The 144,179-nt window shown below is 42.3% G+C and overlaps 1 protein-coding gene across 3 annotated transcripts; it reads right to left on the bottom strand.

Annotated features, from left to right (window-relative positions):
• Positions 1 to 36,710: 36,710 nt before the first annotated feature.
• SLC26A2 (solute carrier family 26 member 2) lies at positions 36,711 to 112,245 on the bottom strand. 3 transcript variants are annotated; one of them, XM_075856611.1, is made up of 4 exons: positions 112,161 to 112,245; positions 78,474 to 78,662; positions 60,393 to 61,030; positions 36,711 to 38,837 (listed from the first exon to the last, which is right to left on the bottom strand). In XM_075856611.1, the coding sequence occupies exons 3-4, from the start codon at positions 61,008 to 61,010 to the stop codon at positions 37,314 to 37,316; spliced, it is 2,142 nt and encodes a 713-aa protein (XP_075712726.1). In that variant the 5' UTR covers positions 61,011 to 61,030; positions 78,474 to 78,662; positions 112,161 to 112,245; the 3' UTR covers positions 36,711 to 37,313. The 3 variants fall into 3 exon arrangements, with proteins under 3 accessions (XP_075712726.1, XP_075712728.1, XP_075712727.1); XM_075856613.1 differs by lacking the exon at positions 78,474 to 78,662 and having other exon boundaries at positions 112,161 to 112,236; XM_075856612.1 differs by lacking the exons at positions 78,474 to 78,662; positions 112,161 to 112,245 and adding an exon at positions 73,036 to 73,156.
• Between the last annotated feature and the right edge of the window lie 31,934 nt (positions 112,246 to 144,179).

The raw sequence follows: 144,179 nt of genomic DNA, 5'->3' as shown, positions 1-144,179 counted from the left end.
TATCTTACCATACAAAGAGAAATCTACAGAGTACTCTTTCTATCACACTCCTGTTATGATGATCCTTTCTTAACGCGTTGTGACATACATAGGATGCCAAGATAGAAATTAAACCCATTTTAACTTAAAATTACTAACAGGGGATTTATTTCAGAGCAGTTGAGTGAATTCTTCTAACGCACTCTACGTGTACAACTTTCATAGTTGTGTGGATATGATGAAACCGAGAAATATTAATGAAGGTGCTAAACACAAAAGCACCGCATATGGTCTCACCCTTCAAAATAGGGAACATGAAACACAAAGTAGATATATCTAAGTTCCTTCTCCAGACCACCTGAGATATTGGAAGGAGGCTCAGTATCCCCTCACCTCTTTTGAGAAAGAACGTGCTGAATGCAAACGTTTATTCATAAAACACAGATAAGTTGAGGAGGGTGAGTGTACGGACCACTTCCTGGCAACCATTACTATGGCTTAGCAATGTAAATAGTACATTGCAGGTCTTCAGGATGAACGAACTTGCCTGGTTTCACAAAATATATTGGGGGTCCTTCACCATGACTATAAATGTCTGCACACTTCTAGATCGGATATATTTGCTGATGATTTATCCCAGTATTTGGTAACTATTTATTTGCCCATTCTGACCTCCAAACAGTCAGAATGAGGATCTTCAGTTTACGGCACAGCAAATGTCCAATGAGAAAGTCCCTTGGACTGATGGGCTCGCTGCTGAAATTTTTAATCTAATATAACTTATAGATGTAAGCAGAAGTGGTCACATGACCAGACTGTGCAGGTCCTCAAGTCTGAAAGAGGGCGTCTGTGACGATAAGAGGGCACGATAGTAGAGGAGGTGTTTCCTAACGGGAAGTGCTAAGGAGGTTCATAAAGTGCAGTATTCGGCATGCTTCTCTTGTGAGTGTGTGTGTACCAGAGTAGGAGTCTTAGCAGCATCTGAGAGAGACATTTGTGACAGAGAAGAAGCAAAGCGTGTCCCAGGAGAAGAACTGAGCTAGTGGATGAGAGGAGAAGGCCTCCTGAATTTCGCTCAGCATACTGAAAGGCACCAGCTGTTGTGAACAGCTTCCAGTAGCCCAGCAGTAACTGGCCAGAAGCACCATTCACCAGACAGAGAGTGGTGCAGAACACAGGAATGATTGCCAGCTCTGCACAGTTTGCCTATTACCGATACGTTAAACCGTTCTGCAGAAGCAACTGGCATACCGATTAGCTGCAAGAACCATAACCATATAGTTTCATTGGATATGGACTGTTTGCACTGTCGTTCTTGTTCTATTTTTGCTTTCAACATTATGCAATGTCAGGGCAGCTTGCGCTGTGTACCCTCCAGCGAGAACACACACAGACTGGTGATTCTGCAGAGAGCGCTCTCTGTGTGTGTGTGTTCTCGCGGGAGGGAACACAGCCAGGGCCAGCCTTAGGATAGATGGCGCCCCGTGTGAAATGATCTTTCGGCGCCCCACCCCATCATTAAAAAAAAATGGGCCATAAAAAAATTATAATGCCCCTTTAGTGCCTCCATACAGTATAATAATCATAATAATAATATTTAATAATATATTATACTACAACCCCTTCAAGAACACAGTCCCCTCATTGTGCCCCCAGTAATATGCCCCCTGTAGTACCCCTACACAGCATAATGTCCGCTTAGTGGCCCCCACACAGTATAGTGCCCCCCTGTAGATTTTGCCAAACAGCCCCCCTGTAGACAGTGCCATGATCCCCCACCTCCTCCTTGTAGACAGTGCCATACAGTCCCCCACCTTCCCCTTGTAGACAGTGCCATAATCCCCCACCTCCTCCTTGTAGACAGTGCCCCCAAACAAAAACAAAAAAATTGTACTCACCTAGACCCCGTTCTAACGACGAACTGAGCTGCTCCGAGACGAGATCCTTGTGTCGGCCGGTGTGATCCTGTAGCCTAGTACAGAGTTTCCCAACCTTTTCGGACTCGAGGCAGCACTGGAAAAATAAAATTTCCTCAGAGCCCCCTACCAAAAATAGTTTAGAGAAAGACAGAAAATGGCTAAAAACAAGCACTACGCTCGTAGGGTATGTTCACACACGTTTTTTGTAAGGCCAAAAAAATCTGCCTTAAAATTCCTTCAGGAGGTGACAGCATTGTTTGACCTTTTTTTTTTTTTTTGCCTTTTTTCTTAAGCCGTTGAAGCGAATGCAAAAGACGCAAGGAAAAAAGCTCCAAATGAGCGACGCAGATATTTTCTGACTCCTATTGATTTCAATTGGAGGTCAGAGGCGGAAACCACTTGAAGACCATCAGCCCGCCACTCACAGTAAAATAACCATCAGCCCCCCACTCACAGTAAAATAACCATCAGCCCCCCACTCACAGTAAAATGACCATCAGCCCACCACTCACAGATTCCCCCTGTAGGTAGTGCAACACAGCCCCTTGTAGGTAGCGCCACACAGCCCTTGTAGGTAGCGCCACACAGCCCCTTGTAGGTAGCGCCACACAGTCCCTTGTAGGTAGCGCCACACAGCCCCCTTGTAGGTAGCGCCACACAGCCCCCTTGTAGGGAGCGCCACATAGCCCCCTGTAGGGAGCGCCACACATCCCCCTGGTAGGGAGTGCCAGACAGCCCCCTTGTAGATAGCGCCACACAGCCCCCTGGTAGGGAGCATCACACAGCCCCCTTGTAGATAGCACCACACAGCCCCCTTGTTGGTAGTGCCACACAGCCCACAGCCCCCTTATAGGTAGTGCCACACAGCCCACAGCCCCCATGTAGGTAGTGCCCCACAGCCCAAAGCCCACTTGTAGGTAGGGCCACACAGCCCACAACCCCCTTGTTAGTAGTGCCACATACACCGTGTTCCAAATTATTATGCACATTGGATTTAAGTGTCATAAACATTTAATTATTAGTTTTTCAATTAAACTCATGGATGGTATTGTGTCTTAGGGCTCTTTGGATCATTGTAATCAATCTCAAACAGCTGTGAAAATTAGTTTGCCAGGTGTGCCCAATCAAAGGAAAACTACTTAAGAAGCACGTTCCACATTATTAAGCAGGCCACAGGTTTCAAGCAATATGGGAAAGGAAAAGGATCTCTCTGCTGCCGAAAAGCGTGAAATTGTGCAATACCTTGGACAAGGTATGAAAACATTGGATATTTCAAGAAAACTTAAGCATGATCATCGTACTGTGAAAAGATTTGTGGCTGATTCAGAGCACAGACGGGTTCGTTCAGATAAAGGCATAATGAGGAAGGTTTCTGCCAGACAAATTAATAGGATTAGGAGAGCAGCTGCTAAAATGTCATTGCAAAGCAGCAAACAGGTATTTGAAGCCGCTGGTGCCTCTGGAGTCCCGCGAACCTCAAGGTGTTTTGCAAGTGTGCATAAAGCTATTATTCGGCCACCCCTAAACAATGCTCACAAGCAGAAAGGGTTGCAGTGGGCTCAGAAATACATGAAGACTGATTTTCAAACCGTGTTGTTTAGTGATGAGTGCCGTGCAACCCTAGATGGTCCAGATGGATGGAGTAGTGGATGGTTGCTGAATGGCCACCATGTCCCAACAAGGCTGCAACGTCAGCAAGGAGGTGGCGGAGTCATGTTTTGGGCTGGAATCACGGGGACAGAGCTGGTAGGCCCCTTTAGGGTCCCTGACGGTGTGAAAATGACCTCTGCAAAGTACTTAGAGTTTATGACTGAACACTTTCTTCCGTGGTACAAAAAGAAGAACCGTGTCTTCCGTAGCAAAATTATTTTCATGCATGACAATGCACCAACTCATGCTGCAAAGAATACCTCTGTGTCATTGGCTGCTATGGGCATAAAAGGAGAGAAACTCATGGTGTAGCCCCCATGTTCCCCTGACCTCAACCCTATTGAGAACCTTCGGAGCATCCTCAAGCAAAATATCTATGAGGGTGGGAGACAGTTCACATCAAAACAGAAGCTCTGGGAGGCTATTCTGACATTCTGCAAAGATATTCAAGCAGAAACTGTCCAAATACTCACAAATTCAATGGATGCAAGAATTGTGAAGGTGATATCAAAGAAGGGGTCCTATGTTAACATGTAACTTGGCCTGATAAGTTTTTTTTGATTGAAAGAGCTTTTGATTTCTGTAAATATGACCTCCTGATGCTGCAAATTCAACAAATTACCATTTTAGTTCTCTTTACAACCTTTAAAATGTTTTTTATCTCTGTTGTGCATAATAATTTGAAACAGTGCATTTTGAGTTTTTTACTTCTAAAAAAAAATCTGTTATCATTAGGAGATTTGTTCAATAAAATTTGCATTATACTCCAACGGTTGATGGCTTGAAGATTATACTGACTGTCATTTGCATCGACTATTTAGGAAAATCAGCGAAAAATAACATTTGCATAATAATTTGGAACGCGGTGTAAAATGGGGAACAGTTAAGAAATATGAGGGACAGTGGGCTCCATGCTTGGCAACCACAGGCTACCTCAATCCGCATTTACAGTCAGTAAGAGTGATACTCTCAAAGAAATGTAATATTCTAAGCATAGGAGTTTTTATTATAAGTTAAAACTGTTATATACACCTATAAATGTGAATAAGCTTTGCCTGTACAGATGAAGGGGCTGGAGGGATGGGATTGGGTGTTTTGTGTACTATCTGTTTTGTATCATAAAAAACTTCAATAAAAACTATTCGCTAAAAAAAAATAGTTCTAGGCTCCATTGTTTGAACTTTGTTCCATAAGTATCTCTTTATCTTATATATATTTTCGAAAGTTTGTTTGAAGCCCGATTTTTCTTTGGTTTAAAATCAGGGAATAGCTAGTTTTGATTGGACACACCTTCCCCAGGTAACGGATTGCACTGACAGGCTCCGCCCCTATTGATGATGTGGCATCCCATAATTTGCTGCAACGTACATCATTCGATGACTTCTGGGACCTGCAGTAAAGTCTAATCCCTATCACTGGTCATTTATAATCAAGCACCGCAGTAATACCGCATGCAGACCAGACAGCAACGTCAGTGACATCTGTATATCGTGTTCTTATATAAAACACAGCTGCCGCAGAACCCCTTATTCAGATGTACAGAACTGTAGCTGTCCCATTCTTATGTCGCAAAATCACGGCAAAACGCCACGACCGCTACGTCTGAATAATACCGTCAGAGATTAAACCCTCATGATTTTTAGCTATGGAAAAAAACCGCATTGAATTTGTACCTGACACCTTTGTTCCCTGGCTCTGCCCTCCATCATTGTGTGCAGCCATCTCAGCTCCGTCCTGCAGCCGCTTCTCGTGCGCGCCAAATGTGTCACGTGACGTCCCCAGTTTCCCGCGCTGTCGCATCCTCCCAGGAAGCGGGTGAGTCGGGTCAGCGGTCGCCGCCTCAGTTTTGAGGTCACATTATGTGTGGAGTTGGAGGTACAGCGGGGGCTCCGCGTCTCCCTCCACTGCCGGTGAATGTCATATCACTGCAGGATGCAGTCTGGACGGTGAATCCTGGAGGAAAGGATTACTAGGGGGAGTAGTGGTTACCCCGAGTGCAGTAGTCCTCTATGTATCCTCTCACTGAGGGCATGCTGAGGGTTGTAGTACCTCCTCAGGTGCAGAGCTGCTCATCTATTAAATGGACACGTCGACTGTATCATGTGAACAACTCCCAACAACTCCCAGCATGCGGCCGCACCACCCGTAGAGACCAGAAATACAGTGTAATACAGTGAAACTCATTTTATTAAGAATGAAAAAAATATATATAAGGTGATGACGTATATAACATAAGTGAAATATAGAATAACTGGTATATAATATATACATAAAATACCTGCAACTGGTGTATAACGATACATAACTGGAATATAAAACATATAATATAACGAATATAAAACATATATAATATAACTAATGTAAAACACAATATAACTGGAATATAAAACATCGATACCAAAGGGGCATGAATCAAAGTCCCCGCCCCTCATCCACCACTTCTTTCCCCCAGCTCTGTCACCTGAACAGAGTTAGTGACATTAACCCCTCCACTTCCTTAGACCATCTGTGAAGTTTAGAATTGGTATGAAATATTTTTTAGTCTTACAGTCTGAAAAAATGTGGTATATCTTTAGCCATCATCACCCCAAGATATTTAAAGAGTTCTCCCCCATCAGCTGATTGGTATTATTTACCGGTAATGGCACATGGTCCAAGAGAAGACAATATTATTTGCTTCAATTAATAATAATCCCAGAATATTTCCCATGTGACTTTATAATTTTAACTACTTTCTGCAGTGCATGTTTAGCCTCTGCCAATAGGAGGAGTTTTTTATCTGCATATAAAATAATCTTGTCCTCTATTGGACCACACAGAAAACCATTTATTGCTACATATAAGGCATGCCAAGGAACCCTTGGCGATGGCAAAAAGTAGGGGGGCGCAGAGGGCACCTTTGCCTTGTCCCCCCCCCCCATTTAACTCAATCAAAGGAGATGCTTTTCCGTTCACACTCACCCTTGCCCTAGACCCTTTGTCTAGCAATTTGGCCCATTTGACAACAGTCCTAGTTCCGCTGCCTCACATGGCTATTTAATGTTCCAATATAACTGACATTTTGTAGGCCACTGACTTCCCAAAAATGAATTTTGTTTGATCTTCATGCACTATGGTTGTAGCCAACTTTGCCATCCTGCAGGCCAATACTGAGACCTCTGAGGTATGCCTTTAGAGTGTCCCAGACAACTTTTTCATCACTATGAGAAATGATAGTCCTCATGTAGTTTTCAATTTCATGTTTGATGTCAATGTCCTGTTTGAGCAATTTTATTCAAAAAGGATTAATGTAAAGGATCTGCCAGACACAACTTCTGTGTCGACGCCCATAGGTAATCAGTCTGCACCTGCTTCTATGTCTGTGAGACTGACTCCATCTTCCACCACTCAGGATGGCAGGCTTAGGAGTGGGAGAGCCTATCACAGCCTGGCCAGACGGAGCTAGGTCCCGCCCTCTGTCTATTTATACCTACCTTTCCTGTTCCTCCTTTGCTTGTGATTCTTCTCTGTTGGTTTCCTGGCCCTGCTGCAGCTTCTTGAACTACTGATCCTCTGCTTGTGATTGACCTTGGCTTTTCTGACCACTCTTCTGCTCTGCGTTTTTGTACCTCGCTCATCTCCTGGTTTGACTCGGCTCGTTCACCTCGCTTGTTGCTCACGGTGTTCCCGTGGGCAACTTCCCCATTTCCTTGGCTTCTTTGTACCATTGTCTGTTTGTCTGTCGTGCACCTATTGAGTTTAGGGACCGTCGCCCAGTTGTACCCCGCCACCTAGGGCGGGTCGTTGCAAGTAGGCAGGGACTGAGTGGCGGGTAGATTAGGGCTCACTTGTCTGTTTCCCTACCCCGATATTACATAATCACAAGCCCATATACCTAGTCTACCCTGGTCCCTGACACTACTATGGATCCCCTTGAAACCCTGGCTCAGCAAATGCAGGGCCTCTCCCTACAGGTCCAGGCCCTGGCTCAGAGGGACAACCAGCCTGATGCTACCCTGGTAGTGCCCCTCACCTCACCTCTTGAACCCCACCTCAAGTTGCCTGACCGGTTCTCAGGGGACCGGAGGACTTTTTTCTCCTTTCGTGAGAGTTGTAGGCTTTATTTTCGCTTAAAGCCCCACTCCTCTGGTTCTGAGAGCCAGCGGGTGGGTATAATTATGTCCCGGCTCCAGGACGGGCCCCAAGAATGGGCCTTCTCCTTGTCTACTGACGCCCCTGAACTTTCCTCCGTTGATCTTTTCTTTTCTGCTCTCGGGCTCATTTATGACGAGACTGACAAGACTGCCTTTGCCGAGAGTCAGCTGGTGACCTTACGTCAGGGTAAGAGACCTGTTGAGGAGTATTGTTCTGACTTTAGGAAGTGGTGCGTAGCTTCTCGGTGGAATGACCCTGCCTTAAGGTGCCAGTTTAGATTGGGTCTGTCGAACGCCCTGAAAGACCTGCTAGTTAGCTATCCCTCTTCTGACTCCCTAGATCAGGTTATGGCTTTAGCGGTACGACTTGACCGACGTCTCAGGGAACGACGACTTGAACGTGTTGGTGTTTTCTCCTCTGACTCCCCCATGATGCCTCCCGAGGTTCCGTTGCTTCGTTCTTCCACGGAAAACTCGGATGTACCTATGCAACTCGGGGCCTCTGTGTCCCCCCAACAACGTAGAGAGTTCCGCAGGAAGAATGGTCTCTGCTTCTACTGTGGGGATGACAAGCATCAAGTGAACAACTGTCCTAGGCATAAGAATAAGCAGCCGGAAGAACTTCTGCGCATAAGTGACCATCGGGGAGGTCACTTGGGCGCACAGGTATTTCCCGTAAATATGAAACGTAATAAAATCTTGCTTCCCTTTCAGGTCTCTTTTGGTGGTAGGTCTGCTACCGGCAGTGCCTTCGTGGATTCAGGGTCTTCTGCTAATATTATGTCTGTGGAATTTGCTATGTCTCTAGCTATGCCATTGGTTGATTTGCCTAAACCTGTCCCGGTAGTGGGTATCGACTCCACTCCTCTTGCTAATGGTTATTTTACACAGCATACCCCTGTTTTTGAACTCCTTGTTGGCTCCATGCATTTGGAGCAGTGCTCTGTACTGGTGATGCAGGGATTATCGTCTGATTTGGTTTTAGGCCTTCCCTGGTTGCAGCTGCATAATCCCACTTTTGACTGGAATACTGGGGATCTTACCAAATGGGGTAATGAATGCATGACATCATGTTTTCCTGTTAATTCTATTTCTCTCCCTGAGGAGGTGAACACTCTACCTGAGTTTGTTCAGGACTTCGCTGATGTTTTCTCTAAAGAGGCCTCTGAAGTGTTACCACCTCATAGAGAATACGATTGCGCAATTGATTTGGTACCAGGAGCTAAGCTCCCTAAGGGTAGGATATTTAATCTCTCTTGTCCCGAACGTGAAGCCATGAGAGAGTATTTCCAGGAATGCCTGGCCAAGGGTTACATTCGCCCCTCTACTTCTCCGGTAGGTGCTGGCTTCTTCTTCGTAGGGAAGAAGGATGGTGGTCTTAGGCCATGCATTGACTACCGAAACTTGAATAAGGTCACTGTAAGGAACCAGTATCCCCTTCCTTTGATTCCTGATCTCTTCAATCAGGTTCAGGGGGCCCAATGGTTCTCTAAGTTTGATCTACGGGGGACTTATAACCTTATCCGCATCAAAGAGGGGGATGAGTGGAAGACTGCGTTTAACACGCCCGAAGGTCATTTCGAATACCTCGTTATGCTCTTTGGGTTGTGTAATGCTCCCTCGGTCTTCCAGAATTTCATAAATGAGGTTTTAAGAGACTACCTGGGGGTATTTCTTGTAGTGTACCTTGATGACATACTTGTGTTTTCCAAGGACTGGTCCTCCCACATTGAGCATGTCAGGAAGGTGCTCCAGGCCCTTCAGAAAAACAAACTGTTTGCTAAGACCGAAAAATGTGTGTTTGGGGTGCAGGAGATACCGTTTTTGGGTCAAATCCTCACTCCTCATGAATTCCGCATGGACCCAGCCAAGGTCCAGGCTGTGGCGAAATGGGTCCAACCTGCCTCCCTGAAGGCGATACAGTGCTTCCTGGGGTTCGCTAATTATTACAGGAGATTTATTGCTAACTTCTCGGTCATCGCTAAGCCTCTTACGGATCTTACTCGCAAAGGTGCTGATCTCCTCCACTGGCCTCCTGAGGCGGTCCAGGCTTTTGAGGTCCTTAAGAAGTGCTTTATCTCGGCCCCAGTGCTGGTTCAGCCCAACCAAATGGAGCCATTTATCGTGGAGGTTGACGCGTCCGAGGTGGGAGTGGGGGCTGTCTTGTCCCAGGGTACCAGGTCCCTCACCCATCTCCGCCCCTGTGCCTACTTCTCCAGGAAGTTTTCGCCCACTGAAAGTAACTATGATATTGGCAACTGCGAACTCTTAGCCATTAAATGGGCATTTGAAGAGTGGCACCACTTCCTGGAGGGGGCTAGGCACCAGGTAACGGTCCTTACCGACCACAAGAATCTGGTTTTCCTAGAATCTGTCCGGAGGCTAAACCCGAGACTAGCTCGATGGGCGTTATTTTTTACCAGATTCAACTTTTTGGTCACCTATAGGGCTGGGTCTAAAAATATTAAGGCTGATGCAATGTCGCGTAGCTTCATGGCCAGCCCTCCTTCGGAGGAAGATCCTGCTTGTGTTTTGCCTCCAGGTATAATCATTTCCTCTATTGATTCTGATTTAGTCTCTGAAATTGCGGCTGATCAAGGTTCAGCTCCCGGGAACCTTCCTGAAAACAAGCTGTTTGTTCCCCTGCCATTCCGGCTAAGGGTACTTAGGGAAAATCATGACTCTGCACTATCTGGCCATCCAGGCATCCTGGGTACCAAGCACCTCATTGCCAGAAACTATTGGTGGCCTGGGTTGCTCAAAGACGTTAAGGCCTACGTCGCCGCTTGTGAAGTTTGTGCTAGGTCCAAGACTCCCAGGTCCTGACCAGCGGGCTTACTATGTTCTTTGCCCGTTCCCCAGAGACCTTGGACCCATATCTCCATGGATTTCATCACCGATTTGCCTCCATCTCAAGGCAAGTCGGTGGTGTGGGTTGTAGTAGACCGCTTCAGTAAGATGTGCCACTTTGTGCCCCTCAAGAAACTACCCAATGCTAAGACGTTAGCTACCTTGTTTGTCAAACACATCCTGCGTCTCCATGGGGTCCCTGTCAATATTGTTTCTGACAGAGGGGTACAATTTGTTTCATTGTTTTGGAGAGCCTTCTGTAAAAAGTTGGAGATTGATCTGTCCTTCTCCTCTGCCTTCCATCCTGAAACTAATGGCCAAAGTGAGAGGACTAATTAGTCTCTTGAACAATATTTAAGGTGTTTTATCTCTGACTGTCAATATGATTGGGTCTCATTCATTCCCCTCGCCGAATTTTCCCTTAATAACCGGGTCAGTAACTCGTCAGGGGTCTCCCCCTTTTTCTGTAATTTTTTGGGTTTAATCCACGGTTCTCCTCCGTTTCACCTGGTAGTTCCAACAATCCCGAGGTAGATGTCGTTCATCGAGAACTGTGCACAGTCTGGGCACAGGTTCAGAAGAACCTAGAGGCGTCCCAGAGCATACAAAAGACTCAGGCAGATAGAAGACTTTCTGCTAACCCCTTGTTTGTGGTCGGGGATCTGGTGTGGCTATCGTCAAAAAATTTGCGCCTTAAAGTCCCGTCCAAGAAGTTTGCTCCCCGGTTTATAGGGCCATACAAGGTCATTGAAGTTCTTTACCCTGTTTCCTTCCGACTGGAGTTGCCCCCGTCTTTTCGAGTACACGATGTGTTTCATGCCTCCCTCCTTAAACGCTGCTCCCCGTCCTTGGCTCCCTCAAGGAAACCTCCGGTCCCTGTTCTCACCCCTGAGGGGGTAGAATTCGAGGTGGCCAAGATAGTGGACAGCAGGATGGTCCAAGGCTCCCTCCAGTACCTAGTCCATTGGAGGGGATACGGGCCTGAGGAGAGGACTTGGGTACCCGCCCGGGATGTTCTCGCTGGGGTATTTCTCAGGAGGTTCCACCTTCGTTTCCCCAATAAACCAGGTCCACCTAGAAAGGGTCCGGTGGCCTCTCATAAAAGGGGGGGTACTTTAAAGGATCTGCCAGACACAACTTCTGTGTCGACGCCCATAGGTAATCAGTCTGCACCTGCTTCTATGTCTGTGAGACTGACTCCATCTTCCACCACTCAGGATGGCAGGCTTAGGAGTGGGAGAGCCTATCACAGCCTGGCCAGACGGAGCTAGCTCCCGCCCTCTGTCTATTTATACCTGCCTTTCCTGTTCCTCCTTTGCTTGTGATTCTTCTCTGTTGGTTTCCTGGCCCTGCTGCAGCTTCTTGAACTACTGATCCTCTGCTTGTGATTGACCTTGGCTTTTCTGACCACTCTTCTGCTCTGCGTTTTTGTACCTCGCTCATCTCCTGGTTTGACTCGGCTCGTTCACCTCGCTTGTTGCTCACGGTATTCCCGTGGGAAACTTCCCCATTTCCCTGGCTTCTTTGTACCCTTGTCTGTTTGTCTGTCGTGCACCTATTGAGTGTAGGGACCACCGCCCAGTTGTACCCCGCCGCCTAGGGCGGGTCGTTGCAAGTAGGCAGGGACTGAGTGGCGGGTAGATTAGGGCTCACTTGTCTGTTTCCCTATCCCGACATTACAATTAATTTAAAAAAAAAACTACAGCCCTATTTCTCTGCATGGTGATAAAAGTCTATAAGACCCCTTTTTATCTATAAATTTGACAAACATTGTTTTAGCTAAGGTATTATTTTAAACTCACCTTTTTGTTGACATATGGTCCCACATTTCATTCACTACTTTATTGAAATCCCCCACTAAAAATAGAGGACTTATAGGGAATTTACTAATGTATATCTGTACACTGTCCAAAATATTCAGAGGGGAATCGAGGAGCAAGTACAGTCCACTAGAATCATTCTACTTGACTTTAGCCAACCGTATAGCATTATTAAGCTCCCTTTTGGGTCCAGAATGTAGTAAATTTTTTGACAAGCAATACTTTTATTAATCATTATACTTGCACCCCAGGCATGAGCTGAATATGTGGCATATAATTTATTGTCAATGGCACTAGGTGTGTTTCCTGCAATCATACAGTAGGACTCCCGGACAGAACAGCAACAGTGAGGGAACGTTGAAGAATCCCTTTTGTTAAAAAAAAATTATTTATAAGAAAGCGAAGGTGCACCACACAGCATAATGGTCCACATCCATAGCATACAATTAACTACACTACTCTATAAAACACGTTGATCTATATATTTTTCACTTTATGTTACTAGATCGATCTTGATGGACTTTTTGAACCATACTACATAAGAATCTACTCACACTGTGTTTACACGTTTGGCATTTGTGCTGGGAAATGCTCCTTACATATATGACAAATGTATCCATAGGCTTGCAAGGACCCTCAATATCTTATTCTGATAACAATAAAGACGTTACAAATTGAACAGAGACACTGTTTAATAATTGGACAAATCAAAGAACTAAGATCCAGTAAATTAACAACTGGGCCAATGGCCTGCAAACATGTTTGAGGGAAATCAGCTTTGGGAGAGGCAGAGAAATAAAGAATCTCACTGGGACACCCTGAGTTTGGGTGAACTCTAGTTACATAGATGATGGGTTCTCCTGTTGGTAATGCATAAGTTGTCCAAGGGTCAGTGGCAAATTAAGTAGACAACAGGCCCTGGGCTGTTGCACAATGTTGGGGCCCTTTCTCTGCCACACCATGTCTATGGTCAAAACAGACTTTCTGTGCCAGCATTGACAGCTGAGTGTCAAGGCGGCCTTTGTACCTACACATTGACAGTCTCCAATCATCACTGACAGTTCAGACTACTGTGTAGGGACACATCTTGACACAGGGAATGGTAACATATATTTGTCAATTTGGCCTGGGCTACACAGATACTTTTCGTGGAATACAAGAATTTACTATAACAGACATGTCAGGACGGGTGACAGGTCCTCTATAAATCTAGTGACTCACTGGTGACGTCTTCTCTGATTGTAGACATTCTCTTTCCTTTTTTTTCTCCATCCGGCCAAGACCATCATGACTGCAGAGTTTCATGACATCTTTGCCCACTTGCTTTTGTAGCCATTTCAAGCTTCTGTAGCAACACAAATAAATTCCGACACGAGACCAGGCCGCCTAAATACAGACCCCAGACCGAACCCCTAAATAAACATAGACCCTCGAAATAAAGACCCCAGACTAGATTCCCCTAACTAATGGACCCTCTCAATATAGACCCCTGACCAGACTCCCAAAATGAATATAGACCCCAGACCAGGCCCTCCTCAAACCCAAAAAATAAATATATATATAAATATATATATAAATATATATATATATATATATATATATATATATATATATATATATATATATATATATATATATATATATACTATACATACATGGAGGCACATATTTAGAGATACAGGCAAATATACATACATTATATATATATATATATATATATATATACACACAAACACACACACATACACACACACACACACACACACACACACACACGAGGCATGTATACACACATAATGGGTCTTATACAAATACATATAGGTAAATATATGGACATACAGGCCCAAAATACCCACGCAGGGACATATATACACGGAACAGAAAGTTACCTGCAGTCCTATGTAACACCACAGATAACACAGTGATAACTCTCTGACTACAGATAATGTAGTAGTGTTACCTGCAGTCCTATGTAACACCACAGATAACACAGTGATAACTCTCTGAGTACAGATAATCTAGTATATGTTACCTGCAGTCCTATGTAACACCACAGATAACACAGTGATAACTCTCTGACTACAGATAATGTAGTAGTGTTACTTGCAGTCCTATGTAACAGCACAGATAACACACAGTTATAACTTTCTGAGTACAGATAATGTAGTAGATGTTACCTGCAGTCCTATGTAACACCACAGATAACACACAGTAATAACTCTCTGAGTACAGATAATATTGTAGATGTTATCTGCAGTCCTATGTAACACCACAGATAACACACAGTGATAACTCTCTGAATACAGATAATGTATTAGTGTTACCTGCAGTCCTATGTAACACCACAGATAAAACACAGTGGCACGTGCAATATTGTTGGAATGCACATCCGCTATACATACACGGATAGTGTTAAGAGGTTAAAGGGATTGTCCAGGTTTAAACTTTTCATGTGGCCGCAGGAGAGGAGGGCTTCAAATAAAAAAGCAGCCCATACTTACCAGGGCCGGCGTCAGCACCCGGCGAACCAAGGCGAGTGCCGGGGGCCCACTACCCTCAGGGGGCCCACTCGGCCGCCGGGTGCTGATGCTGCCATTGTCACGGCATCACTGTCCATCTATGCGCAGTGATGTCAGGAGCAGAGCAGGAGAACCGGGGCAGAGTGCTAGTAGTGCTCTGCCCGGGACTATGGCTCTGGGGCTGCCTCGGAAAACACTGTCCATATATGGACAGTGATGTAAGGGGCTGCTCCTGAAGCGGAATCTCCACCCATAGTGTCGATAATGCTCTGGCTGGGGATTCCACTCCTAGAGGGAACCCCAAAGGCGCAACCTACAGGGAGGGTGGTAGTGTGGCACTTTAAGGGAGGGTGGTTGTGTGGAAAACTACCAGGGAGGGGGGGTTGTGTGACATTACCAGGGGGGGGGGCTGTGTGGCACTACCTAGGAGGGGGACTGTGTGGCACTACCTGGAAGGGGGGCTGTGTGGCACTATCTACAGAGGGTGCTAAACATATAGGAGTACAAACTGTGGGCCTTACTTGTATATGGGGGCATAAACACGGCCTAATGTCTATATGGGGGCACAAAGTTACATTTTCGGCCATTTTACTGCCGCCGTGAGTTCCCCCACAAAGGGGTCTACTAAGTCTTGTGGGCCCACTTAAAACTGGAGCCGGCCCTGATACTAACCGCTCTCCTCCCATACGTTCCTGCGCTGGGGGCTTCTGTCATCTCTGTTTTGTGTGTAAACAGAGTGACTGCAGCGGTGAAATCACGTCGACAGTACGTCACCGCCGCAGCTATTTACTGGTCTCAGCTGAACGCCACTGAGGCTATTAATAGGCTGCAGCGGTGGTGTACGGTCAACATGATGTCAACGCTATATACAAACAGAGAACATATACGCTATATACAAACAGAGAACAGATCTGACGGGAGCCCCCAGCGCAGGAACGTCTGGGAGGAGAGAGGTAAGTATAAGTTATTATTTTTATTTTAACTCCACCTGCTGCTTCAACAAAATGTTTAATTTGTATTCCGGACAACCACTTTAAAGGCTATGCACACCTTTGAAATCGTTTATTTATTTATTTTTTAAATAATCAGTGTGTTTTGTGCAACTTTCTAAATAAATACTTTTTATTAAAAACAATTTTTACTTTTTGAGATACAGCTGCTTTGTATTCTGTATACAGAGCAGCCGTATCTAGCGCTGAGACCTGAATCCGTCAGGCCAGTGGGACTGACGGGTTCAGTGTCAGCAGGTCCTGTGTCTCTGACACGCAGGATCCACCTGTTATCGATCACATCTAAGTTATGAACCGTCGACACGCAGGACACGCTGACATTGAACCCGTCAGTCCCACTGACCTGACTGACTCAGGTCTCAGTGCTAGATACGGCTGCTCTGTATACAGAATACAAAACAGCTGTATCTCAAAAAGTTAAAATAGTTTAATAAGGCTCTGTTCACATCTGCGTCAGGGCTCCGTTCAGGCGTTCCATCTGAGCTTTCCGTCAGAACGGAACCCTGACTGAATCAATACTGTAGTCGACTGCGCTTTTGATTCCGCCAAAACGACGGAACCCTTGCACAACGGAGAAAAACGCAAACCATTTGCCCCGGATCCGTCACAATTGAAATCAATGATGACGCAGTCGGAAACCTATGGTTTCCGTTTGTTTCAGTCAGGGCTCCGTTCTGATGGAAAGCTCAGATGGAAGGCCTGAACGAAGCCCTGATGCAGATGTGAATGAAGCCTTAAATGTAATTACAAAGTTGCACCAAACACACTGATTTTTATTTAAAAAAAATCAACGGTGTGCATAGCTTTTCACGTAATCTGAACAGGGTTTAAAAGGGCAACAAATGGTAAATGTGCACTATGAAGGCACTGAATTCTGTGCCCATTTGACATTTATTAACACTTTTGTGCCTTTCAGTGCCACCATGGTGCCATTTGCCACTTATTGCCCTTTTAGCACCCTTTTGGCCCCTTGATGCCCATTTGCCATTACTGCCCCTGTAGCCTTTAGCATCATTTGTCACAAAAGAATAATAACGGGGCAACAAAATGGCAAATGGGCATCAAGGGGGCACTGAATAGAAGGACACTAAAGGAGCAATAAGGGGCAAATGGGCACCAAGGTGGCACTGAATTCTCTGTCCATTTGCCATTATTGCCCTTTTTAGAACCCCATCAGTTCCCACATTCAAACAAAGTCCAGTCAGTGACTAACCTGCTGGGCTTCTGGCAAAAACTGCCTGCTGGAGCTGGTGCCGCCGTGGAGAAAACGTTCCCTCTGTGTCTCCACCAGCCCTGGAAACGCACAGGAAGCACAGTGTCTCCTCCCTGTCTTGCGTCCTGAATGATGTTATCACGCCTGTCTCGTCATTCAGGACGCAGGACAGGGTGAACGGACGAGTGGTGGCCAGGGCGCGGGGTGGCCAGTATGAGGTTGGTGCAGAAAGTGAGTGGCACCTAACCCGCTGCCCCCCCCCCCCGAGTAGTGGCCATGGCGCGGGGCATGCACTCCCAGGGGCGCCCCCTTACAGTGCGGCGGGCGGCGCCCTGTGCGACCGCACTGGTCGCACGTACCTAAGGCCGGCCATGCATGTAGGAGTATAGGATCGAAATGAGGCCTGAGGGGCTATCCTACATCTGTGTTAAAACGTGGAAAGGGAGTGCGGGCAGAAGGTATTTTTTAAAAAGGGAGGACAGAAAGATCTTAATATGTAAATACCAGAAAAGCTCATTTGAGGGGAGAGTATATTTTTCTTGTAATGTAGGGAAATAAAAACGTTGTGAAACTTGCAGCTTGACATAGTTTAAATGGGCGAGGAGAAAGTTGACCAGAAAGAAACCTGGGGAATCTAAATATAGGTAGTAAGGGTAAGTGGAGGATATGAGATTAGAAGCATATTTCACTTTATTGCAGAGTTTTTCAAGAATATTTTAGAATTACGTTATTAATCTGGAGTCTCAAAGGGGAGGGTTGGCACATGCTTCCAGTGTAAGTCATAAAGATGTATCAAAGATGACATGTTATTTGACTAGTTGAGCAATTTGAGCCACCTAGTAGTACTTAGTGATATCTGGGACATCCAGACCACCATTAACCCGTTAGTGACCAGCCTATTTTAGGCCCTAATGACCAAGCAATTTTTTTTCTTTTTTCTATATTTGCATTGAAAGAGGTATAACTTTTTTGTTTTTCCTTCAACATAGCTGTATGAGGTCTTCTTTTTGCACGATTAGTTGTACTTTTTAATGGCACCATATTTGGGTACATATCATTTTTTTATTTACTTTTATTAACTTTTTTTGGGGGAATAGAAAAAAACCTGAAATTCCGCCCTTGTTCTATGTGTTTTAAATTTACACCGTTCACTGTGCGGCATAAATAACATGCTACGTTTATTCTATGGGTCAGTACAATTAGGATGATACCACATATGTTTTGTTTTTTTTATGTTGTATGACTTTTGCAGAATAAAAACTCTTTTGGACTAAAATTATTTATTTTTCAATTTATTGCATTCAATTCATTAATTTTTCATTCATTCAATTCATTCACCTTCATTCCGAGCTCATCTGGTTTCATGTTCTACCCAAGGCCGTCAACCCTATGCTGCTGGGCCTGCCCTGGCTCCAACTACATGCCCCAGTTCTGGACTGGAATTCCTGTGGAGTCCCAAGTGCCTCAACTGCTGCCTGGGGCAGATCCATCCGGTCCAGCCTCCTCGGCCTCAGTCATTGGCAGGATTGCCTTCTCATTATTCTCTGATCTCAGATGTCTTCAGCAAGTAGGAGGTGGGCCGCTGCCTCCACACCGGGCATATGACTGCCCTATTGAGCTGGTTCCTGATGCATCTCTTCCCTGTTGTAGGGTATACCCTCTCTCCTTGCCAGAGACTCAGTCTTTGTCGGCATATATTAAGGAGAATTTGGAGAGTTGTTTCATACGAAAATCCTCCTCCCTGGCCGGCGGCCGGGTTCTTTTTCATCAAAAACCAGATCAAAAATAAATATCCGTTGCCATTGATTTCAGAACTTTTTAACCACATACGAGGAGCCAAGATTTTTTCTAAACAAGACCTTCGTGGGGCTTGCAACCTAATCCGAATTCACCGGGGTGAAGAATGGAAGACGGCATTTAACACCCGAGACGGGCACTATGAATATCTGTGATGCCCTTCGGCCTGTGTAACGCTCTCGCGGTCTTCCAAGAATTCGTCAGTGCCATCTTCCGGGATCTCCTCTATGTTTGTGTTGTGGCCTATCTCGAAGACATAATTTTTTCCCCAGACCCGACGACTCATTAGAGACATGTCCATCAAGTTCTGCTGCAATTCAGGGAGAATCGCCTATATGCCAAGCTGGAGAAGTGCATGTTTGAGAGGAATTTTCTACCCTTCCTTGGCTACATAATCTCAGACCAAGGTCTCAAGATGGATCTGGAGAAAGTAAAAGTTGTCCTGGAATGGCCACGTCCTAAAGGCTTAAGGTCCATACAGCATTTCTGGGATTCGCCAATTTCTACCGGCAGTTCATCCCAAGCTTCTCCTCACTGACAGCTCCCATCTCTACCTTCACCAAGAAAGGCATGAACGCCAAGGTGTGGACTCCAGAATGCTGAATCCGCATTTAATAGCCTGAAGAGTGCCTTCAAGTCAGCCTCTACCCTCCATCATCCTGATGTATCTCGACGGTTTTGGTTGGAGGTGGACACCTACTCGGTTGGTGCTGGCACACTTCTGTTCCAGAGAGGTCCCAAAGGCAAGGCCGTGGTATGTGGCTATTACTCTAAACTTTTCTCTTTTGCAGAGCGCAACTACTCGATTGGGAATCGGGAGTTACTGGACATTAAATTGGCCCTGTAGGAGTGGAGACATCTACTAGAGGGCGCAACTCATCCCATCCTGATATTTACTGACCACAAGAAACTCACCTATCTCCAGACGGCCCAACAGCTGTACCCCTGTCAAGCCAGGTGGCCGCTGTACTGTGCCCGGTTCCAGTTTGAGTTTCACTATTGCCCGGCTGACAAGAATGTGAGGGCCGATGCCTTGTCCAGGTCGTCCGAGACAGAGGACACCATAGAGTCCCCACAAAATATTTTTGATCCGTCCTGCATTATCTCTGTCAACCCTCTGCAAGTTAGAGACATCCCTCCGGGGAGGACTTTTGTGCGCCTGGCAGACAGGGGGAGAATCCTCTGCTGGGGACACAGCTCCAAACTGGCCGGTCAGGCGGGTGCCTGTAAGACCCGAGACCTGATTTCCCGTCATTTCTGGTGGCCCACGCTGCCCAAAGACTTCATGGACTTTGTTTCGTCCTGCACGGTGTGCGCGGCTAACAAGATTGCTCACTTCAAACCTGCTGGCCTGCTCCAGCCTTTGCCTGTGCCCAATGCTCCCTGGCAGCATATAGCAATGGACTTTGTTACAGATCTACCCCCCTCTGCTGGATGCATTACGGTCTGGGTGGTGGTGGGCTGATTTTCGAAGATGGCTCATTTCGTTCCACATGGTAGGCTTATATACAGGGTCTTACAGAGAGTATCACACGTGGGTCTTGTATCTAAGCCTACCATGTGGTAGGCTTAGATACAGGGCCCAGCAGACAGGATCACACATGGGCCATGTATCTAAGCCTACTACATGTGTAACTAATGTTGTTTTTTTTTGTTTTTTTACAGGTTCAGTTGTTGGACTACTTCAGATTCGCGGACTACTTCGATGACAGCTTATTTTTTTTCAATAAATTGGTTAAAGAAGGTTGTGTGGGTGTTTTTTATTTCAATAAAATATTTTTTTATGTCTTTGTATTTTTTTAAACTTTATTACTACTGCCTTAGTAATGGCCGCTGGCTGATTGATACTGTCCATTACTAAGGCGGGGCTTAGTATTAGCCGGTGCAGAGGCTAACACTAACGCAATTATTATCCGGTACCCACCCCCACCATGGATACCGGGAAGAGCCGGGTGTGATCCAGTACCCGATCACCTGTAGGGATGATCGGGTACTGGGACGGCCACAGGCTGGTATTATTAGGTTGGTAAAGGCAAGAAACCGTGGCCCTTCATCACTACAGATAGTCGGGTACTGGATCGTACACGGCTCTTCCCGGTACCCCTGGTGGCAGTGGGTATCGGGGTAATAATGGGGGTTAGTACTATCCTTTTTACCGGCTAACATTAAGCCCCGCCTTAGTAATGGATGCTGTCAATCAGTCAGCGGCCATTATTAAGGCGGTACAATTAAAGTTTTAAAAAATACAAGGACACAGTAAAAATTTTTATTGAAATAAAAAAAAAACACTCTATCCTAACTAACCATTTTATTGAGAAAAAAAACCACTGTCATCGAAGTAGTCCTCGAATCCGAAGTAGTCCAACAACCGAACCTGTAAAATAACATAAACACACAAACAAAAATTAGTAACACATAAAAAAGCAAAGAAATTCTTACACTTGCCTTTCCTGGCTCGAGCGCTGGAACCGCAATGTCAGTGAGCTGGGCCCTATATCTAAGCCTATCATATGTGATATAGTCTGCTGAGCCACTGTATCTCATCGTATCCATGGCTATAGGGGTCATAGTGCTATAGATATGCTGTCTCCTATATATACACATACATGCACGCACACATTTTGTTTGGGGGGGGGTAGTATATGTATTGTAACTATTGCCCCTGAGATTTTAAGACCTTAGCGTGCTAGTGCTGCATCGTTGGGCCTTAGGAGACCCAGCGATGCAGCTGAAAGCAGCAGGCCTACGGCCATGAGAAGTTGGGGAGGGCCCAAGAAGGACTTTTTCACCAGGGACTATGAGCCTTTAGCTACGTCCCAGTGGGGAAGGCTCTTTTCTGTTCAAACTTGACTGTACCCCAGTGCACAAAGCAAGGTCCATAAAGGCATGGTTGGGTGAGGAAAAACTTGACTAGCTGCACAGAGCCCTGACCTCAAACCCATCGAATACCTTTGGGAGGAACTAGAGCAGAGATTGCAAGGCAGGTCCTCTCATCCAACATCAGTGTCTGACCTATTCTGGATGAATGGGCAGAAATTCCCACCGATACACTCCAAAATCTTGTAGAAAGCCTTTCCAGAAAAGTGGAAGATGTTCTAGCTGCAAAGTGGGACCAACTTCATATTAATGCGTATTAACTTTGAATCGGATGTCATAGAAGCTCTTGTAGGTGTAATGTGTAGGTGTCCCAATACTCTTGCCCAGATAGTGAATGTTACAGTGTCCTATTTTTCCACAATATTAATGTGTTGCCTATGATGTGAATTTTAGGGCAGAACTGAAGCTTTAGTTATTATAGTCCAGAATGCAAATTCTAAGAATTTTTTGTTTATATGTCAAATCAACTGTAGGAAATGTTAAATGGAATGCTGGTATGTATTGGTTTTAATATTTGCAAATATAACAGCTGAAAGAAACTCATTGAACTCCTGAAATGCCCATGAACTGAGTACAGTTCTTCCAATTTGCAATTTGCAAACATACAACAGCGTTTATTCGAGTTTTTGGCTGCATTTTTTTATTGCATGTTCTTTCCGCCAAAAAATTCAGTGGCCAGATGTTACTTTAAAGTCCATAGTAAAATATGAGAAAGCCTACATACATAGCGTTTTGGTTTGTGGCGTTTTTGTAGCATTTGTGGTGTCAGTTGCTTTTTTTTTCAAAACGCTGCATGCTATAGGTTATAGGCGTTTTTTCTAGCAATTTTCCATTTTTAAAACGCTTGGAGAAAATACCTCTACATAATGACACTGAATAAAAAAATGCTCAAAACTCATGGCGTTTTTTTTACATGCCGGAAAAAAGTGTGTGCGAAGTGGGCCTTATGGTCTATTGGCTTTCTTTGGGGTATATTTTTGTTGTTATTTTTGTTACAATGATTAAGATCGCAGCAAAATTTTGTAAAAAGTAAATATACCCTTAGGCCTTATTTACACGACAGGGTCTGGGTGTCGGCCGATAAAAACGGCCATTTGGGCCATTTTTCCCGACCGTTTTGCATACGTTCCGATTCCGTTCCGGGTCGTGTTGCCGTTTTTAACGGCCGATTTTGGCCCGTTATGCATCCGTTTGTTTCCCTGTCCGTTTTAGAATCGGACGAATTCCATTTGTACATTTTTTACCATACACTTCCCTCTGTAGATAATGCCACACACTGCCCTCTGTAGATACTGCAACAGGCCCCCTGTAGGTAGCGATACACAGCCCCCTGTAGGTAATGCCACACAGCCCCCTGTAATGCCACACAGCCCCCTGTAGATAGTGCCACACAGCCCCCTGTAGGTAGTGCCACACAGCCCCCTGTAATGCCACACAGCCCCCTGCAGGTAGTGCCACACAGCCCCCTGTAGCTAGTGCCACACAGCCCCCTGTAGCTAGTGCCACACAGCCCCCTGTAGGTAATGCCACACAGCCCCCTGTAGGTAATGCCACACAACCCACTGTAGGTAATGCCACACAGCCCCCCATAGGTAATGCCAAACAGCCCCCATAGGTAATGCCACACAGCCCCCTGTAGGTAGTTTTACACAGCACCCCCCATAGATGGCACCCGCCCTACCTTTCTGTAGATAGCGCCACCGTTCCAGGCGAAGTCCCTGACTTCAATGTCCATATATGGACACAGTGACGTCAGGGACTTCTCCTGGAGTGGAAACACCGGCCAAACGGTCGGGGATTCCGCTTCAGAAGTCCCTAACTTCACTGTGTCCATATATGGACACAGTGATGTCAAGCACTTCTGAAGCGGAGTCCCCAATCCCCGGCCACAGCGTTGCCGAAGCTGTGGCCGGAGATTGGGGATTCCGCTCCTACAGGGAGCAAAATAATACCCTCCTCCTCCTCACATGCACTTCGCACTGTGAGGAGGAGAAGGAGAGAGAGCGACAGAAGACACGGCCGTCACTCGGGACTCATTCCAGTGATGGCCGTGTATTACCCGGCCCCATAGACTTCTATGGGAGCCGGGCGGAAGGGAGAACGGCCGAAAATAAGGCATGTCCCATTTTTTGACGGCCGGGTTTCCAGGGGCGTCAAAAAATCGGTCGTATGAATAGCCCCATTAGGGGTCTATTGTTCCTACTGCGGCCATGTGATGGCCGCTTTATGAACGGCCGTCACACGGCCGGGAAACCCTGTCGTGTGAATAAGGTCTTAGTTGAACACTACACAGCAGAAAAGGTGGAAGGTCCTGAGACATGGTTAACAGTTACCTGCAACTACCACATACGACAACTCAAAACTAATTAATGATTGTATACATATAAAGACAGTCAACTATAAGGCTGGATTCACACATGGCGTATTTGTTGCAGATTTTGGTGCAGATTTTTGAGCCACAGCCAGAAGTGGATCCAGTAGGAAGGAGAACTATAAGTTCTACATTTATTTCCCCATTCTTTTTTAAACCACTTGTGCCTTTTGCTCGAAAATCTGCATAAAAATCTGCAAAAAACTTGCCACTTTACCGTCTAAGGGGAAATTAAGAAGTACACACGAAAGAATGAATAGAAAAAGCAATCTTTCATAGACTATTGCAAATATGAATTAGTTGCATTTCCCGGCTATGGATGCGTTTTCTGACTGAATTTTTTTTATCATTAGCTTGCTTGATGCAAAATTAAGTCAATAGTCTCTAAATAGTCTTCTTGGACTGGCACCAATTCATTAGTTGCCCACTAGTGGACAGTCGACCAAGAGAAGAGGGCCCCGACAGTGGTGTCGGATCCCCGGACGTGTGCTGCTGACTGTGGCAGAGCAGAGGGCCATTTCCCCGCTGTTTATTCTTGTGGGCCACAGTCTGTTTAAGGCCTGTGGCCTGCTAGAAGTCAAGAGGAAGCAAATAAGCTTCCTGGCGCAGATGTGAGATGATGTCACTGCGGCGAGCCATGGACAGCAGACTGCAGGAAGCATTCAGAAGACCCAGTCGCTCGTTGTGGGTATGGGGTTTTGTGAGGTTACTTTAAAACTACTATATGGGGGCAAAAAGGGGGACATAACCCACTATTACTGTGTGGGGCCTAAAGGGGGCACTATTACTGTAGGGCGTCACTATTACTTTGTGGAGCACAAAAAGATGGGCACCATGACTGTGTGAGGCACTAAAAAGACCACTATTACTATAGGGGGCACTATTACTGTTTGGGGGCACTATTCCTGTTTGGGGGACTAAGAGGAGCACTGTTACTGTGCAATGCCTAAAGGTGGCGCTATTACTGTGGGGGGCCATTATTACTGGGTGGAGCACAAAAAGGGTACTATTACTGTGTGGGGCATTATTAGTATATTATATTATATATATATTTGTTTTTGTATAGGATGAGGAATAGGTGGGGATGGTGCTGGAAAAGCAAGTACCCAAAGTGCTTATTCAGGGGGTTTGATCTGGCGTGTTTTTAGGGAGTTTGGTCTGGGGTCTGAATTTGTGTTGTTACAGAGACTGGAAATGGCTGCAGAAGCGAGTGGTCACGGCCGGAAACTCTAAAATCAGGGTGGGTTGGACGTGTGAGTCACTCGATTTCACTATATTGTATTCACTTATATAAGCTGCAGAGTGCCTGTGAGAACTGGTATCTGCCACTAAAGTATATAGTCGATATATGATAGTAATATTAGTCTTTGTTTTAATAACATACTATTTACTAAACAATTAAGAGTGGTTTTGCATTAGTTCTATATGGATGAAGGGTGGGCCACAACAATGATTTCCTCTTTTGGGCATAAGGTGCTTCCGTTGGGCATTGTGTGCAACTTCTATACATAGCTGGCTGTGCTGCTGCTTCTGACACAGATCCAACATCACGCTGCTCCTGTCAGGGCTGAAGTCACCTGCTCTCTTTGCTCACCCCTCCCTTCTCTTAGTGTTACACCTCTTGCACACGACCGAGTTCGGGCCGTGGAAAACGGTCCGCGTATCAGCCACCATTCCCGGCCAGACCACGGTACAGGTGAATGACACTCCTGCCATCATAGACATTTTATGATGCTAGGACTCTCTGGCTCCCCACGAAACTGCTGTCCCATACTGTATCATTTTGTTCAGTACAGAACAGCAGTTCTGTGGGGAGTCAGAGACTCCTAGCATCACAAAATACTTTTCACGGCCCGAACACGGTCGTGCGCAAGAGGTGTTAGAGATATGATCAGGGTGGCGAATGGAAGAGGTTGTACGCAACAGAGAGGGTGGAGAGGACCCAGATTCTGCAGAGGTAGAGGCTGTGTAGAACCAGGACAGAATTTGTAGGGGAAGAGAAGAGAGACCACACAGACAGCATCAGTGTTGAAAGAGAGGAGAGAAACCACATCAGAATCTGCAGGAGGGAGATTACATACAGGCAGCATTAATGTATGTGTCTGCACAGTTGAGAGAAGATTACACAGGAGTTGTCGAACGAGCAGGCATTAATGAAGCTGTGCTTATACATGAGAGCTAGTGAGGCAGCAGCATCCTAGAATCACAGAGCTCACATCTAGCATGTATTACTGGAAGGGGACATGCAGAGCTGGAATGTATTACTGGAAGGGGCATGCACACATGAGGAAAGTCTGAAACTAGGAGCAAGCTGTAAACTGAATATCAGGGGTCTGAAGATTAATGCAAGAAGGAAGATTACAGCCTTCCCTTACTTGTCAAAGGGTGTTCATAGCCTTTAAAGTCGAACTTTAAAAGTGATATACAGGATTAAACCTGGCTGATTTTTTTTCACCATAAACAATAAAACAACTGTTCACAGGTTTTGGGTGGTAATGCAGCTTAGCGCCATTCCCTTTAATGGAGAAGAGCTGCAATACCATACACAATCCATGGACAGGTGTGGTGCTGTTTCTGGAAGAAAGTAGAAATGTTTTCCTTATCCTGTACAATCCGTAGAACTGATTATTGAACATCTAGACCAATTGTCTAAGGGCCTATTGATTGACTTGCTACTATAGTTATTCAATATTGCTGGCCAACGTCTCCTATACACACCGTGAAATAGCCTTTAAATTGATAAATTTGTCTTTTATATAGAGAGAGAGAGAGAGAGAAAAGAAGAAAGAAAGAAAGAGAGCGAGTGAGAGAGAGAGTAATCGTTATGAATAGATATAGAATTTTGTGATATTTTCATTTGTGAACACTGGCCAGTAAATTGTGTATATTTCAGTCATTTGTGTAGTGGAACTACATATGAATTAAACATTTTTTTAGTAATATTTATTGGATTTATGAATTTTTAAATAAAGTAATATATATTGTATTTTTACATGAACGCTATATCCAGCTTGATTAGAGTCCCAACACAACCTTATTTGTTTTTTGTCTACTTGTATCTTTGTAAAAAGTTGGGTATTGAGCACTATATGGAGATTTTCTCTGAAATATAAATAGACTGGTTAATTGATTGAACTATTATTATTTTTTGTTTTTTCAAGAGTTTGCAGTAAACTGCTATCTTATTTTAGTGCAACAATGTTCTAACATACAGGCTAAATGTAGGTTGCCAAATAGAATTTGATTAAAACTGTAATGGCTGGCCAGTTTTTTTTACTCTGGAGCGCCGTCTTTTTATCAGAAATGGTAGAGTGGTTGGAGATCTGGCTTGTAAGTGTGCATTTCGGCATGTTATATGGTGAACTATACAGAACCATATTGTGCTCCATATTGCAACCCGCATTCTTATGTGTGAGGTTGTATATCACGGACCAATTTTTCCGCTAGAAGCACTGATTTCAGAACTCAATCCTAGCCGGCATTCATTGGAGCACGCTTGAGGGCTAAATGACAGCCATAAAAATCCGATCAAAAAACTCGTAGTATTTTTTAACTTTATAAAAAATATAAGATGTCGTAACAGTGCATCCTGTACACAGATCTGTGCTGACATGACTAATCCCCAAAATCCATTACTTTAGGGCGCATTCACACATGTATTAAATTTAAAAAAACTTCAGAAAACACAGCCCAGGACACATATGAGGTCTTTGGCTGTTTGGCTACCAAACTCCATGTCAAATAAGTGTCCCAGATTCCTGGCACAACACATCTGTGATAATTTTTGTTCCGACTTGTCATTTTCAGTGCAGATGGCTGTCTTCAAAGAGAGATATGGAAAGAGAGAGCTATATTTGTCTTGCAGCTGATTGGATGTTCGCATGAGGATTATTAGTGTGCTGGCACTACTACTTGGCCCAACATTAATGGGCACAACAGATGTGAGCTGTAACTACTGTGTAGGTACTATATGGCTGTAGTGTGGGGACTGCTATAAACAATGCCACTTGAAAGAATTTAAGGGCATAATTTGCATCACTAGCTCTTAGTGCTCAAACTGGGAACACTGTATTGAATTGAGGATATAACTAGCTGGGGCTTCCATAATAGAGAACTGAGGTCCTTGAGTGATGGCTAGTTATCTGCTATTGTGCTTTCTAAAATGTATTTAACACCAATGATAAATGAGAACATAAACGCAATATACGAGTACATTACCACAAGAAAACACATTACAAGTATGTTCCAAGAATATGACTTTTATTAGCTTCAAAGGCACAAGTGAAATGATAATAAATACCACCTACTATTGATATTTTGGTTTTGTAGTGCTATTATAAATCATTTCATGTAACATTTATTTTTAAAGCCTCCTTTCTTATTTACCATATAACACCAAGCAAAAAGAAAAATGCAGGATCCACCGGGCGCCACCAAAATGAGAAGGACTGGAGTTAAAGCTCAAAAGAATGAATTAATGAATGTACAACGCGTTTCAAGGTCAGTCTGACCTCTTTCTCGGGTACATACAATAGAGGTCAGACCAACCTAGAAATGCGTCATACATTCATTAAATCATTCTTTTGAGCTTTAACTCCAGTCCTTCTCATTTTGGTGGCGTCCCGTGGATCCTGCATTTTTCTTTCTGCTTGGTGTTATATCGTTAAAGATCTCGGGATTGAGGTCTGCAAGCGGAGCAGCAACCACGCTGATAGTAGGGCAGAGAATATACTTTACATGCATCCCAGAGTTGTGCCTCCTGTTTTGCACAACTCTGTCTGGTGATTGCAGCTCGGTCCGCCCAGTTTATTTTCTTACCCTTCTCTTTTTTACTGCACTATAGAGTGCTTTTTGTGTTAATTTGTTTCTTATTTACCAAACTACTTTTGATAATATATATATATTTTTTATCCAGTCTATTATGATATACTGACCTTCTAAATGACCTGACCTTCTAATCAGATTTTCTATATATAATCTAACTACAAGCGTACAATGGTGCATTTTATTTTTAAAAAAAAGCAGAAAGTAAGTTTACATGGACTATTACAAAGTTTACATCCGCAGTGAGAAGTTTGTATGGAGCAGAAGAAGAGCATGTGCTCCTGCAAACAGTAGTTTTTTTTATTTGTCCGACAGTGGAGAACGCACACTGCTGTTCTATGGGGGTTACGGAAAGAGCCGAGCACTCTCCAATAGCGTTGTATGGAGCAGCAGCGCACATGCTGGACCGCCTCTTCATGAAAACTCTTCTTCATTATGGACATGCTGGTGAGGAGATATGAGGGACTTGGGACCCCTTCATTAGTGACATGTGGGATTCCCAGCAATCTAACATTTATCCCTTATCCTGTGAATAGGCGATAAATGTTATTTGTAGGAATCCCCTTTTAAAAGAATGATGATGAAATTGATAATGCCTGTGTATAAATATTATTTACATTTCATATTTCATTAACAATTGTAAATCTAAAAAAAATAAAATACTGCATATTCATTAATATACTTTATATAAATGTGAAATCTATGTATACATTAGGCCCTTATTCCTTATATGTACGACATAGTGATACGTATTGGCACTGAAACTGTGCTGTGTTATGGAGAGCTGTAGTGTCCTGAATCTGATCCCAGCTGTTTAACCCTTTGGATGCCGTTGTCAATATCGACCGAGGCATCTAACGTGTTCGACAGAGGAAGGGGGCTCTCTCGGTCAGACCATCAGCACACAGCGGCTGCAGGGTGCTGATGGTTTACCATGACATCAAAGACCCCCGAGGTCTCCCATTAGCATTTGCTTATTAGGGATGCCATAAGAATGGCCTATTAATTGTAACACTGACAGGCAATAATGCTTTAAAAAAATACTCTGTATTCAAAAGCATTTTGTCAGGAATCAAGCAATCACTGCTGTAAGTCCCCTAGGGGAACAAAAAAATAGATATGTTTAAAAAAAAGTTACCAACAATAAAAGTATCCCCCTCAAACAAATAAACCCCTTTTTCTTATAACAAAAAATAAATCAATTATTTTTAGAAATAGTACACCGTAAAAAATACATATTTGGTACAGCTGCAATTGGAACGACCCACAGAATAAACTTATTTTATACACCACATGGCTCATGGTCTAAAAAACATTTTACATTCTTGCTCCCAAAAAATTTATTAAAATGAGTCAACAAATTATATGTTCCAATAAAAACTACAACATGTCCCACAAAAAAACAAGCTCTCATACAGCTACATTAATTTAAAAAAAAAAAAAAGAAAAAAAGGTATGGTTCTCAGAATGTGCGATGAAAAAAAACACACAAAAAAAATTGCTTGATTCTTAAGAGGTTAAAATAAGATAGAATACATATTATAAATATATGACAAGGCTTATTGTGTACATTTAGGAGAATATATCAATGGGAAAACCCTAAAGAGGATGTTATTCCATTAGTTTTCTTTTGCATAGATTTTATTTTCAATTTTTTTTTCTCATAAACATTAGTGTATTTATACAGTCAGCATTATAATATTATTGATAAGTCAAATATATTCAATAGAAGTTAGGAGAGCAAAACAAGTTTAGATTTCACGAACACAAAATATATAAAGAGCATGCAATGCTGCGTTAACCCTGTCTGTTACATGGGATGGACTTTGATCATTAATTGCAGGTAGGTTCAGTCTCGCTGATATTTGTTGCTTGACATTTTAAATTCCGTCAGTTACAATTCAACAACAGACTTACAACTGCCACATTGTCCGCATTTACTGTCTGCATGTGGCAATTCTCAGAACCTTTGCTTTAAATTTTCTTATACTGCCCTGATGTGATGAAAAAACAAGTAGAGATATTTATTTTAATAAAATGCCACAATTTTTATTTACAATCAATCAGGAAAACAAGCGCAGACAAGTAGCAAACAATCACAGCTTTTTTTTTTTTTGAGATGACAGTTATTCAATTCAAGTAATTAATCCAACTTTATGGAAGTGGTCATTTAGATGAACACAAAACAGTGGGATTAAAATAAAATGCATATGTGGCCCCTTCTGTAAATGTTGCTATAGGTGTAAAGGGTGTAAAAGTTTTCTTGGTCCACAGTCACAATGTCAGATTGCACCAGATTTGAGGGGCCATAGTAAAATTATGAAATATATCATTAAAACTAGCAACATATTAACAGCTAAAGTGTAACTGAACTTTCATAAAAATTTTGACAGGTTTCCAAGCAGAGCTGATCAGAAGCGATGGGGCACAGCACTCAGCTGAGCACTTCTGCCCTGTTGTTTTTTAGCGATTGGTGGGAGTGTCAGCACTATGACATGCCAAATGTTTTGTGAAAGTTTAGTTACATTTTAAACTTAAGCACTTCAGCAATTATTTTTTTTTGCACATATAATGCTAAATCAACAGCAATATTCTAGCAGTTATATTGTTTCTTCCCAGCTCCGTTGCATCTATACACTTTGAACCCCTTCACTATGGGCACGTGTCTTGTAATTTCATTCTGACCACCAAAATAGACCATGCTTTGGTGTGTCGACAAGAGGTCACTCTCCGCTGCCTGGTTGACTTCCTGTGAACTACAGGATTACATCATCCCTTCTGACAGCTCTGAGACCCCTCCCTTCCCCACCCAGCTCTGCCCTCCTTGTTCCTCTGTATGCTCCCATGCATACACTGCTGATGAAGGGGATAATTTCTGCCCTATCTACCAGGTGTTCAGTGATATAATAGGTGAGCCCATACAAAGATTAGCTGAAGAGTTATAAAACTCCCCTCATTTACATAACTGTCTATACTATCTGTGTTTGCTGTCCGCAAAGGGTCCAGTGTATTTGTATGAGATGAAGCTCCTCACTGCCTCCTGTGGAAAAAATGACAGAGTAATCTATCACAAGCAGGAGGAAGGTAAAGCAATGTGAAGCTGCATCACATACAGTAGGAGACTCTGGAGTGTTAGGGGACAGAATTTCTATGTCACTATCTATCACTTGCTGCACTTCGATAAAACTCAGAGAAGAGCAAGTGCAGTGAGATGAGACACTGGCCCTCTACCACTCCAAAATTAGAGGCATCATGAGAAATATAGGCTGCAATAAGGGAACTATATCAGAGGGGAAGAAGGAACCAAGATGGTAGAAATCCCATAAATTGCTATCAACTGAAACAAGTATACAAAAGGCATAAACAAGATCTTCTACATTATTCTTTAATAATAGCCTAAACTGAACTATATAGGCAAAAAAATAATAATTTGCTGGAGTGCTTTTTTAATTGAAAAAGTTTTATTCTGGAGTTCCTTTTCTAAAGTAGAGCATTCCTATAAACAGGCCATTCCTTTAAACCAGGAGCACAAAACCTGTAGTCCGTGATGCTGTTCTGTGCTGCCTCGGACCATTGGGACACAAATACTTGCCAATAATGGTTGCCACTGGCAGGGCTGGATGGTCTGTTTTCTCAGTAGAGAGGAACAGTCTACCACTGTTCCTATATCTGCTGATCCTGTCCAAATACCCAGGGAACAGGAGTAGAGAGAGCAAAATATAAACTCCACCAACAGCAACCAGTGAGAAGTGAAGCTTGCTCCTGCTGTGTGAGCCTGTGCAGCAAAGTAGGAGGTAAGTGCCCACTGGAGAATCTGTTTGTGTCTGCATGTGTGTGTGTGTGTGTGTGTGTGTGTATATGTGCCAGTATTTGTATGTATATAGACTTCCACAAACGTGTTGTGAACATCAGACTTTGATCCCTGTGGTTAAATAGAACAGGTCGCCGGCTCACACCTGACTGTCATCCCATTGGTTGAAAACACCTGACTCTAAATTCAACTTCAAATTATCTGCTAATCCTAATGTGATATTGGATCATCTTCCTCAATAAATAAATAAATAACCAAGTCTAATATTTTTGACTCATTTGTTTGATTTGGTTCTCTGTTTCTACTTTTACAACTTGTGAGAAAATCTACTGTAGCTTTAGGTTAATGTATGCAGAAATAGAGAAATTCTGAAGGGTTCACAAACTTTCAATCACCACTGTATATATTCTTGTGTAGCTGCTATATTTATAAAAATATGATGTATATGTGATCCTATTATGTTGATTGGATCTAACAACCATAATTAGGGATGCTTTAACACGGTATGTTTTTTGGGCTAATATGGGAAAAAATAGACCATAAAAACCACATTTAAAAACACGATATTTTTCATTCAAACTGCATGCAGTCATTGTAAAAGTAAAACACACAGTGTAAAAACAGCCCAAAAGTTCATCCATAACTTTTGGTTTAAATGTTGACAATTGTAAAGGATAAAATTATATTTAATCTAACAAAATGGGAACAGCCACCTTATAAGTACATTAGTTGCACCACAGCTGATATTAAGGGTGTATTCCCATGTGGCATCTTTTAAGTGTACTAATAGTTAATTTTTGTCATTATTTTCACCAAATTTAGTAAAAATTGCAGCCCAAACTGCAAGATAAATGAACGGCAAATGTTAATGCACCCAAAAAGTGTGGGGAGGGCAGCAATAAAGAGTATCTGAGGGGGCGACTTCCAATCTAAGGCTGATGCTGACCACTGGCTGGCAATAATGGTGGAAACTGTGTGGAGGGCACAGTGTGGATGACACTGTTAGTGGGGCATTCTGTGACTGGCACTAATATGGAGGTGAATGTGGAGCTGTATGATTTCTGTTTTAAACAAATTAAAGAAGCAATCAAGTCAAAAGAGTTACTGTGCTACACCTAGTGCACGGGGCAGTGTATGACTAATATTCTCCATGATGACGTACACCTAGCGCAAAACGACTGTTGCCCTAAGTCTTGAAACGGGTATCTGGAATTTTATGTTTTAGAAGTATGGAATAAAGCATTGAGTTTTACTTACTGGTGAGTGTCTCGATTTTCTTCTACTATGTACGATTTTGCTATTTGCTGTGCTTGCTTTGCACCACCTCTCCTCTATGGGACTGAAACTTGGTTGTGAAGTGTGCCGGTGACGATCTCTTCTGGCTCTGCAATAGTCATAACATGATGTGCCAGTTTTACCCAGAGAGCTTTTCTAAAGGGGTATTCCTACGTGAGACATTTATGGCATATCCACAAGCTATGCCATAAATGTCTAAAAGATGGGAGTTCCATCTCTTTGGCCACCATATTCGAGGAGAATAGGATTGTCATGTCGAAGAGGAGAGAGTTGTAAAATTCTCCATATGCATGTATGGGTAGTCTCCTCCCCCTTGAGAGCCCAACGGGCACTGTCGTTATGCCATAAATGTCTAAAATGAAAATACCCCTTTAACCCCTTCGCGCACCCGGATGTGCGGGTGTCAGCTGTTCCTGGCTGTTTAACCCCTCAAATGCTGCGGTCAATCGCGACAGCAATATCTGAGGCGTTGAAAAGAGGGGGCGGCCCCTCCGACAGCTCATTGCCCCCCCGCAGTAAGATCGGGGGGTGACGACGTTTGTTATGGCAGCCCAGGGGCCTAATGCAGGCCCCCAGGGCTGCCTTCACTCTGCCTCTGCTAAGCCAGGCCTGTGGCAGGGCTTAACAGAAGCCTGTAAAAGTGACGATATACTGCAATACGTTATTGCAATATATTGTACCAGCGTTCTAACGATCGCTGGTTCAAGCCCCCTAAGGGGCTAATAAAGTGTGTAAAAAAAGAAAGGAAGTTTTTAGTAGTGAAAAAAATAAAAAATATTAAAAGTTAAAAAAAAACAACCTTTTCCCATTTTCCCACTAAAGTAATGTAAAAAATAAAAAAGTAAACAAAATAGGTATCACAGCGTCTGTAAAAGTCTGAACTATTACAATATAGCGTTTTTTTTAATGCGCACGGTGAACGCCGTAAAAAATAGAAAATGTGAAACACCAAAATAGCTATTTTTTGGTCAACTTAGCGCTCCAATTTTTTTTTTTTAATAAAAAGTGTTTAAAAAGTTCTACGTACCAAAAAATGGTACCGATAAAAACTACAGCTGGTCCCGCAAAAAATAATTATCACACCGCTCAATCGGTAAAAATAATTAAAACGTTATGGCTCTCAGAATGTGGCGACACAAAACATTTTTTTTTTTAACAAAAAGTTTATTAACAATAAAAGCAGTGAAATATAAAAAAAAACTATATAAATTGGTATCACCATAATCGTATTGAGCCACAGAATAAAGATAAGTTGTTGTTTTTACCGCACGGTGAAAGCCGTAAAACGAAATTCAACAAACAATTGAGGAATCACAATATTTTTTAACTTCATCACGCAAATAATTTTTTTGCAGTTTCCCAGTACATTATATGGAACTATAAATGAAGCCAAAAGAAACTACAACTCCTCCCGCAAAAAATAAGCCCTCACACCACTATATTGACGGAAAAATAAAAAAATTATGGCTCTTGGAATGCGAGGAGTGAAAAACGAAAATCAAAAAATGGCTTCGTCCCAAAGTTAAGCTATAGGCCCTCAGAAGTGGTGCAATCTAACAATGTGGCCAGAAAAGGTACTGCACCCATGCTCTAGACCTTTGGTGAGCAAACCCTGCGTCAGAAGCCTGAAATCCTTTTTCTACGGAAATGTCTCAATTGCATATTTCTTGTTTGTTTATTAGACTAGCTGTTGAGGTATCAATAGTATAACATTGTAACAACCCACCCATATAAAATATACTCTACATGTGGCGCAAAAGAAACAAGAATTATGAATAACTGCATGGTGGGTGAGTAGTGTGACATGCCATACAACTCTTGAGTTCTCAAAACCACTTTAGTATTAATATTCCACGTGACTAGACTTGTTTCTTCTGTTCTTTTCACAGCTATAGAAAATTTATTTTAAAAATAGATTATTTTATATTTACAAATAATTATTAATTCCCCTGAAAATTCCAATAGAACGATTTAAAGAGCATTCTTTATAATATAATATATTACACTATGTACATGAGTATACATAATCTTTGTTGTCAAACACATTGATAAAGTCACAATCTTACCTGGGTTCTGGAGATAAAATTGTATTCATTTTCAAATATTATTGTATTAACAAATGGTGAGGCCAAGGCTCCACCATGTTTTAGCTGATGTGGCCCCAATAGAAAAAGATAAGGAAGCCCTGATCTATTTTAAAATGAATCAATAGTTTCATCCAGTGTGTAGTTCTCCATCTAGCCACTTGCATTGCCATTCTTTGGTGCCAGGCACCACAGGCATATGGCACATTGGCAGAACACAGCACCCTTCTATGTAATGATTTATGCCTTTCAAGCGTCATATCACAATACTCTTCCTCTAGCCAGAAATATTTTAGACATTTTTAGATTTTTGTCTGTAGAAAATTGCCCCTCCATACCAAAAGTAAGAGAAAGCTATGTAACACATTTAAGCATTATATTTCTTTACAAAAGAAAGATAATATGATAATTTATTTCCCTGAGCGATCAACTAAAGGTATTAACAGACTATTCCAAGGGAACCTGTCACTAGGTCATATAAGTTGAACTGTTTTTTTGTTTTTTTCATAGACCCCTCTGTTCCAGAGATTTGGCCCACTGTTGTGTTGGCTTCCCTATATGCTAATTTGCTGTAGTTAGCCAACGGGGTGGAGCTAGCTTCCCTGCTTCTGATGATGACCCAATCAGCACGAGGCAGCTTGAGAGTAGTTCACACCTTGTTTGTAAATACAGCAAATTAGCATATAGGGAGCCAACACAATAGTGGCCCATATCTCTGGAACAGAGGGGGCCAATGAAAAAAAAAAAACAACAGCGCTGGAATCAGGAAGACAGCGCTATTCAGGTCAGTTCAACTTATATGACCTAGTGACAGGTCCTAAAGTGGAACAATTGTGTTGGGATAATGAAAAGTACAAAATGTTAAAAAGTCCCCAAGTGACTCCTCAGCTAAGTGTAACTGTACCTCCTGTATGTGGCCATAGATAGTTCTGTGATCTGGCAGTATTTTCATCTATCATCCAATAAGCTTGATAGCTCTTTGGTTGAGAATATATTGTGTTGTCTTTTTGTATTGTGCTGTATTTAGAAAATTAATGACTGAATGAATGAATGAATGAATCTCATATGCAATTCCAGACTGCATACTTCGGTAGTGCACGTGTCTATGAATATCATACCTATAGAATGGTAAGATAGGCAAACTTTCACCTTTACGTCTTTTAAACTACTGACCCATTAATGCAAGCATCTAGTTGCTCCTGCTCATACAATGCACACTGGACAGCTTGATGAATGCTATGAAATACCATAGAACCTTCTTCGCTTTTAAAATAGTCCCCATTCCTAAGGGAATGCCTTATAGAACTGCTGCACTGAGCCAGCAAAACACGAATACCAATGTCACCATAATCTTTCAAGACTTCCTTCAAGGTGTTTAACCCTGTAGTATCAATGAACTGGATGGCACTAAAGTCAATGATTACAGAGTGAAGAGGTATTTGCTCCTGGTAGAGCCGCTGTACAGTTTCCACTGGAGTAAGACTAGTTTCTGTGATGCCCTCTTTCTTCTGCAACTTCTCTTGCTTCTTTGCTGCTTTCTTTTCTGCTGCTGCCACCAATACTGGATCCACACCAACATGTTTATACAAGGCTGATTTAAAGCATTGCTTATTCACATAGTAGATTGAGGCTTCAAATCGAAAGACCTTAATTCCTTTTGTGGTGTTTAGGTCCTTATAAACAGTCATGGATTCATATACCTCTGATGCCTCCACCCTACCTAACAGTGTTACCCCTGGTTTCTGAGATCTTACAATAACACACAGCATAGAAAAGGTAATGCCAATCAATAGTCCCAGTTCGGTACTAATTAATGCTGATGAAAACATGGTGACCAACCAAATAGATGTATCAACTTTATTGATTTTCCACATCTTAGGAAGATCTATGAATTTTCTGAGAGCACCTCTTAAGTTCACTATGGTAATAACTCCAAGAACACATTTTTGGAGAGAGTAAAAAAGAGGAGCAAATACCAGTAGGACCAACAGAATGACTAGTGAGGTCATGATTCCTGAGACTTGGGTTTTGCAACCAGTTGATTCTTTAACTAGTGTTTTTGCAAGAGCAGCACTTGTGGTAAAGCAATGAAAAAATGACGGAATGATATTGCAGAATCCAATAGCATACATCTCCTGATTGGCCTTTACCTCATACCCATGTTTCTTGGCAAACATCTCTGAGAGGGAGACAGTGATTGCAAATCCTATAATTGCAATAGACAATGCCCCCAATGCTATATTAGGAATAAGACCCCATTCTGGTGGCTTTGGCATTAGAAATCCAGTAGGAATTTCCCCTGCTATACTGGAACCATATTTTTCCTTGAGATGGCCAAAGTGAGATGCAAGAGTAGCACCAACGACCACAAAAAGTTCAACAGGGATGGGAGCTTTAAGTTTAGATTTGAAGCACTCATTGAGCTCCTTGGCTGGAACCAGAACTAAAAGGCAAATAATGCTGGTAATAAGGTCACAAATATTGGTCATGTGTATATTCTGGAAGATGTAAATCCAGGTGTAAATAGAAGAGCCAATCCCATTGGCACGTGGTATATTTAAGCCTAAAAGATATTTGACTTGAGATGTGAGGATTGTAAAAGATGCACCTGTTGCAAATCCACTGAGAAGTGCATCAGAGAGGTACACAGAAACAAAGCCAACTTGTAGGACTCCCATTACTACCTATGGGGTGAAAAACAAACATGAAGTTAGAATAGACAACTACATTTCAATCCAAATACCTACATGTTCTTTTTATATAATAAAGGAATTGTGTTTTTTTTAAATCATTTTATAGATTGCTTCACATTTAAAAAAAATTATAAATCATTTTAATCTCACGTGTAAGAAAAAAAACAGTAAGACTGGTGTCAGATGGCTGTTATATGGCCCAGTTTAACTTCAATAATACAGATACAAGATCAACACAACGCGGTTCTCCTGAACGGAATTAGAATCCCCTCTTTGCATGGTGGATTATAAAGGTCTCATTGAGCAATTCACCTAAATCCCTATAGCAGGGATACATAACAGGCGGACCGTGGACGTCAGTTGTTTGGACCAGTGTTGTCGCTGGGCGGATCCCCAGGCGTCTGCTACATTCAATTGTATCTATGTGCAGGACGCATATATAATTGAATACTATGGCGTAGTAGGGAAAAATACAAACATTAGATGTGGCCATATTATGACACACCATGAACCAGTTTTTCATTTTTGGCTGGATATTCCCAAATTAATTTAACCCCTTTTATTCACTTTATCTTAGAGATACAGATGTGTACTTCCATACCTATGCTTGAATTTGGTTATGAACTCCAATTTATCATTAAACAAATTCAATACAATATCGTGACATGCTAGCAAAACCCTGAACAGGCTGCAATCCACATCACAGCCACTGGGTGGCCACACATAGACACATTTAGCATAGACATTTTGAGTATCACGAAATCATGTTTATTTTCAAAGATGGTCATCTCTCACCACACATCTCAGGATACGTGGAGATACTAGGAAAGGTAAGTAAGGACACATCTGTATTAACGTATTTATAATGAATTTGCTCCCTATGCACTTAACACTGTATTTATCTCCTACTAAAGCATATATTGATTGATGTTAAAACATTTATAATAGCAGAGGTTGACTATGCTTTTCCTGAGTATAATTATTCTATTAAAAAAATATAACCTTGAGTAAATAAGTTTTTTCCTAAATTGCAGAGCAGTGATAAGAACGAGCAGTTAATGAATATAAGAAACCTAATTATCTGTAAATAGAAATGCATTCCTAAATGAATTATAGACAGAGCTTCACTCAATAGCCAATCACTGGCAGGATTTCCAGTATAATCTCCTTACTGTGGAGGCGTCTCGCTCCGACCAGGTAATAACAGAAGTCTATATAGAATTCCCTCTATTGCTGTTGTCGACTTAATATAAATTGCTATTTCAACACAAAAACAGTGTGATTTTTTTTAATTAAAATTTAATTGGAACAGCAATCTCCATGCAATAAAATGAGAGAGATCACATGAAATAATTGTCACTGTGCCTCGCGTCTTCAAGCGCTTGACATAAACACGGACTATTCCAAGGCCGGAAGGTGCAGTGTTGATTAAATGATTTGTACGCTATGTATAGATGACTAAAGCCACTTAGGGAGATTACTGTATTAGCATGCACAGTTCTCTTCTTTACTTGATCCTTCAATGAAACAATACAGCTTTGTCTAAGAGTTCTCCATGTATTAACAGCATATATCTAGATATAATCTACTTATATAAATATTATAGACGAGAAGAAACTAGCCCAATGTGGTAACAATGGTCCAACGGTTGGGCAACATTGTTCTCACTGTTCAAAGCTATTCTTCATGAACACAGCTGTTTTATGGCTCCATTGTGTACAGCATCATATGGTGGCACATAAAGTCCCTGCAGCTAAGGGCCACACGGCACTACGAACTGCCTCCTGCATACGGCTCTGCTATGTGCATGCGGCCTAAAACAGACACCACCTTAAAATAGGATGTAGCGAGTTTAGAAAAGCTGATGCTGGTGCTTTAAACCCATTTTTCCTGATATTACAGATATTTGCCTGTACCAGAAGCAAACTATTCAGATGCCCAGGAAAAACTTGGCAAAACCTTACTTATATAATTCAGGAGCATGGTAGAATATGAAACAAACGTCTTCTGTATGGGAGGCATCAGATTCGATTTTTTTTATTTTTTTTTATACACAATCCCCAGTCATTTGGGCCATTAGCCGAGTTCTCTGCATTCACAACAGCAGGCCACGCAACGTTTCAGGGGAGCCAAGACCCCTTCCACAAGCATATAAGCCCTATTTCACACCCTGACCCAGGAAAAACATGGCTACCTTTTCAGCAATGGTTTAGAACTATATAAAATGATCTGTAGTCTACATACTAGCCCTGAATTTTGCTATCCTTGGATCACACATTAGATGACCCTGGTAGTATTTGGTTTACAATATTTGCAACACTAATAACTGTGGTCACCAGCGGAGCTGACTTGTAACTCGTGTGAAGCAGAGAAGGGCACTTTGGGTCAATAGGGACCCCATGGACACAGCGCATGAGTGTGTTCAAGCATCTGGACAGATATGATATGTCTTGAAACCAACACTGAACACCAAAAAAAGGACATTCCTTTCAAATCGTGAGCAATATGTATTTTTTATCATAAATTTGCTCTATACAATTGTTATTTGCTAGAGAAGGCTCCCAATTAAAATTATATTTAGCGGAACTAATTTAGAAGACAGTAAAGTAAGACAATGGCACAGATGGCAGACATAAAATGAGCAAAACAACACTGCAAAAAACAACAACTTAGAATTGAAACTTTTTGATAGAAAAGTGTTAGCAGAATTCTCTGAAAACGTGGCTTAAATGTAAATGGATAGAAAGATCATCGATCATCATTGATCATTGATGCTCATGATCATTTGCTGAATTGTTAATTGAGAGGGGGGAGGAAGGCCAGGGAAGGATCTACTTATAGCAGTACCACTAGCATTAAAGAAACTCAACATAAAGTCTCTCCTATCTACATTTGGTGCAATCTTTTGTACCCTGTTATCAGCTATTTCAGGCTGGGGTGAGATTGACAGGTGTTTTTCAATGAGATAACTGACAGGGAGTCCAGTTTACCTTTCAGAAACATTTATAGATACTTTATATGTGTGAATTATATTAGAAGCTCTTTTAAAGGAAGCACCTATAAAAGCTGCAAAATTTAGTATCTGTATTATGTCCAGTTTCAGTAAATTAATGTTATTTTTTGTACAATTAAAAGTTATTACATTTTCAAATATAGTTTCTGTACTAATTCCTCAAGATTTTTAACCCGTTAGTGACCGACAATACGCCTTTTCACGTCGGCCACTAATGGGCTTTATTATGATGCCATAGCCTTTTTACGGCACTGCATTAGAATAAAGTAAACAGAGCAGGGAGCGTCAAATCTCCCTGCTCTCGGCTGCCAGATGCAGCTGAGGGCTGGGGGCGTCCCTACTCGAACGTGTGAAATCGATATAAGTATCGATCTCACCCGTTTAACCCCTCAGATGCGGTGCGCAATAGCGTGCACCGCATCTGAGTTGTTTTGGAGAGAGGGAGGGAGCTCCCTCTCTCCCCCACCGACACCCGGCGATAAGATCACCGAGTGTCTGTGTCTCCGATGGCTGCCTGTAGTGAATGCCTGCTAGGTCATGCCAGAGGCATGTCATAGCAGATGCCTGTCCGTTTTAAATGGACAGGCAGAAATACACTGCAATACAAAAGTATTGCAGTGTATTATAATAACGATCGGAGGATCGAATATTAAAGTCTCCTAGTGGGACTAGTAAAAAAGTAAAAAAAAAGTTTCATAAAGTTAACTAAAAAAATTTGAAAAAAAATGAAAACCCCAGTTTTTCCCCTTACAAACTGCTTTTCTGTTAAAAAACCAATATAAAGTAAAAAAGTTATGCATATTTGGTATCGCCGCGTCCGTAATGACCCCGACTATAAAGATATTACATTATTTAACCCATACGGTGAAGGCCGTAAAAAAATAAATAATAAACTATGGAAAAATTGCTGTTTTCTATGAATCCTGACTTTAAAAAAATTTGATAAAAAGTGATCAAAAAGTCGCACCTACTCCAAAATGGTACCAATAAAAACGACAAGTCTTCCCGCAAAAAAAAAACACTCATACAACTGCATCGGCGGAACAATAAAAAAGTTATGGCTCTTCAAATATGGAGACACAAAAACAAATAATTTGGAAAAAAAAGCGTTTTTACTGTGTAAAAGTAGTAAAACATACAAAATCTATACAAATTTGGTATTGTTGAAATCGTAACAACCCGCTGAATAAAGTTATTGTGTTATTTATACCACATGGTAAACGGCGTAGATTTAGGACGCGAAAAAGAGTGGCAAAATTTCTTTTTTTTCTTTCTATTCACCCCCAAAAAAAGTTAATAAAAGTTAATCAATAAAAAATATGTCCCCCCAAAATGGTGCTATTAAAAAATACAACTTGTCCCACAAAAACCAAGACCTTATACCGCTATGTCGACGCAAAAAATAAAAAAGTTATAGCTCTTGGAATGCAACAATGGAAAAACGTAAAAAATGGCTTGGTCATTAAGGTTTAAAATAGGCTGGTTAATATCTCTGCTTGTTGTCAATTCAGTAAGAACATTTATGTATTACTTCCAGTGGGTAAAATTCTGTCCATAGTCATGTGATGGACACACAGGTGCTGGGATCGCTAGTAGACAGAACTCTGATACAAATACTGTAACAGGCCCAGCACCTATGTGTCTATCACATGACCATGGAAAGAATTTTACCCACTGGAAGTAACAAAAAATGTTCCTACTGAACAAAAAGCAGAGATCTTGAAAACATTAGGAATAAATAGAGTAAATATATTGGAAAATTATATCACTTTTAATTGTACAAAAAATAAATGTAATTTGCTGAAACCGAACAAGCCCTTTAAGGCAAAGGCTACAAGGTGGTGTCTAAGGCCTGAAGCCTGTTTGTGTTATTTAAAGGGAACCTGTCATCCACAATATGCTGCCCTCACTGAGGGCATGATAAATTTGAGACATTTAGCTAGACATGTTAGACACTTTCCTTATACCACCTCTTGGTTGACTTTACGCCAGTTTTTTGCACCATAATTTTGTTGCAATTTTGGCGCATGGTGGCGCATTTTAAGCCATGCCCCATTTCCCCTAGACCACAACCCATTGTCAAGCGCAGTACAAAAAATTTCTAAATCAGTTAATAAATGTGGCGCACGCCATATACAACAGAATTTGGAGTAGTAAATCTGCAGAGGATGCAATGTTCAAGTCAAGTTTTACTGACAACTTAAAGAGAAAATCAAGTCAAAATGATTTTCTGATATATCACAGATAAATCTGAAAAGATCACAGTAGTAACGTTTTTTGCTTCAGACCACCACGGATTTCCCCACAAAAAAAGGGCTCTATAGAGCACACAAACCCCTTTCAAACTGCAAATGCGGATGACTGTCCGCAGATGACTGTGCCCGTAATCATGGACCGTGATTACGGGCACGGTCGTGTGCATGGGGCTTAAAGGTAATGAGCACTCTAAAGACCAGAAACCCCCCTCTTTTGTACCTTTTGAGCCACATTTAACTTTGAGTGATGGTCAGGAGCCACATTCAATAAAAATAATGAAGGGAAGACATAAAACGTAAAGTACTAAGAAATCATGACTGCAGATATTTTAGTGTGAAATTTGTCACATTGCTATTCATCCAAACTGACAATGCTCAGGAATTAGGACGTGTCTACAATATTGTCATTGTGGATGTCGTATTGTAACCAGTACATATGGCCATTATTGAGGGCTCCTATAGCAAGACACATAGATGGGAGTCGCAAGCCACGTGTGGCTCCCAAACCACTGGTTCGACACAACTGCTATAGAGCCTTTAATTCTGGAAATCAGACATATGAGAAGTTCATTTTGACTGGACTTCTCCTTTAAGTTTATTGCAGCCCCTTCGAGAAGTGCCATGTCACAATGTTTCTTCTGCTTTAGACCATGCGTACCTGATTTTGATTTCTAAATATAATAATGTTCTTCATTAAATATCAGATAAATAGGAATAACGTTTACTCAGACGTGTTATGGCTGTGGCATTTTCCTCCTTCTGAATGTTATGTAAATGCATTGCTATGGCAGCCGCTGATAACATTTAGAAGAGTCTGCAGTATGCAAAGCCTGTGACGCAGTAGTGATTCCCTTCTGCCTCTCTCCTATATTTGTCATCAGCGGATTACACCGATTAAAGTCGGACTAGAATAAAAAAAAGCAGGGGATTTATGTGTGTATGTAAGTAAAGGGATGCTGGGCCAGACCTGGGCAGCAATCATTGGAAGGTCACTCTGGGGCTAGATGGAGATTACAGGAATATGATCAGGTTCTTCTGTCATGTGCCAGTCACAGCTAGGGACACCCAGTCCTATTATCTGTCAATGGCATCTACAGAAAACATATTTCCCAAATACCATTATTTGGTAATTACTATTTAATACAGACATGTGCCTGCTATAAAAACATGTTATTACACTATGACCAGTCATGTTTATCAGATTGCTCCTAATTTTATTTTAATTCGTTTTTTACACAGCTTTTAGACACACTTCAAACATATTCAGAAAAATATATTCTGACAATAGTTATAAGAGCAACCAACTCAAACAAAGGGATCAAAATAAAAAGGACAAAAATAAATGATGAAACCAAATATGATTACATAATCCGTATATATCTCTATAAATAAAATATATTAAATGCATTATAACAGTGCGCTAGTGGGTATTATAACACCCACTGAGGCCCCTGGACTTAGGATCAGGGTGTTCTCCTTTTGGAAAACATGACCGGCTCCATGAGGGGTGATCACATGAACGCGATTTAACAAAGCAGGAGGGGTACACCATTCCGCACGTAACGGAATTGATGCAGAAAATTTCTGCAGCAATTCCGCAGAAACTAGCAGGATTTCCGCTGCGGAAAAAAACGAAGCATGTCCTGCGTCTTTTACTGCAGGAAATGGTGCGGATTTTGCTGTGTTTTTCTCAATGTTGGGTGATGGTGACGTCTCCTCTGAAAAACGCAGCAATTCAGTCCACTTTCCACAGCAGGAATTGACATGCTGCGGTACGAAAAATACGCACCGTAGGTCAATTTCTGCTGTGTGTAGCCGGCACTAAACTTAGCTAGAAGTGGTGTAGAATGTAGTGTAATGGTGCATGGCCTTACAGTTTATATTGGATTTGAATACAGCAAGTCACATCCCAATGATGCTGATGTCAAACTAAGGCACTGTTAACATTAGGCTTGAGCCTTCGATTGTAGGTATATGTAGGGAGGATACAACACGGTAAACGTTTTTTTACTGTATTATGTATAGAATAGTGTAGCTGTGATGGTGGGGGTAGGGAAACAGACAAGTGAGCCCTAATCTACCCGCCACTCAGTCCCTGCCTACTTGCAACGACCCGCCCTAGGCGACGGGGTACAACTGGGCGACGGTCCCTACGCTCAGTAAGTGCACGACAGACAAACAGACAAGGGTACACAAAGCTAAGGGAAATGGGGCAGTTGCCTACGGCAACACCGTGAGCAACAAGAGTGGTGAACGAGCCGAGTCAAACCAGGAGTGTACGAGGTACCAAACGCTGAGCAGAAGAGTAGTGAACAAGCCGAGTCAAACCAGGAGTGTACGAGGTACCAAACGCAGGGTCAAATAGTTCAGAAGCTGCAGCAGGGCCAGGAAACCACACGAGAAGAATCACAAGCAAGGAGGAATAGGAAAGGCAGGTATAAATAGACAGAGGGCGGGAGCTAACTCCGTCTGGCCAGGCTGTGATAGGCTCTCCCACTCCTAAGCCTGCCATCCTGAGTGGTGGAAGATGGAGTCAGTCTCACAGACATAGAAGCAGGTGCAGACTGATTACCTATGGGCCCACAGAAGCTGTGCCTGGCAGATCCTTTACAGTAGCCTACTACTACTATTTTATACAATAAAAAGACATGGTATGTCGAGGCCTACCAGCCTTGCATATGCCAAAAGGACACTCCTTTGTGCCCTATGGATGTTTAGTGTATGTGCCGTGAGATTTCCCGTCACATATGCCAAACGTAGTTCACAAACGTAATGTGAACAGAGTCTAACAAAGTAGAATATGGAATCCCTTTATGTAACATGCTGAAAAATATGTCTGCTTGTATCTACACAGATGTGTCCACACATAACTTTTCTTGAATTGCATTAGGTCATCCAATTTGTCATGATACCAATTCAATACAATCTCATGGCAATCAGTAAAAAAAGTTTAGTTGTTTTTTTTTTACATGGAAACCTATGGGTGATGGATGGCCTTCGTCGGAGGCTTCCATCGGAGCTATACATTTCTTACATATTTATTTAACATTTTGCACCACACATCTCGGGATATGTTGAGTTAAGGGATAAGTTAGTGGGGACACATCTGTAGTCTATATTACGAATAGTTACATTCAAATACATTCAAATAAGCAATAGAGGGAGGTTAATGGAGGTTGAGGAGATTAAAAGCTCCCTGAGCTCTTCTGATCTAACAATGAGCTTTTATTAACAGCTCCAGTTCTTAGAGCAGTCTCCTGCTTTATAGGAGGGATCAGAGGAACCTCCAATCACGGGCTAACCCTTTGATTGCCACGATCCATGACTGCGGCCTGATCAAGGGGTGCTCCCTCCCCCTTGATCAGATCCCCGTGTTTCCAGTGACCTGACCGGAGACTGGGGGTACTATCTGCAGTCAGCCCTGAGGACCTAGAAAGGACCCAACGGCTATCTGTCCAGGAAGCCTGTTCTAAGTGCACATTAAGGGGGAATGTATTAAATACTGTAGTTATATGCCAGTATTATAGCGTTCAAAAGTCGCACATCATATTTGATACAAATTGCGACTTATTGCCGTTTTACACCACCTTCGCAACTTCTTAACCGTTGCAGATTCTTCCGTTTTTGCTGGACAAAATAATGAGCAAGCCGCGCTATTTTGTCCAGGAAAACGGAGGAAATCACGACAGAAACTATGGGTTCCATCAGGAGTCAATGGTGTCCGTCATGCGACGGAATGGGTGCTTTTATTTTTTTGTTGTTTTGCTCATGTGATGGAAAAGAACAACAGAACATCATAAAGCAGGTCATTTCTTTTATATTCACACCACAAAAAAAAACAAAAGCTATAACTTACATGGCAAGTTATATGTGTTCCCAAACATTGGTGAAAAAAAAGCAACAATTTCTCCTGCATAAAACAAGGCCTCCTACAGCCACGTCAATGAAGAAATTTAAAAGTAAAGTCTGCTGAAATTCAGAGAGGCAAAAAATCAAATTGTCTGGTCATTAGATGGAGACTTTATTGATCCCATCGGGAAATTAAAAGTCGAAATTGGACTATATCTATCTATCTATCTATCTATCTATCTATCTATCTATCTATCTATCTATCTATCTATCTATCTATCTATCTATCTATCTATCTATCTATCTATCTATCTAATATCTATCTATCTAATATCTATCTATCTATCTATCTATCTATCTATCTATCTATCTATCTATCTATCTATCTATCTATCTATCTATCTATCTATCTATCTATCTATCTATCTATCTATCTATCTATCTATCTATCCACAAAAATAGAATCCAGAAGCACAGGCTTAATTGGGAGGGGGTGCAAGCCTTAGGGAACTGACCACTGTCCCGTTAGACAAAAAGCAGTAAATAGGCACCACTCATAAAGACTTATGGTGAAAAAAGAGGGTGCTTTATTGACCCCAAAAGTGCAGTGAGGTCAATAAAGCACCCTCTTTTTTCACCATTAGCCTTTGTGAGTGCTGCATCTAATGAAAGCCAAAATAGGACTGGTCATTAAAGGGTTACATGAAAAGTACTACAGTTTAAGAGAGATTCATTCACCACTTTAAGGGTATAATCAAACACTGTAGATTTGTTACAAAAATGTCTGTGACTGTCCCATACATCTGAATGGTATTTGCAGAAAAATGTTTTTTAGTCTCTGAAATTTCCACAACAAATATACCGTGTCTGAATATCCCTAATGTGCCCACAAATCAGCCAACCAATTTTCCCTTCAGAATCCTCAACCAAGCACACTACAAACAGTAGCTCCACTATCAAACCAACCGTCAGCCAAACCTGGAAGGATTGCATGCAGGAATAAAACTTTCCCATAATTGTGCCTAGTCTTAGTCAGATCTAAAACTATGACCATATAAGTAACTATATAATGAGGGCATCTTTTACAATGCACCAACTAAAAGCCCCGACATGCCTATGGAGGTCGGCTACACAACAAGCCTGTTATGCTAACCAGCAAGCCTTCCATTAGTTATTGTATGTCCACTCGGCCAGTCCTCCAAGCAATTGCCCAACTCATGATGTAATGAGGGATGTCTGGAACTATGTGTACAACACTTTGCCAATGGATTAAACCACTTATTATCACAGAATAACTTTTTCAAAGAGTTTAAAGGGAATGTAATGATGGGGTACGGAGACAGACAGGTGAGCCCTGCCTACTTGCACGACCCGTCCTAGGCGACGGCGTACAACTGGGCGACGGTCCCTATGCTCAATACGTGCACGAGAGACAAACAGACAAGGGTACACAGAAGCTAAGGGAAATGGGGCAGTTGCCCACGGCAACACCGTGAGCAACAAGAGTAGTGAACGAGCCGAGTCAAACCAGGAGTGTACGAGGTACCAAACACAGAGCAGGAGCGTAGTCAGTAAAGCCAGGGTCAAAATGAAGTTGAGGTCAATAGTAATAGCTGGAACAGCGGAGCCAGGAAACAAGAGAGAATCACAGGCAAAGACAAGAAGCAAATGAAGGTATACATAGACCGAGGGCGGGAGCTAGAACCGTCTAGCCAGGCTGTGATAGGTTCTCCCACTCCTCAGCCTACCAGCCTGAGTGGTAGCAGATCGAGTCACTCTATCAGACCTAGGAGCAGATGCAGACTGATTAACCACGGGCGTCGACACAGAAGCTGTGTCTGGCAGATCCTTTACAGTACCCCCCCCTTTTAAGAGGGGCCACTGGACCCTTCCTAGGTGGACCTGGCATATTGGGGAACCGAAGATGGAACCTCCTGAGCAATACCCCAGCGTTAACATCCCGGGCAGGTACCCAAGTCCTCTCCTCAGGCCCGTATCCTCACCAATGAACCAGGTACTGGAGGGAACCTTGGACCATCCTGCTGTCCACAATCTTGGCCACCTTGAATTCTACCCCTTCAGGGGTGAGAACAGGGACCGGAGGTTTCCTCGAGGTAACCAAGGACGGGGAGCAGCATTTCAGGATGGAGGCATGAAACACGTCGTATATTTGAAAATACAGGGGTAACTCCAGCCGGAAGGAGACAGGGTTAAGGACCTCAATGATCTTGTATGGCCCTATAAACCGGGGAGCAAATTTTTTGAACGGAACCTTAAGGCGCAAATTTTTTGAAGACAGCCACACCAGATCCCCGACCACAAACAAGGGGTTAGCAGAACGTTTTCTATCTGCCTGAGTCTTTTGTATGCTCTGGGACGCCCCTAAGTTCTTCTGAACCTGGGCCCAGACTGTGCACAGTTCCCGATGAACGACATCTACCTCGGGATTGTTGGAACCACCAGGTGGAACGGAGGAGAACCGTGGATTAAACCCAAAATTACAGAAAAAGGGGGAGACCCCTGACGAGTTACTGACCCAGTTGTTAAGGGAAAATTCGGTGAGGGGAATGAAGGAGACCCAATCATATTGACAGTCAGAGATAAAACACCTTAAATATTGTTCTAGAGACTGATTAGTCCTCTCAGTTTGGCCATTAGTTTCAGTATGGAAGGCCGAGGAGAAGGACAGATCAATCTCCAACTTTTTACAGAAAGCTCTCCAAAACAATGAAACAAATTGTACCCCTCTGTCAGAAACAATATTGACAGGAACCCCATGGAGAAGCAGGATGTGTTTGACAAACAAGGTAGCTAACGTCTTGGCATTGGGTAGTTTCTTGAGGGGCACAAAGTGGCATATCTTACTAAAGCGGTCTACTACAACCCACACCACCGACTTGCCTTGAGATGGAGGCAGATCGGTGATAAAATCCATGGAGATATGGGTCCAGGGTCTCTGGGGAATGGACAAAGAACATAGTAAGCCCGCTGGTCGGGACCTGGGAGTCTTGGACCTAGCACAAATTTCACAAACGGCGACGTAGGCCTTAACGTCTTTAGGCAACCCAGGCCACCAATAGTTTCTAGCAATGAGGTGCTTGGTACCCAGGATGCCAGGATGGCCAGATAGTGCAGAGTCATGATTTTCACTGAGTACCCTTAGCCGGAATTGCAGGGGAACAAACAGCTTGTTCTCAGGAAGGTTCCTGGGAGCTGTACCTTGATCAGCCGCAATTTCGGAGACTAAGTCAGAATCAACAGAGGATATTATTATACCTGGGGGCAAAACACAAGCAGGATCTTCCTCCGAAGGAGGGCTGGCTATGAAGCTACGCGACAGTGCATCAGCTTTAATATTTTTAGACCCAGCCCTATAGGTGACCACAAAGTTGAATTTAGTAAAAAAACAACGCCCATCGAGCTTGTCTCGGGTTTAGCCTCCGGGCAGATTCTAGGAATACCAGATTCTTGTGGTTGGTAAGGACCGTTGACCTGGTGCCTAGCCCCCTCCAAGAAGTGGCGCCACTCTTCAAATGCCCATTTAATGGCTAAGAGTTTGCGGTTGCCCACCTCATAGTTACTCTCAGTGGGCGAGAACTTCCTGGAGAAGTAGGCACAGGGACGGAGATGGGTGAGGGACCTGGTACCCTGGAACAAGACAGCACCCACTCACACCTCGGAGGCGTCAACCTCCACAATGAATGGCTCCATTTGGTTAGGCTGAATCAGCACTGGGGCAGAGATAAAGCACTTCTTAAGGATCTCAAAAGCCTGGACCGCCTCCGGAGGCCAGTGGAGTAGATCAGCACCTTTGCGAGTAAGATCCGTAAGAGGCTTAGCGATGACCGAGAAGTTAGCAATGAATCTCCTGTAATAATTAGCAAACCCCAGGAAGCACTGTAACGCCTTCAGGGAGGCAGGTTGGACCCATTTAGCCATAGCCTGAACCTTGGCAGGGTCCATGCGGAAGCCTTTCCGAGTTAACCCCGCCTCCTTACTTTTGATTGACAGCTCTTCGCCTCCCCACAAGACACATGATATCCCGCTCTCGTGAAAAGATGTCCTGTTCTGGTGTATGCGCATGCGCAGTAACTATATTTCAGATGAGATTTCGACATTCTGGGCGGGCCAGTTTTTTGCGGTGGGCGGGCATGAGTAGAGAAACGAACAAGACTGCCGGATTATCATAAAAGGCGCAAAATGTTTGCAGACCATTATTTATGGTCAGAGGAGGAGTTTAGCAGAGGTGATAACAGCAATGAACTTTTGATAGCAGCGGCCAGCAAGGGATGAGTTGAGTTCAATAGGTGAAATGCTAGTGACAGGTTCCCTTTAAAGTGTCCTTTATCTTACTAAACTTTTAAAAAACTTTTGACATGTCATAGTGATTTCCCAGAAGTATTTATTGGTGGGTTCGAGCACTGAGACCCCTGCCGATCGCTAAAATGAAGCGGCAGAGGCCCTCGGACAAGCGCTGTGCTGCTTAGTTTCTGATTGTCTTTCAGCCGAGCGAGTGGTTTAAAGAGGCTCTGTCACCAGATTTTGCAACCCCGATCTCCTATTGCAGCAGATCGGCGCTGCAATGTAGATAAGAGTAACGTTTTGTTTTTTTTTAAAACGAGCATTTTTGGCCAAGTTATGACCATTTTTATATTTATGTAAATGAGGCTTTCTAAAGTACAACTGGGCGTGTTTAAAGTAAAAGTACAACTGGGCGTGTATTATGTGGGTACATCTGGGCGTTTTTACTTCTTTTACTAGCTGGGCGTTGTGAATGGGAGTGTATGATGCTGACGAATAAGCATCATCCACTTCTCTTCGTTAACACCCAGCTTCTGGCAGTGCAGACACAGCGTGTTCTCGAGAGATCACGCTGTGATGTCACTCACTTCCTGCCCCAGGTCCTGCATCGTGTCGGACGAGCGAGGACACATCGGCACCAGAGGCTACATTTCATTCTGCAGCAGAATCGGCGTTTGCAGGTAAGTCGATGTAGCTACTTACCTGCAAACGCTGATGCTGCTGCAGAATCAACTGTAGCCTCTGGTGCCGATGTGTCCTCGCTCGTCCGACACGATGCAACGATGCAGGACCTGGGGCAGGAAGTGAGTGACGTCACAGCGTGATCTCTCGAGAACACGCTGTGTCTGTGCACTGCCAGAAGCTGGGTGTTAACGAAGAGAAGTGGATGATGCTGATTCGTCAGCATCATACACTCCCATTCACAACGCCCAGCTAGTAAAAGAAGTAAAAACGCCCAGATGTACGCACATAATACACGCCCAGTTGTACTTTTACTTTAAACACGCCCAGTTGTACTTTAGAAAGCCTCATTTGCATAAATATAAAAATGGTCATAACTTGGGCAAAAATGCTCGTTTAAAAAAAACAAAAAACGTTACTCTTATCTACATTGCAGCGCCGATCTGCTGCAATAGGAGATAGGGGTTGCAAAATCTGGTGACAGAGCCTCTTTAAAGGCTCAATAGAAAGTGTATGAATCTGAACACCACTCATTCGGCTTTCCAAGGAAAGCCGATCAAAATCGGAACGGCACAGACTCCACCCGAGCACCTCTGTCGCTTCGTTTTAGCGATCAGTGGGAGTCTCAATACTTGGAGCCCCACCAATCAAAACTTCTGATATGTCACTATGACTTGTCAAAAGTTTTTTAAACGTTTAGTTAAGGGGGTTTTACACTGGGCAATTAACGGGCAGACAAGCGTTCACAGAATGCTCATTGCCGATAATTGCCCTGTGTAAACATGTCAGTGATCAGCAGATGAACGAGCAAACACTCGATCATCTGCTGATCGTATCCTTTTAAAAAAGTTAAATATCGTTGTCGGCAGCACATCTCCCTGTGTAAACAAAGAAACGTGCTGCCAACATTATAATAAGGTATGGGGACGAGCGATCAGAGTAACAACCGCTCATCCCCATCCATAGCTCCGTGTGACAGGAGCAAACGAGCGCCAATCAATGATGTCTTGTTGATCGGCGCGTGCTGCTTTTTCCAATAAGATGTAGCTGTAGTTCAAAATTTTTCATTTTCTCAGCAAATAAAGGAGAAAAAGCACCCCAACATTTGTAAAGCAACTTCTTCAGAGTAGGGAAATACCTATGTGGTCATAAGCTGCTGTTTGGATATATGGCAGGGCTCAAAAGGGAAGAAGCACCATTTGGCATTTGGAGCGCAGATTTTGCTGGAATGATTCCTGGGATCCATGTTGCATTTACAGAGACCCTGAGGTACCAGTGCAGTAAAAAACCCTGAAATGTGACTCTATTTGGTAGACTATACCCCTTGAGGAATTAATCTAGGGCTGTAGTGAGCATTTAGACTGTACAGGTTTTAGATGTATTTATTAGAATAGGGACGTGAAAAAAAAAGACTATTTTTTCCAATAAGATGTAGTCCTTGCTCAAAATTTTGCATTTTCACAAGGATTTTAGGAGAAAAGCACCTCAACTTTTGTAAAGCTACAGCAATACCCCATACGCAAACTGCTGTTTGGACACACGGCAGGACTCAGAAGGGAAAGAGCACCTTTTGACTTTTTGAGCGCATATTGTGCTGAATTGGTTTCTGAGCGCTTGTGAAAAGCTTCCTGAGGTACCATTACAGTAGAAATTCCCAAGATGTGACCCCATTTTCGAGACTTTACTCAATTAATTAAATTAGGGTGTAGTGAATATTTTGACCCCACAGGTTTTTTATAGATTTTATTAGAATTGGGCCATGAAAATTTAAATCTAATTTTTTTTCCAATAATATGTCGTTTTAGCTCAACATTTTTCATTTTTACAAGGAATACAGGAGAAAAGACACCCCAAAATTTGTCACGCAATTTCTCCCGACTAAGGCAATATCCCATATGTGGTCGTAAACTGCTATTTGGACACACAGAAAGGCTCTAAAAGGAAGGAGCGCCATTTGGTTTTTGGAGTGGAGATTTTACAAGATTAGTTTTCTGACACCATGTTGCATTGAGCTAAGGTACCAGTACAGTGGAAACCCTCAAAAAAATGACCCCATTTTGGAAACTACATCCCTCAAGGAATTCATCTAGAGGTATTTTGATCCCACAAGTGTTTTGCAAAAATGTTTCCACAGATACAGTACAGTAATACCCCATATGTGGTCATAAACTGCTATTTGGACACACTGCCATGCTCAAAAGGACCACTATTTTGCTTTTGGAGTGCAGATTTTGCTTGGTAGTAGTTTTGTTTGGGGTTTTACTGGTATTTCAGCTTATAATGTGGGGGCATACAGTATGTAAGCTGGGCGGATACATCAGGGTATATTTAAGTTGGGCGGAGTACATCAGGGCATAATAGGATGATGTAATAATGGGGTGAAAGAATGACAAAATTAATAATCCATGGATTGGTGTGGTACGCTTTGAACCAATCCTTTACGCACAGGCCGGGCTTTTTGGGTATTATACAAAATATCTGCGCTCCAGCCTAATATTTGACTTTTTCTCTAGCCCTATAACCAGCACAAGGCCCTGAAGTGTCCTCATCTCTGCTGCATCTATGGGGTCCAGCTGTGGGGTCTAGCAAATGATGATGTGGGGTTTTTAGTGAAAAACTACTGTACCTAAAAAATTTGTCTGGGCCATCATTTAGCATCATTGCGTTCCAAGAGTCAGAACGTTTTATTTTTCCGTTGATGGAGCTGTGTGATAGCTTGTTTTTTTGTGGAACGACCTGTAATTTTTATTGGTTCCATTTTGGCGTACATGCGATTTTTTTTATCACTATTCCATTTTTAGGGAGACGAGGAAACTAAAAAACAGTAATTCTCGCACTGTTTTGTTTTTTATTTTTTACAGTGTTCACCATGCAGTATAAACAACATCTTAACTTTATTCTGTGGGTCGATACGATTACAGCGACACCAAATTGATATCATTTTTTTTTACATTTTACTACTTTCACACTATAAAAATACTCTTTTCTAAAAAAAAAATCATGTTTTAGTGCCGTCATGTTCTGAAAGCCATAACTTTTTTATTTTTCAGTTCATATTGATGTGGGAGGGCTTGTTTTAATAAACTGTATTTTTTGTGGGTACTATTTTGTGGTACTTGTGACTTCTTGATCACTTTTTATTATTTATTTTTTTAGACAAGGTGACCAAAAAATGCTGTGATTGTTTTTCATTTAATTTGTTTATGGTGTTCACCGTCCAGGAAAAAAAATATTAAATTTTTATAGTTCAGGCCGTTACGAATGCGGCGATACCTATTATGTATATATATTTTTTTCATTTTTTCAATTATAAATGACTTGATCAGGGAATTAGTGTTTGATCAGGCGATTATTGTTTTTACTCCTTAAAGTTTTTATTTATTTTTCTTAAACTTTTGTTAACTTTTTTTTTTTACACTTATTTGGGGCTTTGAAGACCTGATCTTCTGATCCTCTGTGCAATGTAGTGCAGTGTATTGTAACTGTTATTCTTAAACTGACAATTAGCTTATAAGCTTCCGCACCTGGGGGGGGGGGGCTGTGGGGTACAGACAAAGCCTCCTCCCTCTGTCAATCACTTAAATGTGGCAGTCACTATTAACTGCCGCATTTAAGGGATTAAATGGCAGCGATCAGCGGTAACTGCGATCGCTGCCGTTGCAGCGGGATGTCAGCTGTATATTACAGTCGACACCCACTGACGATAAAGCGAGTACAGCTCCTGTGCCCGCTTCATCTACAGGACGTGCCTAGTACGTTGGATTGCTTTATGTTACTTGCAATGCCGATGTACCAGATACGTCATTTTGCAGGAAGGGGTTAAGCCTTTTCAAAACTAATTTTGATACTAATCCCTTGAAAACTGTGCTCTCAAATGACCTGAATGATCTAATCTATGCGTACTGACTAGCTTGAGTCCACAGATAATTGGAAATTCACACATAAAAATATATTTCCCACTATAGTCTGATTCTCAACTGTTGGATTTTGACATCTAATCGGGCTAAAATTGGGCCATGTCAGACCAGCATTACTAGTGGGTGTATATAGTAAACCTAACCCCTTAACGACATACCTATGGGTACGTCGTTGTCGTTAAAGACTTAATGCAACAGAACGTATGGGTACGTTGTGTTACTGGTGCGGACTCAGAAGCTGAGCCCGCACCATCGCCAGCCGGAGTCAGGTGTATATTACAGCTGACACCCTGCTGCATGGCCAGGACCGGAGCTAGCCTCCGATCCAGCCAATTAAACCCTTAGATGCAGCGCTCAAAAGGGAGCGCCGCATCTATGGTATTTCCTAGCAGATCGGAACCCCGCAATGCAAATCACGGGGGTTCCGATGGCTGTTCTGGCAGACCGGAGGCCTAACAACAGCCTCCTATCTGCCAAATACGGAAGCCTGCTGGTCCCGCCCGTAGGCGGGGCCTAACAGGCTTCCGGACGCTAAAGAAAGATAGCGCAGGCTCAGAAGCTGAGCCTGCGACATCAGCCGCCGGTGTCAGCTGTATGTTACAGCTGACTCCATGCTGTAATGGCAGGGAATGGAACTAGCTCTGATCCCTGCCATTAACACCTTAAATGCCGCAATCAAATGCGATCCCTGCATCTTAGTAGTTTGCAGCGATCGGTATTGACACAATGTTATCGGGACGATGCTGATCGTTGATATGGCAACCGGTGGCCTAATAATAGCCTTATGTTCTGCCACATACGATAGCCTATTAGGACCCGCCCACAGATGGGACCTAATAGGCTTGCTGTCAGTGAATGACTGACAGCTCTAATACATTGCACTGCATGGGTAGTGCAATGCATTAGAGTAAAGATCAGAGGTGTAGGACCTTAAGTCCCCTAGTGGGACAAAAAAAAAAGTTTCATAAAAGTGTAAAACTAAAAGTTTAAAGTTAATAAAAACAAACACTGCCTTTTTTCCTATAATAAGTCTTTTATTATAGGAAAAAAATTAACACTTTAAAAAAGGTACACTCATTTGGTATTGCCGCGTCCGTAACGACCCCAACTATAAAACTGTAATGTTATTTTTCCCACACCGTGAACACTGCAAAAAAGATAAGTAAAAAAGCATGCCAGTATCTATTTTTTTTATCACCACCCCTCACAAAACATGGAATAAAGCGTGATCAAAAAGGCTCATGTAGCCAAAAATGGTACCAATAAAAACTGCAACTAGTCCCGCTAAAAACAAGCCCTCCCACAGCTTTTTTGACTGAAAAATAAAAAAGTTATGGTTCTCAGAATATGGCGACACAAGCAATAAATAAAATTAAAAAAAACAAGTGATTTTATTGTGCAAACGCTGCAAAACAGAAAAAAAAAACTATATACATATGGTATCATCGTTATCATATCGACCCGCAGAATAAAGTAAAATGGTCATTTATAGCCCACGGTGAACGCCGTGAAAAAAATAAATAAAAAACATAACAGAATTGCTGGTTTTTGGTCACCTTACTGGCCAAATAATTGAATAAAAAGGGATCAAACAATTGCATGTACTCCAAAATGGTACCAATGAAAACTACAGATTATCCCGCAACAAATAAGCCTTTATACAGCTCCGATGGAGAAAAAATAAAAAAGTTCTGGCTCTCAGAAAATGGCAATGCAAAATGTGCAGTGTTCCAAAAGCGGATAAGATCAGGCACCATTTATCAGTGTGACACTGGCCACACATCTATGAATTATTATTTATTTACCCAATTATTATACCCTCTTATTATACCCTGATGTACCCCTAACAGTTTACATATGCCCCAGCATCATAAACTGAAATATCTGCAATACCCCAAACAGAACAACTGTCAAGCAAAATCTGCACTCTGATAGCCAAATGGCGCTCCCTCCCTTCTGAACCCTAAAGCATGCCCAAACAACAGTTTACATCCACATATATGGCATGGCTATACCCAGGAGAACCCACTTAAAATTTTATGAGGTATTTGTCTTCGGTGGCACAGGCTGAGCACAACAAAATGGGGGGTAAAATGGCATATGAGCGGAAAATTGCAATTTTCGCTTTGCACCATCTGCTGCGCATTAATTTCTCATGAAAAAAACCCTGTGGGGTCAAAATGCTCACTACACCCCTTAAAATGCCTTAAGGGGTGTAGTTTCCAAAATAGGGGTCACTACTTGGGGGTTTGTTTTACTATTTGACCTCAGAGCCCTGCAATTGTGGGTCAATGGTGTGAAAATCACCGAAATAGACCTCAAATGCGCATAGTACTCTTCACTTCTGAGCGCTGTCATATGTCCAGGCAAATGATAAATGCCTTGATGGGTGTAGTTTCTAAAATGGGGTCACTTCTCGGGGGCTACCACTTTACTTTGGTACCTTAGGGTTTTGCAAATGCAACATGGCACCCAAAAACCAAACCAGCAAAATCTGCATGCCAAATAGCGCTCCTGCCTTTCTGAGCCCTGCAGTGTGTCCAAACAGCAGTTTATGACCCCATATGGGGTATTGCCGTAATCGAGAGAAATTGCTTTTTAAATGTTGCTGTGCTTTTGGGTGGTTTCCACTGATTTGGTCCCTCAGGGGCTTTGCAAATGCGAAATGGCACCGAAAACCATTCCAGCAAAACTTGAGATCCGAAGGCCAAATGGTGCTCCTTTCCTTCTAAGCCCTGCCGTGGGTCCAAACAGCAGTTTATTACCACTTATGGGGTATTGCCGTAATTGTGAGAAATTTCTTTTCAAATGTTGGGGTGCTTTTTGTCCTTTATGCCTTGTAAATATTGAAGATTTCTACATTTTATTGGAAAAAAATTTAGATTTTCAATTTTGACATCCTAATTCCACAAAATACAGCAAAAAACCTGCTGGATTAAAATGCTCACTATACCCCTTGATAAATTCCTTGAGGGCTGTAGATTGCCAAATGGCGTCTTTTTTTTTTGGGGGGGGGGGGGGGTTCCACTGTTTTGGCACCACAAGACCTCTTCAAAATCTGACATGGTGCCTAAAATGTATTCTAATAAAATGGAGGCCCCAAAATCCACTATGTACTCCTTTGCTTCTGAGACCGATGCTTCAGTCAAGTAGCGCACTAGGGCCACATGTGGGATGTTTCTAAAAACTGCATAATCTGGGCAATACACATGAATTTGTGTTTCTCTGGTAAAAGCTTCTGTGTTACAGAAAAAAATGAATTAAAACAGATTTTCTGAAAAAAAATAAATAAAATTTGTACATTTCGCCTCCACTTTGCTTTAATTCCTGTGAAACACCAAAAGGGTTAAGAAACTTTCTAAATGCTATTCCGAATACGGAGCTGGACAAGATAATAAAAAAAATACCTACTTCTGAGCTATGGTGGCATCATCTGGTGAGCAATTAGATACATATAGGTACTTTTTTGGATTTTTCCTAAGCTTGGAAAATCCCTTTAAAGTTATTATTTTACCTTCTCATAACATACCTGATAAATTCCAGCCATAAATGTAACGGTGGCTCCTACTGTAATTGCATAGCAGCTTCTATCACATGTCATTCTTAAAGTCTGATTAGCATCAAGTGTTCCATTGGTTAATAAACCAGCCACTGTCGAGAGCTGGCTTCCTTGGTCTTGCAATTTGTCATAACCTGCAGCTTGCAGTTCTCGGTCCACAACTTCACCAACCATCAAGCACAGCACCCCAAATATTCCGACATGAATATGTTTAGAGGTTCCCATAAAAGAATATATAATGCATGCAAAAAATGAGGTGTAAAGGCCATAGACAGGTTCCTGCCCAGCCAGAAGTGAATAGGCAATTGACTGTGGAACTAGCAGAACGCCTACTATAAGGCCAGACATAGCATCACCCAGCAAGTATTCTTTCAGCTTGTATTTTGGGAGCCATTGCAGCACAGGCAGGAAACTGAGAAGCGTTTCTTTGGCTTTATCTGAGGAACAGCTACAGGTTCTCCTTATCTTTTCAGTCAAACGTGTTTGTAAGGGGATTGTTTTCTTTTCTTTTTCTTCCAAACATATGGTCCCTGGTGGCCGGTGGCTGCGGTGAATGGCTTTGATGTTGCCATTATCCTCAGTTTCCATCTTGATCTCTTTTCATTTAACTATGAAAAAAAAAACATGAATTAGAATGCTATCAATAATACAGAAACTACTAAGGGTTGGTTCACACTGAGTCTTTTGCAGGCAGAAAATCTGCCTCAAAATTCAGTTTGGAATTTTGAGGCAGATTTTGCTCTGCCTGCACGACGATTTTCGCTGCGTTTTTCGCCCTCAGCCTTTGAGCGCCGCGGGCAAAAAAACGCCGCGAAATACGCTTCCTCTGCCTCCCATTGATGTCAATGGGAGGTCAGAGACGTAAACACCCGAAGATAAGGCATGTCGCTTCTTTATCCCGCGAGACGGTTTTTCCGCTCGCGGGAAAAAAACGCCTCCCATTGAAATCAATGGGAGGCATTTTCAACCGTTTTCTGGCGCGTTTTCTGACGGGGTTTCCGCGTCCAAAAACTCAGTGTGAACTAATAGTTAGGTTTGTTTAGTGCCATATCCCAGAAATATCACCATATCTGTAACATAGGAAGATCAGAATAGTTGCATTATATTACAGCTGAACAAAACTATTTATTAATTTAAAGGGGTGGTCCAGTGAGATAAAATGAATGTTCTATCCTCAGGTTAGGCCATCAATATCTGATAGGTGGTGGTCCTACCCTCTGTACCCCCGGAGATCAGCTGTTTGAAAAGGCCGTAGAGCTCGCTTCACCTTCCTTCTTTACACCGTTCCATACTGTACAACGCTGTCACACTTGTAGCTGCAGAGAATAGTATTACAGCCTTCCCCTATTCAAGTGAATGGGAGGAAGCCGTAATACAATTTTATTTCACCGGACAACCCCTTTAAAGGAATGTTTTCATATCATTGGTAGAATAAAATAATGCTAGGTCTTCCTCAGAAACTGTACCTAAACTATAAAGCTTGAGAATGCTTCCATTGAGGAAGTGAAACGTTGCATTTGCTGGGTGAATAAACTTCACATTTTTTGCTTTGAGTGCTGCTTCCGTGCTCTATTTTTCTATACATCATATGGGGAGAGGTCACTCCTCATTATTTTAAGCATAGCACCAGCCAGTTTTGGTTTCTTGCCACGGTGCTGCTCCTACCTTGCTTTGCATTTTAAACTATAAAGCTGATTTCCATCTCTCTTACTTCAGAATTACATAGTTACATAGTTACATATAGTTACATAGTTAGTACGGCTGAAAAAAGACACATGTCCATCAAGTTCAACCAAGGGACGGGAAAAGGGAAGGATAAAAATTTCTACACATAGGAGCTAATACTTTTTTGTTCTAGGAAATTATCTAAGCCTTTTTTAAAGCCATCAACTGTCCCTGCTGTGACCAGCTCCTGCGGTAGGCTATTCCATAGATTCACAGTTCTCACAGTAAAGAAGGCTTGTCGCCTCTGCAGGTTGAACCTTTTTTTCTCCAGACGGAGGGAGTGCCCCCTTGTTTTTTGAGGGGATTTTACATGGAACAGGATTTCACCATATTTTTTGTATGTGCCATTAATATATTCATATAAATTAATCATGTCCCCCCTTATTCGTCTTTTTTCAAGGCTAAATAGGTTTAATTCTTTTAATCTTTCCTCATAACTTAGAGTCTCCATGCCCCTTATTAGCTTCGTTGCTCTTCTTTGTATTTTTTCCAACTCCAGGGCATCCTTTCTATGAACTGGAGCCCAGAACTGAACTGCATATTCTATATGAGGCCTCACTAATCCTTTGTAAAGTGGCAATATTAGATCTCTGTCCCGCGAGTCCATGCCTCTTTTAATACACGACAATATCCTGCTGGCCTTTGAAGCAGCTGATTGACACTGCATGCTGTTATTTAGTTTATGATTTACAAGTACACACAGATCCTTCTCAACAAGTGACTCCCCCAGTGTAGCGCCCCCTAGGACATATGATGCATGCAGGTTGTTGGTACCCAGATGCATAACTTTACATTTATCTACATTAAACTTCATTTGCCAACTGGATGCCCAAACATGTTTAAATGTGCTTGCAGTTCACGAACATCTTCCATAGTCTGAACTATATTACATAGCTTGGTGTCATCTGCAAAAATAGAAATAGTGCTATTAATCCCATCCTCTATATCATTAATAAATAAGTTGAATAATCGTGGTCCCAGCACTGAACCCTGGGGTACACCACTTATTATGGACAGAAACATCAAGCAGCGCTCCAGGAGCGGAATGCCGGGCCACACGGGGATTCCGCGCCTTCAGGGAGCTACAGTGGCGCTAGTAGACAGCAGAGCAGGGAGATATCTCCCTGCTCTGCTATAGTGCCATCGCTACCGCTATAGCAGCCGCAGCAGCTGCTAGCTGCGCCACCGCCCTCATGCTCGGTGTCACCGCTAGCAGCCGCTATGGCTGCTACAGCGGTAGCGACGGCCACTAAGTTAAGAAGCGCCCGGGTGGAAAGGCGACTACAGTTAGTGTGTGTGTATCCCCGCTGGTAGTTGCAACGGCGCGGGGATACACACACCCGCTGGCGCCCCTCTTGCCGTGTGGCGGCAGGTGCCCTGTGCGACCGCACTGGTCGAACGTAGCTAAGGCCGGCCATGGATCCACCTCATGTCTATGAGGACAGTTCAACTGTCCCATGACTTTGGACAATGGATGTGAGATCAGTGGATTCAGTTAATAAAAAAAAATTAGGGTCCGGTGATAAAAAATCTCTCGACTATGGCCTGATTTATTCACTGATTCTCTAGTAAGAATAGAGAACCAACTCAATAACACAACATTATTCCTTTTTGGTTTAACATAAATGTGTAGTTTTACGTTTTTATTGCATAACTTACTTAAAGAGAAGGTTTCATGAAATTATAATTTTTTTATCATATTGCTTTTAATATGATATTAACATACATTTTATTTATTTGTATTCTCATGTTCTACTTTTTACTTTGTTCTTACTTTTACTCTTAGTCTAGCCAGAAGGGAAGGGGGATTGTGTGAGGACACTAGAGAGGGTGTGTCCACCCCAAATTTGCAGCATAAATCAATGAGATTGCTTTACCACATTGACCATGCTGCAATTTTGTGAACTGCTCCCTCTAGTGGCCAGAACATGGAAATGTTATAAATTAGAATCTAATTTATAAGATTTCCTGACTTGTGAAAAAATTAAAACAATGTGTAATCACTTAAATAATAATTGTTTAACTAAAAAAAATAATAATTATAGCGACACATTCCCTTTAAGACACATGTTTTATAAGTAGCATTAACCCCTTCCCGTAGCAGCTGATTTTAATTTTTGTTTTTTTCCACCCCACCTTCCAAAAGCCATAACTTTTTAATTTTTCTATCGATAAAGCCGTATGAGAGCTTGATTTTTGCGGGACGAGTTGTAGTTTTTCATGACACCGTTTATTGTACCATATAGGAAACTGGAAAAAATATATATTTTTGGGGTGGAATGGGAGAAAAACGGATTCTACGTTGTTTCTTGGGTTTTGTTTATAGGCCGTTTGCCGTGCAATAAAAACGACATGTTAACTTTATTCTATGAGTCAACACAATTACAGCGATGACAAGTTTTTTTAACTCCTTTCTGATCGCCCACTGTCTTTCGACGTCAGGCGGTGCAGGTGCTTAGTCTACAGGGATGTCTCGTGTGAGCGCACATCCTCTAAGCAGGAGCTGTAACTTACAGCTCCTGATCTTAGAGCAGCCTCCTGAACACAGCTGGGGTCGGCAAACATTCGGACCCCAGCTGTTTAACCCTTTGATTACCGCGGTCCGTGACCGCGGCATGATCAAAGGGAATTCCCCTCTTTGATCACATCACCGGAACGCTGGTGATGCGATCTAACACCGAGGAATCCCTCTGAAGTCAGCCCTGGGACCTACAAAGGACCCCAGGGCTGTCTGTTCCATGTGCCTGCTGTTCGGGCACACTATGTGCTGCCCGATCAGCAGCCGGTGTCATAGTGACACAGTGTAATGTATTAGCTTACAGGAGTATGCTAATACATTACAAGTAAAAAAAAAAAGTTACAAATAAAGTTATCCCTTGATGGGATTAAAAAAAAAAAGTAACAAAACAAATAAATAAATTAAAAAAAGTCCCAAAAAGAGTCTTTATTTTGCATAAATAAATTTTATTGCCCCTACACTAAATAAAAACAAAAAACCTACACATATTAGGTATCTACACGACCGTAATAACCTGAAGAATTAATCTAATGGGTTATTTAGCGTGAACCGTGAACGGGATAAAAAATAAATAAAAAAAACTATTCCGAGAATCGCTTTTTCCTATATTCACACCGTAAAAAAAATACTATTTCTCTCACATAAAACAAGGCCTCATACAGCCACGTCAATGAAAAAATAAAAAAGTTATGGCTGCTGAAGCGCAGAGAGGCAAAAACAGAAAAATTGAGCTGGTCATTAAAGTCTTTTCAGGCCCGGTCATTAAGGGTTTAAGTTTTACTACGTTTACAAGTAAAAACAAATTGTTTAAAAAAAAGTTTTGTTTTGCGTCGCAACATTCTGAGAGCCATAACTTTTTTATTTTACTGCCAATTGAGCAGTATGAGGGCTTATTTTTTGTGGGACGAGCTGTAGTTCTTAATGGTACCATTTTGGGATACATGCGAGTTTTTGATCACTTTTTATTCCATTATTTGTGGGAGATGAAGTGAACAAAAACAGCGAATCTGGCAATTCAATTTGATTCTTTACTGCATGCACCGTGCGGGTTAAATCATGTTAAATTGCAAGAGTTCTGACTTTTGTGGACACATTGATACCGATTATGTTTAGTCTTTTTTTTTTTTTTTTTTTACAATGTTTTAGGGGGGAAATGGGGAAATGGGAAAAGTTTATTTTTTTTAACTGTTAATATTTTTTTGTACATAAAGAAAAAAAATATTTTATACTTTTTATTAGTCCCACTAGGGGAGTTGAACCAGCGATCGTTGGATCGCTTACATGATACACTGCAATACTAATGTATTGCAGTACATCGTGATTCTGCTGGAGGCAGTGTTTAATAGGAGTACAAATAAAGAAGACCTGGGGGCCTTATTAGGCCTCCAGCATGCCATGACAACCATCGACAACCCACGATCGCATCGCGGGGGATGGGCTGTCAGAGTCTGCCCCCCCCTCTTTCTAACGCTTTTGACCGCAGCAACCAAGTGGTTAAACAATTTGGATCCCGCTCAATACACTAAAAAGTCGGCTGTATCATCACAGCTGACACCTGCGTAGTATGGAGCAGGCTCAGTCCGTGAGCCCGCTACATACTTCTCCTACCTGGCTATGACGTAAGTGTAGCGTCCATGGACGCGGGCCATGGATCTGTGAGCGCTGGCTTGCATCTCCTTCCTAGGAGATGCCAGTGCTCACTTCCGCTCCGGTCCGCTGTGTCCCGTAGGGTGCCCGGTCTTAAAGTGCCAGGGCGCGCACATTTGGAAATCATCATCAACTACACATGATTTCCTGGACTATAAGAAGGGCCCTGCCCTTCTGATCCTTGCCGGAGTGTTGTTAGTGTGTCCCATGTCAGTCTTGAAAATGGTCCCTTAGTGTTATCCCGTTCCAATTGTTACCCGTGCCCTATTACCTGTATCCTGTATCCCGTGCTGTGTTCTTGTTCCTGAACCTATTAGTGTTGGAGTCGTGTCCTACTGCACCTGCTGTCGTTTGCAACGTCCAGTGTCTTCTGCCACGTCCAGTGTCGTCTGCCACATTCAGTGTCGCCTGCCACGTCTAGTACTATCCACCACGTCTGGCGCAATCTGCTGCACCCACCTCCATCCGTGCTGAAGCCTCGGCCACTGTCTGGACTAGATCAGGTACCCGTGTGTTACGAACTGCTATAGACTCTTGTATAGACTGTGACTAGGCCAGTTTCCTCTCTGCTACGGCGGAGCGGCCTAGTGGGTCCACATACCCTGTGACCGTGACAGTAAGTATAAACGTGGAGAAGGGGTTAATAACATGAATCTATTGCTGGTAGAACTTGTAGAAGTAATGGTATACTTTATTTTATAGTAGTATTATAACCAATTAAATTATAAAAGCCAAGTCCTTCACATACAACACCTAAGTCATGTGATGTTTTAGGGGCCACGCCACTTTTCTCAAACGCATACCATTCCTCCCCACTACACCTCATCTGTCACATACAGTGCATACCTAAGATCCACTATACACAGTGAAACCTCTATCAGATGACCAACCAGAATGGCAGTGATAAATGGTCCTCTAGAGGGGGTCACCTTCTCAAAAAAAGGACAATACTCAGAGCATATAAAGGAATTGAAAACCTGTCACAGAAAAATCCGGTCTAAATCAGGGGTGGTCTTCTCAAGGTGGTGATCTTTTGGTGAGGCTTCATTGTATTGATACAACCGGTATAGATTGCAATAGCTCAATTTTCATTAACCCTATGCTCTACATACTGGATATAACTTTAATTTGCGTTTCAGGCTTGGAAAACCCAAGAGCGACTCCAATTTGTGAGTGTTCATTGGTTTGCCTTGAAATGCACCTCTTTTTATAGTTTTTAGTAATCTGTACTGCATTTTACGTTATTTTCATGACATATTGTTACATTAAATGAAGATCTCTTTCTCTGGAGTAGAAACAGTAAGGTCTGTTATTGACTGAATAACGCTTAGTCATAAAACTTTCTGCTCATCTAAGGATAGTGTTAAAAAGTAAAATAAAACTGAATGGCAAATGTAGTAATTTCCCAAATCTGTTGTGTAAAATAGCAATTTACATTTGTCCATGATTTACCATATTGTTTCTGTATCATACAACTCTGTACAGGAATTTGTAGATAGTATTTGTCTGTGATTGTACTAGAGAAGCTCATGGGAATTCCCGCCACATAGATTTCATATACCTTGAAGTTTCAAAAGCATTTGATAATGTTCAACACAAAAGGTTGGTATATAAAATGAGAATACTGTGCCTAAGGTAAAATATTTGTAATTGGGTACATAACTATCTCAGTGATAAAAAACAAAGGCTGGTTATTAATGGCACATACTCAGATGGCGTCACTGTTAGTAGTGGGATATCACATGGGTTCAGTATTGGGCCCAGTTCTTATTTATTATATTTATTAATGACGTTATAGAGGGATTGCATAGAGAAGTGGCAAATGAAGCAAATTAATGGCAAATGAGGGACTGCCCAGAGTTGTGGCAAATTAGGTTTGACCCCTATGGTACCCCACAAGTTACAGTAACTCAACTTGACTGTATATTTTCCCCTAAAATGAGGAAAACTGGCTTCTGCCTTATAGGGGGTTTTGCCTTTCTCTGGATCAACATTGCATGAAAATAGGTTGATGGATGTCTTTTTTCAACCTTACTATGTTACTATGATATATGACTGTACCCTATTTATATTGTTGACTAAAACTAATATTTTTGAGCTGTTAAAAATCTTTCAGACTGGATGAAGTTTAGTAACAAAAACAGTGAGTAATGTGATAACATAGTGATAATTGACACAGTTCATTCTAGTGAAACTTGCTAATAAAATATATGCATAGCCCCATGGAGGTTGAGACCTCCACACTGCCCATAATAAAGGCAGGGATTCCTTGTGGGAAGAAATGTGATGGGATATACTTAAAGGGGTTTTCCAGCTTCTGATAACTGATGCCCCGGGCCCCGCACAGATCAGCTGGTCCGGTGCCTCCGTGCACCGGACATCCAAGCCGGAAGCAGTTAGCTCCAGCCACGGAATAGTGTCCGAGCTGCAGTACTGCAGCTCTTTCCTATTCAAGTGAATAGGAGCATAATAGGAGCAGAATAGGAGCAGGTGAATAGGATCAGACCTGCAGTTCTGCAGCACGGCTGCTATGCTATGTACGGAAACACCACATAAAGTGACTCAATAGAATAATTTGGTCAAACACCAAAGTCATAGTTTAAACACATATGCAGAAAATCAGTGTTAAATGACCCAAACATTTTCAAAATAAAATAGTTTTTAAAATACATGATAAAAATACAAAATACAATAACAGCATCAAAAATTGATTAAAATATAAGTCCTCACAGTAAGGAAGGTACTGAGTGGGCTACTGGCCATAACATCTATACCATACAGAAGTACATTGTAAATAAACAGCCATGGTGAGTCACATAACAAAAATAAGCAATTGTGAAATAGACCATCAGAATCGATAGACAGAACTTGTAAGGTAGCCAAAAAAAGAATAAAAGAGAAGTTGACAGACTATGCAGATATACAATGGGGTAAAGAGTAGCGATGTGCCAGGAGCCCACTTACACCCAACGTGTTTCGCTATCAGGCTTCGTCAGGGGGAAAAGGATGAAGGCTCTTTGACAGGATAAGGTGTATATATATGTCTACAAATCTTAGTTTAATTGGATTTACCTGAGGCATGGTTGGTACGATTGTGAAGACCGGAAGTGAACTGGTTTGGGGCAGACACTCCCCATACCCAATAAGAAATTTTGTAAAAGACTCAGTGAGAACGGAGGTAGGTGTAAAAACCACACGGATTGGATGAGGTAAGTGTCAATCAATCTGGCGACCGGAAGTAGGTCAACACGAAACCGGAAGTGAGCTAATTTGGGGAGGTAATTTATGTAAAAGACTCAGTGAGAACAGAGGTAAGGATAAAAACCACAGGGATTTGATATGAGCTAATTTTGGGTGGCAACTCACCATATCCAATAGTATATCCAATAGGATATCCAATAGGAGACGTCATAAAAGACTCAGTGAGAGCAGGAATCAATGTAAAAACCATCGGGATTGGGTGGAATGAGTGTCAATCCAACGACTGGAAGAAGGTCAGTATAGCAAATGATGAATCCGAGATGGAGATTAAACGGAAATGCATCATATGGGGAAAAGCTAAACAATTGGTTAAGCAGTGTTTCCTTACTGTGAGGACTTATATTTTAATCCATTTTTGATGCTATTATTGTATTTTGTATTTTTATCATGTCTCAATAAAAACTGTTTTATTTTGAAAATGTTTGGGTCATTTAACACTGATTTTATGCTATGTACGGAGCTAACTGCTTACGGGCTCCGTAAATAACATTATGTGCCACAACATCCGGTGCCCGCAGGCCACCGGAGCGGCTTATCGGTGCGGGGTCCAGGTGTCGGAACTGCACCGATGACATACTGATGACCTATCCTGTGGATAGGGTCATCAGTTGTCAGAAGGTGGACAACCCGTTTAAGATTCCATAAGAATTATTAAAGAGCTACAGGCCTTACTAGACCTTGACAAACCAATTTTAACAGATCTCTGGTGCGGATTCCTTACTGAAAATATGCGACAATTTACAGTACAATACATGTACAAAAAAATTCTGCGGAATTTAGGGCATGCTGAGGACTTTGCCCTCTTAACGACGGATATATCCGTCCTGTGTAGATGCTAGTTCCCGCAAAAGGACGGATATATCCGTCCTCTGATTGCGTGGGTACTGCCAGTGTACCCACGCGATCAGCGGCAGGAGCACAGCTGTTATACACAGCCTGATTCCTGCCACAACTGCCGTAATCGAAGCACATCTAATGTGTTTGTCAGGGGTAGGGAGCTCCCTCTGTCCCCCCATCAGCGCCCCCACAAAGAAACCGCGGGGCACCGTTGGGTTTCCATGGCAGTCGGGGGCCTAACAAAGTTTTACACTGACAGGCAATAATGCTTTGGTATACTAAGTATACCAAAGCATTGTATAAGCGATCAGCAGATCGCATGGTGAGTCCCCTGGTGGGACTAAAAAACAAACTGTAAAGCAGTTAAATAAAGTTTATAAAAAAAAAACATATATTACCGTCAAAATATAATAAAACCACTTTTTTTCCAAAAAAAGTGGTTTTATTTAGTAAAACGGTCAAAACAAATAACACATACACATATATTGTATCCCCACTATTGTAATGACTCAAACAATAAAATGAACACATTAATTAATCCGCCGGATGAACGGTGTCCAAAAAAAACGCAAAAAACTACGGCAAAATTCTTTATTTTCTCCAGCTCCCCACATAAAAAAATAAAATAAAAGCTAATCTATAAGTCCTATGTACCCCAAAATAGTACTAAGGAAAACTACACCTTGGCCCGCAAAAATCAAGCCCATATACGGCCACATTGACGGAAAAACAAAAACGTTACGGCTCTTGGAATGCGGCGATGCAAAACCAAGTAATTTTTTTCTAAAAGGGTTTTTATTGTGCAAACGTAGGAAAACATATAAAACCTTTACATATTTGGTATCCCCGTAGTCGTGCCGACCCATAGAATAAATGTAACATGTTATTTACGCTGCATAGTAAACAACGTAAATTTATAACGTGAAAATCAATGCTGGAATAGCTGCTTATTTTCAATTCTCTCCTCAAATAAAGTTAATAAAAGTTAATCGATATATTATATGCATCCAAAAATAGTGCAATTGCAAAATACAACTCGTCCCGCAAAAAACAAGCCCTTATATGGCTATGTTGATGGAATAAAAAAAAAAGTTACAACTGTTGGAATGCGACCATGAGAAAACAAAAAATAATCCTTGGTCATTAACGTGCAAAATAGCTTGGTCATTAAGGGGTTAAAATCCGCAGCATGCTCATTCTGTTGCGAGACTTCCAAATTATAACTGCAGATTTCACTCTTTGCAATGTACGACAAAAAAAGCTAAATCTACGACAAAAAACAAATGTAGAGTTATAAATACTGTGTAAAAAGTACTTTCCAAGCAGAAAGAACTGTTAGAAAAATCATTAGCAACGGTTGGCTATAGCTATGTGGCACAAAAACGTTTATCTGAAGCGAACCCAAAAATGTAGTGTTTGTAAAAGTTGATATTTTGCATCTTTACCAGTTTTGAAAAAGACAAGTTTTTGGCAGACACAATTCTGTGTAAGGCTGGGTTCACACGTGGCGGAATTTCACTTAAATTCCGCTGCGGACACTCCGCACCGTTAATCCGCAGCGGAGCCGTTTCTCCATTGACTTCCACTTTAATTTAGCAGTGTTCGTTTAGACGATGCGTAAAATTCCGCTGCGGAGCATAGGCTGCGGAGCGGAATTTCGTGTCCGCAGCATGCTCTGTCTGTTGCGGAGCAGTGGCGGACTGGTTGCGGACTCATGGCAGAATTTCTCCATTGACTTCAATGGAGATTCTAATTTCCGCAATGAAGTCCGCAGCTGTCATGCACATGTTATGTGTGCTGCGGATGCGTTTTGCTTTTTTAACTTGACATTTCTTCATTCTGGCTGGACCTATGTATTTCTAGGTCTACAGCCAGACTGAGGAAGTCAATGGGGCTCCCGTAATGACGGGAGCGTTGCTAGGAGACGTCAGTAAATAGTCACTGTCCAGGGTGCTGAAAGAGTTAAGCGATCGGCAGTAACTGTTTCTGCACCCGGGACAGTGACTACCGATCCCAATATACAGCTACCTGTAAAAAAAATAGAAGTTCATACTTATCGAGAACTCCCTGCTTCTGTCTCCAGTCCGGCCTCCCAGGATGACGTTTCAGTCTAAGTGACGGCTGCAGCCAATCACAGGCCAATAACAGGCTGCAGCGGTCACATGGACTGCCGCGTCATCCAGGGAGGTCAGGCTGGATGCCGAAGGAGGGACGCGTCACCAAGACAACGGCCGGTAAGTATGAATTTCTTCGACTTTCACAAGGGAAAGTGCTGTCCCTTCTCTCTATCCTGCACTGATAGGGAGAAGGGAAGTACTTTTACCGCAGTCCGCAGCAGCTAGTCCGCATCAATTTACTGCACATTTTGGGCAGATCCGCAGCAGAATCTGCAACGCAGATTCTGTGCGGCATTGATGCGGACAGTTGCGGAGGAAATCCGCCACGTGGGGGCATGCCCTAATACATAGTCTACTTAAACGCGTTGTCCTACGATTACATTTTAACTTTCTCTGTTAGATCACACAAAAAAATTATAATTTTTCAATTGTAAACAATTAGAAAATGTCTCCTGTGTCTAGATTTTGCTGTTACATACTTTCCAGCACCCTGGTGTTCTTTTCATACCTTCTCAGAACGTTCACATGATGTGTTTATTGCCGGAGCGAAGTAACCTTTTCTAGTGTGCCGATTCTTATAGGCTGGCTGCCAAGGTCTGGAAGCAGATTCAGAGTCCAGTTGCTGAAACAATCTGTAAAGTGGCTGGTAATAGCAAGATCAGTCAAATAACAGTCCAGGTTCAGTGCAAAGGTAAGGGGCAACGGTTTGTACCGTAAGATAGAAACGTGGTCAAGAGGCAATCCAAGTTTGATACAAAGATAAGCAGAAACAGTTTGTAGCATAAGGCAGAGGTGTGTTCAGGAAACAATCCAAGTTTGGTATACAGATAAGCTGCAACAGTTTGCAGAGTAGGACAGATATGTGGTCAGGAAAAAAATCCAAGTTTGATACACAAGTAAGCAGCTGTAGTTTGTAGAGTAAGGGAGCAATGAACTAGACTAGAAACAAAAAGCTTAACAGTTTGGCAAGGAGGGAGGGCAAGGGCCAAGCTAATATAGGAAACCAAAAGGGTGAGAGTAATTAGGTAATCAAGGCAAACACTCTTAAGTGGCAAGAATCAAGAGAACCTAGACACTATATTCAGCAGCACCAGTAGACACAGGAGTTTATGGGTTCAAATCCTGACACTGGCCTGAACAATAGAAGCAATCACTCCACTGCCCATGTACAAGAGGATCTGGGCAGTCGGACTGAGCAACTGGGCATTTGTGTGCTCACTTGCTGTTTCCAATTGAAAGATTATTATGTTTTGCGTGCTCTAACAGAGAAATGTAATATTTAATCAGGGGAAACCCATTTAAGAATTAGTATAACATAATGTACAGAAAAGGTTTTATTTCCTGTAGCAGCATCCAAAAAGCACTAATGAATATTTTTTACACCCCCTTTATTCATTAAAAACAAATTACCATCATATGTATATCTCTGCAATATACTTTAATCCATTTCCTTCCTGTCTCCACTCATTAGTTAACATGATCAATGCAGTTATTCAGTGATTATCTCCCCATTAGAGAGGTTTAACCATCTATGCTATGTAAGCTGCTGTAAACCCTGCCCAGATTAAAGGTCTTTTACTGTATACCCTCTATTTACACTTGATTTTGCACCAAGAGAATATCTATATACTTACATACTATTAAAGGTGGTACTACAAGTATAACTGAATAATTTTCTCACATTTCTCAACATTATCCATATGTATGCCAACAAAAGAGAAGCAAATTACTTACATTCATATGCTTTAAATGACACTTTTATTCATTGTAAATTCCAACAACTACTTAATAATCCACAATAGGATTATATATTAGTAGTAGCCCTAAAGGGTTGGTCCAATATTGGCAATCCCTTTTTGTTAGAATGGTCCCCCAAAAAAAGTTGATCACAGTGTGACCCCCAGCAATCAGATTCAATTTATGAGTGAAGATGCAAGCAAGTATTTAATTCCCTGTGCCACGAGAGGGGAAATTAAGCATTACACGGTGTCCTCCAAAAGGAAAGGGCTGTCCATGTAGTGCATACTCGTGCTGATAGACTCTCTTTGAAACCACTCTCTACTCTGTTTAAATGACGAAGGTCCCAATTAATTAAAAATGTCCTAATAGGGTATTTGAAGATGGGTTTTCTAAACTCATTTTTTTGGGTCATTTATGGCAGGATTCAGACATGTCAGTTTAAGACAATGACTTAACCTGATCTTAGACACTGGAAAGATACATACTTGTTGGTTGGATGGCCAGAAAGTGCCCGATAAGTATCCATTCAAAATCAAGATGATAGGATATAGTTAAATTATGACTAAAAACAATTTATATTAGCTTGTCATCTATAAACTACACAACAAGGTTTCCAAAGAAGCCTTCCGAATTGCAGAATAGCTGGCTCTAGTCAGGCAAAATCTTGCATAATAAATCCTGCCATTTAGGGCCAACTTTTCACTCACATAATTATAGGGGTTCCTATGAATTACACTTAGTCCAGAATTTGTATTATTAAAAATAACATTATTGTAAATACTTATGTTAATAATAATGTGAAAAGTAAAAATAGATTGCTGCCAATCCTACACAAGAGCATTATTTCTGGCTATATGATACAGTTGGGGAGGTTTTAGCTTGTATTAGTTAGTGATCGAATGTACTTACATAAGTACAGTAGCACAGCCCTCACAGTGCTTTATATAGTAGGCTTTATTGCAAGCAGCATTAAGATCTATTAAACTTTCCTATAAATAGCTAACATACCATCTAGGTTACCAATTTTAGAAAGTATTGTTATGCTCAGCCAACCTGCTGATTTGGTGCTGGCTCAACTGGGATGCGAAGTCTAAGCTATCCCTGGTTTCCCCCCCTTAATCTCTGTACGCTGCTGCAGAGAATCCCGAAGTTGCCGTTCCCAGAGTAGTTTCCCGGTGTACCAGTGTTGTAGTTATTTTCAGTTTAGGAAAAGGTGCAAAAAAAAAAAAATCACTTGGATATTACTTTTTTTTGTTTTTTTAAAAGGTTTTATTTATTCATTTTCAAAGTACAAAAGTACAAGTAAATACAACATAAGTACCAACCCGTAAACTGGTTGGAATAACAAGGCACCATGGTTACAAGTACAGATAAGGCAGTGAACAGATGAAGGAGTATCACAATACAGGATATACTTAGCTGCCAACAAGTAGCAGAAGATGTGACCACAGTAGATGCCTAAGAACAACTAAAAGAACACACATGCACACACCATTCACCCAAGCGCTCCAGTCATCCCGCATTGCTCCCATTCCATCCAGAAGGGCAAACAAGCATTAAACGGCAGTGTCCGAAGCCTCCAACCATCTATACCAAATCTTCCCAAACTTGTCAGGGCAGCGCCTGTTAATGGACATTACTTGTTTAAAGTAAATTGACCTTGAGACAAAACGGTTCCTACCCCAACCTCAGAAGCCTCAATCTCTACAATAAAAGGTCGCTGTGGATCGGGTTGAACTAAAACTGGAGTCTTCATGAAGCACCTTTTTAGCTTCTCAAAATCTTCCAAAGACTCAGCCTTCTATTCTGAAACATTAGCTTTTTTTTTTTTTTGTCAAATGAGTTAGAGGTTTTGCCAACTCTAAGAACCCATTTTTAAACTTTCTGTAGTAGTTCGCACCTCTGTAAGGGTATGTTCACACACTAGCTGGCTTTTACGGCTGAAATGACAGCCTGTTTTCAGAAGAAAACAGCTGTGTCGTTTCAGCCATAAATGCTCCTCCTCGTAAGACACGAGGCGTCTGTGACGCTCGTATATCTTGAGCTGCTCTTCATTGAGTTCAATGAAGAACGGCTCAAATTACGTTGCAAAGACGTGCCCTGCACTTCTTTGCCGAGGCAGTCAATTTACGCGTCGTTGTTTGACAGCTGTCAAACGACGACGCGTAAATTACAGGTCGTCTGCACAGTACGTCGGCAAACCCATTCAAATGAATGGGCAGATGTTTGCCGACGTATTGTAGCCCTATTTTCAGACGTAAAACGAGGCATAATACGCCTCGTTTACGTCTGAAAATAGGTCGTGTGAACACAGCCTAAACCTTTCAAGGTCTTCGCTTGCATCGAATCTTCGATAGTATATACATGTGAAACCTGCAGCAGAGACAATGTAGCGCAAAAGTACCAAACGAAAGTCAGGAGAGAAAGTTCAATTATCATAAAGGTATACCACCACGAAACCTTCCAATACAATCTCAGAAAATGTAATTCACAAAGTTTGAAAAACTGCTGGAGCATTAAAAAAGCAAAAATTCTCATAATGACCATCAGGAATATTAAAGGCAGTCTACCACTTGTCGGATTGAGATGAGATGATAGGCCCCTCAAAGATCAAGTTTACTAAAGTATATAGTCCCTTGTAACTGATTAAACAGGTCTAGAATCAAGTGCAGAGGGTCTTGATTCCTAACTGTAATTTTATTGAGGTATCGGAAATAAATAAAGGGCTACAAACCTTTTTTTGCAAAAACAAAAAAATACTGCCCCCTACAGGTGAAGAGGATGGCCTAATGAACCCTTTCCATAAACTGTCAGCAATGTAATTCTTAAGTGACTGGCATTCAGGGGGTGAGAGGTTATAGAATCGTCCTAAAAGAAGATGGGATCCAGAAGGGATCCAATTTTGGACAATCATATCCTCTATCAGGTAGCAACTTGTCACAAGCTTACTCAGACAACACATCAGAGAAATCCTTCACAGAACTCAGAGAAACAGACAGGTAATAAGCATTATCTTCTGGGTTCCACTAGGTTATGGCACCCACACACCAGTCAGGCACATGATTGTGTTTGCATAACCAAGGCAACCCCAGCACAACTGCAGTAGAAAGTGATTTGAGAACATAAAATTACATGATTTGAAAATGTAGGGACCCAACCAGAACAGAAATTTCAGGGGTTACAAATTCAATTACATTTTGTGACAGAGGGATATTATCTACAGTAATAACTTGAAGGGACACAGCAATCTAGTCAAAGGTAATTTACTTGTATCGCTATATTCATATCAGTAAAGTTAGCAGCCAATTCACAGTCGAGAAAGCCTAACCCAAAACATATTAGATTCACCAGACAACTGAACAGGCAATAATATTCTGGAAGAATTGAAAGGGAATACTTTCTGGGACAAACCTAGGCGCTTGAGATTTCCGGTGGCAGCCTCTTAGGACAGGAGTTCATAAGATGACCGGATCCCCCACAATAGAAGTAGAGCCTGAGATTCCTGAGTCTAGATTGCTAATCTGAAAATGGTTGAGTTGCCCCAATCTGAATTGATTCCTCAGAAGATGATAATGCCACCTCAGCCTTTGGACGTTTAAGCAGAGTCAAGGCTTATTATTGACTATGTTCTTGCAATCTCCTATCTAATTTAATAGAAAGGGACATAACTGATTCCAAAGAGATTGCAGGTGGATGATTGATCAACATATCTTTGATGGCATCAGACAAAACAAAATGGAACTGACAATGCAGAGCAGAATCATTCCACTGAGATTCGGTAGCCCAGTGTCTCCCCTGGCGCAGAGAGAGAGGATTTTATTTTTGGCAACAGCAACTCTATCTGGATCATCATATAAAAACTCATCCACAGACCACAGTTCTTGGGATTCAGGTAACAAAGAGAAGGCCCACATTTGATGTGGATCCCCCTGCAACAAGGAGACCAACATTTCAACACGCTGTTGTTCAGAACCCGAGGAATGAGGATGGAGCCTAAAATATAATTTACTCACTTGGAAGGATATAAATTCTTTATGGTTTCCAGAAAAACGATCAAGTAGATTCAACTTAAGCTCACAAACAGAAATGATGCATCAACTGCCAGGACTTGTGATGCCTCCTGATGTGCCAGACGACACTTGATCCACAACTAATTGGAGCTTATCCATATTTTAAGGGTCACTTATTCTGTTATATTCAGCTTACCTGGTGATAGCTGGAACCGCAGTCAGATCGACGCTGGCTCAGCTGAGGTGCAGAGTCTAAGGAATCCCTAGTTTTTGTGCTTTAACCTCTGTACGGAGATGTGGACTTTGAAGCATGAAATCCCCAGGTCGCAGCTCCCAGGGTTGTTGCCGACTGGCAGTTAAAGAGCAGGTAGAGCAAAGGCGCTGCCTGGAGAGAGAAAGTAGTCATTACCAGGTATCAGCCAAGAGAGCGACAAAACTAGAGGATAAGACAAAAGCAGGGTCAGGGACAGGCCAAGTGTCAAATACCACTAGACCTACTAGTGCAAAAATGTAAAGGTAGGTGAACGGTCAGACAGTCCAGAGTGGTGTAACAAATAGCAACAACAAGTAGAAAGAGAATCCAAAGCTTGCAGAAAAGCCTGGTCAGAAAGTAAGCTTCTCAATAGGTAATAGACAGCAGAGGAACCAGCTTAGGAAAACTAATAACTGTCACAGAAGTCAGGACGGCCGTGTCCTTCATATTGATCAGCAGCCATACACACACGCCGCTCGAAGACCTTACGAGCTCCACCATAACTCTCAGAACTAGGCAGGTTGGCAGAGGAGGTCGGCACTGGATCATGGTAAGGTGAGTACATTACAGGTAGGCACCTTCGACATGGGAAAAATGATTTTGAAATTAAACTGAACCATCCGTTTACCTGTAGAGGTTTAAATTGTATTATATTGTTGGATATTTCTGTATTGCTTCATTTATTTTCAAGACCAGCTTTCTGTCACATGGCTGCTTGTGGTGCTGCAAGTTCAGAGCTCAGTGGATGTTCCCTGTGAAGCATGCTCTCTGTCTTCGTCTCCCTTCTCACAATGCTCTAGCCTGTGTACCTGTGTCTTTGGCCCGTCTATCACTCACATTGACCAGCCTGTTCAAGCTGTGGGAATTATAACATGTTGTGTATGAATAATACTGATGTACTCTGACTTCAGATGCCTCTTCACATGGTTTGTTTGTTTGTTTGTTTGTTTGTTTGTTTGTTTGTTTGTTTGTTTGTTTGTTTGTTTGTAGTATGTATCCATGCTGCAGCAACTGCAGCAACCTGATGTACAAAGGAATTGTGTAGTCAAAATGCCAGGATATATTTAATCATGACTAGTTAAACAAGTTGCCTCAGTTTTTTATTTTATAAGCATTGGAGCAAAAAAAGAAAAGATGGTTCCTAAGATGCATATACACTTAACGTGTACCACTGTGCAAAACTCTGCTAATAAGAATGTAGGCTAATGTTTTTCAACAAGAAAGACGCCTTCCTGCATTAGTGAGTTAAAAGAGCACTCCCACAAAATGTTTTATTCTCTGGCCCATTAGAGAGGCACATTATGTAAATTGTGGTGAAGGTAATCTTCTTACCGGTGGCTGTATTCGTGACTTATCCACTCCCTTTTGGTCCTCAGCTGTATCATGTGACCAACACTAGGACTCTGCAATGGGCACAGCGTCTCATGTGTGGACAGGAAGTCAGTTTCTTCATTCATTACTATCACAGCCTCGATGTGAGTCTTAAAGGAGGAAGGAATGTGGAAACTGACTTCCTGTCCACACTTGAGACGCTGTGGCAGTTGGAGAGTCCTAGTGCTGGTCACATGACACAACTGAGGACCAGAAGGGAGTGGATAACTCACAAATACAGCCACCGGTAACAAAATTACCTTCACCACAATGTACATAATGTGCCTTTCCAATGGGCCAGAGAATGAAAAAATTGTGGGAATGCTTCTTTGATAAAATTTTATATGCTACTCTATATCATAGCCACAATAAAATCATACTTCAACAGTGATTGCGGTACAATAAAAAAGCGTCACAAGACACTCATTCCATGTCCTTATATTCTGCTATTTTATCCTACAGTGAACTTTCACAAAATTAAAAAACAGACAGAAAATAAACATTCTGTCAATATCTTTTAAGCTAATAAGCACAGCTATAAAGTTAGATGCACATTATGTGCCAGCCGGGACTGCCAATGGTTTAAAGATTGTCATCAATAGAATTACAGCAAAAGTAGCTCATTTTTTGTTATAGTTAATGTTACTGATATAGAGCCATAATAACACATCTTAATGCATCAATTTAAGTCAATTTGTCTTGTCATGTTGAAAAATCAAGAATCAATGGTACAATTATTAATACAAATATCAACCTGAAAAAAACACACCCTGTCAGTTTTCTGATAACTGTCTTACGGAAAATGTTTTCAATGTCTAATATGTATATACCCCACTCCCTGTCATTCAGCAAACCAAGATGTCCGACAGCAGCGGCATATAGGGGTATATTAGTTGGAGAGGCGCATGTTGAAGCCTATGAGAGTTATGAAAACAGAGCACATTTAGTAACTACTAGAGACTTAAATGTCTGAGGGCAACGCTCTTCTTCATCTCCTCCTATATGTGGCTGCCTCTGGCCAATTGTAGTGTATTTTTACAAATAAACATATATATTTTTAAATGCTTTAGGGTTTTTCCTTATTATTTCCATTTTGGGTAAATAATGTCCAAAAGTTAAGCTTTAAGGGGTATTCCTAAATCAAACATTTATGGCATAGCCACAGGATATACTATAAATGAGTGATATGTGTGGCTAGAGAAAACGGGGGTCCCCCAATCGCCGTCCAGGAAACCAAGGCAGCCGCCACGCTCTGAATCCATTCAGAAAATGAATGGAGAGATGGCCGACCGCATCAACCATTTTGTTATAAATAAAGAAATAGGAACACACCCACTAAAAACACACATGAGTTTCTAGTTTTGAGTGTAGTCAGTGGCCACGAGTCTGAACAGTGGTTAGCCTCAAACAGGCGGAAAAGGAGGCATCATGGTAAAAGTCCTCAGAATTAGGCAGGATATTTCCAGTCCTATGGCAGTTGTGGCAGAGCCAGGAAAAGTTGTCAAAATTAAAAAATAATACTACATTTTCAACAAAGGTGTTGTCGGACTTTAAAGATAAGTAGGGCACTGGCAGAGGGGGAGGACACATATACAATTTATTGTGGCAATTGCTAGTACTGAGAGATCCAAGGCCCTGATGCCCACTGCTAGCAACGCCACCGGTGAACAACAGAAATGTGAAAAAAACAAATTCAATATCTCATTTGTGAGGTGAGTTATCAGCACCTTAAGTTATAACAAGAGCCTAATGCTTCATTCAGAGGAGTGTATTGTATTGTATTGTATTGTATTGTGTTTAACTTTCTTTATTCCAGAAGTAATACCTCTAGTTAAACTAAACTGAGCTTACAGCACATCCAGTATACGAAAAGTTGAACATGAGTACAAAAAAAGCCTGTCTGAATGAGGCCTACACTACTGAGCTATTCTAATGACATTTCTTACTATGATTTTTAATTTATTTGAATTTTTCAAACTTTTTAATATATGAAAAACAAGAAAGGCCACTCAAACTTTTCATAAAATATATTAAAGAGAAATAAGTTGCCATGCACGCTTAATAGTGTATATATACCTTTAATATAAGGCTAAGTTGTGGGTACAGCCTCAGGGTACAATAACAATTTGTCATATAGATGATGTTCTAGCTACTTGGCTCAGATTTTTCTAACAGCTTTAATTACTTATATTGTATGCGTATAATGATTATACTTCAAACATTACTCATGTAATGTTTGTGTTATTCAGTTTGTAATTGTATGCAACCATGGCACATAAACATTAATATTATATCATAATATACAAGATACTGGTGGCTACTGGCTGTATCTAGTAATCAATGTATTGATACTATTTTTTACTAAACAAGCAACACTACATACCATTAACCCCTTCCCTCTTTGGCCACTTTTGACCTTCCTGGCAGAGCCTCATTTTTCAAATCTGACATGTTTCACTTTATGTGGTAATAACTCCGGAATGCTTTTACCTATCCAAGCGATTCTGAGATTGTTTTTTCGTGACACATTGGGCTTTATGTTACTGGCAAAATTTGCTCGGTACATTCAGTATTTAAATGTGAAAAACACCTCAAATTAGCGAAAAATTTCAAACATTAGCATTTTTCTAAATTTCAATGTATCTGCTTGTAAGACAGGAAGTTATACCACACAAAATTGTTGCTAATTAACATCCCCCATATGTCTACTTTAGATTGACATCGTTTTTTGAATATCCTTTTATTTTTCTAGGACGTTACAAGGCTTAGGACTTTAGCAGCAATTTCTCACATTTTCAAGAAAATTTCAAAAGGCTATTTTTAAAGGGGCCAGTTCAGTTGTGAAGTGACTTTGGGGCCTTATATATTAGAAACTCCCAATGTCACATTATTTTAATAACTTCACCCCTCAAAGTATTCAAAACAGCATTTAGAAAGTTTCTTAGCCCTTTAGATTAAGGAATTAAAGCAAAGTAGAGGTGAAATTTAAAAGTTACATTTTTTTTTTGTAGAAATTCACGTTTAATCCATTTTTTTTTTTGTAACACAGAAAGTTTTACCAGAGAAATGCAACTCAATTTCTATTGCCCAGGTTCTGCAGATTTAGGAAATATCCCACATGTGGCCCTAGTGTGGTAACAGACTGAAGCACAGGCCTCAGAATCAAAGGAGCACCTAGAGGATTTTGGGGCCTTCTTTTTATTAGAATATATTTTAGGCACCATGTCAGGTTTGAAGGGCTCTTGCGGTGCCAAAACAGTGGAAATCCCCTAAAAGTGACCCCATTTGGGAAACTACTCACCTCAAGGAAATAATTTAGGGGTACGGTGAGCATTTTGACCCAACAGGTTCATTGCAGAAATTAAAATCTAAATTTTTCAAAGAAAATGTAGGTTTAGCTAATTTTTTTAATTTCCACAAGGACTAAAGGAAAAAAAGCCAAATTTGTAAAGCTACCGTATTTTTCGGACTATAAGACGCACCTGACCATAAGACGCACCCAGGTTTTAGACAACAGAAAATAGGAAAAAAATTATTTATTTTTTTTGTATTGATTGAGCGGTGTGAGGGCTTATTTTGTTGCGGGACGAAATTATTTTATTTTTTACATTGTGCTTGGGGAAAAATGGGAAAAGGTTTTTATTTTTACACTCTTAAAAATGTATCTAACTTTTTTTTTTTTTAGCAAGATTTATTCTTGCTAAAAACTGCGTCTTATAGTCTGAAAAATACGGTATTTCTCCTGAGTAAAACAATGCCCCACATATGTCATAAATGGCTGATGGACACACAACAGGGCTCAGAAGGAGCGCTACTTGGCTTTTGGTGCTCAAATTTAGCAGGAATGGTTTATGAAGGCATTTGCAAAGCCCCTGAGGGGACAAAACAGTGGAAACCCCCTCATAAGTGACCTAATTTGAAAACTATACCCCTTGGGGAAATTATCTAGGGGTATAGTGAGCATTTTGAACGCACAGGTTTTTTGCAGAAATTATTGGAATTAGGTCATAAAAATTAAAATCTAAATTTTTTCAAAGAAAATGTAAGTTTAACTATTTTTTTTTTTCATTTCCACAAAGACTAAAGGAGAAAAAACACCACAAAATTTGTAAAGCAATTTCACCTGAGTAAAACAATACCCAACATGTGGTCATAAACGGCTGTTTGGACACACGGCAGGGCTTAGAAGGGAAAGAGCACTATTTGGCTTTTGGAGATCACATTTAGCAGGAATGGTTTGCGGAGGCCATGTCGCATTTGCAAAGCCCCTGAGGGGACAAAACAATGAAAACACCAAAAAAGTTACTCCATTTAGGAAACTACACCCCTTGGGGAATTCATCTAGGGGTGTAGTGAGCATTTTGACCCCACAGATGTTTCAAAGAATTTATTAGAATTGGGCAGTGAAAAAAAAAACAATCCCTTTTAATCAATAAGACAAAGTTTTAGCTCAAAATTGTTCATTTTCTCAACAAATAAAGGAAAAAAAGAACCCCAACACTTGTAAAGCAATTTCTCCCGTATGTGGTAATAAACTGCTTTTTGGGTACACAGTAGGGCTCAGAAGGGAAGGAGTGGCTTTTGGAGTGCAGATTTTACTGGATTGGTTTCTGGGCACTATGTCGCATTTGCAAAGCCCCTGTGGGACCAAAGCAGTGGAAACCCCCCAGAGGTGACCCGTTTTGGAAACTACACCACTTAAGGTATTAACCTAAGGGTGTGGTGGGCATGTTAACTCGGGGGACTTGAACGTCCAACTGTCAGATTTTTTCTTCTAATACATTGCACTACCTATGTATTAGATCTGTCAGTAATTCACTGACAGATAGACGATTAGGCTTCACCTCCTGGCGGGGCCTAATCAGCTTCCGTAATGGCAAAGCAGGAGGCCATTGTTAGGTCTCCTGTTGCCATAGCAGCAGTCGCCAGCCCTGATTGCATGGCAGGACTGGCAATCTGCTAGCAACCTCGAAGATGCAGCGATCGCTTACGATCACTGCATCGAAGGGGATAATGGCAGGGATCGGAGCTAGCTCCGGTTCCTGCCATTACAGGTGGATGTAACATACAGCTAACATCCAGAGCCATCTTACCATCAGCTACGGAAGCCTTTCAGGCTCCGCCGCCGGGCGGGCCCTGGGAGGTTTCCGTGCTAGGCAGACTAGGAAGCCAGTATTAGGCCTCCCGTTGCCATTGCTGGGCTTCCGATGAACTGCAAACAGCTTAAATGCAGCAACCGCGTTTGAGCGCTGCATTTAAGGGGTTAATGGCGGGGATCGAAGCTAATTTCGGTCCCCGCCATTACAGCCGGATATGAGCTGACATCCGGCGATGGTGGCACCGACTTAGCTTCTGAGCCGTTGTCCACCCTTTGTCATATGGATACGGCAAAATGCGGGAAGCACTAGCTTTCCATGACGTATCCATACGACAAATGTCGAGAAGGGGTTAAAACTAACAAAAACCAAGTAAATATATTTTAATGGGGTTTTCAGGAGAGCGGAAATTGATTGCCTATCCTCAGGAAAGGCCATCAATATCTGATCGGTAGAGGCTCAACTCTCGCCAATCTTTGTTTTGAAGGGGTGATCGCTGCTCAATTCTGTCAAACGGTGATACATTTGTAGCGGCAGTTCAGAGTATTGCAGCCTACTACCTTTCACTAGAATGGAAGAAGGCTGTAATACTCTGAATAGCTGCTACAGGTGTGTCTGCATTTGACAATACAGTATAGGGAATAAAGGGGAAGAAATGCTCACACGCTGAGGATAGGCCATCAATTTTCTCTCTCTCTTCGAAAAAAATCCTTTAGCACTTTCCTGACCAGCCCACGTAGATTAACAGGCTGCAGCGCTGGTCCTTGTGCCTGCAGCCCGTTAATCTACGTATGCGTCTAACAGTGCGCACAGGCATTCCCCTATGCCCGTGATCTCTCAGTACTGGCTGCTATTAGCAGCCTTAGCATTAAAGGAAGACATTGGGTGGGATCACAGCCGTGATCCCCGCCGATTAACCCCTTAAATGCAGCGGTCACTAGCGTCCGCCACATTTAAGGAGTTACAACAACATCGACACCCCGCTACACGATTGTGGGGTGCTGATGGTTGCTAAGGCCTCCGGGTCTGCCATCTACAGAAGGCGATTAGTATTGCAGGGTATTATAACAATGATCCAACAGTTGGATCTTCAAGTCCCTAATGGGACTAAAAAAAAAAGTTTAAAAAAAAGTTACAAAAAATTTATAAAAATAAAAAGTAGAAGTTCCAAGTAACAAAATTTAAAAAATCGCCCCTTTCCCCCTATAAAGTCCTTTATTTTTAGAAAAAAATAAAATAAACTAAGCATAATTAGTATTGCTGCGTGCGTAACAGCCTAAATGCTAAAAATATTATCTTGTTTATCCCGCATGGTGAACGCCTTAAAAAAAACAATAAAAAAAACAATACCAGAATCGCTATTTTTAGTCACTTCAGCCCCCCAAAATTGAATAAATAAGGATCGAAAAATCGCAGGTACCGAAAAATGGTACCAATAAATGCTACAGTTCGTTCCGCAAAAAACAAGCCCCCACACGGCTTTGATGGAAAAACCAAAAAGTTCCGGCTTTTAAAATATGGCAACACATAAACGAAATAATTTTTTTAAAACTGTGATTTTATCGTGAAAAAACACCGTAAAACATAATAAAACTATATACATATGGTATCGCCGCAGAATAAATTAAATATGTAATTTATAGGCACGGTGAACACCATAAAAAAAGGAATAAAAATAATCAAAGTTTTCACCGCATAATTCCACTAAATTCAGTCCTGAAGGGGTTAAGCACATAGTAACTTAAGTAGTTTAGGCTGGAATCATGAGTGCAAGCAATATAATTTGTAGACCCTGTTTAAATGGGCAAATGGGTGCAATGTACTATAAGGGCTTATTCAGACGAACGTATAATACGTCCGTGCTACGCACGTGATTTTCATCACATGGACCTATGTTAGTCAATGGAGCCATTCAGACAGTCCGTGAGTTTCACACTGCGTATGTTCGCTGCGTAAACCCCACGACATGTCCTATATTTGCCCGTTTTTCGCGCATCACGCACCCATTGATGGTGCGTGAAAACGACGCATGGCACACGGACGCACTTCCATGTGCCGCGCGTGATGCGCGCTACAATAGTCAAAACTATGAATGAAAACAGAAAAGCACCACGTGCTTTTCTGTTTACAAACATAAAAACAGAGTGTCATAATGATGGCGGCTGCGTGAAAATCACGCAGTCACGCATCATTTGCTGCTGACACACAGAGCTTTTATGGACCTTTTGCGCACGCAAAATGCAGCGTTTTTTGCACGCGCAAAACGCACACGCTCGTGTGAATCTGGCCTAAGAAGACACCTCCTGTGTCTCTAAATAACGTAGCATAAAAATTAAAGCACGGAAAAATGTTTCTCAATAGTTTTTTCTTTTTATCAAAATATATTTCATTCACAGAAAAAAATTGTATCAAAAGAACACACTTTTGATCAAAAATATATAGTAAAAAGTGATATCACCCATAGTCCGTTTAGAGGATCCGGTTAGATTTCTTCAGTTTACAAAACTAGCAGCAGAGACTTCACGTGGAGGATGTGGTCGGCGTCTCACAACACCTGATGCGACGTTTCGGGGATACTCCTCCTTTCTCAAGCATCCTGGAAACCAAAGAAATCTATCGGATCCTCTAAACGGGTGATATCACTTTTTGCTATACATTTTTGATGAAGAGTATGTTCTTTTGATACTATATTTTGATAAAAAGAAAAAAACTACTGAAAAATATTTTTCCGTGCTTTCGTCTTTATACTAAGTTGGTTGAGTGCGTCATGAAGTTACCATATGGTGGCACATGGAGTGCCTATTGGTCTATAATATAGACTATCAGAAACTCTGTAGGGACTCAGTTTGCAGCCACAGAGTGTCTGTGCACATGGCTTTGCACGGATTTAAGCCCTAAGGTGAATATAGACTTCAAACTGACGGCCTTCCTGACAGCTTGATGACATTTCTTCATTTATGTACTTAGAAAATGGCTATACTAGAAATGTATCTAAAAAAATGATATAAAAAAATGGTGTCCACATTTCCTAACTAGAGATTACAGAAGAGCAGAAACTCAATAATATTGGTTCATTATTTGTATACTGTCAAAGCATCATGATAAGAAAATCATCTGTGCACACAAAATTGCATCTTTTTAGCAATTGTACATCATCAGTAGGAGTATGCAACTTATCTGCAGAACCATACTTGAGAGAAGTGGTCATTTTGCAGAAGATAAGGTTGTGATGTTTTCTAAAAGAAACTGCTTAGTAATCATAGCTGTAAAGTCCATGATACAATGTATGGTGGTTATAACTTATACAATACAGGAGACAGTCGCTGTTCTTGACAGTTTCTTCTTCTTAATAACTTGCTGAACGGCACTTAGGGTGTTCCCTTGCTTAGTCTGTGTGACAAAGTGAGTTCTGTATTGAAATGTTCAGTATAATCTTACTATCATAATATGTGCCCAAGTGACCCATTGTCCTAGAACTCTTGGAATGCAGTCTGGCATCATTAATTCAAGTGCACGACAGATAAATGAAATCATTACTTGTATTTTCTTTTCACAACTGTACAGTTACGTACTTATAGGCGCTGACCTTTTTCTTCAGTTTTGTTTTACATTAGAAGTGGATGTGACCCTGTTTTTTAGAACATTTTTGTATAATGTTGGGACTGTCAAAGCTTCTCCTATTACTGGGATGTACAACCTTTGGCTCCAGGGCCACATTCTTAGATTATACTACTTAAGGAGACCTCAATATAAAAATGGATACAAAATTATACTACAGAACATACTTAATACTCAGTTAAAGAGAACCTGTCAGCATGTTCATGCTGCCCTAACCGTCGGCAGCCTGATTTACTGACAAGTGCCTTTATTCAACGATGTTTTACTTTATATCGCTGCAGCGTTTTAGAGAAATCTTAGTTTTAATAAGTATATATACTCAAATAGAGACCTGTCAATCAAGCTGAGCCGGACAGGGAGAAACTGGGGTAGAAGGGGATGCCCAGTGGCACATCTCCCCAAACCTAGGAGGCGCAGGCAGAGACAATTGGCCGCATAAGATGGCGGGATGCGAGTGGCCACTGGCCCATACATATGTTTGTCCTGTTGGCAGGAACTACTGAGTTACTAGCTAATGCAAGAAGAAGGGAGGACTGACCACTGGCTAATTTCTCCCCGAACCCCAGCATGTGCATACTCATAAAGATGAACACAGCAGGGTATGACTCTTCTTCTAATACATGACACAATACAAGTACAACGCAGTGCTGTAGTGTTTTCAAAATGGTGGGCCTATTTGGTGGTCAAATTTCATTTCATTAATTTTGAAGGCTGGACAAGAACAACATTACCTGAGCTCTTGATCATTTTAAAGACGCAGCCAGTTTTGGCCTTAAAGAGTAACTGCACTTTCATCAAACTTTTGATATGTCAACCAAGTTTGAATTGGTGAGGGTGCGGGTGCTGAGACCCCCACCGTTGCTGAAACATAGGTGCAGAAGCACTCAGCTGAGCGCCCTACACCTCTAGCTGTGATCGGCGCTCCCTGTCAAGTAGAGGACGGCTTACATAGACGGCTGTGTGAGCCGTCTTCAGCCTGATGAGGAGCGCTGATCACAGCTGAAGGAGCAAAGCGTTTAGCTGGGTGCTTTTGCACCTTTGTTTCAGCAAAAGTTTGACGAAAGTGTAGTTTATATTTAAGGTAGTGGCGATTTTGTTTTCCATTATCGCAATCTAAGAGCCATACATTTTTTTATTTTTTCGTCGACTAACCACAAGGGCTTGGTTTTTTTTTGCGGTACGAGTTGTATAATGGCACCATTTTGTTGTAAATATAATTTGTAGTATAACTTTCATACAGTTTTGCATAGTTTTTTTTATGTCTACTGCTTTTGTGCATTAAGAAAAACAATTATTTTTTTAATGTTTTTGTTATTTCCTGTAGGAGTCACCTGAGCCTCTTTGACTCACGTTTTAGGAACTTATCTGGTAAGCTCATTCCAATTTTTCTTTACGTGTACCTATTGCTTTGCACCAATGACTGGACCGATGTCATATCCTACTGGCCAATATGACTGGTAGTTTGAGTTGATCAATCCTTATCTCTTCCGTGAGTAATCTTGGTGATCATATATATCTTTGTTTATTTGTTGTTTGTCATACGTGCCCAATTTTTTAAGAGACACTAGTAAAGTTATTTTTTAATGAGTCACCTATGCTGATTTGGATGTCCTGAATGGGTTATTTAGAAAAATAAAATATTTAACATGATGCATTCTCTTTAAGGCATAAAGATATCTTGCGTGATATCTTGCACACTAAGGGCTTATTTAGACGAACGTGTAATACGTCCGTGCAACGCGCGTGATTTTCACACGCCTCGCATAGACTTATGTTAGTCTATGGGGCCGTGCAGACTGTCCATGAGTTTCACGCAGCGTATGTCCGCTGCGTAGAACTCACGACATGTCCTATATTTGTGCGTTGTTCGCGCATCACGCACCCATTGAAGTTAATAGGTGCGTGAAAATCACACGCAGCACACGGAAGCACTTCCGTGTGACGCGTGTGATTCGCGCAACAGCAGTAAAAAGTATGAATGAAAAGAGAAAAGCACCACGTGTTTACAAACATACAGAGTGTCATAATGATGGTGGCTGCGCGAAAATCACACAGCCACGCATCATATGGTGATGACACACGGAGCTGTTAAGTATCTTTTGCACTCGCAAAACTCCGCGTTTTTTGCGCCTGCAAAACGCACACGCTCATGTAAATCCGGCCTTAGACCAGCTTTACATGCCTGCTTGTCTCAATAGAGATGTGGATGAGTGACTGCCAGTCACATATGGTACCTGTCAAGGGGAACAAATCATTGGGCATGTGAACAGGATCTTTTCCTTTTTCTCTTATCATAGGGGATCATAAGGCAGGCACCATATACATGATCCTCTTGAAAAAATCTCATACTAGCATTAAAAATCCCAGCGGAGCCTTTTTAGATTAGTATTAAGGCTGGGTTCACACGACCTATTTTCAGACGTAAACGAGGCGTATTATGCCTCGTTTTACATCTGAAAAAAGGGCTACAATACGTCGGCAAACATCTGCCCATTCAAATGCCGACGTACTGTGCAGACAACCTGTCATTTACGCGTCGTCGTTTGACAGCTGTCAAACGACGACGCGTAAAAATACAGCCTCGTCAAAAGAAGTGCAGGACACTTCTTTGGACGTTTTTGGAGCCGTTTTCTCATAGACTCCAATGAAAACAGCTCCAAAAACAGACTTAAAAAATGCCGCGAAAAATGCAGCGAAAAACGTGAGTTGCTCAAAAAACGTCTGAAAATCAGGGGCTGTTTTCCCTTGAAAACAGCTCCGTATTTTCAGACGTTTTTGGTCACTACGTGTGCACATACCCTCAGACTGTAAATGGATCACAAGAATTGCTCTTTAGCAACAGACTACAAACCGACACTTTACTGAAACTTACTAACATAGTGTCAGTTTGTTGTCTTATCATAGGAAGAATGTCATGTGATAAAAGCGTATGTAAGGTCACGTGACAGGTCAGTCAGCTGTCAGCATGTAGAAGAAGCTGCTAAATTGTGTATTCTGAGAGAGCTGGGCAGAGGTGAGCTTTTTCAATGAGAATGATATACAGAATAGTAATCCTATTTTATCTTAATCCTATCTTGGTAAAGCCCTTGACGTCACTGTCTATATATGGACAGTGACGTTAGGAACTTGAGATTCCAGAATCCCTGGCCAGAGCATCGGTAACGCTCTGGCCGGGGATTCCGCTCCTGGAGAAGCTCCTGACATCATTGTTGCATCCTGTTACACCATGGACATTTGTTATTTTTACATGGATGATAACACATGATGTGACTCTAGCCTAACACAAACACAGTATGGACACTATCTTTGTATACTGGTTGTCAGCAATGAACTCCTTACGCCTAGGCCGCAACAGTATAAAAGCTCAGCATTATCTGTATATAGATACCTTGTACATTAAACAGAGCAACATGTTCAGAATATACATTGTACAGATGTTCAGCATCTATTGACATTATACATCTTCAAAAACAACAACAGTTATTATATTACTGCAACTATGTATAACATGTTTAAAAACCACAACTTAACATTGACACTTTGCCAGATCTAATAAACGGGTTGAACATATTTCAAACCTGTTCTAGTAGTAATACCTTTCTGTGCAGGTCTTACTACTTTTTGTAAATACTCTCCATCTTAAACGATATATTTCACAAAGTAAAAATGCCTGCTTGGTAATCTATTGAAATCGCACAACTGCCTTTTAAATAGCCTTAGGCCTCATGCACACGACCGTAGCCATGTGCACGGCCGCGGAGTGTCAGCCGCGAGCCACACGCAAATCACGGGCCGTGCGTCCATTATTTTCCATGAGCCTGGTCCCCGCAGAACATGGCCGTAATAAGACATGTCTGTTCTTTCTGAGGTCCAGGCTCCTGGGCCATGCACGGATCGTGGAAACCACGGTCGTGTGCATTGGCCCTTAGAAATGAATGGGGCCGCAATTCTCCCGTGGATTTTCGGGGGAATTGCGGCCGCAAAAGCACGTTCGTGTGCATGGGGCCTTAGGCCTCAGGCACACTGGCGTACTATAGATTTGTGTTGTATGGATCATCACCAATGCATGCATCATGGAGACATGCCATAAAAATATGATAAAGAGGCACCAAATGGTGGCACACGGAGTGCCCATCTTTGCCACATATATGAGACCTTAATGACAGCTGCAATAAAAGTAAGTACACATACGTATTTACTACCAACATAAGCATAATACAGTCCCCTATTCAAGTTTACAGCATTTTATCCCGTGACGAACAAAACTATTGTTTCCAAAACTTTAAAGACTACTTTGCATAAAATATTGGGTGATTTTATAAATAGCACTTCCCTATTATAATGTTACAATGTTACAATGAATTGCTCCTACAATCAGCCTAGGAAATGTAAAATTCCCTCAGTTGCCCTGAGATTCTCACATAAAGTATTCACAGGTAGCTAATGGGACGGCGGTAAAAACGTAACCACTATGGGACCAGTACTGTAATAGTATGGCGCAGGTCGGAGTTCTCAGAAGATTTGCGTCATACTATTTTAGCGCACCTATTGCATGGGCAATGCCACTGTGCCCACACGATAACGAGCAGGGAAACAAGTGTAATACACTGCTGTATTACAGATCTGGTTTGCCCTTACAAATGCCTGTGTTTTTTTTTATCAGTACACAGGTTTGCATATATATGTGTATATATACAAGAAAAGAGAATGCTGCATTCCAGCAAGGTCCAGTAAGAAAATCTGTGGTTTTATTTGCCCACGTTTAGAGCCAAGCAAAGTTTAAATTCCACCGTGGAACATTTTACTAGTTACTTTGCACCCAACACTTAATTACACGAGTGCTTCTTCATTTAAATATTTTTGTATATATATATATATATATATATAAGAATGGTTTCAAAAGTAGAAGTGTTAAGATTTTTTTTTTATCAATTAACACAATGCAAACTGAATGAACAAAAGAGAAATCGTTTGCCACATTAAATTATATCTGCGTCCTTAGATACAATTGAATTCTATGGTGGAGCAGGGACCTAGCTCCCTGCTCTACAATTCATTAGGCTACAGGTCACGTTAGGCCTGCAGCCTATAAGGCACTGGGGCAGGATCCCTGCGCAGGCCGGCACAATGACGTCACTGTATCACGCCGGCCTACGCAAAGGGTCCGATCTCGGTGTCTCATACGCTGCTGAAGAGGCTTATTTGTTTAGGGGGGCACTATCTACAAGGGGGGCTGTGTGGTACTATCTACAAGAGGTGGTTGTGTGGCACTATCTACACGGTGGGGCTGTGTGGCACTATCTACACGAGGGGACTGTGTGGCACTATCTACACGGGGGGACTGTGTGGCATTATCTACAATTTGGGTGTATCTACAGGGGGGCTGTATAGCACTATTTACAAAGGGGCGTGTGACACTATCTACAAGGGAGGGCTTTGTGGCACTATCTACAAGGGGGTGTGTGTGGCACTATCTACAGGTAGCAGTGTGTGGCACATTCTAAAAGGGGTTGTGTGTGGCACTATATAAAAGGGAGTGTAATGGGCTCTATCTACAGGGGGAAATGGGATCATTATTAATAAAGTGGGGGGAGTAGCTGATCTACAACTAAGCAGCCTAGCTGTATTTTTACATTGCCACAGAACTAATAAATGTTCATTGTCGGGAGGGCGTTGGTTGCGGGGGCCCAGTCAAAAGTTTGCTATGTACATTTAATAACGTTTATTAAACACCAAGTAATATACATATATTTGGTATCATCATGACCGTAACAAGCTGTTCTATAAATGAACAACATTATTTAAGATGATTGATGCATGGCGTAAAAAAAAAGAAAGATTAAAACGTAAGTAACATTTATTTTAACATATCAACTAATATAAATGAATTACTAATATATTTGTACTGCAAACGGCAACAAAATAAAGTACAACTTGTCCTGCAATACACAAGGCTTCATACAGCTTCGGCGTCCATACATCAGGGCCGACATACTGTAGAAAATGATGTTGGTGTTTTAGCACTCTACAGTGCAATTGTTATAGCACCTTCCCCATTGTTTGACTTTTGTAATACACCTCTGATGACGCACTGGGGCTTTTTTCTCGGTGCAGAAACGTGTCAGGTGGCATTCAGTCATTAACCCATTGTACCCCTGAGGACGCCATCTCAGCGAAACATGCCATGGGGGGGGGGCCTTTGTTGAATGTTTTTAACATACCATCAGCTTAGTATCAATTTTGGGATAGCGGTCTGCAGACGCTTCCGACTAGTATAGATAATATACAAATTCTACTGCTGTTAGCAGAAACTGACCATTACATCTATATGAGTGATGTTTTTGGGCTCGTGTTGTTTTCAGAATATAGGCTATGTGCCTTTAATAAAGGTTATTTTCGTTGTTAGGAGCTATGTGAATAGAACAATTCACTACCTTCTGTTGGTAGTCTGGAGAATAGGGTTAGTTGCCTTATAGGCAAATTGTGTTTTGTCATAAAATTGACCTGTCGCCTACTAGGGCAAATTAGGGTTGCACGATGCATCGAAATACCAATATTATTTAGTTGCCGTGCACCCTTAAACGGTTCGATACCGTTATTTCATGTATTTCGATACTAAGCTGTGCGGCCGCACTGCTCAGTATTGTAATACATGAATGTAGTTAGAGCGGGGCTAAGGCTGTGTAATACAGCCATTGCCCCGCTCCTGAATACTGACAAGTGTGCGCGCACGGTCAGCATGATGTGATGCGGCCAGCGCTGCACTAATGATCGCCGGCCCTGAAGACAGAGAACATGGTGGGCGCATTACAAAACACCCCCATGTCCCGAAAAACTGCTGAAAAATCGGAAGCAGAAAGTCTACAAACATCTGCCCATTGATTTCAATGGGAAATACGGCGTTCTGTTCCGAAAAGGCGTATGTTTACACCTAATTTTCAAAAAACAGAACTTAAAATGACGCCCCGTAAAAAGAAGTTCATGTCACTTCTTGAGCCGTTTTTGGAGCCGTTTTTCATTGACTCAATAGAAAAACAGCTCCAAAAATGGCCGTAAAAAACACAGCGAAATACGCTAGTTTGATTAAAAAACGTCTGAAAATCAGGAGCTGTTTTCTCTTGAAAACAGCTCTGTATTTTCAGACGTTTTTTGTTAAGCGTGTGAACATACACTAAATTTTCATCCATTTCCAGTCCGTCTTTCCGTTTTCAATGGCCGTTTTCATCCGTTTGCCATCCGTTTTTCATAGCTGTTAAAAAAAGGATTGATTTCATTTTTCAGGGTTTTTTTTGTCCCAACCCCCTGAAATCACCACAGCCCATGTAGATAGTGCTGCAATGTCCCTGTAGATAGTGCCACAGTGCCTACTGTAGATAGTGCCACAGTGCCTACTGTAGATAGTGCCACAGTGCCCACAAATAATGCCAGTGCCCACATAGTACCACAGTACCCACTATAGATAGTGCTACAGTGCCCACATAGTACCACAGTGCCCACATATAAAGTGACACAGTGCCCACATATAAAGTACCAGTGCCCACATAGTTTCACAGTGCCCATTGTAGATAGTGCCACAGAGCCCACGTAGTGCCACAGTTCCCATGTAGATAGCGCCACAGTGTCCCCTGTAGATAGTGCAACACCCCCATATAGCACCCCCCTGTAGACAGCACGCCCCCCTGTAGATAGCACCCCCCCCCCTTGTAGATACCACCCCCTCCCCTGTAGATAGCGCCACTGTAGCTTATTGTAGGGGTGGAGCCCCTCTGGCTCGAGATTTCTCATAGACGGAGCCCCTGACGTCTCTGTCCATATATGGACAGTGAAGCTATGAGAGCGGAATCCCCTGCCAGAGCAGGCCGGGGATTCCACTCATAGATGCAGCCCCTGATGTCTCTGTCCATATATGGATAATGATTTCAGGAGAGCAGAATCCCCTGCCAGAGCGGGCCGGTGTTTCGACTCATAGGCGGAGTCCCTGATGTCTCTGTCCATATATGGACAGTGACGTCAGGAGAGCGGAATCCCCTGCCAGAGTGGACCAGGGATACCGCCCTAGGAGTAACACCTTGACGTTACTGTCCATATATGGATAGTGACGCCAGGGGCTTCTCCAGGAGCGGAATCCCCTGCCAGAGTGGGGTCTGGCCACTGGGGATTCCACTCCTACAGGGAGCTACAGTGGCGCGATATCTACAGGGTATGGGTGGGGGGCTTGCTATCTACATGGAGGGGTGCTAGAAAACTGAAGTCCCCGGCCAGAGCTCTTGTGATGCCCTGGCAAGGGATTCAATTGTTGAAAGCCCGACATCACTGTCCTTCTATGTAGCGCTGTGTGCGGGGAGTCCTCGGCTAGGATCAGTTTTTACCAGCCGTTACAAGGATTGTTTCCTAAAAAAAGGCCGGTAAAAACGAATCCATTGACTTCTAAGGGAGCCGTCTGGCTGTGAAAACGTCCAAAAATAGTACATGCCCTATTTTTTGACGGCCAATATTCACGGGCAGTTAAAAACCGGCCATGTGAATACACACACAGAACTTAATTGTTCTGAAAATGGCCGTGTGTCGGCCGTTTTTCACTGTCGTGTGAATGTAGCCTAAGTATGTCCTAACAACTGCCTGTGTACTATCTGCATACAGGCTAATGTACTGGCATATAGATATATGCCAGTACATTAAAGTTTAAAAATAAAAAAGTAGAAAAAAAATACACACATTTTTTACAATAAACATTAAAATAAAAGTCTCTATACATAAAATATACACATTCGGTATCTTCGCGACCATAATAACAAATTTATAGCGTCACATGATGTTTACGCTGTTAAAAAAATAAAATAGAAACTGCTTTCACTTATTAATGTGAGGCACGAGGTATTATGAACGTTGAACCTCCATGTCCCTCAGATTAATACTAATTAACCCCATCATGGACCTGACACATTAACCCAATGTTGTCGATTATGACTGAGGAGCATGATGAGGTTAATTACTATTAATGTGAGGCACATGGAGATTCAAAATTCATACCACGTGCCTCACATCAGAGAATGGAAGAACTTATTTTTTTTATTATTGTTGGCAAAGTATCGTTTAGGTATCGAGTATCACAACACTACACGAATTATCCGTATCGAAGTCCAAATTCTGGTATCGTGACAACCCTAGGGCAACTATTTGTGTTTTTCTTTCGTTTTTGTTTATTGTATAAGGGTATGTTCACACGCTAGCTGGCTTTTACGGCTGAAATGACAGCCTGTTTTCAGAAGAAAACAGCTGCGTCGTTTCAGCCGTAAATGCTCCTCCTCGTAATATACGAGGCGTCTGTGACGCTCGTATATCTTGAGCTGCTCTTCATTGAGTTCAATGAAGAACGGCTCAAATTACGTTGCAAAGAAGTGCCCTGCACTTCTTTGCCGAGGCAGTCAATTTACGCGTCGTCGTTTGACAGCTGTCAAACAACGACGCGTAAATTACAGGTCGTCTGAACAATACGTCGGCAAACCCATTCAAATGAATGGGCAGATGTTTGCCGACGTATTGTAGCCCTATTTTCAGGCATAAAACGAGGCATAATACGCCTCGTTTACGTCTGAAATAGGTCGTGTGAACCCATCCTTAGAATTGACATTTTTGTCACACCAAACACCAAAAGTTGGTGGGATAGCTATTCTTTTCTAGGCAGAGAGTCTATCTAATATTTAACCTAACCAGGGAGGTTTAGCAATTATCAGTGGTAGGGCTCATATCAGCTCTGTTTCTCACTACATAGTTACATACTGTAAATACATAGTTACATAGTACGGTTGAAAAAAGACATAAGTCCATCAAGTTCAACCAAGGACATAGTTCAACTACGTTTTTAACATGCTTTTCCTGCTTTGGTAGATAAATGTCTCTCAATGGGAGTTCATCAACCAAAACAAAAACATGAATGCTAATAATGCACCAAAAACGCACAGTTTGAACCCAACCTTTGTGGCTAGTTTTTTTTAAAAAAAAGTGAAACTAATAAATTTAATATTTTAAGCGTTCATTCAGGCAGATATTTATTCATTCCCACAGTAAAAATAAAAACATTATTACCGCTGGAACGTCGAGAGGCAAAAAAAAAGCAACTTTTGTCTATCACCAGAAGTCCGTTTTGAACAACCAACATGCTAACCTGATTCTGACATGTATTATGTCTTTCCCCAGAGTGCCTCTTTTGAAGAGAAAAAGCTTTTATTACATTTATGCAAATGAGCATTTTGGAGCAAAGAGGGCAACACCATTGCACAAAAATGCTCTCTCATCATTCCCCAGTTAAATCCCCCTCCCTCCCTGCTTCCTTTGATTGACAGGGGCCAGGCAGCGTACTAGGCAAGTTCACACCTGGCCCTGTAGTGTAGTGAACGCTACACTGGATTGGTCTTCAAAGGGTTAAACAATAGTAAATATATATATATATATATATATATATATATATATATATATATATATATAACAAGTAAGGCTAGCAGTAAAGCTGGCCATATACTATTGATTGTAGATGGTATAGTTGGTCTGTAAATGTTTTCGGCTGGACATCGCATCGAAAAATCACTGGCAATGTACAGATCAATCTCTATCTTGCTATGTAGCCTGGGTGAATGTTGATGAGGTTGCCACAGTTGGCGTATGGCAACTGGAGTCAGACTGTCTTTTGTTATTAATTAAATTTTAAATGTGCACCTGACAACAAGCAAAAATGATGTACACATCAGATCCACTTTCTAGCATACATCTGTGTTCTATCTGCATTTGCCATGCTCTTTTTGCCACCAAAGAACACAAATATTTGGCAGCAAATGGTTGAAATTATAATTTCCAGCTGTCTACGACTAGCGTATGGGCAGTTTAACTCAGGAGCTCCTGTCACTGTCAATTCCTAAAATTTAGACCACTGAATCTTTTTTTTACAAAATTATGAACAAGACTGACCCAGGGCTGGACAAATGCGAGAAGCCAGGTAGCCAATGTGCGAAGAAATTTGCTGCTGGGTCCTGACTTTTGCGGTTTTCTATTGAGGTCTATGGAAGTTCTTACCCCCGGTCTCCTGTAACTGGCTCCTAGAGTGGTCTAACTGCACTTTAAAGTCCAAACTAAGTTGTCCACTACTGGACTGACCCCTTAAGTTGTCCATGTTAGGAGTTGGTCATTTGCTCTACTGCCCAAAAAGTGCAGGTGCGTCCGCAATGCAGACGAGCACCGAGCCGGCATGCGGTTTTACTGCAAATTTGCACGTTTTTTAAAATGATTGTTAATGTCCACATGCTTTTTGCAGGTATACAACAGATTAACAACACATTGACAGCACAGTTGCCGCTACGTGTGCCTGTACCCTAAACACGAGCCTGTCCACAGGGAGCAATATCTTACAAGTGTAGTCATTTGCATAATGTGACGGGAAAGGCCTGGAGGTCTGAATCTATGTGGCAGGGGCAGGGACCATTTACCAGATTAAGTTGCTCAGCCATGATAGATTAAATTATTTTGAGACTGAAGTTCTAACTAACAGCCAGAGGTATCTTAATACAATTTGCTTGGAGCTGCTGGATTTAAAAATTCCCTCTTTTCCCATCCCCCACTGGTGGGAAAAAAACATGACAAACTATTGAGCAAGTGTAATTTTCACAAGGCATAAACCCCACCAAACGTTTATTGTTTCATCAGATGTATAACTACTGTGTATATCGAGCCACCATGTCTTTCAGAACAAAGTGCTACTTGTAGGTTAGGGTGACATGCCAGAGTTTTTTTGGGGCTTATACAAGTATGAAATATACTATATTGGAAACCTTTCCCTTTGGGGTCCTGATAAAAGAATGAGGTCTTCAGTTTAGGAAGTTGAGCATTAGTGATATCGGTGTAATATATTTTACTTAATAATACCTCCTACATTCTCTTGAGAATATCTTAATTCGTCAAATCGCAATTTCCTAATATAATGGTAATAATGTAACTGAAAGCAGACTCAAGTTCCCAGTACATTGTATATTCTATCCCTGGCTTAACAGCAATTGTTTTACTGTTAACTTTTAACAGGCATGAGTAAAAAATGGCATCATTTCCAGGTATCTAAGCATCAAAGGTATCGTCAAATGTTCCTTCTTCCATTATGAATGCCACCATTACCAGCTGCGGGACCTTGTTCTGGACACTATTCCCTATTTGTACATGACACATAAAGCTAAGATGAAACATATGTTCAGACAAAGCCTTGTTTCCACGCCTTGAGCGATGTTACCATATAAGATGGTTATTAGATGATGGTTTCATTGATTGTTGGCTGGCATGGTCAAGACGGCAACATGTCACCGTGCAGACATAAAAATAGGCAGTGGAGGGGACCCTGGTTACAGGCATCATAAGAATTGTATCACATTTTAAAGGTAAGAAAATTAGAACGTTTTATTTTTTTAGGATTTTGAGTAACTTTTTTTTTTAGCATTTCCCTCTGAAAAGGATCTACTTTTTTGTACAGCTAATGTTTGACGACAATTGCATAACCCTCTCCATCCTGTTCATACAGCCACGTAGTGCTACAAAGCAAACAATGAACTAGAATTCAGTGAACTTTTACACACACAAAATAGATTATGCTGCATCACCATTACAATGTCAAAAAGCGCAAAGTACCTAAGCTTCACATAGAAGGCCCCCAAGTTACAAAAATACAACCACACAAATACACTGTCATAGATTCTGCTAGAAAACAACTGCAGTAGCTATTTCCCTGTAGAACAATATGCGTGGACGGACATAAGAGGAAGTCTCGTCTAAAACCTCAGACTGATCTTCTGATAAGTACCAGTAAAAACATCAATCACTGATCCACGTCACATAAATGAACATAAAACAAGATAATACATAGGGCTGTGGTGCAGAAAAAATAATTACAGGATAAAAGTATTGACGCAGTGCACACAGTAAACAAGCTATTATTTACACAATGCGTAACATTGCAATAAATTTTATGAAGTCAGGATTGATTAATAAGTTTGCCTTACAAGAACTTCAGTCCGTACGCCCTATTAAAACTTTCCCATCGCTACTATGCCTATTTACGTCGGGAAAGAGTTTTTAAAAATGGCGCATGCTCAGAAGCCAAGCGCGTGCCATAGCCACCGGGTCTCTGCTGTGTTGCACAGCAGGGACCCAGCGGAAATGCTTGCGATCAGAAAAATTTCTGAACCAAAGCATTTAACCTCTCAGATGCTGGACTCAGATATTGTGATATTGCAGTCTATGGTATAAGCGATCTAATGGACTTCAAGCCCCAAAATTTTTTTAATAAAACGTAATCAAAATGCCAGACATTCCCCAAAACGGTATTAATGAAAATTACATCTTTCCACATACAAAAAGACGCTTTACACAGCTCTGTACACAGAAATATAAAAAAGTTACAAGGGTCACAATATGGCGATGCAAATAAATTTTAATTAGTTTTTTTTTTTCACATTTTTACATTCTTTAAAGGTACTAAAACATAACAAGAACTGACCCGCAGTATAAAGGTAATGTGTCATTTTCAATGCACACTGAACACCGTAACAACGAAACCCATTAGAAAATGTTGGAATTGCTGTTTTTTTCAAATCCCCCCCCCCCCATTCTGAATTTTTTTTCCAGCTTCCCAGTACATCACACATAATATTAAATAGTACCATCAGAAAGTACAACTTGCCCAGTAAAAATTAAGCCCTCATATGACTGTGTCAACGGAAAAAGAAAAAAGTTAAGACCTTTTGAAGGCACGGAAGAAAAAACAAAAGCATAAAAATAAAAAATTAGTCTCTTCCCCGATCAGGGACTCCCATCTATGTGCCAGAACAGAACTCTGGCGGTCGCGTCCATCCATTGCATTTGAACTGCTGGAATGTAATGCTAAATTTGTGAATGATGTGGCTGGCCATGACTTCCTCCAATGATAACAGCTGATTGCCAGGGATGGCCGGGGAATAGAGAAGTCAGAGCCAGCGTATTTTTAAAAAGAGACAACCCCTTTAAAGGCTATGTACACCTCTGAAGGAATAATTTTTTTCAAATAAATCTATGTTTTTTTCATTTTGAACATCTTTTAAATTGTTTTTTTATTAAAAAAAAAAAGAAATAAAACATTTTGTGAGATACAGCTTCTATATATCCTGTGATTGATAATAGCTCGATCCTGCGTGTCAGAAACACACAGGGCCAGCTTTCCGCAGAGCCGTCAGTCCAGCTGACCTGATGGTTTCGACTTTGACCGCAAGATACATCTTCTATGTATACAGGATACATAGAAACGATATCTCAAAAAGTAAAAAAAATATATAAAAACCCATTCAAAGGATATTCAAAATGATTCATTCATTTAAAAAAAAAATGTCTTTAAAAGTGTACATAGCCTTTAAATATAAATGATTTCACAATCCACTAACTAATGAAATCAAAACATGAGGACACAACCAACATAAACAAATATCCCCCATAAAAAAAACGATATACATTACAGTACTGTGCAATAGTGTTAGGCAGTTGTGGAAAAACACTGCATACTAAATGCTTTAAAAAATAGAAGTGTTAACAGTTTTTTTTTATCAATGAACAAATTGCAAAGTGAATTAATAGAAGAGAAATCTAAATCAAATCAATATTTGGTGTGACCACCCTTTGCCTTCATAACAGAATCAATTCTTCTAAGTACACTTGCACAAAGTCATGGATTTTGTAGGATTATAGTCAGGTGCATGATTAACCAATTATACCAAACAGGTGATAATGATCATCATTTTCAGATGTAGGTTGAATCAAAGTCGTTACAGGTGCCATTTACCAGTAAAAGAAACACCTGTGAAGGAGGCTTAAAACTGGCCTGAGGAACAGCGAAACTCTGCTACAAAGGTAAGGTTGTGGAAGACAGTTTCATGTCAGAGGTCCACCATGGCAAAACTGACCACAGCAACAAGACACAAGGTAGTTATACTTGTAAAGGCCGCGGACCACAGACCCCTCTCATCCTGCCCACATCTCCCTCCCCAGAGATGACAGCACATGCGGCCGTCCTGCCCTGCAGTAACCAGTAGGGTGCTCGTGCGAGCTCATTTCTGGCCTTAAAGGGTCAGCACGCACACATGTAAAGAATTTACTAATTACTCCCAGATCACCCTGGACTATGAAAAGGGCCCTGCCCTTTCACTCCTTGCATGAGCGTTGTTTGTATTCCTATGTTAGTCTTGCAAATGGTCCCTTAGTTGTATCCTGTTCCCAGTGTTCCCGTGCCTTGCTACCTGTATCCTGTGCCGATTTTGTGCCTTTTTTTAGTTCTTTTACATCATTCCCAACATTCACATACATAGAAGCTGTAAACGTTTTGCTGGTTGCCAACGACAGGACTTTATCTGTACTCCACTGTCAGGCATGTTAGCTCACAGCTTGACTCTAAGGCCCCATGCACAACACTGTGTCACATGGATTCCAAATACAGTACCCACACAAAAATATGGGCATACAGTGATTGTGTGAGAAAAAAGATCATGGCATGCATGTGGCAAAACTTCTAGGGGAGAAAACTGTGCCTCATGGAAGAACCATACAGTGGCACACAGAGTGACTACAGATCTATCATATAGACCCACCAGACAGGTCTGTAAACATCGCATTGCCATGCACATGACAGCTAACTGTGAAGGGTCGTTGTATAAGGGCAGGTTTCCTATAGACGATCGACGATATAGCATGTCGATTGGCACTCATTTAGCTCCATTTACATGGAGCAATGTTTGCAATGTATGAGGACGAACAATCATCCTCATACAGCACAAATGTATCTCCTTACTCATACCATTGAGTCATCTCACAGTTAAATGCATTGGTAACACAAACAAGTATGATCTTATAGCCAAGATGTCGGGACATCCAGAGAAATGGCTGCAGTCATAATCTGTAGATTTAGGGTCAGATACACAACTCACATCTAGAGGCGCTTTAGGCAAGTTGTACACAATTCTTTACAGCCATATTCAGTTGGTAAAAATGTTTACACGATCCCTCAGTATCCATGGAGGAAAGGGTACGTTAAACACCGCCGTCGGCACCCGCTTACAAATGGACTGTGTACTTAGATACAGGGGCGTAACTAGGGAAAGACTGGGCCCCATAGCAAACTTTTGACTGGGGTCCCCCCCTCTCCTGGGTGTCACACAACTCCCCCTTGTAGATAGTGCCCTTTTTGGCCACCCCCCCCTGTAGATAACGCCATACAGCCCCCCTGTAGATAACGCCATACAGCCCCCCTGTAGATAACGCCATACAGCCCCCCTGTAGAGAATGCCATACAGCCCCCCCTGTAGAGAACACCATACAGCCCCCCCTGTAGAGAACGCCATACAGCTCCCCTGTAGAGAACGCCATACAGCCCCCCCTGTAGAGAACGCCATACAGCCCCCCCTGTAGAGAACGCCATACAGCCCCCCCTGTAGGGAACGCCATACAGCCCCCCCCCCTGTAGGGAAAGCCATACAGCCCCCACTGTAGGGAATGCCATACAGCCCCCCCCTGTAGAGAACGCCATACAGCCCCCCTGTAGAGAACGCCATACAGACCCCCTGTAGATAACAGCCATACAGCCCCCCTGTAGATAACGCCATACAGCCCCCTTTGTAGATATCTACAGAGGGGGCTGTATGGCGTTATCTACAAAGGGGGCTGTATGGCGTTATCTACAGAGGGGGTGTATGGCGTTATCTACAGGGGGGCTGTATGGCGTTATCTACAGGGGGATGTATGGCGTTCTCTACAGGAGGCTGTATGGCGCTATCTACAGAGGGGGCTGTATGGCGTTACCTACAGAGGGGGTGTATGGCGTTATCTACAGGGGGGCTGTATGCCGTTATCTACAGGGGGATGTATGGCGTTCTCTACAGGGGGGCTATATGGCGCTATCTACAGAGGGGGCTGTATGGCGTTACCTACAGGAGGGGCTGTATGACGTTATCTACAGGGGGGCTGTATGGCGTTACTTACAGGGGGGGCTGTATGCCGTTCTCTACAGGGGGGGCTGTATGGCGTTATCTACAGGGGGGGCTGTATGGCATTATCTACAGAGGGGGCGCCATACAGCCCTCCCTGTAGAGAACGCCATACAGCCCCCCTGTAGAGAACGCCATACAGCCCCCTGTAGAGAACGCCATACAGCCCCCTGTAGAGAACGCCGTACAATCCCCCTGTAGGAAACGCCATACAGCCCCCCCTGTAAGGAACGCCATACAGCCCCCCCTGTAGGGAACGCCATACAGCCCCCCCGTAGAGAACGCCATACAGCCGCCCTCCTGTAGGGAACGCCATACAGCTGACCTCCCGATTCCCGGTGCAACTCAGTAACTATACGTCCTTGTGCGGGAAGTAACTTCCCGCGACGACGTATAGTTACTTACTCGTGCGGGTAGGGGTTAAAGAGGCTCTGTCACCAGATTATAAGTGGCTTAACTCCTACATAATATGATCGGCGCAGTAATGTAGATTACAGCAGTGTTTTTTTTTATTTAGAAAAACTATCATTTTTGACGTAGTTATGACCTATTTTAGCTTTATGCTAATGAGTTTCTTAATGGACAACTGGGCGTGTTTTACTTTTTGACCAAGTGGGCATTGTGGATAAAAGTGTATGACGCTGACCAATCAGTGACCAATCAGCGTCATACACTTCTCTCCATTCATTTACACAGCGCACAGTGATCTAGCTAGATCACTATGTGCAGTCACTTACTCACACATTAACGTCACTGAAGTGTCCTGACAGTGAATAGACATCACTTCCAGCCAATACGTGATGTCTATTCAGAATCCTGACACTTCGGTAACGTTTGTGTGAGATTTACAGCACAGCAAGCGTAATCTCGCGAGATTACGCTGTAAACTGTCATTTAAAACGAGATTACGCTGGCTGTGCTGTAAATCTCACACAAACATTACCAAAGTGTCCGGATTCTGAACAGACATCCCGTCCTGGCTGGTAGTGATGTCTATTCACTGTCAGGACACTTGAGTAACGTTAATGCGTGTGTATGTGGCAGGATCTAGCTAGATCACTATGTGCTGTGTAAATGAATGGAGAGAAGTGTATGACGCTGATTGGTCAGCGTCATACACAGGGGCGTAACTAGGAAAGACTGGGCCACATAGCAAACTTTTGACTGGGGCCCCCCCTCCCCTGGGTATCACAGAACCCCCCCTTGTAGATAGTGCCTCCCTGTAGATTCCACCACACAGCGCCTTCTATAGATAGCACCATACAGACCACCTGTAGATAGCACCATACACAGCCCCCTGTAGATAACGCCTTACAGCCCCCCTGTAGATAACGCCATACAGTCCCCTGTAGATAACACCATACAGCCCTCCCCCTGTAGATAACGCCATACAGCCCCCTGTAGCTAACGCCATACAGCTCCCCCCTGTAGATAACGCCATACAGACTCCCCCTGTAGATAACGCCATACAGCCCCCCTGTAGATAACGCCATACAGCCCCCCCTGTAGATAACGCCATACAGGCCCCCCTGTAGATAACGCCATACAGCCCCCTGTAGATAACGCCATACAGCCCCCCTGTAGATAACACCATACAGCCCCCCCTGTAGATAACGGCATACAGCCCCCCTGTAGATAACGGCATGCAGCCCCAAACCCCCCTGTAGATAACGCCATACAGCCCCCCTGTAGATACCGCCATACAGCCCCCCTGTAGATATTGCCATACAGCCCCCCTGTAGATAACGCCATACAGCCCCGCCTGTAGATAAGACCATACAGCCCCAAACCCCCCTGTAGATAACGCCATACAGCACCCAAACCCCCTGTAGATAAGGCCATACAGCCCCCTCCCCTGTAGATAACGCCATACAGCCCCCTCGTATGTAGATAACGACATACAGCCCCCTCCCCTGTAGATAACGCCATACAGCCACCACCTATAGTTTGTCTTAGGGCATGGCCCCACGTGGCGTAGTTCTTCCGCAACTGTCCGCATCAATGCCGCACAGAATCTGCATTGCAGATTCTGTTGCGGATCTGCCCAAAATGTGCAGTAAATTGATGCGGACTAGCCGTTGCGTATTGAGGTGAAAGTACTTCCCTTCTCTCTATCAGTGCAGGATAGAGAGAAGGGACAGCACTTTCCCTAGTGAAAGTAAAAGAATTCCATACTTACCAGCCGTTGTCTTGGTGACGCGTCCCTCTTTCGGCATCCAGCCCGACCTCCCTGGATGACGCGGCAGTCCATGTGACCGCTGCAACCTGTGATTGGCTGCAGCCGTCACTTAGACTGAAACGTCATCCTGGCAAGCCGGACTGGAGAAAGAAGCAGGGAGTTCTCGTTAAGTATAAACTTCTATTTTTTTTACAGGTTGATGTATATTGTGATCGGTAGTCACTGTCCAGGGTGCTGAAACAGTTACTGCCGATAGCTTAACTCTTTCAGCACCCTGGACAGTGACTATTTACTGACGTCGCCTAGCAACGCTCCCATAATTACAGGTGCACACACGTAGTCACCCGTAATTATGGGTGCACACACGTAGTCACCCGTAATTACGGGAGCCCCATTGACTTCCTCAGTCTGGCTGTAGACCTAGAAATACATAGGTCCAGCCAGAATGAATAAATGTCATGTTAAAAAACCAATACGCTCCGCAGCACACATAACATGTACATGACATCTGCGGACTTCATTGCGGAATTTAGAATCTCCATTGAAGTCAATGGAGAACTTCCGCAATGAGTCCGCAACCAGTCCGCCACACGTCCGCAACATCCATTGTATGCTGCGGACACCAAATTCCGCACCGCAGCCTATGCTCCGCAGCGGAATTTTCCGCATCGTCTAAACGAACCCTACTAAAAAGCAGTAGAAGGCAATGGAGAAACGGGCCCGCTGCGGATTAACGCTGCGGAGTGTCCGCAGCGGAATTCAAGAGCAATTCCGCCACGTGGGGCTTTGCCCTTACAACAGAGATTTATCCCCTATCCACAGGATAGGGGATACATGTGTGATCGCTGGCAGCGATAAGGAGAACGGGGGACCGAAAGTCCCCCAAAGTTCTCCATGACGAACCTCGGACTTCCGGGGTCTGCGCAGTTCAATAAAAATGAAAGGAGCGCAGGTCACTCATGCGCACAGGCGCAACTGGTGCACAATTCATTTCTATGGGGCTGCCGACACAGACTCTGGAAGTCCGAGGTTTGTCATGGAGAACTTCGGGGGACTTTCGGTCCCCTGTTCCCCTTATCGCTGCCAGCGATCACACATGTATCCCCTATCCTGCGGATAGGGGATGCATGTCTTTTGTAGGAACAACCCCTTCAGTAGCGTCGCGCTGTAACAGCCACAGCGGCTGTTAGCGGAGCCTCCGGCCATGCTACAGCGGTAGTTACGCCACTGGTCATACACTTCTCTCCACAACGCCCACTTGGTCAAAAAGTAAAACACGCCAAGTTGTCCATTAAGAAAGTCATTAGCATAAAGCTAAAATAGGTCATAACTCCGTCAAAAATGATTGTTTTTCTAAATAAAAAACACTGCTGTAATCTACATTACAGCGCCGATGACATCATGTACAATATAGGCCACTTATAATGTGGTGACAAGTGTAAACAGGTTTTCTTATTGGTGTTATTTGTCCATGACAATATCTTTTTTTGATAAGTCTCAAATATGAATGTGGTGAGCCTCGTAGACACACTCTGAAATTTTCAAGTTATCTCTTACAAGTGGCAGGGTCTCAGCAACCTATGGGAATCCATGTCTATTGTGAAAATTCAAGGTCTGTTTGGGTGAGATGATTTTTTTTTTTTCAACTCAGCTCCCTTGTTTGACGTCAGTGTTTCCCTGGTGATTGAAGAGAGCTAATGTGGGTAACTAGTGGTAAAAAAGGCACAATGATCAGCTATACTATATAATCATATACAATATTAAAAACCCCTTTAAGGGCACGTTGAGACGTAGCGTAGATCTACCGCTGTGGATTTTGCCGCAAATTCTCAGCAATTACACGACGAATTTACAGCAAGATTTGCATACTTGACAGTTTGTTCAGACGTGGCGGATTTTGCAGCGGATTTGCTGCAGATTTCAGCCTTTGCACTGCAAAGGCTGATATCTACAAGGAGAAAATCTGCTGCTTCTCCGCAACAGACTGCGCATGCTGGGGAATGCAAATTCCACACCGCAAGCTATTTTTTGCACTGTAATTTTCCGCAACGTCTGCACTTAGTTACCTAAAAAGCAATAGAAAGAACTCTGCATGTCCGCATCGGAATTCCGCAGCAAATGCCATGCCTGAACGTGCACTAAGGGAGATGCCGCAATAAGACAATCCCTGTCCGTCTGCCATGTTCGGGAATATTGATGTCATAACCATATTAGCCATCTGCCAGAGCGAAGAACTGCTGAAAATAGCTGCTCTTGCCTTAATGGACTTGGCGCAATCAGGCGGGCACCGGCAGCTACCTCAGAGATAATAGCTGATCGCAGGGGTTGATCAGCTGATTGGAATATCAGCCGATTGTCAGAGGTGGCATGCTTCAGTATTATCCAGTTGCCCTGCTGTAATAAAACCCCCTCTATATGCGCTCTATGCGTGAGATCTCATGGATGTGATGTCACATGCACAACCTTTACCTAGAGCCATATGGTTAACTTATGATCATTAGTTTTTACAGTAGGGTCTAGGGGCATAATTAGTAATAACTCTATATTGGTAATATGCTTCCTTTACAAAGTATCAGCTCATTTCTGGCAACAATAATTTACTCCTGGAGAACCCATTTAACACTGAGTGCCCCAGAGGTAGCAACCGGGAAGAGGGTACAGCCAGGATTCTGCCTCTCCACACTGATCACGAAGTGGGCAGTCAGCAATATGCCCTGCATATGCTCTCCTATGTTTAGTTTTTTATGTAAAGGAGACATAAAGGACTTGCTCTTATATAACCCCTTTCACATAATCAGTATCGAGAGGGAGAAATGGGTTGTATATAAGTAAGTAGCGCCCCATCCGATTAACAGCCTCTGGGGCACCATTATATTAAAAGATAATTCTGGGCAAAAATGAAATTAAACTTTCCCCTCACCCTCTAGAACTTATTTACGTGGCATCCTCTGGTGATGGGGTTTCTGTTCAATCTACGTTGCTCCAGCGGCTTCTCTTGAACTGTTGGGGTATGTGCACACGGCTTATTTTCAGCCGCCTCCAAACATCTGCCCATTGATTTCAATGGGAAATACGGCGTTCTATTCTGACGGGGTGTTTTTTTACGCGGCTGGTAAAAAAAACGCCCGCAAAAAAGAAGTGCATGTCACTACTTGAGCCGTTTTTGGAGCCGTTTTTCATTGACTCTATAGAAAAACAGCTTGAAAAACGGATGTAAAAAACGCAGCGAAAAACGCGAGTTGCTTAAAAAAACGTTTTTTCAGACTTTTTTGCTAAGCGTGTGAACATAGCCTTCCAGGTCTGTCATGCTTCCCCCGTTTCCTGAGAAATAAAATACTGACTTACTGAATCTAGCAATGTCTAGTATGAAGTATGACACATTTCTTCCCCCAGTCCTGAAGCAGATCAGTATCCGGGTGATCGAAGACGCAACAAGATCCCCTCAAACTTAGGCCTCCTTTTTTTTTAACTTCCGTTTTTGACATGCGTTTTCAGTGGCATTTTTTATTTAGTGTCATTTGTTACATACTGAATTTTCAATAAAGAACAACAACAGCAGTACTACATGGAAAAACCACACATAATACACTATGAGATCACAATGAGTTGTGCTAATTGAAAAGTCAGAAGAAAACCAATTACATTGAAAAATATCAAAATGTTTCATTTTATGCAGGAGCAAACAATTTCCATCAAGGATAAGGCATTGTTCACATCTGTGTCATGGCTTCTGTTATAAACTGTGCCAGATCCATTGTATGACGGAACCAAATGGTGCCCAAGGGGCCTGATTAATGTATGTGTGTATATATATATATATATATATATATATATATATATATATATATATATATATATATACAGTATAATAATGATAACAAAAACTGGTTTGTCTAGTCACAATGAGTATACAGTATTAGATATAGTGTAATATAAAGCAGCATGCTTCCTAATCCTGGTACCTGTGTGTGCTGCAGGGTAAGCTGTGCCCACGTTTGGCATAGAGTGCCCTTATTTAGAGCGGCTGTCATTCACTAGCGCTCAGCCCCGCCCCCTGTCTCGCTGCTCAGCCCCGTGTAAGGATAAGATAGCACAGGTTATATACATATAATAGTCATATAATAAGTACAAGCTCCAGAACGTATGTCCTGCGCTGAGGTAATGTCACTACTTACAGAACTCTTCTGTCTACAGCTCAGCAACTTCTACAACTTATTGCACAATCCACAGAAGCACTCTCCAGCTCATACACAGCACAGAGCTGCCTGCTATATCCCTGTCATGGGGCTGTCACACTGCCCTTCAGTTATTATGGTCATGTTCTGGTACTCACCGGGCTCCCTGCTCTGTGCGCTGTGACATGAGCGGGTGGTTGCTATGGCCCTGGTAAGGAGGCAGCAGCTGTCATGGGGCTGTCCTGCACACGGGGGGGCGGGAAACTGCCTCAACAAGTGAGGTGTAACTACACCCATATGGGGAGGAGATGGCACATAGTGCGGGCTGAGGCACGACGTGTACTCAGCTAGAGTCCTGCCAAGCGCAGGACAGGGGCACTCTGTACTCCTCAGAGACAATGGAGCCAATTCAGCTCTGACTGGTCCTGTGGTGGCACAACGACCAGCTATAAGGAATGGCAGCCGCCTCAATGTTATAATGAATGACAAATTAATATAGTAAAAGGGCTCTGAAGATTGCAAGAAATCTCCCTGCAATTTATCTTTAAAATATCTTCACCATACTTGTGACTTCCTTGATGTGTTTCATATTTTACATGTAAAAATATCCCTGTGTTTTGCCGTAAACTCACACAGGGCAATTTATTAAGACTGGCGTTTCATACGCCTGTCTTAGGGCACATTCAGACGTGGTGGAATTGCTGTTGAATTGCGCTGAGGACAGTCCACAGTGGAATTCTGCAGCAGCCGTTTTTTACATTTGTTTCTATACACTTTTAGGAAACTTAGTTCAGACGTTGCGGAAAATAACTGTGCGGAAATCAGGCTGCGGTGCAGAATTTTCCCTCCACAGCATGCTCATTACATTGCGGAGAAGTAGCGGAATTTCACTGCGGATTTCAGCCTTTGCAATGCAAAAACTGAAAGCTGAGGCAAGTCCGCTGTGATTTCTGCAACGTCTGAATTACCTGTCAAATATGCAAATGTTTCTGCAGATTCGTTGAGTAATTGCTCCGAATCTGCACCAACATTTGCAGCGGAAAAATTCCGCCACGTCTGAACATGGCCTAAATCTTAAGAAAGTTGGAGCAAGAGGCGCCTAATTTATTAAGAGGTGCACAAACTCAAATCTAGTCCAGCTATGAGCGGAAGTAGATTTGCACTATAATTTACGCCACTTTTCTGGCGTAAACTATAGTAAATTTATCTTGCTGCAGTGGGTCCACCCCTCCCAATAAGCCCCACCCACTTTTTAAAAGTAGTGAAGGCGGCCTAAAAATAGAACAGTCGCAACTTTATTACTCCGGAAAATTGGCATAGAGCTTCATAAATTCTCCCCACTAAGTATTTGCATATGGACTCCCCTATATTTATAGTTCACTTTATAGATCTAAAAGGAAGCGAAACGCGCGTCGAGGTGGTCCTTGGATCGGAGTGTGTTTCCTATCATGTCCACTTTGGGTAAATGACTATCTACTTAGATACCTAGATTGTTTGTAGAACTTGATACATTGCATTATTTTGAGTCATATTTTGCCATTATTTTAGACATTGGATCCTGTGGCTACTTACTCATATGTCTCATGCTATTATCCTGCTACATTATATGGTCATTTCCACAGGACGTGATACACATTCCTTTCTGGGGTGTTTTTAGTTTTTTGTATTTTAGATGTATGTTTTTTGTGGGTAACTTCTCCCGTATGGGGTAATAAAGATTTACATATTTTATTTTCATATTTTACGTGGTGTTATTTGTTACATCAGGTATAATTTTGGTTTTCTGATATACTATGTCATACCTGATGGTTTGACTTATGCTTCAAGTAAAATTTCTGTTGACACTTTATAGATCTAATGCACATAACTGTATTCGGGATCCCAAATATGGCGCCGGCTAGAATCCCATACTTTACCTCTCTGATAAAACATGGGGACAAGCAGAGTTTTTCTCAGGACATGGGCATTATGGCGATACCATGCGGTGGCACACAAAGTGCAGTATGGGTCCATACTGCAGTCCATACACACATGCATTGGTATATGTTTCCATATACATGGAATTACCATGTGCATGAGACCCAAGGGTAAGTTCACACGCAGAGTCAATAACGTCTCAAAATACGTAGCTGTTTTCAAGAGAAAACAGCTCCTGATTTTCAGACGTTTTTTGTGCCACTCACTATTTTCGCTGCGTTTTTCGCTGCGTCTTTTACGGCCATTTTTGGAGCTTTTTTCAATAGAGTCTATGGAAAATGGCTCCAAAAACGTCCCAAGAAGTGTCCTGCACTTCTTTTTCGCTGCTGTTTTTTTACTCGGAAAAAAACGCAGCGAAAAACGCTCTGTCGGAACAGAACGCAGTTTTCCCATTGAAATGAATGGGCAGATGTTTGGAGGCGTTCTGCTTCCGATTTTTCAGCCGTTTTTCGGGCGTTTACGGTCCGAAAAACGGCTGAAAATAGGCCGTGTGAACATACCCTAAGGCCTTATTCACACAGATGTGTCTTTTTTGCGGGCGCAAAAAAACGCTGCGTTTTGCGCACGCAAAAGGTCCATGTGGCATCAGCGTGGTTTTCGCGCAGCTGGCATCATTATGACACTGTTTTTATGTTTACAAACAACTGATAGACGACTTTTATTTTATTTACATGTACTTTTTATTTTAAAAGTAACCATACTTTTAGCAAACTTTTGATATGTTATAGAGACATATCAGAAGATTGGATCAGTGGGAATCGCTAAAACTAAGGTGCAGAAGCGCTCAGCTGTGCGCTATGCTCCTTCAGCTGTGATCAGCACTACTTGTTAGGGTATGTTCACACAGAGAGTTTTCAGGCGTACTTCGGGGCGTAAACGGCTCGAAATACGCCTTGAAAAACACTAGCCAAACGCCTACAAACATCTGCCCATTGAATTGAATGGGAAAAATGGCGTTTAGTTCAGACGTGCGTTTTTTTACGCTGCTGTTTTAAAAATACGGCCTGTAAAAAGAAGGAGCATGTCACTTCTTGAGTCATTTTGTGGAGCTGTTTTTCATAATATCAATGCAAAAACAGCTCAATAAAACGCCTCAAAAAACTTTATTGGCTACAAAAACAGCTGAAAATGAGAGGCTGTTTCCCCTTGTAAACAGCTCTGTCATTTTCAGCCGTTTTTGATTTTGCATGTGAACATACCCTCAGGCAGGAGACGCTCAGATAGAATGTCTATATAGGTGTCTTCATCCTAGCGAGAAGTGCCGATCACAGCCGAAGGTGCATAGTGCACAGCTGAGCGCTTCTGCACCTTTGTTTCAGCGATGGTGGTGGTCTCAGCACCCGGACCCCACCGTTTCAAACGTATTTTTATGTCTCATATCAAAAGTTTGCTAAAAGTGCAGTCACTCCTCAAAATTTGCCTACTATGGTTTGAAATGCTAATCCTGCACCTAACACACCAAAAAAAAAGAGCTTTATTTATCAAAGTTTTCTTTCACTATTCTAGAAAAAAAAATACAGTTCGACCTGGAGCTTTTTGCCTAAAGCAAATTCATAGACGAGGATTTTACCCTGTTGATGGCGCACAAAGCACTGAGGGTAAGATTGGCACACTGCTTTTATGATACACCACTAATATTAATAATAATAATATTATTAGTAATAATAATAATAATAATAAATATCCTGCATGTGTAAATGGAAATTTATGTTTTTACATTAGCTCACAGTCAAAATCTTTATTCTAAGGCCCAGTTCACACAGCGTTTTGTGGGGCTGATTTTGACGCGGAAACCGCGTCTCACTCAGCGCCAAAAGATTGGATATCTTGGGGTTTTTTCTGGGTGGAAAAAAACAACGTGATGCCTTATCTTGGATCAGATTCCGCTTCTGAACTGTTATTGCAATATGAAAAGAAAAACCTTGAAAAACCACATCCATTTCACAGTCAGATTAGGGAATGTGATAGGCCTGTCTAAAAAGATGTGTTTCCAGGGCATGCTTTAAACTGTGGATGTTGGAAATTAATCTGATTGTCGGGTGTATCACATTCCAGAGAACTGGTGAAGAACGAGAAAAAATTGGAGATGGAAGTGGGAGGAACAGATTATGAAGGTTGTTAGTCTTAGATTGTTGGCAGAATGTAGAGCATGGGTAGGGTGGTAGTCAGAGATGAGGGAGGAGATGTAAGAAGGTGCAGCACTGTGGAGAGCTTTCTGGGAGAGAGCAATCAATTTAAATTGAATTCTAAAGTGAATGAGCAACGAGTGAAGTGACTGACACAGGGTAGAGGCATCGGTGTGGTGGTTGGTCAGAAAGATGAGCCTGGCTGCTGCATTCAGGATAGATTGGAAAGGGGAGAATTTAGTGAGGGGAAGACAGATTAGTAATGAGTTATAGTAGTCAAGACGAGAATGAATCAGACCGACAATGATAGTTTTTACGGTTTCCGCAGTAAGAAAATGGCCGATTATGGAGATGTTTTTGAGGTGAAGGTGACAGGAACATAGAAGTGATTGAATATATACTACTGCTGGCTACTACTGGTTCACCTCATTTGTCTTGGGCCACGCTTCTTCTAAGTTCAGTGACTTGACCACCCAGCCCAGCTATCAGTACAGTGGCACCTCACAGCATCCCTGCTCGCTCTTCAGGATCTGTTGACACACCAGGTCCAATGTGATACTGACTAGGTCAACCCCAAAACAATTATTTAACACTATTAATTTCCTACTCTGTCCCCCTCCCACATCTTTCATCTCAATTGAGGATTTTGCTACACATTTCAAACACAAGATTGTCAAAATTAGAGAAAGCTTCAATCTACAGTCCCCGCAACCCCTCTCTACAACTGCGCAGTTCTTTTTCCCTATAACCTTCTTCTCCACTATTATTAATGGAAAGCTCTCCACCCTACTCTCCAAATCGCACTTCACCACAGTGGTGTAGCCATATGGGTCGCAGCGGTCACAATTGCGATCGGGCCCCCGAAGCCAGAGGGCCCGCGGCCCCCCGCACCACGTCTAGTAATAGTTACTATAGTAACTGGGACCTATGTAATAAACTACACGGGCCTCTGTCACTATAGTAACAGTATACTTACCCTCCTCATTCCAAAGCACAGCGGCGGTCCTGACATCACGACGCTATGTGCGCCGCGCACAACGTTGTGGCGCTGAATGGCATCAGGACCTCCGCTGTGCCCAGAGCCGAAGAAGAGGGTAAGTATAAGATTACTGTCTGCTGGGACTCTTTTTTAAAGCCTACCAAATGGTAGGCTTAGATACAGGGCCCAGCAGACAGGATCACACATGGGCTATGTATCTATGCCTACCATGTGGTAGGTTTAGATATTGGGTCCAAGAGACTGTATCCAGGCCCATATTTGCCACTAGGCACTAGTGCTCTGCCCGTGGACTCCAGCACTGCTCCCGACGTCACTGTCCATATATGGACAGTGATGTCGGGAGCTCCCAAGGTATACGTTTAGCTTATACCAGGCCTAATTAACATTTGTGTTTGAGGTTCCGTTAGGGGCCTCCGTCGCAGATTCAACCGAAAATTTAGGCAACAATAGTGCAGCATGGTGTGCTATTGCTTCTAGTAAAACCATGGGCACCCCAACTGAACCCATTAAAGTCAATGGGTTCCGTCGGGCACCTGTTGTCGCCTGAACTTCCGGCATTTTCGTTGTTCTGCTCCTCTGATGGAGCAGAACAAAGAAATGCCGAACCCAGATGTGAACAGGGCCTTACCGAGTTAATAGTGATCATTCACCCACTTTTGAAAGTAGGGGAATGATCACTAATAACTCCTAGCATAGGGACTCCTTTGTATCTGAAGAAGTCCCCACACTAGGTTTTTTAAGTGGCACACGCGCCCAAGATAAGCCAAAATAGTTTTGTTTTTTTTTTTTGTTTTTTAAAGGTTCGGTTGTTGCACTACGTCGGATTCGAGGACTACTTCAATGACGGCTTTTTTTATTTTTTATTATAAAATGGTTAACAAGGGTTGTGTGGGTTTTTTTATTTCAATAAAATATTTTTTCTATGCCTTTGTAGTTTTTTTAACTTTATTACTACTGCCTTAGTAATGGCCGCTGGCTGATTGACAGCGTCCATTACTAAGGCGGGGCATAGTGTTACCTAGTGCAGGGACTAACACTAAACCCCATTAATACCCCCGGTACACACCGCCACCAGGGGTACCGGCAAGAGCCGGGTGCGATCCAGTACCCGACCATCTGTAATGATGGTCGGGTACTAGGGCGGCCAGAGGCTGGTATTATTAAGCTGGGAAAGGCCAGAAACTGTGGCTCTTCCCACCCTGGTAATACTAGCCTGCTGTTGCTATGTTGTATCTGACTGGTTATAAAAAATGGGGTGGACTCCATGTAATTTTTTTTTTTTTTAAATAAATCATTGGAAAAAAAGTTTGGGAGGTGCCAAGAAGGACCTTTGCACCATGACCCATGAGCCTTTAGCTACGTCTCTGCCTCACCACATATTCACTTGATCCAATTCTATCCCACTTCATCCCTAACTTTACTACTGTGTTTATCACAGCCCTAACCCATCCCTTCAACCTATCACTAACCACTGGTATCTTCCCTTCTTCATTCAAACATGCAGCCATCACACCCATTGCTTAAGAAGCCATCCCTTGAACCATACTCTTTGTCCAACTATCGCCTCATACTCCCATTTGATTTAAGACTGTTTTAACTGTCTTCACACCTCTCATCCAACTCTTTTTTCGACCATCTACAATCTCTCTCTTCAACCATCAACATCACCATTCTACTGAAATGGTCCTAACCAAAGTGACTTATGATCTTTTAACTGCCAAAGCCTCACGACATTACTCTGTTCTCCACCTCCTAGTCCTGTCCTCGGTCTTCGACACGGTTGACCTCACCCTCTTGCTACAAATTCTCTCGTGCCTTGGTATCACAGACTTGGCACTTTCCTAGATCTCCTCATATCTCACTAACCAAACATTTAGTTTCTCCCACTAGCACACCATTTCCTCATTTCATCATCTCTCAACGGGGAGAAAACTGAATTCACTATCTTTCCCCCATCTCACTCGACCCCATTTACCAGCACTATCAATTACATTTAATGGCTTCACAGTTTCCCTAGTCTCAAATGTCTGCTGCCTCGGCGTCACCTTTGATTTCGCCCTGTCCTTCTAACCGCACATCCAAGCCCTTTCCACCTCTAGCTGCCTCCAACTTTTTTAGCATCTTCTCTATCCTCAACCTCCTCAAAAATGCTAGTACATGCCCTCTTTACATTACACCTAGACATCTGCAACAACCTTCTCTTTAGCCTCCCATCTAACACTCTTGCAACTTAACAATCCACCCTGAACTCTGATGCCAGGTTAATCCACCTCCCCTTATTTCACCTCTGCCTTTCCCCTCTGCCAATCCTTTCACTGGCTATCCATTGTTCAGAAAATTCAGTTCAAAATATTAACAATGACGTACAAGGCTGTTCACAACTTGTCCCCTCCATACATCTCTGCCCTATATCCGATACCTCCCCACACGTTATCTGGTCCTCTCAAGACCTCCTCTTATCTGCGCCTCACATGAACATCTCTAAGATTTCTCTCATGCATACCCAATACTCTGGAACCCCCCCCCCCCCCCACAAAACATCGGACTCTCTCCCACCTTCCAAACCTTCTAAAGCAACCTGAAAACCCACCTCTTCAGGAAAACTTACAACCCTGCTGTCACTACTCAACCAGATGTAGAGATTCTAACCTCACCTTCTTTCTTACTTCCCTGTACCATTCCTGTGTCATTCGTTAAGCTCATGTTTATTGTACTTGTTGTTTGTATTGTCTCATCTCACGTACATAAACGCCTCATGTAGAATTCCCTGGAATTAGTGGCGCATTAAAATAGACAATCATAATAATAGGATGGTCCTCACCAGTCAAACCCTGGCACCGCAGTTTCAGCCTTACTATAGGTGGTGATACAATTCCTCCTTTCACCTCCACAGAAGTTTTTATCTCTTTCCCCTCTCACAACAACATCTCTCCTCTCTATAGTACGCAGTAGTTCAGGTCACTCTAAACTTCGTCCCCGGCATGAACCCCAAAAATGGTGGGCTCATCCCTATTTTAAACACTAAGCCGCCCCTGGTGTGATAACGTATGCACGCGCATGCATCTGCCATCACACTGTTACAATGCATCCACAAAATTGTGTCTGGGCTGTTCTTCCGGGCGCCTAAATTTAAAAGATAAACAAGCCAAGCTCCTGCCTTATCTGGTCAACACAAAATACAAGCAATACAATTTGTTTGCGACATCTTCGTTGATAGATAGACACACGTCTTCTCCACTGCAGAACATCACAGCTGTCAGACAATGGCCGTTTCAACCAATATGTAAGGTTCACCTGTAGTGCAGGGAATAAGAATACACTGCAACAAACAAAACAGCATATAACAGTGTACAACAGCACTTAAAGGCACAGTAAGCCAGATATGTAGCAAATACATATAAAGGGCCAAGGTTATCACTAAAGACACTGTTAGGCCAATCTACTTCCCTTTGTTATTTTATTGGGATGCATCTCCCATACATTACAGTAGTACCATACACTGAAATGGAAGCCTCAGGTAGGTAGGTAGGTTAGTAGATGGTTAAAACACAAGCAGTTCAGTTTTTGAAAGATTTAGTTTCAGAGAGCGAGAACATGATGTTAGAGACAGCGGACAGACAATCACTGGTATTTTGTATTAGAGCAGGGGTGATGTCATGGAAAGTAGTATATAATTGGGTGTCATCAGCGTAGAGATGGTACTGGAAGCCAAATCTGCGGTTTTTCCAATAGTGACTGTGTATTGAGAAAAGAGGAGAGGACCTAGGACTGATCCCTAAAGAAGAGGAAGAGAAAAAGACGAGCCAGCAGATGAAACACTGAATGAGCAGTCAGAGAGTTAGGAAGAAAACCAACACTGGAGTGTCAGCTGTCGGGGACCACCTGATCTCCCAGTTCCCGATGCACACCTTGTCCGACAGTGTGCATCGGGAACGACACAGTGACTTCCTGTCACTCTGACAGGAAGCCTATCAGGACCAGCCGAAGGTTGGTCCTGATGGGCTTCTGTCCATGGCAGACACAGAAGCCATTGTTTGGCTTCCGTTTGCTATGCTAACTATTTAACGATTTCGGACCGGGGTCTGCCGATATGCTAGAAACCCCTAAAATTCGTCGATTGCAACCGATCGCCGAATTTAAGGAGTTAATTCGCCTAAATCAGCGGCAAAGGACCGCTGGCCGGCAAGAGTGGAGTGTCAGCTGTTGGCGACAGCTGACCACCCGATTCCCGGTGCAACTCAGTAACTTTACGTCCTTGTGCGGGAAGTAACTTCCCGCGACGACGTATAGTTACTTACTCGTGCGGGTAGGGGTTAAAGAGGCTCTGTCACCAGATTATAAGTGGCTTATCTCCTACATAATATGATCGGCGCTGTAATGTAGATTACAGCAGTGTTTTTTATTTAGAAAAACTATGATTTTTGACGTAGTTATGACCTATTTTAGATTTATGCTAATTACTTTCTTAATAGACAACTGGGCGTGTTTTACTTTTTGATCAAGTGGGCGTTGTAAAGAGAAGTGTATGACGCTGACCAATCAGTGACCAATCAGCGTCATACACTTCTCTCCATTCGTGTACTCAGACATCATGATCTGTCACTTACGCACACATTAACGTTACCGAAGTGTCGGGATTGTGAATAGATATCGCGTGCTGGCTGGAGGTGATGTCTATTCACTCTCAAGGCACTTCAGTAACGTTAATGTGTGAGTAAGTGACAGATCATGATGTCTGAGTACATGAATGGAGAGAAGTGTATGATGCTAATTGGTCAGCGTCATACACTTCTCTTTACTACGCCCACTTGATCAAAAAGTAAAAACACGCCCAGTTGTCTATTAAGAAAGTAATTAGCATAAATCTAAAATAGGTCATAACTCCGTCAAAATTGATAGTTTTTCGAAATAAAAACCACTGCTGTAATCTACATTACAGCGCCAATCACATTATGTAGAGATAGGGCACTTATAATGTGGTGACAGAACCTCTTTAAGGATGTTGCTGATTTTGGCCTTAAGGACAAGTAAAATTGCTGAACCCTCTGCATTAGTTTAGGCATAATGTTTTTTTTTTTTTCTATCAATGTAGCCATATGAGGTCTTGCGTTTTGCAGAATAATTTGTAGATATTTTAGGAACCATTCTTGGGGAAAATATATGTCGCATTAAACTTATTTTATGAGGAAAATGCATAAAGCTAAAAAAAAACAATGTTTCCATAAAAGTTTTTTTTTTTCCATTCAATTGAATACGAACGCTTAAGTAACTTTATTTATTTGCCCCTTGAGCCGAAAACTTGGGGCAACACTGAATGCACTACCGTTTGCCTATACAGTGAAAACCGTCACCAAATTATCCTTGAAAAAACTCCGGTATTTACACCATGACGATTTTTAGTTAAACTCATATACAGTAGTTATGCTCAGTATGGAGGCATCTACTGGGAGCAGATATGTTTACTAAACTAACCAAGACAACCTTTCTGTGCACCCAAGGATTTCCCAAGACTTTCAAGTGTACTTAATAAATTCTAGCAAATTATATATTGCTATTTATGAGTTTCTTTTTACTTAAAGTATGTTTCCAAATAACTGACCCTACAAGTATAGAAAATCCCTCCAAATGAAAGAAAGTTTTTGCTTCTCGTATTCAGGATGCCACGTATGATGTGCTACACAGAGGTACAGTGGCACATTGTTATTGCATTCTCTGTAGCTAGCACTTATAGAGGCTTTTGTGGCTGGCATCTCATTTTGGGGCTTTTGTGGCTGGCACATTGTAATGTACATCATTGACTGGTACATTGTTATGGGGGAATCAGTGGCTGGCATTCACTCTGGTTTCTATGTTGGGCACTGTTATCAATGCTTCTGTGGCTGCCAGAGTAGCCATTGGGTATGCTTTGCTACAATGTGTTGTGAGAGGTGATGTTGAAATAAGTCACTGGAACTTTTTAGAAATGCAATTCAGTTTTTTCATATATCTTACAGTGAACTCCTGCAATACTGTACCCAAATTGGAGTTAAATGAACTGAAATGAACTCCAATTTGGGTACAGCATTCTGTGTAAAGATCAAGAGCAAAGAGATCAAAGTGAACAAAGCAACTTTACTATCTTTACTATCTTGTACTTGACCCTCTTGTGACTATAAGTCAGTCACAGTATATAATGTGTAACAAAGGCAAATATTAAGAGCACATATAGGTCAAACATAAGCAAAGGTAGCACGAGTCACTTATACCTGTATATAAGTGTACCTGAATGAGCAATACTACAAACTTAACAATTTTATATGTGAGGACATTATATATCATCTGCAAGCAAGAACATTTCCACCAGATCCCAATATACATGATCTAGATTCAAAAGTTATATGGCAATGTCACGTGCCAGGAGTAGCATACAAAGTTTGATTTAATGTGTCCCAGGAGAATCCATTGGGGTATGTTCACACGCTAGCTGGCTTTTACGGCTGAAATGACAGCCTGTTTTCAGAAGAAAACAGCTGCGTCGTTTCAGCCGTAAATGCTGCTCCTCGTATTATGCGAGGCGTCTGTGACGCTCATATATCTTGAGCTGCTCTTCATTGAGTTCAATGAAGAACGGCTCAAATTACGTGGCAAAGAAGTGCCCTGCACTTCTTTGCCGAGGCAGTCAATTTACGCGTCGTCGTTTGACAGCTATCAAACGACGACGCGTAAATTACAGGTCGTCGGCATAGTACGTCGGCAAACCCATTCAAATGAATGGGCAGATGTTTGCCGACGTATTGTAGCCCTATTTTCAGGCGTAAAACGAGGCATAATACGCCTCGTTTACGTCTGAAAATAGGTCGTGTGAACCCAGCCTTGGAATGAAATTGCAGATCCATTCTTAACAAAGTCAGTGCCAGGGAGAGAGGTACACTGTTCTGCACCTTGCAGCCATAACCTATTAATTTTACAGCCAGTAAATCAGAAATGCTGCCATATTTCTGGTTTACTGGCTGTAAAATTAATAGTATTTATACCCAACACTTTTACCACACAAACGATAGTCCTCATTTGTGCTGGTAATTGTACTTATTCTATTTTAGACCTTAATGACCAAGCCATTTTTTACGTTTTTCCATCGTGGCATTCCAAGAGCTATAACCTTTTTATTTTTGCGTCAACATAGCTGTATTTTTTAATAGCACCATTTTGGGGGACATATTATTTATTGATTAACTTTTATTAACTTTTTTTTGGGGGGGAATAGAAAAAAAACTGAAATTTCGCCACTCTTTTTCGCGTCTTAAATCAACAGCGTTTACCGTGTGATATAAATAACACAATAACTTTATTCAGCGGGTTGTTACGATTGCAACGATAGCAAATTTGTATAGTTTTTGTATGTTTTACTACTTTTACACAGTAAAAACGCTGTTTTTTCAAAATTATTAGTTTTTGTGTCTCCATATTTGAAGAGCCGTAACGTTTTTATTTTTTTGCCGATGCGGTTGTATGAGGGCTTTTTTTTTGCGGGAAGACTTGTAGTTTTTATTGGTACCATTTTTGAGTAGATGCGACTTTTTGAACACTTTTTATCACATTTTTTTTAAGTCATCATTCACAGAAAACAGCAATTTTTCCATCGTTTTTTATTACATTTTTTACGGCGTTCACCGTGCGGGTTAAATAATGAAATACATTTATAGTCGGGGTCGTTACGGACGCGGCGATACCAAATATGTGTAACTTTTTTTACTTTATTTTGTTTTTTTAATAGTAAAGCATTGTGTAAGGGGAAAAGCTGGGTTTTTCATTTTTTTTCACATTTTTTTTTAAATTAACTTTATTAAACTTTTTTTTTTACTTTTTTACTATTCCCATTAGGGGACTTTAATATGCGATTCTCCGATCGCTATTGTAGTATACTGCAATACTTTTGTATTGCAGTGTATTACTGCCTGTCCGTTTAAAACGGACAGGCATCTGCTAGATCATGCCTCCGGCATCTAGCAGGCATTCGCTCCAGGCAGACCTGGGGGCCTTTATTAGGCCCCCGGCTGCCATTGGAGACACAGACACTCGGCGATCGTATCGCCGGGTGTCGGTGGGAGAGAGAGGGAGCTCCCTCCCTCTCTCCAAAACCACTCAGATGCGGTGCACGCTATTGCGCACCGCATCTGAAGGGTTAAACGGGTGAGATCGATACTAATATCGATCTCACCCGGCAGAGCAGGGACGCCCCCAGCCCTCAGCTGCCTCTAGCAGCTGAGAGCAGGGAGATTTGACACTCCCAGCTCTGTTTACTTTATCCTGATGCAGCGCCGTGAAAAGGCGTATGCATCAGAATAAAGCCCGTTAGTGGCCGCCGTTAAAAGGCGTATTGGCGGTCACTAACGAGTTAAGTGATTGTAGTAGTGTTCACTTAACTGATTGTCATACTGGGCTAAATAATATACAATAGTGGCAGGACGTGATAGGGCATGTCGCTTCTTTTTCCCGTGAGCGTTTTTTACCGTACGCCGGGAAAAAAACGCATCTGCCTCCCATTGAAATCAGGAGATAGTCACTGTCCAGGGTGATGAAAGAGTTAAACGATCGGCAGTAACTGTTTCAGCACCCGGGACAGTGACTTCCGATCACAATATAGATCAACCTGTAAAAAAAATAGAAGTTCCTACTTACCGAGAACTCCATGCTTCTTCCTCCAGTCCGGCCTCCCTGGATGACGTTTCAGTCCATGTGACGGCTGCAGCCACTCACAGGCCAATCACAGGCTGCAGCGGTCATATGGACTGCCGCGTCATCCAGGGTGGTCGGGCTGGATGACGAAAGAGGGACGCGTCACCAAGACAACGGCCGGGTAAGTATGAATTTTATTTTACTAGGGAAAGGGCTGCCCCTTCTCTCTATCCTGCACTGATAGAGAGAAGGGAAGTACTCTTCACCTGAAGACGCAATGGCTAATCCGCATCAATTTCCTGCCCGTTCTAGGCAGAGCCGCAACAGAATCTGCAACGCAGATTATGTGCGGCATTGATGCGGACAGTGTCAGCGGAAACACACCACGTCTGGTCATGCCCTTACTCTGTATATGTTGAAGGCTGCTGGTTTGCTCTGACAATAGCGGCCTCCAGACTCACAGAGCTTCTGTACTATTCTGGTAGATAGTCCCTATATTCATTTCACTGCTCCAACATGTTTCACCAGCCTTTTTTTACTGGCTCTTCAGGGAGAAAACTGGCAGCATAACAGGACAGTTTTGATAATGGCAGTGGTGGTAGTAGAGGGTGTAACTTTCCAAATGTGACTCATTTATGAAAGTTTTCTGCAACCTATAACTGTTCTAACCTGCAGGTGATCCTTTTGGCATAATGATAGGATATGCAATAAATGTTTGAATAGTAGGGCCATTAGGACCCTTACCAATCCCAAGGATATGTTTACCTTGTTTGCAGACAAGTGGCCTCAAATGAACGGGCACTCTCCACTATAAAAGATTAAGAAGCAAAGAAACATCTGAGAGAGTGCGCTCAGTTGTTTCTGCATCTCCCATGGAGCATAAATGGAGATTGCCCCTCTATGTAAGGTCACCTCTCCTCTGACAACTGGGGACACAAGAACCCTGTCCCTGGGATAAGTGGGGGTTTTGATCTCAAGGACAGGGTTGTAAAACTCCTTTAGGCTTCCTTCACATACACTTTGTGTGTGACTTTTTTTATAAAAAAAACTGCAAAGAAAAAATTGATAAATGCATTTATTTTATGGCATGTTTGGTGGCGTTTATGGTAAATGTGTGTTTTACTACCTGTGGTTTTTTTTTAGATGGAGATTTTCACATTACCAATCATGTGACGCAAAGATTCGTCCTTTGCAAAACATGATAAATTCTGAAAAAACGCAGCAAAAAACGCCATAAATAAACGCAACACACATTGACTCTCGCGTTTTTTTAAAGAGGCAAAACATACCTATGGAGGACTATAGGACAAAAAGGGCACTTAAGTCTTAAAAAAATGGCAAAGCCAGGCTTACTGCAATTTTGAGAAAACACCATTGAACCAAAAAATGCAAGGCAAAATAAAAAGAAAAGCCACTAAAAAACATGCACTGTTTGTAGTGCGTTTAATAATTCCATATTGACTTCAAGCTAACATTTGGGTTTAGATGGATGAAAAAAAATAGCTTTGATGAGAACAATTTATTCCCAAGTCCAGCAGGTCAAAATAACTCCCATTCATGCCGTGAAAGTACACTATCAATGGAGAACCCATTAAGATGGGAATGTGATGTTAAGTGCATTCATGCAGAATAAATACAGCTCAGACGTAGACTTTGAAATCTTTACATAATTCATCATATTAATTGCCAGTCCTGGTATTATAATTTAACGGACATAATCTACCAAACTACAATTTCATAATTCAACTTTGATAGCTCGATCTACATGACTTTGCTGTAGAATACAGGTAAGTCTGATAACTATCTGATAACTATCTGATATGGTAATTGCAGTGTAGTCCAGTTTTTCTGTTTGTAATGCAGGGAGTGGTAGTTGAGTTGGTATAATTATTTGGGTGTGAAAATAGTAGGTTAATAATTTCAAAGTACTGTACAAACAATGCATAAGGGAGCCTAATTTTGTTCCAATAGTAACCAATTGAAACGTTTTCCTAAGGCCCCATTCAGAAGAGCGTGAATCATGTCCGTGAGCAGTGCGTTGCAACAACACACAGCACACGGACCCATTACTTTCAATGGGGCCATTCACACATGCGTGATTTTTAACGCAGCGTGAGTGCACTGTGTGAATCTCATTGCATGTCCTATATTGGTGCGTGTTTACGCATCTCACTCGCCCTTTGATTTCTATGGGTGCGTGAAAACAATGCACTGAACACTTGTATGATCTGAGATCAATGCGTTATTCACGCAGAGTTGCAAAGCACATTGGGACTTTATAACAAAAAACAGGAAGTGTTTGATTGCAGCGTGAGCAGAGGAGGAACAGAGAAGGTGGAACAGCTCAGTCCTGTGCGCAGCAAACTTTAGGATGCCTCACTCTGTAGACGTGGAGAGACTGATTATTTTGGTACAGGAGAGGCCTGAGTTGTGGGACAGCAGGTCTGATTTATACCATGACCGTCACAAGAAAGACAAGGCATGGAAGGTTGTTTCTAAAAGTATGTTTAGCCAGTGGAGTAGTGCGAGTCGTGCAGAATGGAACAACATTGGTAAATGGAAGCCTAGTCTATGTATGTAGGTGCCCTAGTTTTTACAAAAATGACTATTTTTTATTATTCAAGCCATGTTGTCCCTATAGACACAGTATCATTTTTCCACGTGTGTCATGTGTCGCTGTTGATAAAGGGTGTGGTCAATAATGTACTTGTGTAGCATGTGGCCCTGATAGAGACGGAGTACAACATTTGAAAGAAAGAAAATAAATGTGGGACGTATAGTAGATGTTCACATTATTTTTTCAGGACTTTACAGTACCTATTTTTGTTATTACAGTTGATGATGTCAAAGTCAGGTGGAGAAGCACGAGGGACCAATACCGGCGTGAAATTACCACGAAAGGGAAGAGTGGTTCGGCTCCCACCAAAAAAAAGGCCATATCAGTTCTCACGCCAGTTAGCATTTCTGAAACCAGTTTTTGAACTTTGGGCGTAAGTATCAGTTAAAATATTTAAAATTTGTCATTTCAAGGTTTCCCCTGCTCGGGGGAAGAATTCAATATCGCACCAAATATGTAATGAGTGTCAGAAATATTTGTTTCACTCCACCTGCACCAATGTCTAAGTGGTCCCCTGGACACAACATTTTCCGATTTTAATCCAAATGCCAAAACAATATTGTCAATGTAATATGAAAATATATAAATTCTCTTTAATTATCAGCTCTGAGGACAACCTAGTGGGCGATCCAGAGGAAGACAACAGCACAGAGATGGTGGAGAGGAGAGTTGGGGAAGATACCACAAGTCCAGAACTGGTACAACAACAGGATTGTAAGATTCCTGTGACTTCACCTGGGCCAAGTGTTCAAAGCCCAAACACTCCAGAGGATACTTCTAGCTCCAGAAATGCACCCTGAAGAAAAAAAAAAGTGGAGCCATCAACAGCGAGGCAGGTGGACACAAGGGTTTTAGATTACTTGTCTCGACATCAGTCTGAGGATGAGGTGGACATATTTGTTAGGTCCATGGCTCCTTTTTCGCGTTGTATCCCTATGGAGCGTCGCTTGAGAACTCAATCCGCGTTGATGATCATATTGGAAGCAGCATCCCCCCCCCCCCCCAATGATCCTATTGAGTGATTTTCTTCATTGGAGCACTGACGGCTATTTGGCCACACTACTCCTCAGTCACAATTTCCACAGAGCTATTCATCGCCACCTCCTCCTATTCCTCTGCATCGTCCATATTTTCAACGGCAGATAGCTCCAGAACCTCAAAATTTTAATCGTGGTGGGTACTACCATCCACAAGAGCCTTACGCCAATCCACCTCCTTGGCAACCTGCTGTGCAACCTCCCTCTGACCGAATTGAGGCAAGTTCATGCACTGTTTCACCATCCTCTCCCGACTTGTATAATTTGTAATTTGATCTGTAAGTAAAGCAGAAAAGTTTATTTGTATTTTATAACTGACTCAGGTTTGGACTGTTATTTATGGTCTGTTTTAGGTTTTCTGATAAAGTATTGCTTTGAAAAAGATTATTATTGGCTTTGTGTTTTTACTTGGTTTTTGGAACATTATTTTCTGTGTATTCAACAACGAGTAACACTATCTCACATTTTCCATTTAAAATTATTTTATTAATAAAACATATATATAAAAAAGTAATGAAGTATTAGTTGATATTTAGGTAAAAAATGTTATTATAAAGGTTGAGAATTTTTTCTGAATGACATTGTACAAATGTTGCAATTTTATTTTACCTAAATATGAAAGCCCGCAACCCACGTCAAGGGTCCTCATTGTCTTGCGAGGCCCTACACTAAACCAATCATGAATAAAACTCAATAACAATGTACATAAACTAAAACAATAATGAAGAACACTTCACGGGTGGCATCTAGTGGATAGCGTCCTACTGCCAGGGAACTGTGCCCTCAGGGCTCTGGAAATAATCTGCAAACAATTCCCAGGTGCGGAGGCCAGATGTCCCAGGTCTTCCTTGCGCTATATTGTCAATAGTCAATGATCCAGTGGGCATAAGGTGTTCCACGTCACCAACGGCTGCTCTGTCGTACATTCGTGTGTAGTTGTGCAGGATGACACATGCTTTGATGTCTAAATTTACATTGTCTGCATCCAATTGTATTGTTGACATGAACACTCTCCATTTGTTTGACTTAATCCCGAAGGCGCACTCCACATAGCGACAAGTCCTGGTAAGCCTGTAATTGAATATCCGCCTTCGGTCATCCAATGCACCCCTAGGATAGGGCCGCATAACATGTGTGGATAGTCCAAAGGCCTCATCTGCCACTATCACAAATGGTGCAGGGGGTCCAGAAGATCTGGGCAGTAGGCGGGGTTCAGGGAGGCATAGCTGGTTGCTTAGAAGCCGCTGACCCATCCTGAAAGCCCTGAAGATGCCAGCATCAGCAGTGCTTCCATAGGAACCGATCTACAATTACAAACCGGTATTGACTGTCAGCCAAGGCCAACAGTACTACCGAGAAAAACTGTTTGTAATTGTAGAAACGGGACCCTGAGTGTTGCGGCTTCCTTACCCGGATATGTTTTCCGTCCAGCGCCCCAATGCAGTTGGGGAATTGTGCGTTGTTCATTAATCCATCTGCTATACTCAGCCAATGTTCTGTTGTGGGTTGAGGCAGCAGGGTCTCTTTCAATTGACGCCAGATTAGATCAGAGGTGGACCTGATAATTCCAGAAATGGTCGACGTCCCCATTAGGAAGTCAAAATGAAGGGACATAAATGACTTCCCAGTTGCAAGGAATCTGAAGATAAAATAATGAAAATTATTAACATAAACTTATTTCTAATTGCTAATTTTATCTTAGTTCTACATTAGAACACAGGAGATTAAAACAGACAGTATGTATTCTTACCTCAGGGTGATGATGAGACGTTCCTCAGGAGAAATACTGTGTCTCATGTTGGTATTTCTGAAGGTTAGGCCGGAACGCAGCTCCTCCAGCATCTGATCAATAGTTGCGACAGACATCCGAGAGAAGGTATGAAATTTTGCCGGATGCAGACGCAGGTCCATATAAAGGGTGTGGAAGTGCCCTTTGTGAGTACGTTGGCAGACAATGGGATGAACCCAATGCTGCCTCCTCCTCGGTTCTTCCTCCACCATATGGCGTAGTTCTCCATACGTGTGAGAGATGAGCCACAACATTAGAACATGGTCCATATCTTTGGATGTCATGTTCACACAAATAAAATACTATAAAATACCAAAACAACAAGCACAGGAATCACACCAACCTCTCTCTATGCTGTACAGCAATAGTAAATGGTGAATCCCGACCATGTGACCTTCCTGTGGGTGTTACCAAATTTTGACAAAGTGTTGACGCAGAAACCTGGTGTGAACTAAGTCAACCAAGGGGAGATTTGCTTAGACTGCATTTCATAAGGCAATCTAAAGCCAAAATCCGTTAGAGTAAAGTGCACCAAACTTATTAAGTGGCTCACACCATAAATTTGGTGCATCTTCGGCTGTCCGTGTGTGTACCAGCAATTACAATCTATCTAAACCCTGCGCCTTTTTCTCACCGCTTTTGAAAAGTGGCGAGAGAAGCGAAAAACACCAAAAAGTCACAAATTTTTGCATATATTTTGTGTGCGTGACTTTTTAACACCAGAATTGTGGCGTGAATGCATTAATAAATTAACCCCATAAGGTTTTTAAAGGCTGGCTTTACATTGCTCGCTTTGGTGCATTTTTGTTGCATTTTCAAATGGTTATAGGCTTACAGCTGAAACCCTTTGAAAAACACATGGATATTTTAAAAGACGCATGCATTTTTAGATGCGTTTCTTTAGCACGCGTTTGAAAACGCAACAAAAACGCACAATGTGAACTCAGCCAAAGAAAGATGTGTTAAATATATTATACAGTGGGGCAGATTTACTATTCGAATGGAACCAGAATTCTAGCGCACATGCCGTGCACCACATTTATTAACTGTTTTAGACACTTTTGCACCTTGCTCAACAACAGGGCGTGGCCTATACCAAAATGGGGCATGGCTTAAAATGTAGGTACAAAAAAAAAAACTGGCATAAACTAAGTCAACAAAAAGGTGATGTAAGGAAGACAAAATTCGAACATGTGTAGCTAGATGCACCAAATTTATCATACAGCATGCACCACTTTGATATATTTGGCATATCTTCTGACTGCGTTGTTTAAGTTTACACTGCCTGAATATAAAGGCCCATTTGCATGGGCCAATGATTGGGCGAACGAGCGGTTATCATTGCTCTGTGTAAACAAGGCAGCGATAAGCAGACAAACGAACAGGCTCTTGTTTGTTGGCTGATCAGATCTTTTATGTGGCCAGAAAAAAGGTTGCAGGTCTGCCGCACATCTCCCTGTGTAAAAAGCGAATGTGCTGCCGACAAGGTGCAAATGTTAGGGTATGTTCACACGCTTACTAAAAAACGTCTGAAAATACGGAGCTGTTTTCAGAAAGAACAGCCTCTGATTTTCAGGCGTTTTCGAAGCTGAAAATGAAGCTTCTTTTAATTTGGAGCTTCTTTTGAGGCTTCTTTTCAGGCGTTTTGTGAGGCGTTCTTCCAGGCATAAACGCCCCGAAATACACCTGAAACCACTGCATGTGAACATACTCTAATTATACTGTATTAGTTCCCATACATGCCGATCATTGCTCCGTTTGAATGCAGCAAACGAGCACCAATCAACATGCTGCATTGTCTATCTGCGCTTGTTTACAGGGCAGATTAACTGCCTGTGTAAAAGGACATATACATAGTATTAGTAAATCTGCCCCAGTGAATCTGTGCCATGCTAAGGCCCCCTGCACACATCCGTGCCCGTAATCACAGTCCGTGGTTACAGGCACGGCCGTCCGCGGATAGTCCCCCGCATTTGCGGGCTGTGCTTCCATTATAAAGTATGTCCTACTTTATAAGGAAGCTTTCTACGGCCCGGACAACTTCCCGTAAATATACATATAGAAATTAATGGGTTCGTAATTACGGTCTGTAATTGCGGATGAACTCTATGGTCGTGTGTATGGGGCCTAAGTGTCCCGAACTATTTTCTTTTCTTGGAGTCACAGAAAATCAATGGTAGATAGGTCACTTAAATCTGAATAGAACGTGACTCTGAGCTGCTAGACAGGATTTCCCTTCATGTGATGTACTGTAAGAATTACATTTGTGATGCTCTGTTAGGCTTGGTTCACATCACGTTGAAGCATCCTGCTTTAAATCATGTAAAAAAAAAGATGTCAAACAGGATGGTGCAACAGAATGCCTATGGCTGGGTTCACATCTGCGTTTTTTTGTTTCATTGTTCTGCTCTGTCACAGGAGCAGAACAATGAGAAAAACAAAGAGACGGATCCGTCGCATAACGGACACCAATGTCACCAACGGGTTTCCGTCATGGCGTCCATCGTTTTTAGCCTCTGATTCAGATGTAAACCCAGCCTTATCCTGTAGCTTCCTATAGCCATAGACTTGCATTGTATAGAAAAACAAATCCGCCTGTTGTTCAACAGGACAGAAAATAAGACAGTCTAAATCTAATAGCTTAGGCTTTGCTCACATCTCTGGTAGGAGTCTCAGTCACAAATTCCATCGTATAGCACAGCAACCCATTAAAATCAATGGGTTCTGTCCAGGGGCGGACATACCGCATGTGCAGCCGGTGCAGCTGCACAAGGGCCCCGCGTGGGAAGGGGGCCCGTTCCTCTGCTGGCCGACTCAGTTCTCAGCTGCGCGATGCTGAGGACTGAGACAGAGGCCCGTGGACCACTGGCGTAGCTATAGGGGTCGCAGCGGTCGCAATTGCGACCGGGCCCCGAAGCCAGGGGGGCCCACGGCCCCCCGCACCACATCAATAAAAAGTTACTATAGTAACTCGGGCCGCGGGCCCCTGTTACTATAGTAACATACTTTACTTACCTTCCTGGTTCCGGATCGCAGCGGAGGTCCTGACGTCAGGCGCTGTGCGCAGCGCATGACGTCACAGCGCTATGCCGCCGCGCACAGCATCGAGACTACAGAACTCCCGCCGCGGCCGAAGAGGAAGGTAAGATAGCCCTGACTGGCGGGGTCCGACTCCTGGGACCCGCCAATCAGCTGTTTTGAAGGGGCCGCAGCACTCGTACGAGAGCTGCTCCCCTTCATTCCTGTCACTTCATTCCGGTCACACTGTGAATCGGTTTCGGCGATTCACAGTGTGGGCGAGTAGTGAAATGAAGGGGAAGCAGCTCTCGTACGAGTGCTGCGGCCCCTTCAAAACAGCTGATTTGCGGGTCCCGGGCGACACATCAGCTATTGATGGCCTATCCTGAGGATAGGCCATCAATGTTTAGGGACTGCACAACCCCTAAGCCTACGATGTAGCAGGCTTAGGGGGCCCATGAGACAGGATCACAGATTGTGTGATGCTGTCTGCTGGGCCCTGTATCTAAGCCAATCACATGGTAGGCTTAGATACATGGCCCATGCGTGATCCTGTCTGCTGGGCCCTGTATCTAAGCCTACCACACTGTAGGTTTAGATACAGGGCCCCAGCACACAGTAATCTTATACTGTATAAGATTACTGTCTGCTGGACCCTGTATCTAAGCCTACCTTGTGGTAGGCTTAGATACAGGGTCCCACAGACAGTATCACACATGGGCCCTGTATCTAAGCCTTAGGGTATGTGCACAGACACTAATTACGTCCGTAAGTGACGGATGTATTTCGGCCGCAAGTACCGGACCGAACACACTGCAGGGAGCCGGGCTCCTAGCGTCGTACTTATGTACGACGCTAGGAGTCCCTGCCTCGCTGTGGGACAACTGTCCTGTACTGTAATCATGTTTTCAGTACCGGACAGTTGTCCGGCAGCGAGGCAGGGACTCCTAGCGTCGTACATAACTATGATGCTAGGAGCCCGGCTCCCTGCAGTGTGTTCGGTCCGGTACTTGCGGCCGAAATACGTCCGTCAATTCCGGACGTAATTAGTGTGTGTGCACATACCCTAACACATGTGTTACTAATCATTTTTTGTGTGTTTTCTTACAGGTTCGGTCGTTGGACTACGGCGGATTCCAGGACTACTTCGATGACAGCTTTTTTTTTTATTAATAAAATGGTTAATGAGGGTTGTGTTTTTTTTTTTTATTTCAATAAAATATTTTTTCTATGTCTTTGTGGTTTTTTTTAAACTATATTACTACCGCCTTAGTAATGGCCGCCGGCTGATTGACAGCGTCCATTGCTAAGGCAGGGCTTAGTGTTAGCCGGTGCAGAGGCTAACACTAACCCCCTTTATTACCCCGGTACCCACCGCCACCAGGGGTGCTGGGAAGAGCCGGGTACGATCCAGTACCTGACCATCTGTAGTGATGGTCGGCCACTGGGGTGGCCGCAGGCTGGTATTATCAGGAGGGGAAAGGCCAGATACAGTGGCCCTTCCTACCCTGGTGATGCTAGGCTGCTGCTGCTTTATTGTATCTGGCTGGTTATGAAAATGGGGGGGACGCCACGTCATTTAAAAAATAATTGGAAAGAACGATGTCGGGTCCCCCCCAATTTTCATAACCAGCCAGATACAACACAGCAGCAGCAGGCAGCATTACAAGGGTGGGAAGGGCCACTGTTTTTGGCCTTCCCCAGCCTAATACTACCAGCCTGCGGCCACCCCGGTGCCTGCCCGTCACTACAGCTGGTCGGGTACTGGTTTGTACCCGGCTCTTCCCAGTACCCCTGGTGGCGGTGGGTACCGGGGTAATAATGGGGGTTAGTGTAGACTCTGCACCGGCTAACATTAAGCCTCGCCTTAGTAATGGAGGTTGTCAATCAGCCAGCGGCCATTACTAAGGCGGTGATAATAAAGTTTAAAAAGATACAAGCACATAGAAATTTTTTTTATTGAAATAAAAACACAACCCTCATTAACCATTTTATTGAGAATAAAAAAAACGCCGTCATTGAAGTCCTCGTATCCGAAGTCCAACAACCGAACCTGTAAAAAAAACACAAACACACAAAAATAATCAGTAACACATAAAGAAGCAAAATTATTATTCTTACCTTTCCTGGGTCCAGCGCTGGAGCCGCAATGTCAGCGAGCTGGGCCCTGTATCTAATCCTATCATGTGTGATACAGTCTGCTGAGCTGTGTATCTAATCCAATCATGTATGATACTGTGCTGGGCCCTATATCTAATCCGATCATGTGTGATACTGTCTGCTGAGCCACTGTATCTAATCCTATCATGTGTGATACTGTCTGCTGAGCCACTGTATCTAATCCTATAATGTGTGGTACTGTCTGCTGAGCCACTGTATCTAATCCTATCATGTGTGATACTGTCTGCTGAGCCACTGTATCTAATCCTATCATGTGTGGTACTGTCTGCTGAGCCACTGTATCTAATCCTATCATGTGTGGTACTGTCTGCTGAGCCACTGTATCTAATCCTATCATGTGTGATACTGTCTGCTGGGCCACTGTATCTAATCCTATCATGTGTGATACTGTCTGCTGAGCTGTGTATCTAATCCTATCATGTGTGATACTGTCTGCTCAGCCACTGTATCTAATCCTATCCATAGTTTATAGGGTCGTAGTGCTATAGATATGCTATGCTGTCTCCTATACACACACTTTTTTTTGGGGCGGACACATATGTATTGGGGCTATTTCCCGGACATTTTAAGCCCTGAGGGTATGTTCACACGGCAGCGTCTGTTACGGCTGAAATTACTGTGCTGTTTTCAGGAGAAAACAGCACCGTAATTTCAGCCGTAATGGCATGTGCAGGCGTCTTTTGCTGCGTCCACTACGGAAGTAATTGAAGCTGGTTTTCCATGGAGTCCATGGAAAACGGCTCCATTTACATCTGAAGAAGTGACAGGCAGTTTTTTACGCGCCGCCTTTCGACAGCGGCGCGTAAAAAAAAATGACCATCGGCACAGAACATCGTAAGACCCATTCAAATGAATGGGCAGATGTTTTCCGACGCTTTTGAGCCGCATTTTCGGATGTAATTCAATGCTAAAACGCCCAAATTACGTCCGTAAATAGTGTGTGTGTGAACCCAGCCTTAGTGACGCCCCGGCTGCTAGTGCTGCATTGTTGGGTCACTTAGGAGACCCAGCGATGCAGCTGAAAGCGGACCGTCGGCCATGAGAAGTTTGCGGGGTGGGGGGGGGGGGCCCTGGCACATTATCTGCACAGGGGCCTTTTGCAGTCTGTGTCCGCCACTGGTTCTGTCATGCACCGTAGTGTCCGTCATGTCACGGATCCGGCGCTTCTGTTTTTCTGGTTATTCTGTTTCTATGGCAAAACAAAGTAACAAAAATGTTAAAACAGAAAATGGAGCAGAACAACGAGAAACTAGAGCTGCCGGATCTGACGTATGACGGAAACCAGTTTTGCGCGCATGGAAAATCTGCAGCGCATTACAGTACCAGCTATGTGGATTAAATCTGAACAAATCTAAATGTTGTAGCGGATTTGTGGCAGATTTTTCCGCTGCTAATCCAGGAAAATTTAAAGCAGAATCGGCATGTGTTATATGCAGAGTTTTCTGCGTATGTTGCTGTGGATTTTGCTGCATATCCATCGGATTTGCTGTAGAAAAATCTGCAACAAATCCACTACGTGTGTGGGTACCCTTATGGTCGAAATAAACACAAATCGCAGATTGGAAACTCATTTGCGCAGATTTACTATTCAAAATGTGCCACAATTCTGGCTAAAATTGAGCCAGAATTCTGGCGCATGCATTTATTAACTGTTTTAGACTTTTTTTGTGCCTTGTTTGACAAGTGGCCTAACTTCTTCTCTCCGCAGCCATTTTTGGGATTTTGACTTTTGTTTTTACCTCTCCACTTTCCAAAAGCAATAACTTTTTAATTTTTTCATTAATATAGTTGTATGAGAGCTTGTTTTTTCCGGGACGAGTTGTAGATTTTCATGACACCATTTATTGTAGCATATAATCTATTGGGAAACTGTAAAAAAATTCTTTATGGGGTGAAATTGTAAAAAGACAGCGATTCCATAATTTTTGGGGGGGTTTTGTTTTATGGTTAACGCCATAAAAAAAAGAATTAAAACTCCAGAATCGCTGTTTTCACCATACGGGTTAAATAATGTTATATTGTAATAGTTCGGACTTGTGAATAAGTATGGCCTTTTCAGTGATTTTAAATTAATATAGTTATTTTCTCTGTGATTTGTTTTAGATATGTTAATGTTTTAAATTTTTTACATTGTGTTTGAGGGAAAATGGGAAAGGTTTGTTTTTTTAACATATATTTTTCTTTATGTATTTAAAAAACTTTATTTAACTGTATTTAACTCTTTTTAGTAGTAAAAATGTTGGATCACTGGCACTATATACTGCAATACTAATGTATTGCAGTACATCATTATTTTGACAGGCTCCTTTCAAGGCAGTGCTTAATATAATGCGTTAAGGGGTGAAAGAAAAGGGGCATGGTCTAACAGAAGGGCGTGACTAAGGGCCTGTTCATATCAGCGTAGCCCTTCTGTTGAGGGGTTCCATCGGAGATTTCCGTCAGGTTAACCCCTCAACGGAAAGGCAAATGGAAACATTCGCTTCCGTTTCCCTCACCATTGATCTCAATGATTATGGAAACGTTGCTAAAGGTTTCCAATTGTCACCGTTGTGACGGGGTTCCGTTGTTCTTGACGGAACCAATAGCGCAGTCAACTGCTCTATTGATTCAGTCAAAATGACAGAACCCTGTCACAACAGTGACAAACGGAAACCATTACCTAGGTTTCTGTCACCATTGAGTTCAATGGTGAGGGAAACGGAAGCTAAGGTTTCAGTTTGCCTTTCCGTAGAGGGGTTAACTCAACGGAAACCTGCAACGGAACCAATCAGCAGAAAGGAATGCTGATTTGAACATAGCCTAAGGGTGCGTTCATATATATAATTTGTATCAGGTTCAGTTTTTTTGCCTCTCAAGTGATTACAACTGATGCAAAAACTGATTAAAAAATTTATTAGTTGCCATGAGTTTTTTTTTATATAATTTTTTACAACAAAACCATCAATTGTCATCGTTTGTCATTAGTTTTTACCATCCATTTTTAACATCAATTTTTACCACAATAGTCCACTAAAAGGTAGTCTAGAGTCTGAAACGGTGCCAATTTTATCAGAGTGGTGCATAGTTTGTGATAGATTGTATACATGTTAGATTAGATACATATTGTGTACTTGTCATATCACAAAACTTCTAATGTGATCCTGGCATGTCAGGCTCTCCTTCTCTGCTATAGCCTCGGCTCTACACTGAAGTCTGACACACACATTGTAATGTCACGTGTGTCATCTTCAGTGAAAGGGAGAGCCCAGAAGGCAGCTGCTGTCCACTTACCTCAGATCAGCTCTTCGAAGAAGCCTTGTGAACCTGCAAAGGCGCCAAACACTAGCCGTAACTTCAAGGAGGAGCTAAATTTTGGCACTTTTACAGCACAGCCCCCTGTAGATAGTGCCACACAGCCGCCTGTAGATAGCACCACACAGCCCCTTGTAGATAGTGCCAAACAACCCCTGCAGATAGCCACACACACACACACACACACACACACACACACCCCTGTAGAAAGCACTGCACACCCCTGTAAATAGCGAAACACAGCCCCCTGTAGATAGTGCCACCCATGCCCCACCTGTAGATAGTGCCACCCACACCCCCTCGTAAATAGTGGTATGTTCCTGTAGATAGCACCATTGGGGCTCCCTCTAGGAGTGGAATCCCCAGCTAGTGCATTGCTGACACTCTGGCCGGGGATTCCACTCCTGGAGGAGCCCCTGACGTCAATGTCCTCTAGTAACGGAATCCCCGGCCAGAGCGTTGGCAACTACCTGGCCAGGATTCCGCTTCAGGAGGAGCCACTGACATCAGTATCCATATATGGACAATGACGTCAGGGGCTACTCCTGGAGCTCCTGAAACTATTACTATGTCCCATTCAAAGAGGACATTATGCAAGTGTGGGGCCCAAAGGAGCACTACTTCTTCACTACCCAAGGTAGGACACAATTACTAAGTGAGGTCACAAAGGGAACCAGGTTTGTCCGGACAGAGATTGGGCAGGGTTAGAGGCAGGTTGTAACGATAAAAAAAAAATACGATAGTTGAAAGTTGGGAGGTTTGCCATTGTTTATTCTGAAAACAGTAGCTGAATAGTTATTTCAATTGCCCAAACACTAGGACAAGTTGTCCAGACAAATGTTGTCCAACTATTCAGAGGGAGGCAGAACAAAGCAGGCACTGTTTAGAAACCAGCACCTTGTTTTCCGCTGCACACAGATTAGTATTAAAGAAACACTCCAGCACATTATTTTTTTTGCCTACACAGTGCAGCATAGGCTATTATTAAATAATAATGTAGAGGCTCTTGTGTATGCCTTGTGTATACCTGTTTTTTTTAATATGCCATTTATGGTTTGTCTCCCATCCTGATTCCCTCTTAACCTCTGATATGGTTTCCCTAATCCAGCCTACATTTCTCATGATGCTTCTGGCTTTGCAGAGGCAAAGTGGGCAGAGTCTCATTACACTGCACTTGCTCTGAGTCCTATCTAAGTGCAGCAAGTAATAGATCAGTGACAATGAACATCTGTCACCACACTGCAGAGTCTCAGTGTATTGCTAGGTGATGCAGCTTTACACTGTTCTCTCTACCTCCTGATAGTAATAGACAGGTGACAAAGAACTTCTGTACTCACATTGCAGATTCACAGTGTATCCTATGTGATACAGCTTCAGCCTGACTCCTGCATGGTATTGACTTCTCCATGTCAGTTTTTACACATGAAGCAGTGAGAAGCAGCATCTTATAGAAATACATTGCACTCTCTGCACACAGCACTCACAGATAGTATACACAGTGAGTGTGAGTCAGGGGAGATTTATAACTTTGCAGCTAATTATTGTATTGTATTGTACTTACTTATTATTTCACTGCACGCCTAGTCCCTTATTTAAGGCAGAAATGTTCTCTTCAGCAGCACTATATGAAAGGGTGACATACAGAAGAACAAGGATGGTGAAGCTGGGTGGGTAGGGAAGGTGTCTTAGAGCTGCCAGTAGGGATTTGATAGATGATGATGTAATCCTGTAGTTCACAGTAAAGGTGGTTTTACACTGGGCGATTATCGGGCAGACAAGCGTTCATAGAACGCTCGTTGACGATAATTGCCCTGTGTAAACAGGTTAGCAGTCAGCAGTTGAACGAACAAACGCTCGTTCATCTGCTGATCATATCGTTTTAAAAAAAGTAACATTATCGTTGTCGGCAGTACATCTCCCTGTGTAAACAGGGAGACGCGCTGCCGACATAATAATAACGTATGGGAGCGAGCGATCGGAGTAACGACCGCTCATCCCCATACATAGCTCCTTGTGACAGGAGCAAACGAGCACCCATCAACGAGCTGTCTCGTTGATCGGCGCTTGCTGCGCCGGCCAAAATCGGCTGGTGTAATAGGACCTTAAGTCAGCTACAAAGGAGAGACTAACCTTCTGTCTACACATGAGAGCTTGGTCTATTTTGGTGGCCAGACTGAGATCACATGACACAGCTACCTATAATGAAAGGGTTCAACATGTATAAATGCAGCTGAGCTGAAAATAAACAAATGACATTGCAAGAATATTGTTGGTGAGTTAGCAATATATGTGCAGATTGTTTTTGTTTTTTTGCTGGAGTGCTTCTTTAAGTGCAGATTCAGATTTAAAGAGAACCTTTCACCTCCCCATACATGTGCAGCTGAGTGCAGCATGTAATGGGCAGGACTACACAAACTCTGGGGCACTTTACATTTTTTTCTACCTTCCTCCGTTATTTAGATATCGGTTCAGTTATATTTGGCGCCCAATATTTAAATAACCCCCTGAACGGTCAATAGGGCGTGTACTGGCAAGGAGGCATGTTACTATGGCTGTGACACTGTCCAATCAGCTTTCAAGATCAGTCTTCTGCCGAACTGGGAAGGGGGCATTTCACTGCTACGGACAGTGTAAGAGCTGTGGAGAGGGGAGCGCGCATGCGCGTTCTCATCTCTTCCGCTCTTGCGAGAGATCAGTCTTGTACTTTGTCTGCCGAACTGGCAAGGGGGCGTGTCTCTGCTTCGGAGAGTGTAAGAGCTCGGGAGAGGAGAGCGCACATGCGCTGTCTCATCTCTTCAGCTCTAGAGAGAGATCAGTCTTGTACTTTGTCTGCCGAACTGGCAAGGGGGCGTGTCTCTGCTACGGACAGTGTAAGGGCTGTGGAGAGGAGAGCGCGCATGTGCGCTCTCATCACTTCAGCTCTTGCGAGAGATCAGTCTTGTACTTTGTCTGCCGAACTGGCAAGGGGGCATGTCTCTGCTACGGACATTGCAAGCGCTCCCCAGCTCTTACACTGTCCGTAGCAGTGACACACCCCTTGCCAGTTTGGCAGACAAAGAATGATCTCTCGCAAGAGCTGAGAAGATGAGAACGCACATGCACGCTCTCCTCTCCACAGCTTTAACGCTGTCCGTAGCAGTGACATGCCCCCTTGCCAATTCGGCAGAAGACTGATCTTGAAAGCTGAAGAGTGAGAGTGAGAGAGTGCACGCTCTCCTCTATCCTCGCTCTTGCTGTAACACTGTCCATATCTGATTGGACAGTGTCACAGCCATAGTAACACGCCCCATTGACAGTTCAGGGCATTATTTAAATATCGGGCACCAAATATAACGGCACCGATATCTAAATAATGGAGGAGGGTCGAATTTTTTTTAAAGTGAGATTACGCGAGATTACGCAGTAAATGACAGGTTACAACGAAATCACGCTTCCTCTGCTGTAACTACCATAGAAACAGTAACGAAGTGCAAAGATTGTGAATAGACATCCCGGGGAATGTCTATTCACTCTCGAAACACTTCAGTATTGTTAATGTGTTAGTATAAGACAGCACATAGCGATCTAACAGGATCGCTTGGTCTAAAGTAAAAATACACCCATTTGGGCATTAAGCAACTCATTAGCATAAATCTAAAACCGCTAATAAAGTGGTAAAAATAGATCGTTTTTTTAAATAAAAAGCACTGCTGTCACCTACATTATAGCGCCGATCTCCTTATGTAGGAGATAGGCCACTTATAATGTGGTGACAGAGCCTCTTTAACATAGGACCCCTTCTTTGATATCACCTTCACAATTCTGGCATTCATTGAATTTGTGAGTATTTGGACAGTTTCTGCTTGAATATCTTTGCAGGATGTCAGAATAGCCTCGCAGAGCTTCTGTTTTGATGTGAACTGCCTCCCACCCTCATAGATATTTTGCTTGAGGATGCTCCAAAGGTTCTCAATAGGGTTGAGGTCAGGGGAACATGGGGGCCACACCATGAGTTTCTCTCCTTTTATGCCCATAGCAGCCAATGGTAAAAAGGAGTGGAAAAAATGGACCAAAGGCGCTGCTAGTAATGGCAAGGTTAGGTAATTCAAAGCATAAATACTATTTATTAAAAATGGATAGGCTACGAGTTTCAACGACGGACCGGCGTCCTCATCAGGCCAATACAGACAATGCGGTTTACAAAGATTTAAATACAAATAAAATGAATAACAATTAGCTGTCAATCACAGAAAAAAACTGCCAAAAGTCAAGTGTCAAAAGTCAAATGTCAAGCATTGCATTACAAAACACAGTACTGCAGAAAAACAGTTAATCACATCAAAACGATGTTCAGATATGCTAAACAATAATATCAGCGAAAGTAAAAAACACATATGAGAACCTGAATGGAAAAAGACAGTAAATAAATAAAAACCAAAGAAATCGATAATTGTGTTAATACTTAGGGAATGGTTACATAATACAAAAAAATATCTCTTATTAAAAA

The sequence above is a fragment of the Rhinoderma darwinii genome, chromosome 3, assembly GCF_050947455.1.
Source record: "Rhinoderma darwinii isolate aRhiDar2 chromosome 3, aRhiDar2.hap1, whole genome shotgun sequence".
NCBI classification, from domain to species: Eukaryota; Metazoa; Chordata; class Amphibia; order Anura; family Rhinodermatidae; genus Rhinoderma; species Rhinoderma darwinii.
The sequence above is the reverse complement of the archived record's forward strand: the minus strand, read 5'-3'. Positions and strand labels throughout refer to the sequence as shown.

Coding starts and splice junctions, on each gene's coding strand:
- SLC26A2 (XM_075856611.1), bottom strand. CDS start 61,010: ATGGAAACTGAGGATAATGGCAACATCAAAGCCATTCACCGCAGCCAC. Junction 38,838..60,392: donor TTATGGCTGGAATTTATCAG/GTATGTTATGAG, acceptor TTCACCCCATAG/GTAGTAATGGGAGTCCTACA.